Source organism: Dermacentor variabilis, chromosome 4 (genome assembly GCF_050947875.1).
Source record: "Dermacentor variabilis isolate Ectoservices chromosome 4, ASM5094787v1, whole genome shotgun sequence".
Lineage (NCBI taxonomy): Eukaryota > Metazoa > Arthropoda > Arachnida > Ixodida > Ixodidae > Dermacentor > Dermacentor variabilis.
In genome coordinates, this window is record NC_134571.1 from 68,248,806 (window position 1) to 68,392,984 (window position 144,179).

At 44.3% G+C, this 144,179-nt stretch overlaps 5 protein-coding genes across 7 annotated transcripts; 1 reads left to right on the forward strand and 4 right to left on the reverse strand.

Annotated features, from left to right (window-relative positions):
• Nucleotides 1–12,995: 12,995 nt before the first annotated feature.
• LOC142579311 (TAF5-like RNA polymerase II p300/CBP-associated factor-associated factor 65 kDa subunit 5L) lies at nt 12,996–47,230 on the reverse strand. 2 transcript variants are annotated; one of them, XM_075689377.1, is made up of 14 exons: nt 46,929–47,219; nt 46,604–46,761; nt 46,040–46,158; nt 44,852–44,981; nt 43,993–44,056; nt 43,845–43,899; nt 38,790–39,021; nt 36,675–36,860; nt 31,603–31,700; nt 28,477–28,558; nt 22,853–22,964; nt 21,075–21,243; nt 18,468–18,651; nt 12,996–13,339 (listed from the first exon to the last, which is right to left on the reverse strand). In XM_075689377.1, the coding sequence occupies exons 1-14, from the start codon at nt 46,995–46,997 to the stop codon at nt 13,180–13,182; spliced, it is 1,818 nt and encodes a 605-aa protein (XP_075545492.1). In that variant the 5' UTR covers nt 46,998–47,219; the 3' UTR covers nt 12,996–13,179. The 2 variants fall into 2 exon arrangements, with proteins under 2 accessions (XP_075545492.1, XP_075545493.1); XM_075689378.1 differs by lacking the exon at nt 36,675–36,860 and having other exon boundaries at nt 46,929–47,230.
• A 249-nt stretch (nt 47,231–47,479) lies between these two features.
• On the reverse strand, nt 47,480–49,477 carry LOC142579312 (uncharacterized). Its single transcript, XM_075689379.1, has one exon. The coding sequence runs from the start codon at nt 49,054–49,056 to the stop codon at nt 47,590–47,592; it is 1,467 nt and encodes a 488-aa protein (XP_075545494.1). The 5' UTR covers nt 49,057–49,477; the 3' UTR covers nt 47,480–47,589.
• A 103-nt stretch (nt 49,478–49,580) lies between these two features.
• On the forward strand, nt 49,581–60,933 carry LOC142579314 (acireductone dioxygenase). Its single transcript, XM_075689382.1, has 4 exons — nt 49,581–49,849; nt 50,453–50,572; nt 56,050–56,229; nt 60,652–60,933. Exons 1-4 carry the CDS (start codon nt 49,724–49,726, stop codon nt 60,781–60,783), a joined length of 558 nt encoding a protein of 185 aa, XP_075545497.1. The 5' UTR covers nt 49,581–49,723; the 3' UTR covers nt 60,784–60,933.
• Nucleotides 60,934–64,232: 3,299 nt separating this feature from the next.
• Nucleotides 64,233–82,379, reverse strand: LOC142579313 (uncharacterized). Of its 2 annotated transcripts, none has more exons than XM_075689380.1 (6): nt 81,821–82,379; nt 74,947–75,034; nt 70,908–71,200; nt 67,483–68,116; nt 65,488–65,627; nt 64,233–64,448 (listed from the first exon to the last, which is right to left on the reverse strand). In XM_075689380.1, exons 2-6 carry the CDS (start codon nt 74,960–74,962, stop codon nt 64,338–64,340), a joined length of 1,194 nt encoding a protein of 397 aa, XP_075545495.1. In that variant the 5' UTR covers nt 74,963–75,034; nt 81,821–82,379; the 3' UTR covers nt 64,233–64,337. The 2 variants fall into 2 exon arrangements, with proteins under 2 accessions (XP_075545495.1, XP_075545496.1); XM_075689381.1 differs by lacking the exon at nt 81,821–82,379 and adding an exon at nt 81,328–81,441.
• Nucleotides 82,380–123,795: 41,416 nt separating this feature from the next.
• On the reverse strand, nt 123,796–131,658 carry LOC142579315 (uncharacterized). Its single transcript, XM_075689383.1, has 2 exons — nt 131,594–131,658; nt 123,796–125,510 (listed from the first exon to the last, which is right to left on the reverse strand). The coding sequence occupies exons 1-2, from the start codon at nt 131,622–131,624 to the stop codon at nt 124,972–124,974; spliced, it is 570 nt and encodes a 189-aa protein (XP_075545498.1). The 5' UTR covers nt 131,625–131,658; the 3' UTR covers nt 123,796–124,971.
• Between the last annotated feature and the right edge of the window lie 12,521 nt (nt 131,659–144,179).

The window sequence follows — 144,179 nt, forward strand, 5'->3', positions numbered from 1 at the left end:
GGCCGCACTTCTACAAATATATGTAAATCTAGATTTTGCACGAGGGTCAGCTCGTAAAGACCATACCAGCTATAAACTGCATGCACTCACATGGGCCATCAACTTCGTGCTTTGTTCTTTACCATGCACTATACTCTGTTCCATGCTCAGCATGCAATGCTGTGGACACTACACCAGATGTGTGGTCGCCAATATGTATCACTCTGTGCATTTTGTGGTTAAGTGGTTTAGACATGCAGCTCTGAATCACAAGAGCATTTGTTCCACCCTGCCTGGAGATTTTTATTTTTTAAAGGACTCCTCACAAAACCCCATTGCAAATTTTGGTAATACACTGGAACCTGTAATGCGGCAACCAAGAAATGTTCTACCGAAATAATTTTTTCAAATCGGTTCATTATGGTGGAGATAGAAGAAATTAACTGTCCTCTTGTCATGCCGCCAGGAGGCAAGCATCACTTCCAACGAAAAGAGCGCTCTCCCTTCTACCTCCAGTAGCGTTCCCAAGCAGTGTTCCTTCCCTGTCTTCTCTCATACAGGAGCTGAGGGGCGTACTGCGGTGTAAGCCCCGCCTCCTTTCTTGTGGTGTTTCTCCTTCCGCATTGGATAATAAGTCATGATGGATGGCAAAACACGCACTGCGAAGAGGAATGTGTACCTGTGAAAGTGGCTCTCTGGCTGGGAATGCACTGCCTAGAGAGTGAAGGAGCAGTGTGTTTGCTTTAAAATTTCTGCCGTTTTCGTAGCACTCAGCGTCGTAATACTTTGCAGACACAATTGTCAGCGCATCATGTATGTGCTATGCTTCCTAGTTAAAACTGGCCAAACATATGAGGGGCCCTTCAACGAACAATTCAAACTTTGCCTAACTTGAAGTTTGTGCAGCACCTTTTAAGCATCATACTAAATTTGCGAGATTGCACTCAACACCATGACACAGGTGCAGCAGGTACAGCTCAGGAGTGAGAACAGCCATTGCTGTAGCTCAACTGGCAGACATATTCCTTTACCTTATCATTTCTACATTTTAATTTGTTTTGAGTAGGGGTGCACGAATACCAAGAGAGAGAGGGAGAATAAACTTTTTTATTCAGGGATTTTTTCAGCATTTTCTTCGGGTGGTCTCCCCTTTCCAGGAAACCATAGGCTTTCGCCAGGTCGACATCCCTCACTACCAGCTGGCGCTGGTTTGTGGGGGTGGAGCTGGCTAGCGCTCTCTCCCAAATCTTAAGTGTGTGGTATGGAATGGATGTGCTAAGGCGTGATCCTGTAAAGCCCCCTACTATGTGGTAAAAGTGCCCTGTACACCACAAAAGTGGCAAAGTGGAGTGGGTATGTAGGGGGCAAAGCAATAGTTTCTAGATGAGTGGGGGAAGTTTTGTTTGGACTACTCTTAGAATGCAATTGCGACTTTTGATGAGCTTTTTATGCGGGAGTGGGAATATGTTACGTTGCAACCTATAGTGTATGGTGATCGCCTGTTATGAGGATGAGGGTGCCAGGGCGCCTCCGTCGTGTAAGGAGCTCGGCTAGTGAAACCTCGTGTCACGACAGGCGTCATCTCATTGCCTGGGATGTCATGATGTGCTGGTGCCCACGCAATCTTTACTGCTCTTAGGCAGAGTTCACTGAACCTCCAGAGAGACCCCCCCCCCCCCAAGAGATGAGTAAAGATTGTGCAAATACCGAAATTCACCACAATTACGATATTCCCTGACGCAAAATTTGAGCACAGCTCTATACATGTTTTCATTTAGCTATATATTGGCTACTGCGGACAATCTGTCTTGTACGGCACATTGGTAGGCGCACTCGCCACGTGTCATTGGTGAACACACGATGGCGGGCTACTCTCGTGCCATCTCGTAGCGGTCGTCAGCGCAGAGCCCGACTTGCGTGACACTACGCTTCTCACGCTTTTGCTATGTCCTCCTCTGCTTTCCTCCTCGCACTCTCTTCGCTATCACCGTGTTTCATACCCCGCTGTAGTCCGCATTCGCTTTTTCATCCTTCGATCTGCTCGTTCACTGGTTTGTGCCGAGGGAGGACGCCGAGGGATGCCAACGCTAAACGCAGGGATGGGCGCCTAAGAGCTGCACTCTAAAAAAAGCCAAATATCGGGAAATTTCACACAAATTTTTATGCTTCCGAATTTTCTGCAAAAAACAGTGCTGTACAAGCTCAGGAGGCTATCACATTACTTTTACAAGAATCTTGCTGGCAATCAGTAACTTATAAACGTACGTATACTCTGCTCTTATTAAAGGGAACACCAAATTAGTATGTCAGCACTGATAACTCAGTTCGTATATGAAGGTCTGGAAAATATTTTTTATCAATAGTCTGTTGCACAATTTTTTTTTCTAAATAAAGTTCACTTCTGCTACTGCTACTACTACTGTCAAATATAATTGTTTTTTTTTTCCTCTGAAGCTGAAGAAATAGTGAAGTTGCCCTACATACCTATGGAATAATAGTGGGTGATGTATCATGCTTAATGGCCATCTTACATTGCTTAGAAAGTATTACTTTCACATTTTCTTCCTGAAAAAAAAAAATATCACCACCCCTTCCAGTCTGTGAAGATAGTTGAACAGCAAAGAGCCATGTTAGTTGCACCGATTGTTACACCATGCAAATCAAATTTCGCAAGCAGTCTATATTGTAAATCTTTTGTTTTACCATTCTTTCACCTCATTTTCGCCTTTGTGTGCTTCACATGGTGAGCATGCTTTAGGAGTGCTTTTTTTTTCTTGCGGTTCTCTCAGTGGGCTTCTTTCTCTCTTTTTTTTTTTTTGCGTGAGGTTTCCATTTGCATTTTGCTATGATTTTTTTTTTCCGCATGCAAGTTGCTCTTCCCATTTTTACGCTGACGCTCGTGGTCTTCCCATAGTTGTAGCTGGGATGGAATGTGCAGAACCACTAATACAAAGCTCCGTATACTGGGAACAAGGCCCACCACTGGAGATGCGGGCTCTGCAGTCATTTTGATGATTGGTTGGATAGGTTTGGCGATTGACGTGGCTGCCAGCCATGCACTCCTATCGCGTTTCAATCGCTGGGCACTGTTCATTGGCTGCAAACCACCACTATGACACTTGTTCCTTTCGTGGCAGGGTGGAATCAATCGTCAATAAATTCGATGCCAATTTGACTCGATCGCCGAAAATGCACTGTGTGACAACCGTATAAGATTCACGTATAACATAGCATTCTCACAGGCTGTTAGATGCGGGACCTTTTCCTGAGCCTCCTTAGAGTTCACCAGACCACATCGAATCGTGCCACAGCTAATTAGGGAGCGCAGAAGCACGTATACCACATTCCCGAGGCGCGGCATGTGCAAGCAAGTTGGCGGCCCCCACCTCGTACGCCGCATCTGGAGCTATTCACTGCTTGACTCTTCCCGAAAGTGAAGCGAGAGCCTGGCACTGTACCAGGTAACATGGGTCCAAGAGGCAAGACGGGTGTAATGCACCGTGAAGCCCTGGCAGCAATCCCCCCCGTCCGCCTTTGTCACGGCAGTTGCAGACCGGGAAGGCAAGACCGCAGAGAGAAGTAAGCACTCGGACAATTGGGGACCAAGGAGTGACCCTCTCCGCCGGGTGTGACACAATCGCACGGGCGCCTACCATTGGCCGAAAATGGCGTCACCTGAGCAGGCTCGCCGATTGGCTGAAAATGGCGTCACCTGAGCGGGCTCGTCGATTGGCCGAACGTGACGTGACTTCGAGACACCAAAGGGCTTAAAAGCCAGAGACCGGGAGCAGCAAGAGAGCATTCCTAGAGCATTCCTTGATTCATCTCTTTCGAGCTTCTTGCCACGGGCCGCAGCGTCCGAGTTGCTGCCGGCCCGTAATGACTCCATGACTGTAAATTTCTTGGTCGTCTCACTGTAAATAATGTAAATAAACCTCCAGTTTTCATCCCAAGGTCCTCCTCAACTCTTACAAGGCGGAAAGTTTTCATTTTTCCATGGGGGAGGGGGGGAACTAGCTCTCCGAACCCCATATATATATATATATATATATATATATATATACACACACACACACACAGGGTCCTGAATAGTTGGCTGTGCATGTTCAAAAAAAGATTTTGCGCACACCACTGCATTGTCTGTCGCTCAAATTTTGCAGAACAATCGTATTTTGCCGTCAACTTTGTTTAGGCTAAAACACTTGGTAAGATTAGTCACCTGTGTTTAAGATAAAAATTAGAAACTCTTTTCGTCTGTGGGAAAAGTAGCGTTTGAAAAGCCGGCCCTGGCACAGACTTGTGTCTCCACGTGCCATCTTCTGTAAAAGGAGCGTTTCAGGGAGGGCTGCCGCATGTTGCCCACTCCTGGAACAGGTAGTTGGCATCCCTGAAATACTTCTTCCTACAGATGATGACAGGTGGCGACACAAGTTTAAGCTTGCGCTTGTCGCGGCAGCAGCTCGCATCCCATAAGCGCAGGCAAATTTCCAATTTTTTTTTTTTAGAATCTAGGCAGTTAACTGTAACTGTGTCAAGTGTTACACTAATTGAAGTCGACGCCAAAATGCGACTGTTCTGTAAAATTTGAGCAAGAACAGTGCAGCGGTCAGCGTAAAATCTTTTTGAAAAGGCGCAGCCAAATGTTCAGGACCCTGTATATTTGCACTTGAAGAAACTTTGTGTGACCTCGAAGAGTTGTTCACCGATGTGACGGCCTTATATTACAAAAGCCCCTTGATAACGCAGCTGAAGCACCGCTTTGACCACGCACGAAACGCAAAAAGCAATGTAATCGGCATAGCATGTTCCAAATCCCGGCTTTGCTTGCACCACATCAACAGAGTGCGCTCGCAGCTATAATTCGCGCCAGAAACTTGCTTCGAACCAAAGTTAAATTAAAGTGATAGTTTTAGTTTTCATGAGCGTGTATATGTGCTGCAAAAACAGGTTCATAACATAAAATAAAAGCAAAATAAACAGACCGGGAAGTGACATGTGTTGAGAAAAGGCAAAACCGCTGCGTTCAATAAAATAAATAGCCACTTCTAAATGAGCCGAACTGGCAACCGAGACGCCTGCACAAAAACAAGCAAAAAATACATCAGATTTCAGTGTGCCCTTATTATCTATGAATTCGTAAGTGCCATTAACACCAGCTGCAGCCTAGAGGGCTTGTTCGAATAAGTCGCCTTCTGCAGCTACGCAGTACTGAGTCCGCTTTATCGCATCTTCGGTGGCTTTCTTGATGACCGACGCTCGAACTCTATGGCAGACATCCGTTATCCTTGTGATCATGTAAGCACAATCTTTCACATAACCCCAAAGAACGAAATCAAGTGGAGAGAGGTCAGGTAACCTAGCCGGCTAATTTACTGGCCTGTGCCTTTTAATCTATTGCACATGAAAAGTCGCATCCAGTAAGTTTTGTGCTCGGCTGCTGCTGTGTGCTGGTGCTTCATGACATCCATGACTGATATATATTTGTGGCCTTCCTCTTGTTGTCATTTGCAGCTGCCAGGGCAAGGATTATTTTTACCATATGCTCATTAGAGAAAGACATGGCGATTGGGATGAAACAAAATGCACCTTGAAACATTTGCACTGAAGTTGTCAATTCGCTTTTGTGGTGAAAGGTTTTGCAGCAAAGAAAAAAGAACCATCCGTGCTCTTTATCTACGCTAAGACAACAGCTATCACAGCTTGTTTCCAACTAACACCAAACACATGTTACTTTGGCCGAGGTGCGGCAGGTAAGGCACTAGCTCGATCACGATGTTTTACAGTGAAGCTGTATACGGCTAGCCAATTGGTCCATCTGTCACCTGTACGCCGAAAACTGCTCCCACGCAACCTCATGCAAGTGCACGAAAAAAAAAAAAAAGCACAAGAGAGATGCGCGATTGGCTGCGCCAGTAATGACGTTGTTGCTCTCCAGCCGCAGCCGAGTGGGCGCGCAGCAGTTTCTCTCCGGCTCCAACATGGGTAGGCGATGCGTCATAAGTACTCCTGAGGAGCAGGCAGCTTTCGATCAGCAATGCCACAAGCAGAACTGGGAACGAGCTCGTCTACACCGTCCTGATGCTGCAGCCCAGCACAAGAACAGCCTCCTACAGGCGAGCGCAAGCAGCAACTGGGTACCGAGGATCCGGCAGCCTAACAAGCCATCGTTTAATGAACCGTCGGGATTAACACAGTGATAAACATAGGGGCCGCACGCTTCAGCTTCGCTGGTTAACCGTCCATACGGAGTGCTTGGGCATTGATTTCTTTCTTTCTTTCTTTCATTTCATTCTGGCTAACTCAGAAAGAGCATGTTCGAGGGTGCTGCTTTATGACGCGGGTGGGAGCAAAGCCACGTGGTATTCGCCATATTTCGCAGTTTATTTACCAGTCCAAAAAAATTTGTACGCAATTAGTATGTTGCTGAAAAGTACACCGCAGTTAAATGTCCCTTGGCTGTGCCTACAAATACCTCGTTGACACTTTGATAATCATGATCGTACGTCCCGAATTAGATAATTAGCTAGCATTACCTAATTAAATAACAGTAACGAACAAATTACTGGCAACTACTCCACTGTACTGGAAACAATGTGCACTAGGTTTTCTTGAAGTAACGCATTGCCTTTTTTTAAAATCTTGGTGCATAATAGTTAATTGGGACACCCTGTATATGTTTATGACCTCTGCATGCAAGTGATGATGTTTCCCTTCCTAATAAATGTTGTAACTTACTAGAAGTGTTTTTTTAGTGAGTCGTTGGCTTTGCTTACTGGAAAGAGAAGTGATACTGAAACACATCATTCACATGAATTTCACACGCCGTTGATAAAAGATTCTGCCAAAGGAGTCACTAGAGTCTACAGGCTTTTTTTTTTCAGGGTCAAAAAAAGCATGCAAAGCATTTTGAAGCGAGGTGGACATACAGCAACATATTCATTCTCTAGGCATAAGCTAGCCATACCTTCAGAAATAATTGTTAATTGGCTACCTTCTTCTCATTAAACATATAATAAGCTTTGTCCTGTGTATGTAGTTAAATATATTGTGTATATGCATGGTGTTTACACTGGAAATTTAAAACAATGTCGAAGCGAGAAAATACAGTTGAGGCAACCGCCGCTGGTACTTCTAATGCGCTTGTTCTCCTTTTGTCAGGATTTGCAGAAATAAAGCAAAGTATGAATCAAAAGCCGTGCACGTCCACGCCAATAATGATGTAGTAATCTATTAGCTACAATAAAATTTTAAGGGAAAGGTCGAGGCAAGTTAAAAGAAACCTCAAATGATGTGGGTGACAAAGCTCTGGCAACGACGCATTAAGTGATGGGGAGAAGTTAGGCTTAGGCTTTGCCGGGGGCGGGGGCCTCGCAGCCCCCCCCCTTCCAATAATCTCTGGAGGGGGCTCGGGCCCTGGAGCCTCCCCTGTAGTCGGCGCCTATGCTCCAATCCCTTTCTCCCTGTTGAGGTCTTCTTTCCCTCTCCCACTAGGTCACGTGGCCCCTTTTTAGCGAAGTCCGACAACGACGGCACAGGGTCCACATAAACAGCTTTACTGTAAAACGCACACCACACGCGTCCACCGCGGTTGGTGTCAACGCTGAAGAGTTCTCAAAGCAGGCCCATGGCACGTTCGCGCGATGTCTCCCCCCCCCCCCCCCCCCACCTTTTTTTTTTCGTCCGTGTCCATCTGCCGTCAGTGCACATGCGTCTGCAGCCGGGAATCAGCGCGTTGACGCATGATATTTTCGAGCCCGCCATGTAAATCCAAAGCTAGTCTAATGACGGGTGGGTCGAAACTATGAAAAAAAAAAAAAACCCCGTTGTGCGCTCAGTGGCGTACGTACCACTATTTCTCGAGTGGGGAGGGGGGGAGGGCAAACCACGAACAACGATGCGATCTCTCTCTCTCTATTCTATGTATATATATATATATATATATATATATATATATATATATATATATATATATATATATATCGTAAGACTCCAACAAACAAGGACAGCATAGGGGGAATTGTACTTTCAGTAAAACTTCATTTGGGCCTAGTTGGTACATAATTCTGAACTTAAACTTACAGTGCAAACACCTAAGACGAACCACAAAAGGACACCTAAACAGACACCTAAAAATAGATAGACAGCTATCACATCTAGCCTAAAATGTAGATAGAGGAGCGTACCTTGTTGCGCATATAAACTCTTGCAGCAATTGTGAGGCGCATCTTGATTGTACTTCTTCATTGAATTAAAGCTCAATTGAATTAAGCTCAATTCGTAAGAGCATAGCACGCATAATGTGAAGACGTGGGTTCGCGTTCCACGTACGTGACCAGCAGCAACTGGGGCGGCGGGCCCGGAAGACAGCAAGAGCCAGTACAGGAGTCCTGGACTACGGGGGCCTCCCGCAGAAGCAGAGTATTAAGACACCTGCTTGTCCCCTCCTTTTTTTTTTTAAATAAATGTTTTTCCTCCTTCTCCTCCTCACCTGTGGCCAGTTGTTTTTGATCCACTTTCATTTCCATTAATTTATCATTTCTTTAATTCAATTAATAAGTACAAGTAATTTCCCCTAGCTATGCTGTACTTGGTGTCTTTGTTTGTTGGCTTCTTATGATATGACTAATAAGAATTGGGCCCCTTGGATTCCTTTTTTCGAATACATGCGAAGTGCCTCGAGCGGCCGTCGTGTGGCAATTTTGCATGCATTTGCGAGCTTTTTTCATGCTCGGAAAAAACACTTTTATGTAGCACGTATTGAGCAGCAGAAAGCTGTATCGGGAATTTTTTTATGTCGCTCTACTATTTTCTCAATGACACTTTTCATCTAGTTATATTTGAGAAGTTGATTATCAATTAAGACTAATTATCTAATTAGGCGGAATGAAAAAGATAATTTGAGTATCTCCAAGTGACGGCAAACATGCCTTGGTTCTGTACGTCCAGCTACGTGACATTTGCATATCTTTAAACTTTGACTAAAGTTAGCTGGGACACCCTATATGTTGTGAGTTATTATTACAATAAGTGAAAGAGCCTGGAAGTGTTTCTGTCAGTTATATTCATATTTAACAGACATACTCCAATTTATCAGTCACACATGGTGAACCATGGGGGACCGAAAAATAATTTGAATTTGCATTTATATTTTGCAACTATATAAAATCTCACGATGATCCAGGGACCAAAGATAGAGAGCCTCACTAAGGTTCCGGAACCGCCTATAGTAGCAGCAGTACAACGCACATAAAAAGTGCACATTTGCTACAAACAATTTTAATAATAAAACAAAGTATTGTACTTGGTGCTTAGGCGTATAGCGTAAATGTACCTTTAGTTCAGCTAATAGTACAGTTAAACCTCGATATAATGAAATTCTCGATGTAACGAAATATTTAACTTCATAACCGCTTGTCCATAGAACACATGTATTTGGAACCTCGATACTGTAACGAAGTATGTTTGTAAGTAATTTAAATATAACAGAATTTCGCTTCCACCGCAAAGGAATGCCGAGACAATTGACAGTTGCGCGTCTGCAGCAGCTCTGCGTGTGCAGGAAACCCGCGGAGGCAACAGCGCGCATGCGTAATACGCAGGCTATGCGTGGCTGTAAGCATGACTAGTGCATGGCTGTAAGCGCGGCTGAGCGCATACGCAGCCGCGCACCCTGCTTCAGAGGTAATCTGCTGCTTGTGAAAAGAGTGGACGTGCCGAGACGGCACGCCACCATGTAAGCTGTCTTCCCGCGCGCTTAGTATTGTAGGTTGCGTAATCTCAAGTTTTGGTGACTGGTTGGAGCGGGAGCCAGACGAAGCATTCACTCCCCGCTGCCGGCGCTTTTCATGATAGCGTCAGGCCAGTGCGGGCAACGCTATCAGGCACAGGACCGAAGTGCATGCGAGGCGTGGCTGGCTTTGCTTAATTCGTACCGCTTACTTGAAGATATCTTCGACGTGGCATCAAACCGTGTCATTCGTCGCCGACTCCTAAATTCATCAAAATGAATTGTTTTCTCATTCAAACTTGCTTTCTTCGATTGCCCGATAATTCAGAAAATTCTGCGGTCCCTTTCCGTGCAAGAAAAATTATTGGAGACTGTACTTATTTGCATAAAAGGTCGAATTTCAATACAACGAAATTTCGATATAACGTAGCAAATTGACGATTTTACCTACTTCGTTATATCGAGGTTTAAATGTAGTGCTCAGGTTATACGCAACGAAGTACAATCAGCATAAGTTACTTGCAATATTCACAAGAAAAAACGGCAACAGATGTGTGCGACATTGGAGAACTACAACCCGAATTTCCAGCGATGTTTCTTTTGAAAAGTTGCAATAAATGTTTCAGCTTCTTGTAATTATATCACATACTTTGAGATGTTGGCCATGACTGTTCCATTTGAAAACTTGCCCACATGTAATGTTTTGGAGCGCTTCTTGTTGGAAATTTTGAAAAAAAGCCAGTGATTCATCATTTACGTAACATTTACCATGTTCGCAAAATTTGACCTAAATTGTAGTTGTAGTTATGCCAGCGCAGCCATCTAAGTTTTACACTGCTCGTAGAACAGGCTAATAATGCATACATATTGCATACATATTCTACTGGAAAATGTGCATTTGACCCAGCCATTTGGAACACTGCTTGCACATTGGCCATACCATGCCCCTAATTTTCCCCAGATATAAAAACGATGCCTTGTTTAGCGCACCTAGCCGAGGACAGCGGAGAAACAAACTACGCATCTCATAGGATGCACGAAAACACATTGGAGAACGAGGGTTTGGTAATCATCTGTAACACTTGCATTTAAGGCAGGAAAGTGAAGGTTTCACAATGCATTTAAAATTTTCCTATATTCACGGAATTTCACATCTGCATCTCGCGCTCTTCCTCTAGGAGTCTGGCAAACGTTTCGATTAGCGTCAATATGAAACCCTGGAACGCTTCATTGAGTAACTTTCTACAAAGGCTGTAATGAACCTACACAGAATAAACATATGTTGCTCATCATTCACAACATTGCTTTGTACTTCGAATAAATATAAACAACATACCCCGCATATTTTACCGAAGTTACTGGGGGAAAGCAACTAAATGTCGTGTGCAACACAAAAAATTAGGAGAAATTGACTATTCAATAAATGTTTTCGGAACACATAAGCAACCTACACAGTGCAAATTTTCAGTACACGTCACCAAAAAGCGGCCCTCGTTTTAAAAAAATACGAAATATCTGTTGTTCTTGTTCTGCAGGTAAACAAGCAATAGCGTAGTAGCTCTCATTTAGAAACAGCCTAAAAATGATAGTATAAGTCAGAAGTGACACACATTCGACCAATGTCATTTTCATGAGCATATCTACAATAAGTCATGATTACACAATGAAATTTGACAGTTACACTTGTAAGAGGTTTGATTAGATTTTTGATGGTGACAAGATAATGAGACTGCAGTGCTCTGTAGGCTATTTCTGGACAGAGACTAAATAGTTCCAGCATTTGATAATAAAACGACTTCATGCCATGAAGCACACCAGTCATTGGGCACGGCTGATTATAATACTTTATCCGGACTTCCCACTTGCCTACAGGTTAAATGTAGCAAGCTGACTGTGTTTTCGAATTCGGATATAGCGGTCCCAAAAAAGTGGGCATGATGCAAGTTGTGCAAGCTGACATTTGTTAAAGGGGGAACTGCCCAGTACCAGGCGTTCTGCGCAATGTGAGCGTGTATGGTGAATCCTGCGCATCGTCTGCTACAAGACGTCCCGAGAAGGCACAAAAGACGATCTTTGCTCCCAAGCACAGGATGCATAGTAAGGAAAAGCATTACTTATGCAATTACTATATATTAAAAAAGAAAATTTAACTGTAGTTTTGTTGAACTTTCCAGCGTGCAGCCGAAAGCGCCAGCTTAAATTCGAAAGTGGGAGGGGGAGGGGCGGCAAATGAAATGCTTTGCCGCCCCCCCCCCCCCCACTTTTGACAGTCTGGGGGGGGGGGGCAAGTGCCAGCTTGCCCCCCTGGTAGATGCACCTATGTGTGCACCTACAAATGGCGTTTGGAACCCGGAGCCACCGTACGGCATTTCGCAAAGCTGGTGGCCGTGAACGTGAAACGGTTGTCCAGTGCACTCGGTTTCGTTGGCGAGGCGGTGTGTTGGCTTTCCGAGTATTGTGCAAGCACTGCGACTATAGATCTGTGTTCATTTAGTATGAAACCATGCATAACTTAATCACCAACACCTGTTGACACATCTCCGATTATGCCCAACAGGCAAGACAGTGTGGCCATTGGTGTGGCTGTGATAAAAATTCATGTATTCGATGTGATCACGTGCATGCCTTGAGGTGGCTAATTGGCCCGATCTTCACATGTTTCTGTGCTTTCCACCAGCGCTGCTTTTGTTGTTCCCTCTGTTTGTGTAGCGTTAATCGTTTTGATCGGTCCGGTCGACCTGGTCGAACCTTGCATGAATAGAGATCGCACATCATGGGATCGCACAGCTGGGTCAAGGTGAATTACACGCCATTGTGCGACATTTCACTGCCTTTGCGATCGGCCGACGTTGTAACATAACGGGTTGTAACATTTCGTCAGAGCTCAATTCACTGTCATGGCATCACCACCTTCCTGCAGTAACCTTGCACTGCTGTCACACAACCAAATGCTCACCTTACAAGAACACACTGCACCACCTGGATACAGTTCGCACAGTCCCCAATGGTGATGTAGCCAGCTGCCTGCAAAATGCTTTACCTAACCACCTGCCCCTCAAGTCAAATATCTGCTATGCAAGTGGTATATGATTTCTTGAAAGATGAGCAATATTCAACCTATGTATGGGTGCAAATACCTGCAGGAAGCGTTGGCAGTTGGTGGCCAGTTGCACGAGGCTGAATCATGACACCAAGTGGTGGCAGGCCAGCCCCACCAAGTACTACTGCAACATATTCTCATGCAACTGCAGTCTAATTCTACTTGCATGAAAACAAACCGTGCAGCATGGCGAGTCTATCCAAATTTTTTTTTAATGAGCACAGGAAAATTTGTGGCACTATGTGTCTCGATGAAGGTGACTGTCTCTTGGAGCACTGAATGAGCAAGGAGCCGGAACACAGCATGACGGGTCGCCAGTGACCCGAGAACCACAGCTTGCGAACTTGGCCTTGTGTGTAGCACACCGAATGTGTCAAGAGACGGAAGAGATGTCGGCACCGGAACCAGCCGCTGCAGAACCAGCAAGGGTGAGGAGGCTTCGAGGTGCGTACCGCACCAGATGAAGGGCAGATGTGGATGTGGGGAAACTTGCCAGGTGCTCCGGTGACATGTGGCCATTGGGATCTGCATCACTACAAAAGGTAGTGATGGCACCAGTCAGCGTTTACGATAAGCAGAGTGCACGAGTGTTTGTGTGTGCAAAGGACATTTGCCTGATGAATCTTGGCATAAAGCCCAAAATTACGGATAGGACAAGATGACACATGGCTGACTATGATGTGTTTCATACATAGCAGGCAGTGCTGCAGTAGCTACGCAAGAGGTGCGATAATAAAAAGCTCACTCTGCAAGTGTGGCAGTGCGGTTGTTTATTTGCGACACTTTCTGTGGAATACCTCCTGCATATATTGAAACTATACAACTTGTGCATGGAAGGTTGCGTCAAATAACATATTGTTTGTGCACCTTTGTGCCTTAAGTGTGCAAGGCACATGTTTTGGCGGCAAGTGCAAGCATTGCACTGGGGCCATTGCTTGCAGAAGCGAGTTACTTCACTCATTTGTTGATCTAAATGGGCTTACAGCTATTATGCTTTCCATGTAATAAATACATCATATTTTGGGACATAACAGTAGGATACTTACTATTAAACTGAATTACTTGACGCATGTCTTTCTTTTATACATGATGCACTATCTTTTGGTAGCAAATGCTAGCAATGAGAGAAGCCTTAATATCTTTGCCTGCTATGTATGAAATGAAGTATAGCAACTGGAAATTTTATAAAGATCTTAGTTGAAAGATATCAGTGTTAAAGCTTCTAGTCAGTGACATGTTACCTTGATTTCTGCCAGTCCAGAATCTTGAGCCGTATGTTATGACAATCATATGCCAACTGGTTTAGGTGGGACAGTTGCTGACATGATAAATTTCTGGGTGAGTGAGCATGCTATGTGTCCTTGGACATAGAAAACAGTAATCCACAACCTTACATAGTGGTAATGAAGAAATCCACATGTTATCAATGAAGTGGCACCGTTTTGTGTGACAGAGAATGTTTCAGCTAACCCATTTATACTACCCTTATCGTAATTGATAAAAGTAGTACCAGTGATAAAATCTTGCGATGCCGCATTCAATCAAAGCATACGGAACTACTCTTATCGTAACTATTAGCGATTAACACTGCTGGTGTAAAGGATTGAGCAGCAACATAATATTCACACATGCATCTTTGGTTCTCTTTCTGTTCAAAAGAAGAAGCAGCACAACAAAAGAAGCTTATAATGATTTCCAATTGAGCACAGCTTTACAAAATGTTGCACTGTTCCTGTTTGTGTCTCCAGTATTGTTCAGATAGTGTAACTGTACTGCAAGTACATTGGAAAATCCTCTTATGTTCTGTCACTACCTCTCTATCAATATGTACTGGAGAAGCATGTAGACAAGGTGCGGTGCACAGTATCTGTTGTCTTGTTTTCTAGTGGTAATATCAAACAATGTTTGATTATTATTCTTCTGAATGGCATTCACAGCTTGTAGTACTACGTCTGAATGCAGCAGGAGATATCATAAAAGGCATCATAAAAAACAAACACGATGAAAGATAAAAGATGCAATCGAAATTCAACTATTTTTGTTTCAATTAGGGATATTTGAATAGCGAGATTTCCTAAATAAATTGAATTTCTAAACAAAGTGAAATATCAAGTTTGCGGGGGTTCCGTTTCTAAAATATGAAGCTTACATACAATATTTGACACAGTTATGTAATACTGTTTGCCACTGGACATATGGGCCACCTAAAGCGCTTGTAAATGAGAAAACTGCTTTCAGTTAGCTGGAGAACCATGACAGTGGCAGTAATGAAACCAGCGAACAGCATGTTGCCAGATGTGTTGTGTTCTTTGAAGGACAGAAGTGTGATATTGAAGCCATTTTTATTGGATGACTTTTTTATTGAGCAAACATTATCTTTTCTGTTCGGACACTGAAGCCCTGATGCCTGTGTGCAGCAACCGCAGCTTTCTGCAGCAGAATGATTCGAAAGAGTCCTCACTTCCATCATTCACTTTCCCTCATGACTTCAATAAAGTGTTGTTATCCATTATATTCAACAGAAACAAATAACGCATTTACCCAAATATAATGCACACTTCTTTTCTGATAAAACGGGTATGAAAATAGCCTGCACATTAGAATTGAGTACGACCCTAAATCTGCGTTACCATATCACCATTGGCAATTCAAAATGACCGCCTCGCACGCACTTCGAGCCTAGCTGCCATAGCTTTCTCAGTGTGCTGTAGTATGTGTGCTTAGGCTAGTGCGCCGTCCGTCTTCCCGGTCTTCCCATTTTCCACATTTGCTCTATCAGCATGGAAGTGCCGACTGCAAAGCATCACGATGCCACAATTAAAAGGAAAGTGATCACGTTTGCAGAGACGGATGGAAATCGGGCTGCGTCACAGGCGTTCGGAGTTCCCGAAGCTTGCGTGTGGGACTGGCACAAACAGGAGAAGCTTTCTACTCCGGCGGCTGCTATGTACAATGCGGCTGCGTCGCCTCTATCTTGAAAGCGATCTGCGATGGAGAAAAGAGTCTACGCATCTAGGCGCACCGTGCTGTGTTCTCGTAGCTTAGTGCAGGTTGAAGCGAGAGTCCACACAAAAGTCAATTCGTTCGCTCCTGCTACTGCACTTCACCATTTCAACGTTTTGATAAAGAGTTTCCACGGTCATCGCATGAGACGTGTTCATGCTTGCTTGTGCGCGAGACACCACGCTTCTTAATTTAGTAAGCCAAAGTTTAAAAGTTTATACGGCCGATAAAACTGCTATCCTTACTTTTCGTATAGCTATCTACTAATTTGCTATTGTAATCGATGCTTCGCCTTTCGGGCGAAACTGCAACTTTTTTTATTTATTACAACTTTCGTGTATTCGGAGTAAATCTTTGTTTTTCCAAATGAGAGCAAGTTGTATTCCTGTATGAAAGAATGAGGTGCATGGTACTGTAAAGGACTTTTCTTATTTTAGGTCGCAGCAAACGGGTGCGCATTAAAATCGAGGGCGTTTCTTTTTTCTTCTTCCTTTTTCTTTAGGTTGTGGCAAACAGGTGCGTGTTAAAATCGAGGGCGGGTTTCTTTTTTTTCCTTATTTTTTTAGTCAAGGAAAACGGGTGCACGTTACAATCAAGGGCGCATTAGAGTCGAGTAAATACAGTCTTCAGAAATTTCAAATAGCGAATTCTCGCAACAAATACCAACTAAATTGTTTCTGCTACTCCATCTGTATGTGAAAGTTCAAATTTTTTCAGACCCCTAGTTCCAACCTACTTATAGCAATGTCACAAAGTGCTTGAAAATACGTACAGTTAAATCTCATTATAACGTAGCTACACCAGACACGAATATCACTTTGTTATATCTGCTATGTTATGCATAGATATTGGCAAGAAACAAGAGATTTACATCAATATATGTCCGATAATTCATTATAACCATGTTCATTACATAGAGGTTTGACCGTATCACCCAAATGGAGCAAGAGACAAGCACAACATGTTACATTTGGCAAGCACACTTCCTGCAGTACTTTAGTGCTCTAAATGCTTTGTTGACACAACATTCATTGCCATCGTTGCATTCCTCGATCTTGCAGACACAGAACCATTTGTGTAAAAGGAGCAACCTTTTTAACTGTTTAATGTTCAAAAAGAATAAACTAAAAGCCAGTTATTTCATAAAACCACGCTGAAACATGCTCCAGACTCTACGCACCTCGAAATTCTTATTGTTTTCCTTTTTTTTTTTACATGCCAAGAATGACATCCTCTGCCGCTACCAGCACTGTCTGCTAAAGCACCACTGCTGCCATACGATCACCACACGGTACCTAATACCACAATTTTGTGCCGACATCTCACCGTTCACTACCATGGCAGCCAAAGTACAGGAGTTTTCATGGAATAAGATGTGCACACCAGTGGCTATCAAATAATGCAGCACTCCATGCTGTGACCAGTGTACTGGACAGAAGAGGTGAAAGAAGATGAAGTGTGGGCGGTGGTGCGCGGGATGTGGCACGTGAGGAGAGTGCATGATGCGATACGATGCGATTTGGACGGATCCGAAGGGGCACGGCCAGCAACAATCTTTGAATGATGCGTCCCAGTGGTGACTAGGACCAGCTAACACACGAGCAGCTACTGGTCCGCTCGGGCACCTGCCTCAAGGACTTGACAAAGGAAGTGCCTGCAGTTTCTCCTGAGAGCTGCTGACGCGACCGAGCAACACTACGGTTCACGTGGCCGCCAGCAATGCTGCACGCACAATTTGCCAATCGTGGAGGTTCGTTGGCCCAGGGGCCCAGCATAATTGTGCTAGCAGCACTGCTGGCAGCCATGCGAACCATAGCACCGCTCGGTCTCATCAGCAGCTCTCAGGAGTAACTGCAGACACTAACACCAGGGTGGACTGTCAGCCACTTAGGGTTATCCCTTGGCACACCCAAGTCTTTGAGGCATGCGCCAGAGTGGACCGGTAGCTACTTGTGCTTTGGCTGGTCCTGCTGTGTCCCACGCACAGGTGCCTAAGCGGACCAGTAGCTGACTTTGTCCCCACTGGAACACGTCATTCTGGATCGGCACTGTTCGCACCAGTCCTTCGGACTAATCCAAAATCCACCACAGCACGTGCTCTCCTCGTGTGCAATGCCCTGCTCACCATTGCCCACACTTTATCTTCTTTCACTCCGTCTTTCCAGTACATAGTCACAATGTGACATCTAGATACACGACAAACCATCAATTTTGTCTTTTAGACTTAATCTGCACTAACTGAACGGCTACTACAACCGCCATGGATGAACAGTCACTTTGGCGCATAGGTCAGCATACTCGGTCATGAGTGCACCAATTCGTACTCACTCCACATTGATTTGACAGACATGGGGTAGAGTGTGAGTAGTGAATTCGACGTGTATTAATGGGTGCAGGTGCCAGCGAGTTTGCGTGGACGTGACTATGAGAAGTCAGTGCTGCTTACATGAATGCCAATAATTAGTGACAGTGAGTGAATGTGAGTATGAGCATTTTTGCGTGCTGCCAAGTGTGAATGAATGCGAGCTGAGTATGTGCGGGCACAAGTAGAACTGCAAGTTAGTGCCAACGAGAGTGAGTAGACACGAGTGTGAGCGAGTGCCAATTTATTGTGCTGGACTATGCTCTGACTCTACTGAGACTTCGTGTAGTACACACCTTGGTGAAGAACCAACGCTGCCTCGAAGGTCCCAGAGGTGAACAAGTGGTTCAGCGCCACCGGAGGCAAGCACCGAGCCATCGCGACTGAATGAGATGCTGTAGACTGTGTCTGTATGCCCTCGTAGCTCCTTGAGCAAGGTAGAGCTCCCCAGGTCCCATACTTTGATCCTGCGGTCCTCACCTGCATTTGGCACAGTTAGTAATGTCTGTCAGACCACATTTCCGTCGGCAGCCAACTGACTGTTGTCTACTGAAAATATATGTGTTCAACTCTCTGATGTGCAAATATTTGTATTATGATGTATAGTTTTAGCCCCAAGGATCCAAATACAACTTGACGGCAGCTAGCAACAGATTCACACACACACACTTCTATTTTGTCGTGTGCCCCCTACAGTTTGTACTTTTCGTTTTGAAACTAAAGAATGCCCACTCTGTGGTTTATGCTCTACGTTTTCACACTTCTAATGGACACTTCTTCAAGGACTTAAATAAGTTCAGAGCTAACGGTATGAGGATCAACAGAATCATCACAAAGAATAGCCAGCAAGTAAATCCCCTAATACTTCCGAACGGTGTGTGACTGGTGTGAGACTCGCTTATAAAGCTTTATAAAGATAGGCATGCATCTGTGAATTGTTTTATGTAACGCTGTTGTTGTTGCCAATACTGTACACAATGCAGAAAGAGACAACACGCAAAAAGAGGACACATCACACATCACTGATATACTGTATTTACTTGATTTCAACACGTCCTTGATTGGAATGTACACCAGCGTTTTTATGGCCAGAAATGGAAAATGCTACGCCCTTGAATGTACCTGCACCCCGATTTCCAGACTCTAAAGAAATTCCTTAATGCAGTACCCTTGATTGTTCTCGCACCAGATTTTCATTGTAAGAGAGAGAAACATAGCCACCAACCTGTGCCCTTTATAATTTATAAAGATCCTATGGACGCAAGGGAGAAGGGAAGGTTAGTGTAGCGCGCATTTAAAAAAAAAACTTTGAGCTGAGCATATAATTTTCGTGGGTTACAAACGCACTTTATTTACAATAATTTTTCTTTAGACACAGCACACAAGTAGCAGCAAACTTGGAACAGCAAAGAGTGACAACGTTGTTTGCAGACCAGTGACTTTTTTAGTGATTTCGCTGTTGCCAATTTTGCCTACTTCAGGCATTTGTCTGAATAAACACGGTTGAAACAAGTACCCCTCTGGTATATGGTGTGTTGCGTAACTTGCATACATGATGGTATCTGTACTGTGCTCTACGAATGCACAGTGCAGGTACCACTTCGATTTCATTTTTTCCGGCATTTTATATTCTTCCGGCATTCTATAATTTTCCGGCATTCTAGATTTCAAAGCCTACATATCTAGAATATTTGTACTTTAATCAATTGGAATATTCTGCTATTTGGGTATCTATATCCAAAATGCTGTTTAATTTGAATAAATCCCAAATTTTCGCTTTGCGAGCAGCACATTTTGAAATTGCTTAATTCAAATGAGGCATTTGGCTAATTCCACAATAAGTGGGGCAATGCAGCCACAAAAAACTAATAAGAGGGCGTTCACAAGTAATCAACATCCAAAGCATACGCACATACGATGGTGGCGCATGCCACAGTGAGCAAGTACCAAGGATTACACCTATAGCACAGCTGCATATTAACGATGGTGCAAAACACGTGTGAATAATTTAGCATTGCTCCAGTGCTATACATTGGCAGGGAAAGCCACGAACAAGTCAACAGTAGAGCCTTTGCTGGCCTGTCAGAGGCATTATACATGCATTTCTTTCAGATAGACTCAATCATAAATTTTTTTTCATACCAATATCAGTGCGTATGCCCATAATGAATATAAGGTATAGCACAGGCACGTAGAATGAGACTTCATTATAAGATTGACTGCACATCAACTGAAGATACTTTCGTTGCAGTCAGTGTCGCACATACATTTTATTGCACTGCGCAGTAAAAACAGTGTTATAATGGCCAAAATATGTGCTGTGGAGTATTTATTTTTTAATCCACAACCAACATGGAATGCTCTTCTTCAGAGATCACAGAACAGTCACTGTGGAGCACAGTGTGGCTGCATCGACACCAAGCAAAAAAAATTAAATTGTGGGGTTTTACATGCCAAAACCACAATCCAGTTATGAGGCATGCCGTAGTGGGGGACTCCGGAAATTTGGACCACCTAGTGTTCTTTAATGTGCACCTAAACCTAAGTACATGGGTGCTTGCACATTTCGCCCCCATCGAAATGCGGCCGCAGAGGCCGAGATTCAATCCCGCAACCTCGTGCTCAGCAGCCCAGCACCACAGTCACTAAGCAACCACGGCGGGTCGACACCAAGCAATGCTGCACAGGAAACGCATCGGAAATATGTTCTGTGTGGTTGCAGCTTAATTATTTAACACTTTATTACACTTCAGATCACTCAAACAGAAAAATGATGATCTCTAGGAGCTTGAATTAACATGAGTCAATGCTATGCTGCTCCAATGGTTTTTACGAGTGACATAAACTGAATGCGATTCACTGATGAGGGCAGTGTCATGCCGGCACCAGCAGCCCATCCTCACCAGCTGAGGCGAGCAGCTGCCCGTCGGGTGAGAAGGCGAGAGCAAAGATGGTGCCCCGGTGAGCGGGTAAGCTGCGCACCACCCGGCCATCCTGCACCGACCAGAGCCGCAGGCACCGGTCACTTGAACCTGTCGCCACGTAGTTGCTATTGGGATGGAACTTCACGCACTGCGCAAGAAATCGGAAGAAGCACACAGGCACTGAACACTCGAGTGAATCTCTATGTTGCAGGTCGACTAGGTGGTTTTGGATCATGGTAAACACCTTACAGTATGAAAAATATGAAGGACAAGTTAGACAAGAAGGCAAACACAAGCACACTGAGCTTTCACTTACATTTATTTTCTCAAGTCCATGATATCTATAGAGCAAATCAGACGCGCAAAAATAACAACAAGCTGTGCAGAGAAAAACAGCTTTGTAATCGCACACATGCAGGCACTGCATAACCACAACTGCACATTATCACATTAAAGAGGCACTAAAGTCAAGCTAAATTAAAAGATTAGGCTTCTGTAAAGACGAATTCGTCATTCATAGCGAGAACAAAGGTGGTGTACGTGTTAAAATTATGAAAATCGAAAAATCGAAGTGGCACCACCAATTTCGGAATATAGTACCGCTTGCGTGACTCAGCACTGGCTGATTCACGAAGCAGCAGAGAGGAAAGTCAAGTGGGGGATTACGTCAACATATCTGTTTTGGCCGGCAGGATTCAAATCAAGGAGCAGCAGAGGGACCTTCAGCGGCAATTTTTTACACAACGAAATCATATACAGTCGCTGACTTATAACTCAAACTCTACAGAAACTGTCTAAAAGTATGAATAATTAAGAAGCCGAAATATGTAACTTGCCAAAAATTAAGAGACTTTATCACAAGTGGCCAAAAAGCTTGTGAACACACTGCTGCATGCACCTGCCTGCAACCTGGTCAGCTAATATTACGACCACTGTCATGCTGGCGCTGCAGATGGATAAAAGTACAGTCAGTGCATGCATCAAATCTCCATCCCCTGGTAACATAGCAAAAGTCAACTGCACTGCAATAGCCGAACGATTGCAGGTTACTTTGAAATGGTCATTGTTGGTTGAATGACACCATCATTGACGCAAACATCGTGGGTGGAGTTGGTGCTACTTGAAGCTGCTTGACGATACTCACCGACGAAAATTCAAAAGAGTAATCAAGGAAGACGCCCTTAGGACCGCGGCAGTATTCAAAACGTAAATAAACAAATGCTACATGCGCAACACCGGCATGACAAATGGCAGATTGTAGAGGATGCAGCCTTTCAAACTTGGCAGCTTGGCTTGACTTGGCTTTTTCCGTGCTTTGGATGCAGTCGGTGACTACTGGATTGACTAGACTTTGCAAGTTTTGCTTTCGAGAAGGTGCCGGCAACATATGAAAGCAAAAATATTGCTTATTCTACTTGACTCGGTGGCCAAATTAGCATGCGGTTGTGCAGGCAGAGTCCGAATGATCAAACAGCAAGCTGAAAGTTGTGCAAATAATTAAGCATGTCCAAACTATTTATCGGTGACTGTATTGGTACACAGAGAATGATGACAGACTTCTAGACAAATAATGTATCAATTTAACTTGGCTTATTATTTTCCTTTAGTGTCTCTTTAAACAGATAATCTAAAAATTTCAACTGTTTTGATAGCCTAGGTACGGCTATGACCGGCTAGTCATAGACCTATGCAAGCTATAGATCTACGCATAGAACTATGCAAGCTTATGCAACCTGGACTAATTGTGAAATCCTTACGTCAACGTCCATGTTGTGGCCAGCTAGTATCCTGAGTGGGTACGTCCTTTCAAGTGTCCAAATCTTTGCTGTGCTGTCTTTTGATGCCGTGGCAAAGTATAACCCCAGGGGCCTGCATGCATCAGACAGCTACAATGAAATGCTGAAGCACCACACAAAATATAAATACTCATACACAAGCTGCAGCCTAAACAAACAAACAAACAAACATGACGCAGATGTTCCACAACATATAAACAGGCAGATTCTACACCATATGCAAAAAGTTTCCTTAACCTAGCATGTCTGAGATACCCGTGATTGAAACTAGCACAAAAAATCACAATCACGTGAAAGGAAACGACGACAATCACAAAGCCACAAGATGCTTTTACAATGCTTGTGGATAATGTCTTAAAAAGACTCCAGTGACCTTTTGATTCTTATATCTGAATTGGTGTGAACAAAATTATGAGTCTTAAGCTCCTGGATGTATAAACAAAAATTGGTGTGACTTCTAGAATAACCGCCTGGTATTCTAGGAGAGCTTCTAAGAGGGCTCCAGCACCAAAAGGAAGAATTTCTGGAAAATCCTGGACAATGCTATGTCTCCCCTGCAATTTGAAGAACCATGGAGCTTGCACGTACAGTTGAACCCGGCTCTATCGAACTCACAAAAGAACGCCTATAAGTTCGATTATAGAGCATAATTGGATATAAGCCTGCTAAAGATTTGGATGTCATAAAAACACATACCATTTATAAAATCAATTTATTGATGAAACTAGCTTAGTTCCCCATGAAACAGTCTTGTATTTTCTTCTGCATGGGCAATTTTGCTGCCTGTGACACACATATTTCTCCACATTGTCTAAGGAGTCGTAGCAGCTGAGGCCGCAACCTTCTGCAATCGCGCAGAAGCACTGGACTAATGCGAGTGCACCAATTACCTCGGAGAATATGGGCAAAGGACCGTTGTTGCTTTCCTCATTGTGCCCACTTTCACTTGTGCTCTGTACGATGTCAGCAATGTAGTCTCCGTTTCTGAGCTCTCCCGTGGTCGCAACACCATCATCTGCACTCACCAACTCATCGATCATTGATTCGTCAACAGCTTCCGGAAATTCTGACAGCTCGCTCCAAACTTCGGCAACACCGGCAACGGCTTTGTCGCATTCATCAGAATTTACAGTCATCACCGAGCACGCGGAGGCCGGCATGTCTGAAGCAATTTCGGATGAACCACTTGAACACAGCCGTGTGTACACGTCAGGTGCCGTGGGCACCAGGTCGCGAGTTTGGCCGCTTTAGCCCTAATCTCCCTCTTATTCTTCAAGATCATGCTGAGCGTGCTCCTCGGAATCTTGCACACTGCAGGGACATCCGACTTCTCACCACGTTCGATCCGGTTTACGATTTCGAGCTTCACGACGAAAGGCGAATTCTGCCGCTTCATCCCAGCAACACTGCGGGAGAAGGCCCACAAGGTGCAAACACAATGAACCAGAAAAACAGCGAGAGAACTCACACTTTCGTCATCTTGCACGATGAGGGCACAAGAGCCTCTGACTGGCTGTCTGAGCAAGCGCTGCGGGTGGGTCAGGATCATTTTTTGCAGGGTGGTGTCAACGGCTGGCCCAAGGTAGCGCAGTCACGGTAGGGAGAGCGGTTGGATGAAGCCGCGCCGGTGGTTCTCTCTGCCACCACGAGGGAAAGCCAACTTCTGGAGGCATTTTGCACCGCTTGACGTTCTATATATCGGGAGTCGCTGCTATTTTTGTTCGATGTAAGCATAATTTTTTATATATATACTTATTGTGTAACTATACAGTGTACAGAAATTGTTCGATATATATAGAATAATTCGGTGTAAACGGGTTCTATATAGTTGGGTTCGACTGTACAGCTACAGATGCATGACATCCACAGTGCCATTCATGTGCAAGCAGGACATGCACAACATGCCTAGTTAGCTAGCTATCCACAGGTTCCTTTATGGAGTGCACCTTTTCACCCTTCTTTCTCTTGCTCTCTCTTTTTGTCTTCTCTGCACAAACCTACAAATCTTGCAGAAAGGATGCGTAGCATAATGTGAATGCTGGCAGAGTGAAAAAAGAGTGCGCTATGGTGTATAAGCACTAAAGTCACAGGAACCATGTCTCGATCAGTGCTGTGGAATGGGTATCAGACAACCCTGATAGATAACCATAAGTATTTATCAGTGCCCAATGCAATTTATTACCTGTTTCCTTGGGCAAAGCAGCCACAGCCTAGCGATTAGAATTCTTGGCTTCAAATTTCCGGGTTGCTGGTTTAAGCATAGATTTGATATACTTCAACATTCCGTCATGCCGTGCATGAACCAAAGCATGTCAAATGAACAAACATGATCAGCCCTGTTCCCAGTTCATAGTCACTGTTTGCAGTAAAGAAGAAAATGCAAAAGTGATATATTTTGTTCCTTTAGGTTACGAGAGAAAAATAGCAAGACAAATTTGATTAGAAATAGATTTGGCATTATATAGCAGTGCCGCCACAATACAGAGTTTAAAAAATTCGCAGCCACAAGCATTAGAAACAATTTCCAACTAATTTCTGCAAGACGGGCAGTTTTCCCTTCAAAAGAAGTTTTCATATTAAGCCCACATGGCCACAATAAAGTTTGCAGGTTTGCAGGTATGTACACCTGGCCACAAAATTTTATGGACCATGGAAACTGCGAAAACGCTTAACTCTCATTACCATGCCTATTCAAATCGATCACCGGTGATCGATGCTTTAGATCGCCAATTTTAACATGTTGGAGCCATTTCTTATCCACTTAAGGCCATCCAGTAGTTATTACAAGCATTGCACTTTCAGAATTAGTTGAAATTTTTGCACTCCAGCGATGATGTGATTTTTGACGGACCTTTTTGCAAACTAATGTGCGTATGTTGTAGCGAAAAGAGGCACGGCTGTCACCTTTTGCCGCGCTCGACAAGAAAGCATGCCACTCACAATTACGTTGCACTAGCATCAAAATTTTGTAATCAAATGACTCCCATTAAATCAAGAATTAAATTATACCGCCAATTTTGCAATCCGACAGTGCTAAGCAGGGATAATTAACCAAAATTACGCCAGCTGTTTATTAGTGAGCTTTGGTTTGGAGCCCGAGATTTTTTTTTCCGCCAAAGTGTATTTCTGAAGGTCCGCCGCATGTCCAACATGTGGACCTGGCATTTTCAACCAGTTTCCAAGAGTTTAGGTTTCGCTACGTAAAATCCCGGCAAGGGGCGCTGCCAGTGTCACTGCGCAGTTATTGAAAGTCACTGCAATGGCATCGTCCCGTACGGCTGCATCGCGAGAAAAGCGTCGTGCTTGAAACTATGCTGCACCCGCACTCCAAAATTAGTGATGAGGGCTCGAGTTATTACTCCGAAGATGACCACAAAGCAGATTCAAGCTCAGACGGCGACAGTGTTTTGAGTCAGCATGAGACATCCGCAGCTGTTCACTGGCGAGTTTTCTCTACGGCCTTGAGCCGTCTCCTTCCTTGTGCATGCTTATCCGCCAATCTTTTGCACAACCTGAGAGCTCTAGTGATTAACTTCAGGTGCATACTTCATACTGAAAAAAGTTTGTGCAGAGACACAAGGACAATGCTGAGAAAAGACAGGGACGGGTGTTCGTCCCTGTCTTTTCTCGTCAGTGTCCTCGTGTCTCCGCGCAAACTTTTTTCAGTATGGATTTCAAGCAACTAGCCCAACTATCTGCTCTCCTAAGTGCATACTTCACTTGGGTATGATGTACTGCATTGGCAGCAAAGAAACTTCCACTCACACCAAGAAGTCCACCCATAGCACACCTCAGCCCAGCACTACGGATCAGCGCAAGACAGTTTATAACAGCATGGGATTTCTTTCTACTCTTCTCTGCAGAAGTGATAAGGGCAATCTGCGAAAATGCAAGCAGATATGCTTGGATGCATAATCTTGTAGTTGCTCAGCTATGCTGAGAGCGATCTGTCCTGGAAGAGGTGCATGACTCTACACAAACTGGTGAAGTACATTCCTTGGACTTCCCATCGGACTATCTTCAGAAGCTGCCGAAAAGGCAGAACTGCAAAATTTGTTACGAGGACTGCAAAGCTGAACAAAAACCAGACGTTTTGTGGGAAAAGTGCGGAGTGCATCTATGCTTCACAAAATCATGGAACTGCTTCACCGCATGGCATGAGTGACAAACTGGTCTTAGTTTTTTTTGTATCCAAAGAACGGCGGTGTAATGAGCATTTACTTTTTTGGAGACTATTTCTGTGTTAATTATTTTTGAAATGTATATTCTGAATTTCCTTTGATATTAATGTTTTTGTAGATATCATGTTTCTTTATTGTTGTTTTTATCAACTGGCAGTGAAAATGGCACTTTCTAGAATTTTTATGTCTTACCTAATAATTTTTTTTATTTGGCAATGCGTGTTCTTGGAAAGTGCATTTCATTATGCACAATATGCTATGCTGTAATGTGTGCTGAGATATTATTTGCAGTGGTAAATAATTTCTTTTCCGAGACATATAAAGAAAAATGACCATTTTCGCAGGGTAACGAAAGATTTAATATATCAGCAGCCTCACAACAGTGCCTGGTGTTTGCATTATCAGTCGCTGCTAGATTACATGAACAACATAGTGATGCATTGTTTTACTGTCTACTTTTATAGACTGCTCGGAAATTCAACGTTTCACGGGATCCCCTGGTCTGTAAAATTTTGTGGCCAGGTGTATTAAGAGCGCCCTTCACTGTGAGCAATTCAAATCAAGGTAAATGAAGCTCCAAACCCATTAAACCCCAGAAAAAACACTGGCAGGCATCACAGTGTCTCAAATAATTTGCTATAATACTTGTTTCTACAAACTCGTTTTGGTACCAAGGAGACTGGTGTGTCACAACATCAGGATACACTGGCTTACCCTGCCCTGTTCCTGCTATGAGAACGGCTGCCATATGAGTATAGCCAGAAGAAATGTACACAACACTCTTGTTCTTTCTTTCTTATGAGTAACATTATCATGCCTAGCCTTACTGCGATGCAGCGTCAGCAAATTTTGCTCTGTGTCATGACGTCGCAATACTGTCGAAATACAGTACCAGGTCTGGCATTTTAAGACAACTTTATTATCGAATTAAGATATCTTAGAAGTGTTTGCCAACATACATATTGGCTAAGCCTCATCCTTTCAAGTGTAGGAAGCATGTGCTAGAGTTTCTACAACTTTGAAAATATGGGCCAGAGCTACTTTATTTCACAAGGCACTGCAACCCCACACTCAATGGCACCATGTCTCAGTCGCAGCCAAGACAGCACAAGTGCTAGATGTACGCATTTCTATAGTGCCAACAGAGAACAGATCAACAAAGTGAGCATGAAATGATCTAGCATTGCTTTGCAGAATCAAATTAAACACAGTGTAAAATAAGCACAAGGAGAAGGTCCAAAAGAGCTGTAACATTCAAATGGCTCGGCTCCATGTTTCAAGAGCACTTGCTCCTGGTCCAAAATGTTTCAGAAAAAAAAACAGCAGCATCAGTAACTGAGAAAGTGCAAAGCTCTGGGATAGGTGAAGCAAAATTTCAAATCCAGAAGGAAAGGCCTGGCATACCCAATGTCAATGTCCCAGACAGGATATGAATGACCTCGGTAAATGGCAACATTGCTGTGCGTTTTTAAGCTCCATGCTCGCACTGCAAAAGAACAAATAAGAACCATATAAAAAAAACCTTTGCAAATACTGCATTTTGTGTCTACCAGTATGCTAAGTGTATTGTATCAATAAATTTATTTCTTATACAGGGTGTCCCAGCTAACTTTAGCCAGAGTTTTAAAATATGCGAATGCCACGTAGCTGGACAGAACCTAGGTAATGTTGTTTGCCGTCGCTTGAAGATACCCAGGTTTTTTTATTCTACCTAATTACATAATTAGCCCTAATTAATTAATCAACTTCTCAAGTATTATAATTATATGAAAAGTGTCAACGAGAAAATTGTAGAAAAACCCCCAATACAGCTTCCTGTTGCTCAATACTTGCTACAGAAAAGTGTTTCTCCAAGCGTGAAAGAAGCCCACAAATGCACGTAAAATTGCCGCGCTACTGGCCAGTCAAGGCACTTTGCGTGCATTTGCGGGCTTCTTTCACGCTCGGAAAAACATGTTTACGTAGCACATATTGAGCAACAGAAAGCTGTATCGGGAGTTTTTCATGTTGATCTACAAATTTTGCATTCACAATTTTCATATAATTATAATATTTGAGACGTTGATTAATTAATTATGACTAGTTATGTAATTAGGTAGCATGAAAAAAATTAATCTGAGAATCTCCAAGCGACAGCAAACAACATAACCTTGGTTCTGTCCAACTTCGTGGCATTCGCATATTTTTAAACTCTAGCTAGAGTTAGCTGGGACACCCTGTATAGTGCCTACAAGGACAAAAAGCCTGGACCCTACAAATGCCAAGACAAGAACACTAAAGAGAAGCACTAAGTCGGTTTAGATTGCTGAAGCATTCTTTCAAAACTATATATACGTTAATTTTGTGGCAATAGGTTGTTTATTAAAAGAGAAAGTCAAGGTCAGTTTCCTTTCTTGAATTTTGCATCTTAACCTCAGTGCCAGTATATCAGTGTGACATCATGCATTTCAAAGCACATGTTTGTATATGGGCCATTGTGGGCTCGGTAAACGTTCTTGAAACTTTCCGAGTTCAGTATTCTGCTCTTCCAGAATTTACTCCGTATTTACCAATAAGCAATTAACTACGCCCATTGAAATCCATGACATAATGTTGAGCTGGTGCAAAAACTTCAAGCTGGTGGCGCCACCAGTTTTTTTGTTTTTCCCCCTTTACAGGGTTGCCAAGTCTCTATTCAGGGCAAGAGTGGCTTTCTTTGTGTTGTGCTAACTTTTCTCACTAGTGCCCCCTAAAAATTCACACAGGCTGAAACTGATATGTCCAATGGCACGCTCACACAGCCAAGTTTTATTTCTGCTTTTCGGTTCCAAGCTACACACTCAGACAACTAGAGAATTAAATCTTAAATTGTGGAGTTTTACGTGCCAAAACCACAATCTGATTATGAGGCACGCTGCAGTGAAGGACTCTGGATTAATTTTGACCACCTGGGGTTCTTTAACGTGCACCTAAATCTAAGTACACGGGTGTCTTTTGCATTTCACTCCCATTAACATGTGGCTGCCATGGCTGGGATTTGATCCTGCGACCTCGTGCTTAGCAGCGCAACACCAAAGCCACTAAGCAAGCATGGCGGGTCGAACTAGAGAATTCTATTGTTTTGCAGCATCCACAGAAGCCAACCAAATGGTCTCATGCTTTACAGCTGGCTGCAAGAAAACAGCTCTATTTCTGTTTCATCAAAGTACAGTAGAGCTAGCTAGTAGGTTGCCACCTGGCTGGTTTTCCAACGACACAGCCATTTCTTTTTCTGATGATGTTCGAATCCCACACCAGCCTGCCATTTTCCAGTATGGTAGTGTATATTATTTTTGTGACTGCTATTTTGTTTCATGGTAAAATTGTGTGAATGTATTTGTCCCTGAATTAGGACATTATAAGCTGCATCGCAAACACTCTGTTGGGTGTTCATACATTGTAGACAATTGTCAAGACACAAGTGCATTTGCTAATTCCTTCAACTTTTCACCACTGCGTTGCGTGACAGAGCTGTTCACCCTTTAGCTTCCTTTTTTTCTCTTCTGAGCTTTCTCTGACAAGTCCAAACACATCCTCTGCATCTCTCCAATACATGTCCTCAGTAATCTACTATTGCCAGTGCTTATCTTGCCAGCTGACACGACCAGTTCGGGCTACATAAGTGAAACGGACACACACTGCTCAATCTCCAGCCCCCACACAACCCCAACTACATGACTGACGAGTGCACCAAATTTTATATAGTGGCTTCGAGTAAACTTTAATTGCATAAAGCTTGTAATTGGCACATTGCCAATTTAGTTTGCTCCATATATTTTGTTTGTATATTTACTTACAATTCTCTTTGCAAAAACACCCCCCAACCCCCACTCTATACTGGTTTCTTGGCAAAGATGGGAACCCTGGTTGATGCACAGCTGTCAATGTGCGTGGTGCAAAAGGTATACTTGTTCTTTCTTTCTCTCTTGAACTACAGACTTTTACAACTGTGCGCCAACCAGCCCAACACCATACTTTCCTGAAACAGAAACAGCTTTTTCTTGCAATCCTTGGCCCGCTATCTTTTCCAACCCATGAGTCATGACCCATAACCCATGCCCCACATCCCATAAACATTCTTTCTTACTTCAGGCACGCAAGCTATAAACAAATTGTAATCCTGTGTTGGTCACACGTAGTACTACTGCAGATTGAGAAACTCAATTCTGAGCCTTGTGCCCATGCGACACAAGAATTCAGCAATCTCACCAATCCTGCTTCCCACAAACGTTTCGGTGCCACTAGCGCATCTCACATTTACATACATGGGGAAGGCAAATATGCAGCAAGACATAATTCACAAGCCATATTAACAACAGTAGATACATGCTGTAATTAAGAGCATGACTTGAATCAGAAGATCCACACCTGGCACTGTGGTTCTGGCTTGGCATGAACTTATTTTTTCTCCTCCTCCTTCTGATGCTACAAATGAGCCCCATCCTGATGGTGAAATTTAGACACCATGTGTGCCCCATACAAAGCTACCACTAGTGGAAACCATCCACTTACCTGTGGTGTCTTCGGAGCATGACAGCATCAGCTCTTTTCCAGGCAGGAAGTCAAGGCCATACACAGGTCCGCTGTGGCCTCGCAGCAATTTGCTGTCACTGGCAGAGTGAAACAAAACACTTTCTTCAGGCCGCCCCAACAACAAGTCCCCATAAACCAAATACCTGTGTGCAAAGGAAAGGTTAGTTGGGAACTTTATTTCTTACATGAAACTGCCCACCCAACTCGGTAGACCAGTGGTTATGTGTTGCACTGCTGTGAGTTCGATCTTGGCCGCAGCGGCTGCATTTCGATTGGGGGCAAAATGCAAGAATGCTTGTGTGCTTAGGTTTAGGTGCACATTAAAGAACCCCAGGTGTTCAAAATTATTAATCTGGAGTTCCACACTACAGCGTGCCTCATAATGAGATCCTGGCTTTGGCACATACAACCCTGTAATTAATTTTCTGATGAAACTGCCATTACAACTTCATTTACAATATTTCAAGAACTGATATTTAAAATGGAACTCAAAGATTTAACTGGCCTATATTGCATACGTGCATATGTTGAGGCCAGCTATTGGTATAAGGCTTCATTTAAATCAACCAATTTAAACATTCTGGCCTCCCAGCGTAGAGCAATGCGGCCAAATGTGGCTGATGAGAGGAAATTTGCAGGCTTAAGCAGCCATGACAATAGTTCTTGATATTGCCACTATGAGATACTCCTACAGACAGACCCAGCTGCATTGGATTGTGTGTATTCATGGGGGCTCTCTATTCTCTGCTCTTCTGCAAAGTATCTCCAGCTTTATAATTTGTAGCTGTATTCATAAAGCCAAGATACAAGGAACAGATTTGTTTCCCTGTTGCATCTTTTCACAAGAACTCATAATTCTGTACTAGATTATTCAACTTTCGATGACTCAAACAAATATACGTGGTCCTCAGGGCTTTGAGTGAGTACCAACTAACTGCACATTAAAAAGTCTGCTTCAACATAAAGTGGACGATAATGACGATGGTCTAAGTGGCTTTCCCCTTTATATTGGGTGTCAGTGAGAGTTTAGACCAGGTACTCATAAGAAGAATCAGGTAAAAGAAAATATAGAAGAACACAAAAACCCCGAAAGTAATGAAAAATGAAAAGGAAAAAACAAACAAACATTTTTCAGAGTGGCCAGACAAGACACAGTATTAAAGAGCCACAAAAGAATTTATAATATTTCGAACATATTAAATGTCACCTTGGCCTCACGACTTGCTACATTGTTGCAAATGAGTAAAATGGCAAGATAGCACTGGAGGGCCACAGTGATAGTGATACACAGTCTACATGGAAGCTTTGATCTCAACGTGGTGTCTACAGCAGGCACCAGTGGTTTTCATTCCATAATTATTGGTCAAGCTTGTTGTGGGATTCAGTTTATACAGGCCTATTGACAAGATTCTACCAATGGGGATTGTTCTAAATATTTGTGAAATGTTTTACTGCTGAAATATAAAATGTCAATCTAATGAAATTCACAACTCTACACAGTTTCTTGCAGCAAGTACAACTTCAATATCAAGGTTTGATGGTACCTAAATCATGGCAAATTATTTGCAATGCATACACATCCACCCCGCCCCCCCCCATTATAAAACTATAAAACAACGATGAACACCTAAATGTGCTCTGTAGCACTTTTTGACTGAGGCCAATTTCTTTAGACATCACGACTAGCACTGCCTCCAGCAGAGCTAAAACTAGGTGGATCTCATGTATGATGATGATTATCTTTATTGGCATCCCTTTTGAAATGAGACAGTGACGAATAATCACCTGGCCTGCTTGAACTATACTAGACACGGAGCAGCACAACACGACAGAGACTAAGAATTAGAAGACACATACACAGTGCTAACTTTCGACTAAACAGTTATTTATACAATGACAGTGGATCAAAAATAAATCCAAGGAGACAAACATATAAAGATGCAGCACAGAACTAACACATGTCGTCACTGCAATCACATCGCACTCAAGGTGGCTATTCTAGATGCATCTTTTCTTTCTCCGATAAGGCCAAAGATGGAAAGCTAAAAAATGTTTCTTTCATTTTGCCCATTTCATGTGCTTCGATTATCCTGCATGTCGCTCTGCCCTGGGCCCTACTAGAATGGTCATGTTTTAGTAGACTGGAGCGCGGTCGCAATTCCGATAGTGAATTCCTAGAGGACCTGACAGTGCTTTTTCGACACTGGCCTGTTTGACCTATGTAAACACTATTACATGACAAAGGTATAGAATATACAATGCCTTGAATGCAATGCACATGTTTTCCATGGTGCTGTACGGCACAATCGGGCTTCTCTCTCCTGGCTGCATTAACCTTTTTTTTTAACCTTTTTTTAACTTTGAATCTCAATGCTTCTGGAAGGTGGATGTTCCCTATGGTTCTTGCGGGGTTAATATCTAGGTACTCCATTACTATGTGCTGAGTCGTCTCCTGACTTTTGCTGCAGCAGAGACATTCCTCATCCTGCAGCAAATATTTGCTCCAGTATGCTTTTGTCCTCAGGCAGCCAGCTGAGGTCTCAAATAGCAAACCATTGATTGCCCTTTGTGTTATCCTACAAATTTTTGCTCCCAATTTCTTTGTATAGTAAGGAAGTGTGCCACCATATTATGGCAGAGAACAATAGTGCCACTGTGCTGACACTATGGCTTCCAAGATCCGGTGTTGCAATGGATCAATCTACAGTAGGCTGAACATGAAGAATGTTGAGACAAGTGCTTTCAAAACCAACATGTACACATGTACCAGCAAATCACTTCGATGTAGACTCCCTCTTCCTTCATTACTATTTGTACAATGTGAGTGACACATGTGAATGCATGGTCTAACAGCACCTTTGTTCTTAGTGCCTTTTCTCATGACTGACGGGGACCTAATTGGCAGATTGACCTTACTAGATAAGTTTTACTATATACAGTGTATTCACGTCCCTGGCTTCTCCTCACTGAGGCATGACTTCCTTGTCATTGAAACTCCTCAACCTCTTTTTCCTAAGGTGTGAGTGATAACCACGTCTGAAAAAACCAACCAGCCCATTTCGTTAATAGTTCATTGCTTTGGAAGCCCACACTCAACATTGGGACAGGGGTGACAAGGAGGTACTTTGGATAGAAGATCAGAAAAATCCTTCTCCTGTACCTTTTCCAAAAGGCCAGTCTATGCAGTGAACCGTCTTATTTGTCCACACAGCTGACAATTTCGGTTGTTCGTACATGTGGTGTGTGACCATAGCATGCTCATTACTGCTCAACTGGGGCACTCACTCTTCTTGCCAGGGTCCCATTTATAAAAGGACTATTTCTTCATTCGCAGAGGGACAAAGGACAGTGGCATGCCGCGTTTTCTGGGAGGAACATGTCCTGCACTCTCGACTCATTGCTGACCATTCGAATACCACAGCTCAGTGCGCTGATGGTCAGAGCAGCAAATGCATCTCTTTGCATCAGCACAGCGATACACCTTCGAGTAAAGTAAGCGCAATGAAAAAGAAGCAAAGGCTATGAAAACAAGGCCTTCTTTATTAATGCCATTTGCTTGAAAAGCTTTGACTAGACGCATTGTTCACACAGTCAAACGTGGTTACAATGAAGTTGTATCCAACATAAAAATGCCCATGTTTATTCTACATTTACTAGAAATGTGCATCCACAGATCTCCAAAATAAGTTCATGATCAGGTCCATGCAAAAATAAATGCAAGCATGATGCCCCTGATGGGTCAGCAAAGAATCACGGTGGCTTGCCATGCCAATATTTAGCATGCAAATTACGCTGAATTACAACAAACACACGCTAAGCACTCTCATTAATATGCAGCCAGTGATTGATTCACCCCACAGGATCAGCACATTGGCTTGCCAATGTGCTGATCCAATGGCCTGGCTTGGACCAGCCAAGCCAGACTGTTGGCTAAAATGTGCAACTTCAAGTTGCTCTTGCTGAGTATTTCACATTCTCGCTGCCAGAGTACATACAGTAGATTTCTGTTAATTTGGCTCCGATTAATTAGATTCTCTGCTTAATTTGATCTAAACCAAAGGTCCCAGCTGGCACCCATGCATTTCTATGGACCCAAAGTTTTGTTATTTCAATCCTAAAATTGGCCTTCACCGGAATAATTTGAACTTGACCAAATAACACACACATACCTGACCCCTATGATGAACTCAATAGTGACCCCTTTAGTGGCAGCGTCTGTCTTGGCGGGGCTTAGAGCACAGTGAATGCATTGAACACACGGCATCTGTTGTCGAAACCACCTATTTTCGGCCTGCCCTTGGAAGGTTTTCAAGCAATAACTGTAGCTCACAATGCTTGATTATGATTCTTACTTTATTCCAAGGCGCACCTATTTTTTTAAAAAGAACATTGCGCCAAAAACTGCCTGCACGGTGCAATTGGGTACGAAAACAAAACCGCTCTCGCAACGTTTGCATATTTTGCCGCAAAACACAAATGTATTCTGGCGAAGCTGACATTAAAAAAAACCAGCCACTATTATACAACAATTTTTGTTTTGGTTAAAAAATTAGCTGCGCATTAGATTTTTACTTTGTTTAGAAGCTTTTATGTAATTTCTACATTAGTTTACTACTTTGGACAAACACAAAGTGGGCGCCTTTTTGATTCGGGAGCATGTCGGAATCAGGTAAATACTGCCAAATGAATCAGCAGTGTTTTTTGGCATTTTGTTTCTGCACCTTGTTTAATTTGACCTGCTGGATAATTTTATCAGTTTCGCCAGTCCCGTCAAAGTCGAATTAATGGAAGTCGGCTGTATTTTGAGTTGCAAGAAAACAAAGATTTGCTTAACTGTAACCAAAATTATCTAGGATTTAAATTTTTAGTTTCCTTATAAGTAGCAGAACATTCATTTTAAAGTAAAGTATAAGAACCCAAAATTTATATTCACTTCATTATATCCAACAATTCATCATATCGTGTTTTGGCCGCATTTCTTAGACTGTGACACAGCCCTTTCAAAATGATGCATCCAAGGCCGACATAAGACAGTCTTATATTAGACAAACCTTTCGTCAGGGGTGTCAAAGTGGTCTGTCTCATCAGCATCACAGTACAGCCTGACTTTGCTGATGTCCACATCAGGTGGATCAGTCCGGAGAGGACGTGGCAACAGACTCCAGAGCCGTATAGACGAGTCTTCGAAGCCACATGCTAAGAGGCTGCCATCTTCTGCTTGTGACACTGAACAGAGCCTGTTCGTGTGCAAAGTATGGCAGGATAAACTTCATCAGACAATTTCAGAACAGGAATTTTCTATAACATCAGTTATCTAATGGTCAAACTGTACTGTGCGAAAGCAAAATATAGTCAAACATCAATATAACGAACACTGATATAATGAACTACAAGAATATAACAAAGTAAATTTAAAGTGTTTCTTGCCAATGTCAGCATGTAATCAATATATGCTCATAACAAATAATAGATATACAGTTAAACCTCGGTATAACAAACTTCAATATAACAACATTCTCGATATAACAAAGTATTTAACTTTTCATAACCTCTTGTCGACAGAACACCATGTATTAGAACCTCAATATAATGAAGTGTGTTCGTATGCCATGTCAATATAACGACATTTCACTGCCGCCACAAAGGAATGCCAAGACAATGAATGGAAACTTCCGCCAATGCTGATGGTCAAATGATTGAATTACAAGGGGCTATTTGCAAACGCACCTCTCAAATCATGTGCCGCGCGACAAGAGCGACCACTGAAGTGGAGCCGCATCATGTTCTGTATATAAAGCCCAAGTGTGACAAGATCCTATCGCGCCCCGCGCACTGTGTGCTTTAGATGTGAGTGAAAGTGTGCGAGGGTGAGAGAAGAAAGATGGTGGCTTCACGAGTGCTGCCTTCCTGTGCCAGCAAAGGAAAAGAGGGGGAGGGGAGGGAGCTCGCAGTAGCGCAATCAAGCACGCGCGAGGGGGCGATAGGAAGGGGAGTGGGGGTAAGTCTGTGCATGTCTCGTCCAGTCCTAGGCTGCACATGGCTGTAAGTGAGGCTGAGTGCATACGCAGTCACGCACCCTGCTTTACAGGTAATCTGCCGCGTATGCAGAAAGTGGGCATGTCAGGATGTTGTGGCATCACGTAAGCGTTCTTATCGTGCGTTTACTACTGAAGGTTGCGTAATTTCGAGTTTGGGTGACCCATTGGAGCAAGAGGCAGATGAAGCATTCGCTCAAAACTGCTTTTCCTGATAGCGTTGTCCCAGTGTGGGCAACACTATCAGCTGCAGGGGCGGAGTGCATGTGAAAGCATGGCTGGCTTCGCCTAATTCGTACCACCGAGAAGATATCATCGAGGCATATGCTTGAAACCGTATCAATCATCGCCGACTCCCAAATTTATCAAAATGAATTGTTTTCTCATTCAAATTTGCTTTTCTTCGATTGCTTGATAATTCAGAAAATTCTGCGGCACCTTTCCGTGTAAGAAAAATTTATCGGTGACTGTACTTATTTGCATAAAAGGTCGAATTTTAATAGAAAATTTCAAGGTTTCGCTATATTTAAGGTATCTTCATGTCAGATGTCATTATAACAAAGTTTAAATGTACAAGCCAGACTCTGGATATTCACAATGGCTAAAGCCAAGGTTTCAGGAATGGCCCACTGCCACGGAACAATGTTGTATAACAGCAGTCCGCGCAGAAAATTTGTTTTGTTTTTGGGGGAGAGAAATTCGTGTTCAAAATTTGAGAAACAAGGGAATCGGCCCACCCAACTACGAGAAACTTTTCAGAACTGTAGATGCAATGAACAAAACTGAAATGCCATCGTTATGGCCTCTTAAAATCTGATCACCTTTTACTCGTTTTTTACTGACAGGCTACCCAGGTGGCCAGACCTTTGGCTCTGAATGGCATCAGACGTACTGAAGGACATGAAAGTGGTGTTTTTAGCACCTAGTCATCGTCTGTTATGTGTTCAATACTACTGTAGAAATAAGACAATATACTATATTAGTTACAAAAATTGTTCTATTTGAACAGCACTACTTAGACGAACTGGGAACAAAGGAAGTAATAGTAAAACACCACACCTTTACATTCAGCAAAAGAAGGTGCCTAATATAACTTGACATTTGCTGCTACAAGTCCCACTTTGAGCTCACCCAGACAGTCGGTCATTGACTGTATAGAGGCAGATGGAAGGAATACAGGGGGCCCCTTCCTTGACATTTTTGATGGCCTGACGCAAGGAGGTTAACGATTCCTTGCAGAGTTCAGCAGAAGGTGTCTGCTTAGTATCAACGCTGATCCCTCTGGCTGCTGTTGACGATCCCAAATGCTGCTGCGGACCCAGGGCTTGCGCATCTCCATTCATTTTTTCATAAGGAAGCTGTACTGCAAATTGAAGGGCAGAATAAGGAAGCATGCTCAATACTGCATTCATTTATATATTCATAATTGTGGGCTTCTTTAGTGGAGTACTGCATGATTTAATAAGCAAGTTAGATAATTTGTGATCTAGTAATTACAGAGCCATGTATTACCTAACACAGTGCATACAAAGTATCCAAGATTAGTTGTTAAGCTATTGTATTGGGGCGAAAAAGTTGAGTAGCGACGTTTCTGTCCCAGACGGCACCCGGCACCGGATTCAGGTAGACCTCATCCCGAGAAACATGAACCCGGAGTTTAACAAGGAGAGAAGAGCGGCGAGGGCCAAGGCCCTCATCGGCTTTCACGCCAAGGACGAGCATGCAAGCTTTGTGGATGCGGCAGAATACCAGGGAGACTGCGCGGTGTTCGTAGCTACCGGCATCGAGGCGTCGTCCGGCGCGACGAGGGCAGCGGCGAGCTTACGGGTTCGCAAGCAATGTCAGGTGGAGGAGGTGGCCACTGCCCTGCGCATTGCCGACCCCGGGTGCCAGACGGTGTTGTGCGATTCGCGAAGTGCAGTGCGGAATTATGCAAAGGGCAAAGTGTGTGGTGAGGCTGTGTGCGTTCTGTGCTCGGCTGACCTGCTACGAGAGAATCGATATATTAGAAACAAATGGTTCCCCGCGCACGCGGGTAACGATGCGTCGGAGAAGCACGATAACCACAACGAGACAGCACACGCAGTGGCGCGAGCGCTAACGAACCGCTCCGCTGCAACCGACCGTCCAACGTGGTGTAGTGCCAAGGACCGCATGACGACGTTCAACGAACTTACGCAGTTCCACCGCCTGGCTCGAAGGACTTTCCCACCCCCCACCCGGGGCTGAGCCGAGCGGAGGCAGTGCTGTTCAGACAATTGCAAACTGGTTCCTTACCCACCCCAGTGTTAATGACTCATCTATACACGAAATTATATGTGAGTGTTGTGTGCCGCGTGTGCCAGCGAGAGAGGGCCACCCTGACGCACATTCTATGGGATTGCACCAAGTTCCCCGACGAAGCTGGGACAAGTACAACGATTCTGCCGCGACTCGCGGCTGCGGCGGAATGCTATGACCACGAAAGCCAAACCTGGGCCGTCCAGCAGGTCTCGGCGGCTCTTGAAAGACAAAGGCCGAGCGAAACCGACGGAACGTTGCCCCTTAGGGCGACCGACCGTGGGAGTAACACGCGCTGGAGTTGAGTAGAGACCACCCGCTGAGAAGACATCAGGGCCCGCGTCACAGCGCCATTTAGTCATGGTGTCGTTCTGCAGGTGACTACATGAAGTTGTTTCTCTCTCTCTCTCTCTCTAAGCTATTTGTTTTTCAAGATATGCTCCAAGACCCAAAAAGCATGCCAAGACTTTACACTTGATCTTGAAGAAACAAAAACAAGCCAGAAGAAACCAACATACATCACGCATGCAGAAAAAATAGAGAACACCATACAACATTTACAACAATGAACACAAGGAAATAAATGCCTTGAGATTGCACATTTAGCAGCAGCTGCCTGCAGAGAGTATGTGAAGCATTTGCAGGGTTGTAGCATTGCAGTCAGCACGCATCCCTGAACCATGTTGCTTGTCAATCACAGCTATGCATAGAACGTGTCAGATAATAAGATCATGCCAACTGCGCCAGATGCCATGATTATGAGTATATTCCATTGCAGGCAATCTCTACCCCACCCCCATCCTTGGCCTTCTAAACAAGTATGGTTACCAAACAAAGCAGGGTCAACTAGAAGTACAAGGTGCTTAATTTCTTAATATGGTATACAAGAAACCTTGAAGCTGTTCTAACATACTTTGTGTAGTTGATGTATGATCATCCTTCAAGGAACATTATGAGCACAAGTTGCAAGCATTTAAAATGGTCTCACAAAAGCTACCATGTCACAGAAGCCATTGCTGCACGATTTCATTTCATGCAATCTGGTGCTTTGCACAAACCTCATCTTAATCATTTCCCCTTTCCCATATGAAAATCAGGCTTACACAGACCTTGTGCTTTCTACATCCGTGATATATTTGAGGTCCATTACTTGCGTTCTAATGCACCAAAATATTTTAATGCGAAGCATTCTTTGCGAACTTCAGGCATTTTGAGTGTATCAATCTATCTATTTAGCCTCCTACACTGTGATGTCATCATGTTCATTTCTTCAACTGCATATATATCAATATAGGCATGGGGCAGCGTGACATGCATGCATACATAACATGAACAACATGTTATATTTGACATGGCATGTATGTCATGACATAAATGGTATGAATGCCATGATGCTGTCATAGTTGTTTCTTTAACTATATATCAGGATATGAATGAAATGCATGCATGACCTGACATGCGTGCATGATGACATGACATAACTGCCATGTCATTAATGACACGCATTTCTTGACATGGCTTTCATGATGTCATGTGTGCCATGACATGATGACAAGACATACAAGCGCATATCATGTCATGACAACACATTTGTTATGACATAAATGGTACAAATAAATTGATGCTGTCATGGTCGTTTCTTTAACTCTACATATCAGGATATAAATGACAACCATGTGCACACGACCTGAAATAAATGTCATCACATGAATGATACATGTGTCATGACATGAATTCCAAGAATTGCATGACATGACATTAATGACAAGACATGCATGAGGATGTCATTCTATGTCGTTCTTGTCATGATATGCCCACATCTTGCCACACATATCCCGATACACATCCAATTAAACAAATGACCTCGATGCCATCATCTCAGGTCATTCATGACAATTACATCATGATATGCATGCCATGTTATATATATAACATATATGCCATCCTGATACATAACTTGTTAGAAAATGAAACTGGCATGAATGACAATGAAGTCATGACATGAATGACATGCCATGCATATCTGACATTAATGACATGTCAAGCCATCGATATAATAAATCTGTTGGCATGAATACCATGGTCTGTACGTCAAGTCACGGCATGATTCCCATGAATGACAAGAATGAGATGAATTCATGACATGCATGCATGCATGCACGCGGGCATAATATTGCCATGACAAGAACTTATGCCGACCAAGTTGTCTACTAACTTGGGTTGATGACTATATGCTTGTGTTCATGATGCTGTGATAGTTGTTACGTCATCATTCCAGCTTCATCATCTGACTCTTGTCTTCGATTCTCGCATGCCATCTGTGCTCGAACCAGGTGGCATGCGTAAGAAAATCCTGACGTCTCGGCAGCAGAACAAGTTTAATTCCCCCAAGCATTGATTTCTGAGTGCCAGACAGCAACTTGTCCCTGCCAAGGCTTGTACTGGTCTTGCACGGCCCTTCTCATCGTCACCGGGAGGCTGCTTAATCAAACATCGAGGCATGCTCTTTCTTGGCGCACACAGTGTCCAAGTAAGACAATGAGGCATCAAATTTCACTGTGAAAGTGTCATCACAGCTCAGCCACGGTTAGCAGCTGCACCATGCAACTAGTCCGAATGGCTATAAAAGGACACAGGATTCCTGTTGTGCGACAGTTTCACCCTCAAGTCACTCGTTTGTGTCCTCGAAGTGATACCACATGGTTCCATCAGTGGGTGTTTAGCTTCTGCGTTCCTTGCCTATCTCGCACCTCCATGCCGCTCATTAACATCAATTCTATCATTCGTAGAAATCATTCACTCGTCTTTACCATCGTCGTCGTCTTGCAGCTGCCGTCACAGACATGCACTCGCACTAACTCTACTTCACTGTACTCACGTCAACCACACAAATACTGGAGTTACACAAGCACATTGGTCAACCTGGTAAAGCTCTGTGGAACCTGAAGCAATGCTGCATAGGCAGCTTCCTGCAAAATGCTTCGCATAACATTGATTCCCACAGTGCAGGGAATCTTCAAAACTTTATTTATTTATTTATTTATTTATTTATTTATTTATTTAGAGAAGGCATTAGTGCAGGGGGGGGGGACAGTGAGAGAAAGATGTATTAAATTGTTCAGAGAAATAAGTAAAGAATACATTAAGTAAAGTAACATCACGGTGGGAACATACAATAAGCGAACATTTCCAAGCATAACAGCTCAAGCTGTATCTAGCTGTTAGCATTCTCTTTTGTAAGTTTACTTTTTCTTTAACCGACCTTAATGCTTTTTGTCTGTTTGCTAGCTTCTGTTGGTTTTATGTTGTGCATTCTGGTTATGTTAAGTGCAAGTCTGTAAAGGCATTCACAGACAGTTTCAAAAATAAAGATTATGAAACGCCATCAAAGCAGAGCTGTTAGCAGATGCAGCTGTTTTTACAGCTTGTTGCTGTGACTTGTTAGTATGATTACCTTGTTGCTATGGTTCTATTACATATAGCCTCAAGACATGCAGGGAAAAAGCTTCTGTTGCACAGAGGTCCTTGCTCTGGCGACTCTTTATAATTTTTTCCTCAGAATTGCTTTATGGTACAGCATAGTACAGTTAGTATGTTCTTGTTTACTGCAGTATAATTGCACTCTATACAAGAAGTCCACTGGTGCCCCTTTGGTATCAATTTTACCCATGACGATACTGCTTGCAACATTGGACAGAGAACCCAGATTTGTGGTAATGGAGATCTTAGATTAAAAGAAATATGCAATAGCTAAAATGCTTTATCATGGCTGTCAGTACTTTCCAGTGCTGAAAAACAGTTTAGACAATGAAGTAATTTATTCATGACAGCTACTTCTGTACTATATATGAAACGATGAAAGATTGAATTAATAAAACCACACCCCGTAAACATGCATGTTCTCACCATCAATGTCAATGTGAAGGTTGAAGACTTGAAGCAGGATGAGATTGTCACTATCCTGAAGAAAAAAGAAAAAGAAAACAATAAATTAGATTACAGGAAAGTCTGCCCCTCTATGAGACAGCCTATCAGACAGGACGGGATTTCTTACCCTGAGGAAATTTAAGACATATTCCAAGCTGTCATCTGAGAGTTTTACAGAATACTTGTTTTCTCTGAAAAACAAAATGAAATGGCTTCATTTTATAAGCATGCATGTTTTTATCCACTTACTGAAGCATTGCATACAATAAAAGTGCTTAAAAAGAATCACAATATCAGGTTTAAAATTTCCTTTCAACTTTGAAATATGCCAGTTTACAGGGGCACCACTATTTTCCTATTATGTCAATAACAGTAAGCCATAATAATAATTAAAGTAGACGTCATTCAATTTTGCGAGTATTATGAAGATGAGAAAAAAGGTACTTGTCTGTAACAAAAATAGGTGGTGCCAAAACTATGCTAAGTAGCTTCCAGAATGCAAGCATAGTGTATGGGATATCAAAATAAAGTAAAATAAATGTATTCACAACTCATCGTTATTTCCTGGTGCTCTCATGGTAGTAAAACAGTACAGGAAGCAATGCACATATTCTATGTTCATTAAGCACCACACAGCTCTGTAGCACTGCAGCAAACCACTACAAGAGTTAAGTCTCGAATGGTGCCATTCAAAGTGCGGTGAGTCTTTGTTGGCACAGTGCATGACACAATGTGACCACAGAGACCACCTTTCTGACATACTTTGGTTTCCGACATACTGTGAGCACCACGATACCTGCCAATGACAGGTCAAGACAAGTCCGTCCATCAAAACGTCTTATGCTTCTTGTTGGGCTACTGCTGACCATAACCCAGTGGTGACAAAATATACAGTTTGCTTTTGACACCCCTATTAGTAGACGATTGCAATGAAACAATTTACAACAGATTCAGACTGATTATGATCGCAGTGTAAAGTGTATTACCTGAATTCTTTTACATGAGGATGGGATGGTACATCTGATGCAGAAGTTATACTGGGCAGCATGTCTGTTATCATACGATATTGGTCTGATGATAGAAATGTGGTCCGATGACGACTGTGAAACTTCTGAGCTGTGGACACCATTCGAGAAAGGAAAACAGGTCTTGTCAGCTCACAAGGAAGAAAGCTGAGAATCCCCCTAAAAGTAGTCACATTAGGCCATGGCATACAAAATAAAAGAAAGCAGGAACAGAAGATGCAAGCTGTTTAGGCTAAATCCCATGAGAGCGATTTTGTGCGTGACAGCGACAAGCGGCAGCTTCGAGTGACGAAACAGGCCGTCACTTGAACAGACCACTCAGTCTTGTCGCTCGATCACTCGGTTCTAGAAATCCAGAATTTGTTGCTCGTCACCCGGAAGTGCTATGAGCGACTATGAAGCCGGAACTAGATGTACATCACTCAAGTACTACCAATTATCGCACAGAATGGGCAAACAATTTAATTTTTATGTGCGCGAAGATAGGAACCCACTGGATGACCTTTAAAAATATCCTATGGTGCTTTTTACAGTAAAACACATCAACTTAGACTAATAAAGCAGGCGTCATGCCAGTTTCGACGCATATTTGTTCCTTCCTATCAGCAGCACCGGGGAGACGTCGCTCAAAGTCATCACTCACAAGAGGTACAACTTGTAGGCGACGAGCGAACACGACAGCCGTCGCCATTGCATCAGTTGTTACTGTCGCGCACAAGATCGCTTGCATGGGGTTTATACTTTTACCTTACAGCAACACCACAAGCATCACTGACAAATGAAAAAAAGTACACACAGTCTTGTAGCTGTGACAGCTGAGATTTGTATTTGCCAGAGCACTCAAGACTTGTTATAAGGTATGGCAGCAATACTGTTAGCGCATATTATAAAGTGTGTCCTTTTTTTCTCTTATTTTCATCCAGTTCAAATAAACCATACAACAACAGCTATAAACATGCATTCTGCAGAACATACTCCAGTCATGTGAAACAAGCCATCAGCTTCAGCCGGACTGAAGTAGTGTTCCATGCAAAACGAAAGAAAATATGGAGCTTTTGACTTGTGGTTTGTTATTCTGTAGGCATTTGAGCAATAACAAGGCAGCCCGATGACTAACACAAGCAAATACAGCCCCATGTCAACTACTACCTGAAGACTTCTGACCATTGGTGATGAGTTCAAGGTACAAATGCACAAACACTGGAAAAAGGATGAAGGTGAGCTCAGACTTGAACGGCTCGCAGGCATCGGCAATGAAGTTCTTAAGCCTGCACATGAAAGAAAAAGTGACATTACTAACGAAATTGTTTCCCAGATGCCCCTAAAGGCATATGTATATATATGTTAGCAACTTTTGCGCTACAGATAAAAAGAAAACAGGTAGCGACAGCTTTTCAGACAGAACTACTCAGCAGTCGTGAATGTGACGACGAGCATTGACAACTGCGCTACCGTACCAATTCTTTCAGAAGTTAGCAGACTACCGTAGAAATACAATGTTCTATGGAAATATATTGACACTGAGAAAGTAATTTTGAGTAGATGGCCAGGTACTTGAAGATAAAAACCGAGTGCTGCAGGGTGGGTACACGATTAACGATGCAGCCTTTGGCAAGTTCCGCACTTTTTGGGAAAAGAAAATAAAGAACTAAAAACATTAGGTTCGTCGTAAACGCCGAAAGTTGCAACTGCTAAAGCATTAAAGTAACTTACTTGCTAAACTGCTGTTCGACGGCTTGAGCGTCCTTATTTACAGGGCTGTAGCTTAGAACATTTTTAGCTCCCGTCTCGGAAGCCACCGTTCCGTTCAACGCAAAGTCGGCTACGCTTTGCTGCAGCTTCACGTCGGCTTTCTTGAAGGAATCGCAGTCCTGCAGTACAACATTGTTCAGATCAATCTACAGCTCTTGAATGAGATCAAACATGACGCTATGAGACAGCGGTAAATATTCTGTCAAAAGGTTTCATGTGCGGACGACAACTTGACGAACTCACGTTCACCACCCACCGTGCAAACAAATGCTAAAATAGTTATTACCATGTACTGCCTTCCTTTCAAGTAGCGACCGACTGCTGCAGCAACCATTTCGCTTCTGTTTTTCTTCATAGTCGGCAATCATTGGAGTTAATGTCACATGTTTACACGCTTTCCAATGCTTAACGTGCGCTCGAGCTGCATCGCGGCGCCAGAAAGAAAAACAAAATCGCAGTCACTGATGTCGCCAACGATACGCGTAAACTACACAAGCGCTAAAGCCTAAAGTGCCTAAAGCCGCAAGAGAGCCATACTTTATTGCTGTGAAACGAACGGTTATATAAATACCAGTCAGGTTTCTACTAAAACGGTGCAGTTTCCCCAACCATTTACGCCGCCATTCATAATTTTTTCATTCCGTACGATTCTTGTTTGAACCGCATGGTCACGGCGGTCCATGAATGGCTACGCGGGAGATGCGAAAATGCACCTTTGACAACAGTACTAGCATAGAGTAATGCTAATAGTACGAACGAAAATCATTCTCACTGACCGAGCCTTTCTTGGCTGAGGTGCCACTGAATAAGCACAACGCAGCTTCCCTCACCCAAGACTGAACTCTTAAAACAACTTTATTTTATAGTGTGCTGTCTTCACAGGTGTCGAAAAAAAAAAAAAAGTGTTTGTGCAACCCCGAGGCCACGAAAGCTCAGACCGACGGCCTTCACACTTTCTTGAAAGCTTCTCCTGCCGTCACGAAGCCCAGGGCCGTGCCATTCAGCTTCTGCGTTTTCTTTCGGCCTTTCGAAGCCATGTCGACGCGTACGGTCGCCGCACGAAGCTCAGCCGGACTCTTCCAGCCCGTCAGCTGCTTCCACTGAGACCGTCGCTGCACGAACTCTTGTGCAAAGCGCGAGACTTCTTCGCCGTTGCCGAGGTGCATGCGGACATACTCTTCAATTTCAGCGTTGGAGTCGACGTCTCTCAGCAGCTCGAAAAAAGTCGGCACGTGGACGTACGACGGCAGCTTCCTCAGCCTGTCGTAGCTCCAGCGCGTGAAATCCTGGTCGGCAGCTATGCGTCGTGCCCATGCGTACTGCTGGCTTTGCTGCTGGTTTTTTATTTTGTTCTGCACGGCGTCTGTAAAAGCCTTGCCACCGAGCGACGGGAACCGCGCCATGTTCTCAATGGCGACGGGCTCCTGCTTTGCAGGCTCCTCCCACTGTGGCTTGGTCGGCGTTTTCTGGCACACTTTGGCCCAGGTCATCGGAGCAGTAGTAGTGGCGGCAGTCGAACGGCGGTTGGCCGCAGTCTTTGCTTCGGCTGGCTGCGTCACTGCTGCTGTCACAAAGCTTCGGGCTGCTGCCTGGCACTCCTTATAGCCGCCCCAGGCACCTTCGTGCTGGTTCACCTCACCTTTAGTGCCGTCTTTTGTGCGCTTGTCTTCAGCAGGTAGTTCTGCAGCATCGCGGAATCCCAGCGGAACTTTGGCTCGTTCGGCACTGCGTACAAAAGCAGCCGGTGGACACTTCGGGTGCCTTGCTGCAGTCATCGGCAGCGCCTTTATCGTTATCATTGGGCGTGGTTTTTCCTTCAAGTCAACGAATGAAATCTGGCTTTCTTTGAGGATCTTGTCGTCGCAGCCCAAGGGCGGCTTTTCCTTCGCGGGGCTGCAGTCTGACGGCAGTGCGGGCGGCGTCGTACCTGCGGTGACCATCTGCTTTTCAGCGCTGCAGTGTTGGTCTGGTGAAGTCTGATGGCTGAACGGCAACCGGCCCAAGGTCTTGATAAGCTGGCCAAGCAGTTGGAACTCTCGGTCGCAAGTGCGTTTCACAGGCAACGACATGCGGAAGCACCCGGAGGCGAACCAGGAGGCCATGCGGGCGCCGGAGAAGGGTCCGTGCACACAGCCCAGCCGGTCCTTGTAGAGCCAGAGCTCGCAATCGCGGTAGTCATTCGTGTTGGGCATCAATGCTTGTTGCTTGAGCGGTGTGGCGGAACGCAGCTGGACTCTGGTCAGATTGGGATGTTCGTCTTCGTCGTAGGGGGGTGACGTCCCTGATTCGAATTCGGTATTTGTTTCCCCAATTCTCTTCCGCATCGTTTTAATTATGGCACCGTGGCTTTCCGACCGGCCGGAGACTGCGCTGGCCTTCTCCAGCGCGGCGGCTTCTCGGGACGTCGGTGACATGGGTGCCTGTTCGCCTCGGAACGTGCTCCGCTTCTCGCCCTTAGCACGCGCACGTGGAACGGCCAGTGCTCCTGTGCTTTCTTTTTCGTTCCTACATGGTTATACCATAGCTGGCAGAGTCCTTCATTGTTACAATGTTGTTTATACTCTGCACAAATTACTACCTATATATCTTGTGGATACCGGTCACATTATTAAAAGCGCGCACCGCAACGTTGCGATGTATCGTGACCGATGTTCGGCATATATAACGTTGCCGTAGAACATGCCATAGAATAAGGAACCACAGTGCATAGACATTGTATGGGAGCGCAGATGATGGATTTGAATGCGTGGTCTTTGCTGTTTGCATACAGAACTTCATTTGGTTCAGTCGGCATTTTTTCGACGCTGGCAACCTCAGCAGTACGAAAATCACGGCCTTCGGGATTGGTTTCCGCAACTCTTAAAAGCGGCCAAAGAGGACGCACGAGGGCGTTTGGTGTGCCATCATCATCAGTAACAAATAGAGTACTAGAATCCTAGGTATTTGAAAAGCAAAAAAAGAAGGGGCGGAGCTTGTCCATCTGTGGTTTGTCCTTGCCGCTGCTTGCGAAGTCTGCGGAATTCGATGTTCGGCTAGTTGACACGCTTTTGAGGACGGCGAGCATACGGCGAGGCAGAAAAAATGGTGCGAGCCTGGTACATGGACGATGACTTGTCGACCGACCAACGAGAGGAACACCAACTGGATCCACCTGTGCCGGTGGCCTTGGACGAAATTCGTGAGAAGAGCGGAGTACTCTACTGGAAAGTATGTGGGAGCTAGAAAAGCTTCGTTGATGGTAGCTTGACATGTTATCGTCAGCAAACACGGACTTTGATGTGAGGAGTGATATCGTGCGTGACAGCACAGAGACTGTAAGAGATGCCGTAGCAGCTTCATTCGGGGCATAATTTTGCCAGCCGAAGCAGAAATCATACTTTGCTTTCTGTTCCTATCGGAATATGGCTGCCGTGGCAGTCGAGTCCGTGCTGCGTATTTGTAATTGCTAGTGCGTACAGCTGGGCGTGGCACTTACGGAGGCGCCGACGTGCCCTCGTGTTGAGCAGCAGAACACCAGAGTTGCAGTGCTATCAGGCGCAGTCGAAAAGTATGCATGGCTGAGCAACCGACTACATGGCTGTATTTGAGCGGAATCGTGCAGTGGCACCAACGCCGGAAGCTTGGCCGAATACGCAACTTAATTAAAAGAAGTGGAAGTGAAGCCCCGTGAACACTGTCCTTACGGCTGTCTTTTTTTTTTTATGTCCGTTGTGTTGCGCTGTGGTTGCAGGATTGAAGTCTCAACTCTCCGAGTTTTCCATTCTATCAAGTAACGTGTCCATGTAATTACTTTATGCTTATGATTTCCAGTTGAATGCCGACACATACGAGAAGGATGGCAAACTCGAGAAGATCAGGAAAGAGCGAGGATACTCGTACACCGACGTCATCGAGATATCCAAGGACAAACTACCGAACTATGAGGAAAAGGTATTTTGGCACCTCTCTCAAGAATATATATTTTGAATTTGTTGCTACAAATAGACGTTAAGAAATCGCCTGGCCCTGATAATTTATCAAGCACTTTCCTCAAGCGATACGCGGGTAAGTTGTCCCCCTTCCTGCATAACATTTTCAGTGCATCACTTGAAACGGCAGTGCTTACCACGGACTGGTTGTGTGCAGAGGTAGTGCCAATTCACAAAGGTGGAAACAAGCAGCTTCTAGACACATACAGGCCAATATCCCTAACCAGCACATGTTGCAAACTAATGGAACATATAATAAATAAGGCTATCATAACTTATCTGGAAGAAAATAATCTATTATATTTCAGACAACACGGCTTCAGGCAAGGGCTTTCAACCGTTAATCAACTTCTAGAAATTCTACATGACTTTGCTGTAATAATCGATTCAAGACTGCAAGCTGACGCAATGTTTGTCGATTTTTCAAAGGCTTTCGGCCGCATTCCACATACTTGCTAATCTTCAAACTCAAATCATTTCGTACTAATCCCAAGATTGTATCATGAATCGAAGCCTACCTATCGAATCGGTCCCAGTTTGTTTGCGTAAATAATACTGAATCAGACTATCTGGATGTTATTTCCGGTGTACCACAGGGATCGGTTCTGGGGCCAACTCTGTTTCTTGTATATATTAACAACTTGTGTACATGTATGCAACCAGGTGTTACAATAAGGCTTTTTGCGGACGACTGCGTCATATACACACCTGTTAAAACAGTCGATGAAAAGACGAAGCTTAACAAGTCTCTACAAAACATTATCTGGTGAAAAAAATGGGGCATGCAAATTAACACACAGAAAACTATGTATATGACTGTAACAGGTAAAAAATAGCCCTTAAATTTACATCTAAATTAATTAATACTTTGTTGGAACGAGTAGACTCAGTCAAATATCTAGGTGTCACAACAACAAGGTTGTTGAAATGGGACGTACATATCAATAACGTTCGCACATCTGAATTCAAACAACTCGAATTTTTACGAAGAAAGCTAGTGACAGCCCCCACCTCGGTGAAATTAACTGCTTATAAAACCCTGGTTAGGCCAATATTAGAATACTGCAGCATAGTATGGAACCTGCATCAAAAATATTTAAACTTGGCATTAGAAAAGATCCAAAGCAGGGGGCTTCGATTCGTATATACAAGGTATTCAAGGTGTACGGCAGCTTAACTGTGCTTTGCACACATGCAGGCATACCGACACTTGCTGGTCGGAGGAGGTTGGTGTGTTTGAAGTTACTTTGTCTTCTTTACCATGACCTAATAAACTTAACAAAATCGGACTACTCGGTGCCCCCCGGATGCCACTCCAGTCGAACTAACCATGATAAATGTATTAGACCATTTTTTCGCGTTGCAGCACACTACTCTTTTTTTTTCCTTCAACAATAGATCTGTGGAATTCCCTCCCAAGTGACATTATTTGCTCACAATCTGTGCACTCATTCGTGTCGGCACTCAAATTGCACCTTGAGTCATTATCGGAATGATGAACGCATTGTGGTCGTCTTGGCTGAGCGTTCTCAAAAATTTATCAATGATGTATGGCCCTGCCCCAACTTCTTCCACATGCAGCGGTGTCCATACATTCTTTCATACTTTTCTTTGCTTGGTTCTTGTACACGTTTGTCCATTAGATGGTATGTTGATATACATTACACTTAGTACTGTTTGTACATTACACGGCACACTCAATGTGCATTTTTTCCCCTGTATTAACTGCTTCTTACACTTTACATGGCATACGCACTATATAGTGTTTTGGTTTCCTTGTATGTACTTCTTGCTTACATGGCGCGTCGATTGTAACCATTGCCTTTTTGTTTGCGTTTGCTGTAAACCCCCGTATGACAAAGCACTACACCTGTACTGTTTGTATGTCCACTCCTGTATGAGCCTTTCAAGGCTTACAGTATTGATAAATAAATATGTGACGGAGCATTCTATATGCAGCATCTATATGCACTGCTCCCGTGACGCAATAAAAGCAAGTTTAAAGCGAGAAATGTGTGTATCACTGCTTACCAGCATCACTATTTATTTTTAGGAGGAGTTCTGACGTTGCTTACTGTTCATTTCTATATTTCAGCTATAATACATATGTATTTTCACCATGGAGCGGAAGCATGTGCATTCCATCATGGAATAGTCTTCATGAATGCAACATTACATTTAGTGTGAAACACTCATGGTTTAATCAAACAAACATTGTTACTGAAGCCACACTTTTGCTGAATGGATTAACTTTGCAATCAAATTTGTTTTCTACATGGGATACTCAACTGACTTTGCCTTACTTTGTCAGCCAGAGTGTCTCGTTAGCTAAATTGTGTGTAGCAGGCATTGTTGGCCTTTCCTTATTGCTCGTGAAAAGCTATGTGTTAAACAGGCAACAAGTCATGCATACAACCTGTCTCCAAATTTATTACAGCTAACAAAGATGTACTTCAAGGGTCATTACATGGCCCGCTGTTATTCTTGCATTATGTAAGTGACCTCACTAATCGCTTTACTGAAGCTTGAGCTCTCTTATATACTGATGACACCAATCCTGGCTACCAACTAGTCTATCATTTCTCTTAAGTCTCGAATTATATTGGATTATTGATAAACATAATTTCTGTGATTTTACTACAAGGTGCTGCAGACTCCATTGGAAGAAATTCAAGATGTTAGTATGACCATTGGTGTATTTTCTAATGAGTGCTCACAACTACAAAGTATAATTAAACTTTTATTTAATCTGCAGTGTTGCATCCCACTTTTTTTTTTTTTTTGCTATTGCATGAATCAAATTGCCGATTGCTAGCACAGGTATGAGTTACTTATTTGCTGCAGTCATTACTAGAAAGGAGGGCAAATTCCTTAACCGTTGGAGATGCCTCGCAAACCACCGAACATGTCAGAGAAATGTGGTAGTGCTTTAGTAAAATGGTCATGTGAAGCAATACTCTGCAGACTATAGTGAAGGGGAGCCACGTTATGTTAGCAGAGGGTGTGGTTTACCCAACAACTTATTGTCTGTCTTTCCCTTGTCACCATGGGACATAATTGACAAAAAAAGGTCTTTTACACAAATGTGTACGCTGTGGCTGAAGGGGAAAGGGAGAAGACAGGAAGGGATTGTTGCTTGCAGACAATTGAAAAGAGCGTCCGTGTGGGATGTGCTAAGGCTAAACCCCATGAGTGCGATTTTGTTCGCGACAGCTTCGAGCAACGGATCGGGTTGTTGCTTGAACACATCGCTTGGTTCTGCAAATCTAGAATTTGTCGCTCGTTGCCTGGAAGTGCTATGAGCAACTGGCTAATAGCGTGAAGCCGGAACTGGATGTACAGGCGCCAAAATTTTAACTGGTGTGCGTGAGCGGCAACTTTTCCGTGCGTCAGCGCCATATGACGGGGCGAGGTTGGAAACAGCCTAGCAGACGATGGGCCCAGCTGAGCGTGCTTTGTCTACATGCGCTTAGCCTCAGACTGTTTCCAGCCTCGCCCCATCATACGGCGCTGATGCACTGAAAAGTCGCCGCTCGCGCACGCTAGTTAAAGATTTGGGCGCCTGTACATCATTCGAGTACTACCGACTGTGGCACAGAATGAGCAAACGATTGAATTTTTATAGTGCAAGGATAAGAACCTACTGGAAGACATTCAGAAATATTTTATGCTGCTTTTTACAGTCAAACACAAACTTAATAAAGCACGCATCACGCTAGTTTCAGTGCCTATATTGCTGCCCTCATACCGACAACACCAGGGAGACGTTGCTTGAAGTCATCGCTCGCATGGGGTACAACTTGTAGGCGACGAGCGAATGCCACAGCCATCTCCATCGCGTTGCTTGTCGTTGTCGCACTCAAGATCGATTACATGGGGTTTATAATTTACTCATCTGTTTGCACCATTGCTTAACATAATTTTTTTTGCTTCTGTCTCTGCTATTACCTAGCCCATTTTAAAAGTAATTGTGGAGGAACACTCCTTGAACAACATTCGGTGTCAGAATAATACTCAAGGCATGATACCATTTCAATAGGTGAACTTTGTTCCCACTCTGCTACGCATTTATTTAAGCCATATTAATTACTGCATAGAAACATGAGGTAATACTTTTGCATCTAACTTCGCTACAACCAAGCCATCCAAATTTGAACATTTAGCCTGTTTTATAGTAATGACTGTACTTTGTGATCGAAGATTACTACCAATTGATGATTCAGTCAAGGATCTGGTTCCTGTAAACATTTTTTTATCGGTTCTCTCATTAAAGGGACACTAAAAAGAAAAAGAAGTGGAGCTCTATTAGTAAATTACCTAGTACCAAGAAAGCTATTCTTACCATGAGAAGGAGTAAGACGGAAAAGATGCGAAAATGAAAGCACTGGTGGTAAGGCTGCCTTGAAGCTACCGCAACAGTTCGCCATGTCATGAATTTTTACGACATTTGCTTGGGCCTAGTTCATTTTTATTGGTAAATATTGACTGTGTTGTATTCTACAGGAGCCAAAGACTGAACTTGGCAAGTTTCTAGAACTGTCACTGAGCCTCAATGGCCGAAATACGGGAAAATACTTTGAAATATGCGATATCCTAATGATTTACTGCTGCTTTGATTTCGGCATGAAACTGAGGAGATGGAACTTTGACCTTCATTTTCTCTTATACTGAACCTATCCCCGTAAAATTAATAAAAATGGAGTTCTGAAAGAATGCTTCGCAACTCTAAAGTGTTTCTCTTTAATGTTCCTTTAACACAAATCAAACCAGATTAGTGAGCTAAGCAATTTCCTATGATGGGTACTAATTGCAGAAAGCAAGCCGCATACTTTTCAGCATTGTCATTGATTACTTTCTTATTATGTTGTCTCCATATTAGGTGCTTTTTAAGAAGCATAATCTTGCTAGGTAGCCAATGTCTAATGTATAGTGAATTCTATTTTGTTGTATATATTTAGTTTTCATCACAATCTGAATTTCATTATTGCTCTTTTTATACAACTTGTGAGCGTTGCCATTATTTTGTGTATTTGGTGAGGTGCCTAACTGCTGACATACTTTGCTGTATAGTTTGCGATTCTTTGTTACTCTCACAGTTTGCGTGTTGAATATTTTCTACTCGACATTCGTATTTATCTTTGCTGTTAGTTCTTTTATTCCATACTTTAACTGACAGGCAGTCCTCGAACAAATCGCAATCACTAGGTCCTCCTCCTATATGTTTAGGTATGAATGCATGACATTGGTTTACCTGAATAAATTAACTGAATACAAAAAGTTGATAACTAAGAAGTTGGCAGTAATTCTCTTGCCAGCTTAACTGTTTAGCGCCTTCACGAAAAAACATTTTTTGGCTGTTGAGCAATGGCAAACTGGTGCCATGCCATGCGTGCCATACAAGTAACCTTGCATGTTTAACTGCTTCAAATACTTTATTAGATAAAGACATTCTTCCAAGAGCATCTGCACTCCGATGAGGAGATCCGCTTTGTCTTGGCTGGGAGTGGCTACTTTGATGTTCGAGATTGCAATGACAAGTGGATAAGGATTGAAGTGACCAAAGGAGACCTCCTTGTTTTGCCTGCTGGAATCTACCACAGATTCACTCTTGACAAGCAGGTATGTGAATGAAACAGAAAGCACGCTTACCTGTGCCATTGTGCTTAGCATTTGTGCTTGAAGTTAATTTCAGTGATGACACTGGTTTCGAGATATTATTTCCCAAATTGTGGAACGAAATACACGGTGTTCTAGTTACTTTTGAGCTTTAATGCATAAAACAGCATTTTGTTAAAAAAAAGTAAGAGGAACATCGGTGCATCTTTACTGCAAGTTTGATGGCGCATATCTCCAAACTAGCATCATTCTGGAAATTCATTCCAAGTGGATATGCCTTGTGAACTCACTGGCTGCAATTTGTAAATTGCGTGTGCCGCAAAGTAAATAATTCAAAGGATAATTTGTGGATTTTCGTTAAATAGTTGAACATGTGTTAAGATTTCTTGTGCTAATAATGTCTGCCTCTGATAATCATGTTTAAGGACTAGAATTTGCTATCTGCAACAGGCTGTTTTCAAAGTACTGTTGCAAACAGTCCATCATTATGACACCATGGTCATCCGTTAATATCCTTGCTGTAACACTTCTTTAGTAGAAATACTTATGACAGCTTCTTTGCTTACATCTGCCCTTGTAGAATGGTTGCAACTGATGTAACCGCGTGAAACATCTTTTTTCCCTTTCCTCCTGGCATTTTGTACGTATACACCACATAGCATCGACAGTAGAATAAAGATTGAAGAGCTCTTTTCACTCAGTCTCTATTGTTGTCCCTTCCGTATGTTTCGCACTGTTACAAAAGTTGCCCTTGTATCACTCATGCCTTTTACCAAGTTTGTTCTTCTGCTCTTGGTCTCCTGCATCGGCGACCATGACACATTATACTAATTTGTACATGGTGGGATATTTAAATTATGTGACATTCTCGTAGGTTTGCATTTGAACAAGCCTGATTTTCGACTTGCTATCTCAGCATTATCCTCGCACTATGTGGTTGTGCTTTCCTAAGCGGCCAATTATTTACAATGAAACAAGTGGAGACATAAGCTGCTTGCTCACAGCAGCACATAGGTGATGGCATACTTCCGAGGCATGCATGGTGCACAGTCTGTGTTTTCTCATAGTGATTCAATTCTTCATTTGAACTTCTGCTTAAAGGAAAACTTGACTGAATATCAGCTGCTAGATTATCCATCTTGAAACTTAGCAATGTCTTTTATCTAAAAAAAAAAATTATTTACGCGACGGAAAGAAACTGCACATGAGGGGACGGCATAATTCTTCTGCAATTCATGTAGACCATGGTGACATGGGCTTTTCTGTGTACTAGTTGCACCAGCCACCTCACAGGCCATTTTCTGCTGTGCACTATCATCTGTCTTAGTCTGAAAGCTGCACAGAGAAGGCACCCCATTCCTGTCATGAGTAGAGTCGCTAGAAAAACAAGTTTTCAGAGTATTGCAGAGGCTGCCCCTTCAGCTATCAACAGGGAACAGCGGCTTCCATAGGACTTCCAAGCCGCCGCTCTCGCAGCGTTGAGAAAATGTGTCCAGATTTGCGTTCATTTAAGTTTGTGGTATGGTTTGTCACTACTTTCTTCTCACGCTATTTGCAGTGGTATGTCATTGTACCAACAATCCTGGCTAACCACTATTTTGATATTGTTTTCGCAATTGTAGTGGTATGGGCGGCTAGAAGTTTTCAGTGACCTCTAACGTGCCAGGTGAACGATCAGCAGGACTATGTTGTGTTGCTGCATGGCACAAGTAATCTGGCGAGTAGTTGCGAGTTTATATGTACCTTGGTGCCAAAACTTCGCTATATCACGTCTTGTTAACCCTTTGCCTGATGTTTCAATAACACTTGTTGGGCGAGTTGGTCCATACTGCAAGAAAATAAGTGGACTGTGCATAATTCAAGAAAAGGACATAGTAAGAGACACGGACAAGAATCCGTGACCCTTACTGTGTCCTTGTCTTGTATTCCGTGGAGTCCATTTATTTTGTCGCTGCCTGATGTTGTATGCACCAAGAGCCTGCCAAACAAAGTGCTAGTGAAAACGAACCAATACAAACATGTTAAATTTTCACTGCATCTAAATTGGCTTTCAACCATGTGAAGACATGACTGCTGCATATGCATCTGAAACAAGCTGTGATTGAGCACTAGTGGTAAAGTTGTTGCCCGAGTTTCACTATTGATTGAGTGTGACGTCACTATTCTCAGCCCGTGCAGCTGTCGCATTAGAATGCTAGGTGACCTTATGGGATAACGCCTGTGTGCTGCATAGTGTATCACAGCACGTTATAATGTGTAAAGATCCCACCCAAACAAGATTTTGCATTCGGGAAGGGAGGGAGGGAGGAGGAAATAGCATGCATTTGCATACATTGTTGCATCATGCACACTTTAGTACTGAACAATTGTTTACCTTTGGACGCTTCACGCAAGCAGCAGTAAACTGGGAACAGCAGAAACCGACTATTGTTTTTAGGTCCCGGTGAGTTTTTCAGCACTTGTGCTGCTGCAAATCTTGTCTGCTTCAGAAACTTACCTGAATAAACTTGCTGGAAGCAAGTACCCTTCCATACTTCTGGGATATGGCATTTTCCCTATCAAAATTGATTTTTTATCAATCTTATGCTGCTCCATCTTTCAACATATTTCAAGCGTATTCACTAGCAGGATTTATTTTTCGTAAAACTTGGCACAACATTCTCAAAATTGTAGAGCGAGCCCGAATTTGTAAATGTTTTGAAAAGTGTGGGGGAGTACAACACCACTTTTGCTAAGTGCTTTGTCCCAGTCACTTAATGTGATTTCTTTTAAACCATTCAGTGGGTTGGCTTTGCCAGTTAGCCTGTTGCTGCACCTCCATTTTTCGCAGCCCTTTCCCTTAAGATTCTTTAGCGCACACGAAAACAATGCTCAGCTGCATTCTCAAATAGTTGCGTATTCAAGTGTGCTTTTCCGAGCTTGCGCACTGCGGCAACTTTGCCGACAGCCCATTGAAAGTGCATTGGGCAATCATCACCTGAATAGCTCAGGCTAAATTTAGCTAAGGAGGCAGGAAACGGCAACAAAAAGTTTACTTCTCACATGTGGGTGTTTTGAGATGGGGACGAAGTTCCCATCTCAGTGGAGCCGCAAGGCATATCGTGTAGGTGTATCCAGTAATCTTTCCCTTCCGCAATGCAATAAAAAGGGGAAAGAAAGGTAAAAAATGTTTTGGTTTCATGGTCTCTGTCAGTAACCTGACAGAGACCAGACAGGGCATGAAAACATGGTCTAAGCAGTGGGAGTTGAAGCAAATGGTAGAGTAACTTCGCCAACAAATGACGAAGATGGCATTTGCGTCCCTGTGGCATGCACTATGCAATGTGTACTGGCCGGTGTTTGGGAGCCTTATGCCGTAACAAACCATCTGATCGGCACAGGCTATTGGGAGCGCAAGCAGCGATAGGAAATGGAATGCGATACTCTAAACTTGTTTTCCAAGTGACTCTAGTCATGAGCGCAGACATAGCGGTGCAAAGAGGAAGCACCAGCAAGTTCTCTTGTAGGGAATTGCCCGAGCTGCATTTTTGTGGAAATGCAATGCAACCTAATCAACTTCATTAACTACGGTTTACCAATTGCAAACAGCACACATTGTTATGGAGTTAGTACCATATTTTCACGAAACATCCATGTACTAAGATTTAGATACACGTTAAAGAACACCAGGTGGTCCAAGTTATTCCGGAGTCCCCTACTACGGCATGCCTCATAATAAAGATGTGGTTTTAGCATGTAAAACCCCATAATTAGATTTCTTGTTTTACCATATTTTCATACTGGTTTGACCAATCCTGTGCTATGTTATGTAATCTCATCCAAAAAAAGGTCTTTGGTAAGGGCAACACCTTGAACACTAATCATTACCACTATGCCTTTAACATTTGCCTTTATTTGTCCCTTTAAAGAGGTACAGGCATAACATTTTCAATTTTTTAATGTTATATGAAGGTTCAAGCCTATTAAACCTTAGAAAAATATAGTGGATAACATCTGAAAACCCTAAATAACTCGCTTTAACTTGTTTCTACGAACCAGTTTTGGTATCCAGCAGGTGAACGTGTTGCGATGCCATGATGCATTGACTTGCTCTATCCCCGTGACCACTGTGGCTGCCAGACGCGAGAGTAGCCAAAAGGAAGGGGTGCGGAACTCCCGTTTATTTTTTATGAGCAATGTTATCGTACCTACTCTTATACTACAAGAGGCCCGCAGATTTGCATATGTATGTCAATGGTGCCAGGTCTCCATTTATAGAGAAACATTAGTATATCAAATTTAAATGTTTTTTCCTAAAGTTCATACTTAAGTGCAAGAAGCATGTAGTAATGTTTGTACAGCTTCAAAAATATGTCTGTACTCAAGGCTGCATCCAGCATCAAGTTTAGTTCCAGCCGAACGTTTAACTACTCAATGGTAATGCAGAACTACATCAAGGCCATGCGGCTGTTCGTGGGAGAGCCCGTCTGGACGCCGATCAATCGCCCGGCCGACGACCATCCAGCCCGCTCTCAGTATCTGGAGACCCTTAGTCAAACCTGCGACTGTGCCGCGTGATGGCGCAGCTGCTGGAAACAGGCATGCAATCAATACGCTGCAAGGAAATTTTGTGCCTTATAGTTCTAAGCAAACTTTTAATGATTTTTTTTATCGAAGTGTAGCACTTCATGCGAATAAGTATACATAAAGATTTATTTTCCAACACTACTCAGTCGGTTCTTTTTTATTAAGTATGTCATCATCCACAGTGAACAACCTGCTGCAAGATAAAAGAAGTACAGCCGGAAGAAAAAAATAAATAATATTCTGTAATATCTAAGGCCACGACTAGAACTAATGGAGTGCATGTGAACAGAATATGTGCATATTCTGCAGCCACTTTGAGCCTCTCCGCCAGTGTTTTGTCAAATGGTGCATATGTACTACATGTTAAGCTATACTAACATCAGAAATGTGCACCTAAATTTACTGTGCCGCGTGTAACAAATCGTCACATATTTGTCACCTTTGATGAAAGATTTAAAATTGGTAAGTACAAAGTCTGTCTTGCAATGTGCATCACATGGGAGAAATGTCTAATAAAGTTCTCAGATGACCTAAAGAAGCAGTTCAGCTAAGACTTAACTACGCTAGAAGACCTTTGTAGTTTTGATGTTCCTGATGATCACAGAGATTATAAAACTAAGTACGAATAAGGCTCTCAGCATCAGGGAAAGTCTTAAGCTACAATTATGTGCTTTCGCAGAGCTCCTTAAAACAGACTGTACAGGCACATCCACAACAAAACAAGTGCTCGTGCATAGTTTCACTCCAGAACCACTTCAATCCCTGTGTCAGATCTCCATGACCCTCTTATACTGTGAACCAACGTGTGCTGGAGATCAGTGGTAGCAAATAGGCTTTGTGGCTGAAAGACAAGTTTCAGTTGCATATTTACAGTGCATGTAACCCTTGGAGGAAAAAAAACAACGCTAACATTCAAGTAAATTGCATCCCAAGTTTCAGCAAAAGACAAAAGTGGTAGATCCGAAGTGTATGGCAGACTAGTGTGCATGCCCTCGTACCTAAAGCCTTGGCAGCAACTAGTGTTGCAATACTTTGGGTGCAACACGTGCAGCACTAAGTGTCAGACTGCTACCAGGATCGATTGCAAGTATGTCTGCAGTATGAAGCATAGAAAAGCAGCACTGATGGAGACATTTTGTGACACTGTGCTCAAGCAAACTTGCATGGTCTCTAATTGCAATGTGTGGCAGTGTCCTCCTCCCTGCTGCCATAATGTAGAGGCCCCAACAGTACTAGATACAATGCAATAAGCGTGGTTGAAGTTGCATGTCATCTAAGCTGCATTATGTAGCAAATAGCAAGGGCATAAACATTGCTAAGGGAGCAAGTGGCCCTGTGGCTCAAAGTAACATTACCGTGGCTAGCAAAGCAGCTGGGGTGGTGTTCTCACTTGCTGTTTTGGTGATCAGCACTTGTAGGCTGCATACGGCAGTTGACAATGTTCCCATTTAATGAGGTGTGCTCACGGTTATGCGCAAGATGTACAAGACGAAATTCTTCCTCCCTCGTCAGTCTTGTAGACTTTATTGGCCTCGGTCATAAAGTGCGCCGGTGTGTGCTCAGCTGCACACAGAGGTGAGGAAGACATACTGCCCCGTAATAAACATTTCTGCACGGTGTTGCAGAGAGTGACATTAGGCCCTTTCCAGTTTTCCCTTCCTTCATGGCTGATGTAAAGGCTCCCACAGCAACGTAAACTCATAGAGGCTATACTTTCGTTGGCAACTTTTGTTATACTGGCAACTTTTGTTGTTACCAGAAAGTGTTGTGCAATAGAAGACCCTGTCAAAACATTGAGGTTGAACATAACACCGCAAGCTGCCTCTACTAGTGCTGCTGTTTTCACTTTGTCTGGTATTCCTGTGACAGTTACAGGTATATGTTTAGGCTGAAGTGTTCTAAAGTTTGTTCTGGAAATACACGTAAAAACGGAATTACGTAGTAAGCTTTGCCTTACTCCATATTTTCTACTGTTAACTGTTTGGTTCATCAGGAACTAAATATCTTGCCATCTGAGGTTGAGTGCCAAGTTTTCTTTATAATGTTTCTTTCAAATTATTTTACAAATTGTAGCAGTTCTGTCAATAATGGCATCATGAATTTGTTGAAAAGTTAGTTGGTAAGCACAATGCTCCAACTCTTGACAAAGTTGTCATTTCTTTCAATATTGAAAAAATTTGTGGTCTAAATCAGTGGTTTGGGGCCAATAATTGACTGATTTGGTTTTCTCTGCTAAATAAATATAATTAGTAGAAAGCAATTGAGTGGTATCCCAAGGAGGACATTTCTGTGTTTCGCACATGCATTTGAGTAAGGCGGGCCAGAGCTTTCTTTTGAATAAGGCACCACTGCAGCCTGCATGGTAAATTTCTCCGCCTTTGAAATAGCCTTGCTGCAGGCAAATCCACACTCTTAATATTGGACAAACCAGGAAAGAAATTAACTATAAACCTTGCATTGAACAAAGCCCGCCACTTAATGCCAGTTCAGTGCAAAATCTGAACAGTAGGTGAACTAGTCATTTAGGCTGAAGAAGTAATTTATGCCAATCTCTAACAGCAGTGCGCTGCTGTCTGCACTGCCCTCTGTGCTTTGCAGCACGATGAAATGTTGAGTCGACAGGTTGAAAAGGAAAAGTTAAATTCCCAACAAAGGGAGGTACGAGAAACTTGACAGACAACTTTACATAAGAATGCCACCATTAAAATAGTGATGCACGGGATCGAAGTGTATACAGTGCAGGAAATGTGTCGGCATGTCCTAATCTCCCATTCTTGCTCACTTCATGTACGAGATCCACGACCACCATATTGGTAGCATTCAAGGCGAGCGGAAAAGCACGTTTGCCAAATTTGGCATACAGTTGACCATCATTATAAAGAAGTCTCACTGAACATACAAATACTCAATATCTGTTAAAAGTCTATATGTATTTGTTATGCACTGAAATCGCAAAACATTTTCGATTTACTTCATTATTTACTATAATTCATGATGTGAATGTCCATTCTATCGAGGTCTGACTGTGTCGTCTTGTAGATTAACATTACACACATAAAACTCAGAAAATGATGTTGCTGCTTTTCAACCCGACGCTACAACAACAACAAAATGAAATTGGGCAAGAAGAGCTTTAGACATCATTGCAGAAATGTTCAGTGAGGGTGCTTGAAAAGTCAAATGAATGAAGTGCACAATGATTAGGGGGGAAGGGTGGGGGGAGGAATAGCAGGGTCACCATCACATGCTGCCAGTACTGCACCTCTTCAACAAAAGATAAAACAATGCAGCACAGCAATTTCAGTCCGCTAGCTAGTATTCACAAGTTAAGGAATGCACAGCATCGGAGGTGGGCATCTTCGTCTGCTAGCTTTGTTTTTCACACATTAGTGTTCTTGCTGGTGTCAGCCCAGTAGTTTTGTATGGTCACTGCTAACAAAAGATAAAACAATGCAGCACAGCAATTTCAGTCCGCTAGCTAGTATTCACAAGTTAAGGAATGCACAGCATCGGAGGTGGGCATCTTCGTCTGCTAGCTTTGTTTTTCACACATTAGTGTTCTTGCTGGTGTCAGCCCAGTAGTTTTGTATGGTCACTGCTTCCAGGCTATTGAGAAATGAATCGTTGTCCAGTGAAGTCATTTCTTCGGAGTTTTCCTGCAAAATAAGATTGCATTTAATGAAAAGGGCTGAAGCTTCCTGTGACAGATGGCCCAGCATAGACTAATTGGATGAGAAGCAATATGTGGATGGACACGAACAGATAGTTATAGGCATTGACTCATGGATGATAAGTTCTTTAAGCCACTAGAGCAGCACACATCTATGCTGCAGGGCAAGCTGCTAAAAAAACATGCTTCAGGGCATAAATTACAATGCAGAGTCTGTATCTACAGGAAATTTTATGTCGTAAAAGATAGGTGATCCCATCCTATCTGTGCTCAACTACACTTACAAAAATGTATTGTCACTTTTTTCAACTTGATACCTTCTGATGCTGGTTTGACTAGACAAACTTTAAAAAGACATTACAAGCAAATGTTACCACCCGTTAGAGATATCGTGTTCTGAAAATCTTGGTAAATCTCTCAACACTTATTCTGTGTCAAGGGTTGGCTTAGTCACACAGAAGAGTGCAGTTAATACAGCATGTCTCCCTCAATTCAAGTTGGTTACCATCGCGTAAAGCCAACTGACAATGAAATAAAGGCAAGGAGAGCATAGGGGAAATAAACTTTTTTTTTTTAATGATTGAAATTTGGAAGCAATAAAGAAAAGGGAAATGAAAGCGGCTGAAAAGAGAACTTGCCGCAGGTGGGAGTGGAATACACACTTGCGCTTTGTGCATGTGATGCTCTATCATTGAGCAGTCATCCTTCTATATGCTTTCTGGGGTATTTACCTATGTATGTGTACTACATCTAGCCCCGAGTGTTAGCCGGTGCCACTCACAGCCAAGCCTAGAAGTAGTACACATGCACAAATACCGAAGAGAGTGGATTGGACGACGGCCATCAAAGTAGCTCAATGATAAGAGTATTGCACGCATAATGCATGAGGTGTAGGTTTGGCTCCCACCTGTTATGTTCCTGGTTGGCCAACGGCCTAGTTCTTCTAATGGAAATGTAAGGAGCTCAGTTTACAATGGAAATACGCTGGATAGGAAACCGCTGCATGTAAACACAAGGGGAGGTACCTTGGGCAGCTCAATATGGGTGTTCATGTAGCTACTGCGCACCGAGTCATCGATGTAGGCAACATTATCAGTAGACGACTTGTCCTGGCCATTCAGCAGCTTCAGGAAAGGCCTCCGTAAGACAATGTAGGTTATCAGACCTAAGCAAAAAACAAAGCCACGTCATTACCATTGTGTAAGCTGAAGTAATATCTTAGATTGTTTTAGAGTCGGCACTCAGTTTGTGTTCTTTCGAAATTTGCACTCGCCTGGAGCTGACGCAAGCACATTTTGCAACTTCAGACCCAAAAAACGTCACGTTACACGGTCAACATCCACTAGTTCAGTCTACTGTGGGCTGCATGAAATTAGTTTGGATCATTTTGAGCTTTGTCGAGCCTCTGATTTTTATATAGAATCAGAGTTTCCTCCACTTGCATCTTGTTGCGTGTTTATAATATGCATAATGAATTTCAACAAACTATCTTGTCTCACTATCTTACTGTAGGTGGCTCTGAAACACTTCACACCTGATAGATAGCAGCAACCTTGGAATGCTTTGAATTCATTATACCAGTCTCAAACGGCTACTTTCGATCGTGGTTGAGCCTGATCTGTCGAAATTTCAACTGTGATTGGCTTCTTTGTGCAGATTGAGCAAGGAAGCGAATCATGACAAAGAAATTCAATACAGATTATGCACGACTGCATAAAAGTGTAACAAAGAATGTAATGATGCCTTGGATGCATTGACCTTCACAAGTACATGACCGAATGGTGCTGGGCCAGCAGACACACAGCTATGTTACAAGATGCCGAAACAAGCTGCATAAAATGACCCAAGTGGGAAAAGTTCACTCGCCATGTCTGGGAAGTGCTTGTTAAGATATCTCTGCACCTCCTGTCATGCTTAAGATAGTTCAGTACATATAGAATGCAAAAGTAGTTTTAATAAGCAAGAAGCATAAGAACAAAACTGAAACAGAAGGTAACAACACCTTAAGACAATGTATTCTAAACATTGTTATGGCACATTACTCTCCTTGGCACAAAATTTAAAGTGATTTCATTGTAAAGCTCATGCTTTATGTTGCTGCTGAAATTTGTATGCCAACATATAAGTTAAACAGAGTTGCTCATGACCATAAAAGCTCTCCACACCTTGTTTAAAGGCAGTGTCGCAAGACACTGACACCAACATTGCTAGACTGTGGCATAATTAAGCACATGGTGGCCAGTTGAGATGACCCATTACAGCACATAGATAGGGACATTTTATGCTAATTTGCAGAAATGTTACAACACTTTATGGAATATGTCGTGTAATATGACCAGGAGCAGAATGTACAGGATGATCAATCACTAACTACCAACCTAGCTCACTGCGCAAAGCTGACTGCATTTTATACTGAATCACAAGAACCATAAACAACAATTACATTGAAAAGGTGGCGTACTTGGTGGAGGTCTGGACAACATTACACTGCTGTATATCATGGTCAGTGACCAGCCTGCTAGTATGGCTTAACTTGTTTAACTTTGTTGGTGGTTTACGACTGAACTGTGGCAAGGTGAGAGTGAGAGCTATACTTCACGACTTTAGCATCCGCAAAAAAGCTGAAGGGGAAAGATTTAAAGCAAAGATAAAGTGGATGAAATAGGCACGAAGTGAAGCAGGACAGTCGTTTATTTTAATAAATGTCAAGAGAGAGCGAGCGAGTCACAATTCCTTAACGCCTTCACTGCCATGAAACATTTAAAAAAATAAAGCAAAAGTGCAGATTTTTTGCAACTTGCATTTATTCTGCCATTTCTTTCTAAAAAGATATGATACCAGGAATGCTTATAGCACTTTCTACTATTCTTGATGAGAAAATTAGCAAGATATTGTGTATTATTTATTAATGCCTCAAGGTTGATGACCTTTGTCATGACTAGTTATTGTCATTGGCAGTTAAAAGTTCAAGATGTGTGACCAATGATCCCAGCTACTCTTAATACCACAGCAGTACTTGCCTGCAAGGAGTGCCACTGATGCAATGGAGCCGATGACTATTCCAGCCACTGCACCTCCTGCTAATGGATAGTCTGGAGACTCAATGTTTGGCGAGTCCCTGTCAACTGGGGCTGGTGTCGATGTCTCGTTTGGCGTGACAGTCGCACTACTGCCTGCTGTGGCGTCCACAGAGACACTTGCATGGTGTGTAGTTTTCTGGTCTAACAAGCCACCGGGAACCCGCAATGGGCTTGAGTCACTTGACGTAGAACTGGGCGTTGCATTGCTCTGCTGATGCACATTTCCGTGTTCATCGGACACTGTGTTCACAGAGAGAGGCACCGTTGCGTCTGTGACAGCCGTAGCCTGGGTGGTGTCTGGGAGCCTTTCAGTTATTGGCTCCGTTCTGAAGACGGGGTGTGGCACAGTATTCTCACTGGGCGTTGTTGGTGAACTTGTTCTCACAGGTGGAATGTCGTTGGAAAGCTGAGGTAATGTGTGTGTCTGGGGTAAGACGGGGTACCTTGGTGTGGGTGGTACGGAGCTCCCCCAGTCTGGATGCGTGATGGGGCCCTGTGGCACTTGTGGAAATGATGGAGGGGCAGTGATGGGAGGAGGAGGCTTGCTTCCAGGAAAGACATACGGTGAGGGAGCCTGCATTGGAGCACTGATTTGTCAGTTGCCACAAGTCTGAAAAGAACCACGCTTCTGGGCACTTTGGCAATAGAGTCAAGTTTTAGCTTGTCCGCACGTGTTTCCCTTCATGAAATAGGAATCAAATTGGTCTGCGCTGTTTACTGTACATCGCACTGCTTCAAGTTATACTTAAAATATGAAGTTACCGTAGAAGTGGGTGGCAACAACGATGCTGGAAGCAATGTCTTGCAATGCTTAAGGAGCTATGGCTAAGCGCTCTGACTAGCTCGGATCTACACGACCAGCTATGGGCAATCCAGTACGCCCGGGCAGCGGTAGAAAGGCTATGCCTCACTGCACATAATGCCCAGATGGCCTGAGCCTGGGCTGGCAACTTCGCAGGTGCTTTTCTCAATAAAGTTTTTTCCGTCCATCCGCAATATGTCAGTAACGCTCTTCTTACATGGGTGTCCTTGTTGAAGAAAAATGAAAATGAACTGTACACTCATGATTACATCACTGCCAATGCTTTACACTAGCAGCTAAATAGACTATGGTTGATTACTGCAGTAACAGCTTTATGTCCTCTCTGCGCCACAAGATGGCCCCACCACCAATGTAATCACTTACGTAACCATTTTCTGTAAACCAGTATTTTTTAAAAGATAATATGTATACAGAATAGCTAAAATTCTAATCCGTAAAGTTAATTAGTCGCAAAGGCTTTGCTAGCATCACACATTGTTTAAGACTAGCTTACACGAAATGTGTATGTATAGGTTGGTAACTGGTCAGCTGTTACTAAGTTCATGTCCCAATTGGCTGCAGTGCCTGGCAACAATCAATGCATTCGCGCCGAATAGTCGGATTTTGCTACAGAACAATTGTAATCTAAACTGGGAAGGATGCTAAAATTGTGCATGCTAAAAAAATCTCACAGGATTACAAGTACCAATAAAATAAATGACACAACAAGTTGCATATAACAAAGTCCTGTATCTGAAGATGCTTCAGCTTACACCTGTGCTGAAAAATTGGTTGCAATGTGTGACGTGTGTCAGAGAAAAGCACGGGAAGATAAACGTCAATGTGGTTGCTACCGGCACCTTTATGTGATCGTGCAGTGGATCCTATTTTGTTGTTCAATGACAGATCAACAGCGCAATTTTATCTGTCATCATGCAACTTTACCAAGCCCAACTTGCCATGCTATTCAGTTTGACAGCAATCGCTAATGCCAGGGAAATTTCTGGAATTTCTGTTCTGCAAGCACAGTGCAAATGAAAAGACTGCCTTTGTACTGGCACCTGAAATATGTTTCAGAGTTCTTAAGTCATGAAACTACAAAATTAGCTATGTCCATTGGCGACATGTTGCTTAAAAAACAGCAACAACAAGAACAGTCCAACTGTCTCTACTGAAACACATGGCAAACAAGTATACTACCATGAACATATGAAATACAAGCAGCAAAACAGTACACAGCACTTGAGAGAATAACTTGACAGTGCAATTTAGCACCACTACATATGGGATGCTCAAAGATGGTGTAAGCCTCCAAACTAAGCCTGTATGCTTAGTTTGAAAACACTTTTTGGTTTGCCCCAACTCAGTCTTTGATCAGCGACGGCTCTACAGCATTAATAGAGCCACCCGCATAGTCCAGAGGGTTGGGGTGGTATCCTTGGTCATTCACTTTCAGGAATACATACCTGCCAGCCTATCAACCTTAAAATTTGTATACGTACCTTGGACACTACACCAGGTGAAGGGAGGATAGCACACATATGTTTGCCCTGAGCTTGAGACCGCAGGTTTGGAAGCATGCATGCACACTTTATTAACAATTCACCTTTAGGCACATCAGACAAGCAGAAGCAGACTTGGGACAGCAGAAACCAACAAGCAACACATTGCTTTTAGATCCCAGTGATTTCCAGCGACCTTGTGGTTGCTGATTTCGCCTGCTACAAGAATTAAACTTGCTTAAGTAAAGTTTCTCTGGTACCTTTTTATCTTAAGACTTCCATGAGTATGGTCCTTCGACCATATCAAGGAGCGAAACTTTGTATCTTGTTTGGAGTACTAAATATTTGTTTGCATACAGCATTACCATGACGAATAGACAGTATCTCCAGCCTTATCATTGTGATCTTATGTAACTCCAGCAATCTGTCCACACCTAAAATGTCTTGTAGTTGTGCCCACTGTAAGCACATCTTGGTTTGCTCAATACATCCAATGACACTTTGAGTTTGCAAGCTGATGAACTGAAGTTCAACCCAAATTTCGTAAAGTTTGACGCAACATTTGTAAAAATTGTAGAAGAAACCCAAATTCTTAAACTTTGTGGAAAATTCTGGAGAGTTGGCAGTTATGGGGATGCAATCAGTTTCATTAGTTTTTGCGTCACTAGCACCAGTCTTTCTGGCATATGAGGGACAGCATTCCTGGTGGCACTGTGGCAGAAATGCTTTCGCCTGTAGGTGCTTATGCTAATCGCATGAAATCTTGTGAAAGTGAATGCAACCCAAGGATATTTCTCCAGCTTTGTGCAAAAGTCGCCAATGTCCCTTGCCACCAATACTGCCCTTCAGTAAGATATCTGCATCAGTGGCGTAGCCAGAAATTTTTTCCAGGGAGGGCTCGCACTTCATCAAGGGAGGGGTAGGCGGTTGCTGTCATACACCGTTTTATGCCAGGTATCCTGGTACGCAGAACTTTCAGGGAGTGCACATGCTCGGTATGCTACCCTAGCTGTGCCTTTTATGTGCATGCTCCTATCTTCCTATTCCCTTCTGCCACTCACCATGCTGATGGGCAGGTTGTCTGGGTGGGGCTGGGACAGCCAGCTGGAAGGGTTGTGCATGGGCCTCCAGCCTGTGCCCTGGGGCTCACTAAGGGCAATGGGCTCGGCACGCACGAAGATGGGAGATGTGTGCGGGGCCTCGTAAGTGGTTGCCTGGGGGCTGCCGGTGCCTTCTTCCCAAGGGGGCAAGGAGCCAGGCACCAACACCACAGGGGGCGGGGCATTGCCCCCCTGGAGCACACCTTGACAGGGTTCTTGCAGGAGCACGAGGACACCCCACAACGCTGCAAGCACTGTGCCAAATACCACAGACAAAGTGCCTTCTCATCAGCATCATCAGCAGGTGCAGGGAAACAAGGGGCACGTCAAGTTAACCAATTTAGTGCACCTATGTACAGTCAACTGCAAATGTTTACGAACCGCAGCATCCGAGAAAAAGCTGCATATCTCTGCAGCCTCAGAATGCAGCCTGGTATTCAAATTTGCAGCCTGTTTTAGTATATGCAAACAACATACAGTACAGTTTTACTGGCTCTTGTTTTACTGACAAAACTGCTAAGAAATTCAATGTTTTCTCGGATCCTGTGATCTGTGAACTTTTGTGGTTGAGTGTACATAACAGGAAACATAATTTATTATGTTGTAAAACACCACAAGCAATGTGCCTTCTTTTCCAGCACTTACACAGGCACAGGGAAACGAGAAGCATCTCAAGTTAACAAATTTATTTTGTAAATAGCAGGGGAAATACTCTAATATAGATACAGCATGATTGGAGGTGCCAGTGTTGAAGAACTATCATGGAGGACTTTGTCAATAATAACAGCGTCAGAAGCTAAAAACATATATAGAGAACTGTAGCACAGGCAAGAGAAGCCTTAGAAACAGGATTTTTTTTTTATTAGAAAGTTTGCCCTGCAGCATAAAATATTTGGCGTGTGCACATTATATATATGCATAGTTGGTTGTGTCCTATTAAATTTAACAAGTATTTATGGTGCAGACTATAGATCCAGAGATAAGTCAGGTGGTTGGCTTGGGAATAGCTCCACTTTTGGCAGGTAGTGGCACCTTGGTGAGTGTAGTCCAAGACAATTCCACAAGAGGTGCGGCATATCTGTGAGGGCAGCTGGGCGAGGGCAGAAGGGACAGGTTGTACCAAAGGCAGGCCTATGATCCGGAGCCCATGGACAGGTTGCAGCTGGCATCAACGCAGCACCCACACAGAGTTATCAATGCTCATGTGGATCGTCGAAGGACTTCTTTTTGTTTAAAGCCATGTGAGCACGATGTGTTGTATGAAGAGTGGTAGTGGATATATCACTGGAAGTTTGTGACTGGCTGTGTCTCCTTGATGTATGCCCGGGTGAAGATGAATGTGGTACCCAAATAATTTGCACCGTGCATGGGAACGTCGACACTTCATGATGCACTTTTTTCAGCAAAAAACAATTCGTTCAATACTTTGCGAAAGTATATCACCGCTTGGTCCAAATCTGTGTATATAACTAGTTCTGATGTTTCTTGAGGAAGTTCTGATTGCAAGGTGGTCAATGCATCATGTATAGCCTGCAGCTCAGTGAATATAGACAGCGGCACAAGTGTAATGTGATAGTGACATGTTTGAGACAGGATTAAGGCAGGACAGGTTATGGCAGTAGCAACTACCTGGCCGGTGACACTGGCATCGGAAAAAGCATGGACTTCTCTGATGTCTTCACTGCCAGATGGCGGCTGTAGATTTGGTTGCGGGTTTTGACTACGGATGCGACAAAGAGGCTTGAAGTTTGATAGTTGTTTGCGCGACCATGGTGATAGGTTGACGTGGCCCTGCGATGGAGGACTGGTGTGTTGCCCCATGTAATGGCATAGGGCATGAACTGCTGGACAAGCTTAAAGCTTGGGATGACAAGATGAGCACCACTGATGAAGTAATTCATCTAATGTGTTGAGGCCTGCTTTCCCCTGAAGAATAGGGATAGGATTGAAGAATGTATCCCGGTCCTTGACTGTCATATGTTGAAATTGGGATTGATAAACAAGTCTTGGCTGCAATATACCATGCACAAGTAATTGGGCTACCTCTGCTCTAGCGCCACTGGCCTTTGAAGAGATGTGCCTAACAAGATGCAGCAGCTGGGTTGAGCAATGGCATGCTTCTCTCACCCATCGCGTAGCCAAGCCAGAAGCTGCAATATCGAGGCCTAAAACTTTGTTGAACAGACTCCACGTACAGAACAGGACTGACCATAAAGGTTAAGAGAAAGAGCTCTGTTCTGCAGCCAATGGCAGCCCTGACAATCAGTAACCGAGATCAGGGTCGTCTTTCCCAGTGAGAGCTACAGGCCGATGGCATTGCATCAATTATCAGTCACATTTAGAACAGCTTGCAAATACCACACAAAAATACACTGCAATATGAGAAATCAATGTTACAACTATTACAGTCTAACTATTAGGTTGAGATACGGCAATTAACAAGAAGGACGTACAGCTTGGGATCATAAACTGTGCGAGCATGGGTGCACCAAAACTTGGCAACAGGCTGGGGTGTGCCTGAAGTCTCATTATAATGAACAAATATTTTCATAAGCTCGCACCATGCAGTTGCATTGCAAGTGCAGTGCATTGAGGAAGTTACTTACCTCAGTAATCGCCACAAATGCAAAAATTTTTTTGCAGGATTTGGGTACAGCGATTTCTGCATATCAACTCTGATTGCATTCTATCAGCATCAAAGCTTTACGGGGCAAGGGATATCTGTCATAAAGCTTAATTACTGCAAAACCTGGGTATGCAGTTTCGAATTCACAGCTGCAGTGGGCAGTAGAATATGCGGCAAGCATACTGCTCTACTTTTTGGCAAACCGCATAGCAAAAGTGCGCATAAAATCCCACTTTTACCGTGAAAACCACATAATATAAAAAATGTAAAAAACACGTATAATGGGGTTTTACAAGCCAAAACCACAATATGATTATGAGATGCATCAGAGTGCGGGATTAATTTTGACCACCTGGAGTTCTCTAACGTGTATCCAGTGCATGGTACATGGGTGCTTTTGCGTTTTGCCCCCATTGAAATGCGGCCGCCAAAGCTGGGATCAGGTCTCACACTTATCATAAACTTTGACTCTGATAGTACTGGTTTCACTATGGTGGCGATAGACTGCCAATTTGGCTTGTACATAGTAATAATTCAAACAAGCTCAAATAACGCAACCTTTCGTGCGTTAATGAAACTAAAGTTTATAATTACTGTTAACATGGGGGCTTTTAAAATTCGTTAACTAGAAAAAAATGCATATATGTACATATTCAGCTGTCTTTACAATAATATTGAATGTCATGTTCTCCTTAACGAAAAGCAGCCAACAAGCGTATTTTTCAGACCCTAAAGTGCCTATTAAGTGTTTATAACACACTTCCTTTCTTGTGTACTTGGCAAGACATCCCATTAACTGACAGACTATGGACGTCACAAGTGGCATTTTTCACCATCCAGTATTACTATTACACAGCAGGTCTAAAAAGCCTAATATATTAAGTGTGCGAAGACAAGCGGAACCCTGGGAACAGGCACAGAATGCTTGAACGTTTGAAAATGTCCATGACATTAAGAGCAGCTTTGTGTGAGTTTTTCCAAGAATGTGCAGGATGTTTTTAATTTGTAACAATTAACATTGCTATACATGCCGTTACTTTAGAAACTTTAAGCAGACTAAAAATACACCTTGGATATGAGATCACATTTGCCCACCTTTAAAGGCATTGGATTATCCATTTAATTTGGTATGCTTTTTCTGTTGTCAGGTATTAATGGTACATTAAGTTGATTCCAAAGAAATTGAGCTTTGCAGCCTCTAATTCATCACCCTTGGAATGTTACATGCTATACCTTCATTCATTTAAGCTCAAGAATCAACATGAAGCTGGCTTTGAATGTTCTCTCTATGTCCACTATATAAACAAACCTAAGAAAAGGGTTATTAAAGAGGGTACCCTTAGCATGAACAAGAGTTGCTGATTATTATCCCACCTGTTGAGATGTCCATTTTCTGTTACGTCAGCAACATTATGAATATTCCACATGTTGGTCAGGAAGTAAGAACAGAAGCCATGCCCAGCTGAAAAACAAAAGAAAATAAATGTACCAGTTCTAGAAAGTTTAATCAATGTGTTAAAGAAAAAAAAGTTAAAAAGAGGTCTCAGAACAGTTTAACACACACCTGAAAAATCGAAGTTCGTGACATTTATGGTCATCATACTCGCTCATATGCACACAGTTTACTTTCCAGGCAAAAGTTACTAATGAGCCTAATTGCATCAGCACTGTTCATCTATCATTACAGTGAATAAACTGCAGGTGCACGGATGTGTGCAAGGCAACTGGCAAGATTTAAGAACAAAGGAATATAGTCTGATTTATCCTTGTTAAAGAAAAGTTGGCACTTTTTCATACTTTCCAGAGCCAGAGCTTTAGCACACAGAAGTTTTTTAAAGTTATGCAAATATTTAATATGATGTATATGGCTGCTGAAGAGTGAATTTCAACTAGTTAAATACTAACCACTAATTGGCCACACGGTTGGGAAGTACCAGAGCGGTTGCAACACATACTTTTACTCGGTGTGTAGTGTTCCAGTCAACACTGAAAAAGTGCTCACAAGACAAGCAATGTTTTTTTAGCCGCAATACTGTGACAACACGTATGATGAGAATATAATGATAATTAAGAATAAACTGCAGGTGAATGACATATATGATAGGCCAGGCCTTTGAAAGGAAACTGCAGTAATGTTTAAAATGAGTGCACACAGATGTCAGTGAAACATTTATCATGTGTTCTACACAATTTGACCACATGCACAGTCGGTGTCAAAAGTTTCCAGACAGCAGCATAAAAAAAACACAGTTTTTTTTTATCAGTATGTGATTGTAGCCAGTAAAACTGTACACCACTGTTGTTCGCGTATACTAATAGTACTGGATAAAAATCTGGATAGGAGGCTTGCTTGCCAATGCTGTGGAAATATTAATATTTTTCTCAGGTGCTGCAGTCTATAAACTTTTGATGCTGACTTACCAAACTGTGGGACTCGCACTTGCTTAGCTTTTCCCAATGAGTCCTCAAACTTGTACACATTGCAATATGTCCCCTTGTATGTATATGACTCTTGTATGAAGAGCCGTAGTACAAAGGTATGTAGCTGGCCATAAAGCTACATTTTAGGCTAAGCCAGTCTTAAACTGACATGACCATTTCTTTACATTGAATGAAAGTCTAATCTCTAAACCTCAAAGAAAATACTGGTAAGCATTGGAGCATCCTGAGTAATCCTTTCAGGCGCCAATTGATTCTTTTCGTGGAAAATCTAATTTCACAATATTGCTTGCATCTTTAGAACCATGAAAAGCATACTGCTGCAGAGAGAAGCTTAATTGTCAAGTTCACAGAATGGGGACTCGATGCGAGAACTTTCCGCAGGAACGGCACATATGAAAGCATCAACTATTTCTTGTCTAAAATACCTATCTAGCCACTACAAAATATGGGTGATGTAAACTATCGTGAAAAACAATGAAAGGAGTGAATGCACTACACGATAACATGCTGACACTGAGAGCATCCATCCAGTTGTCTATCTCCCAACTCACTTTACCGAAATACTTCATGCACATTAGTCAAACTTGGAGCACATATCCAATCCGAAATTTTCAAAGATTTACCCAACATGTTTCGCAAATTATTTCCGTGACAGCGTTTCCTTTTGATGCATTATTTTGGAGTGCACAAAGCCTGAAGGAAATAATTTACTACTATGTACTTGCTTCCATGAACCAGTTTCTGTTTTCGTACTCAGGAGGTGGATGTGTCGTGACATCGCAGTACATTGGCTTGCTGTGTTACAGCTATCACTGCAGCTGCCAAACACGAGCGCAGTGTTGTCGCAGTCTTGTCATACCTGGCCATAAGACTATGCGACATCAGCAAGTTTTACTCTCCACCATTACGTCACAATAATGCTGGTGACGCCAGGTTTGGCATTTAGAGACTACGCCGGTAACTGTTTCAAACCTTCACAGTTGCTAAGTGTGACCCTTTTATGTGCAAGATGAAAGTGGTATAATTTATAAAACTTGGGAAATATGTGTCAGTGCTCCTTCAAAAGCATGTGGAAGATGTTGCAAGGTTTACTGCTTCTGGACTGCATCAAGTCAAATTCTTTGGTTGCAGTATTACAACAATATTTGTGCATGGCCATGACATGTGAACATCTTGTGACAGTCCCGGTGCCAGTAGACTGCTGGTCACCCTGTACTTCCTGATGTCACAACATGAACCAAGATGAGAGCTGCAGTGCTAGTAGCAACAACTTGTGATACTGTATTTAAACAATGTGAAATTGTGAGCGAATAGAAGCCAGCAAATCGTGAAAGAGGCATGACTGGCCTCGCATTGCAACTGAGGAGTGTCTTTCAACTAATGATTGCATTCTACTTATCTGCTGGCATAAGGGCATCAGCACATAACTTGAACAAAACAACCCTGTTGTTTTATTGATGCCACGCAATAACACTTCAGCTTTATTGTACTTGAAAACAGTTTCAAGACATCATCACTAGTGGAGCTGATGCCAGTGCATATGTGCCCAGACATCAACACTGATGTTACAAGAAGTGTTTATCTGGGTTGCGATCGGGTTCAGAAAGCGAACTGTTCGCTTGTTGCCATGTGATTTATCAGAATGGTGCTTTTGCTGACAAAAGCACAATTCTGACCAATCACACAAGCACAAGTAAATGGTTGGTTCGCTTTCCAAACCACTACAGATTGTGCCCCTGGACCTTACAGCAGCTGATTATTTTGCTTGCTGTGTCCTACATTCACCAAATTTTTTATGTGTCAGGGAAGCAGCTGTATAAAGTTTTTTCATTTCTCAGGTTCTCCTGCCAGGTGCAAGGTGGTTCCATTCGAATAAAGGTGCAGATATAATGTTATACACCCAAAAAGCACTACGCTGAAACTGAGAGTGCAAGACACTGTATCATTGTTCTGATTTGTTCCGTGAAGAAAGTATAATCTATGCTTGTATACAGTCTCAAGGCAGCAAGATAGCCCCCTAAAAAAAAACCCAGTATCTCTTTGATTGTGGAATCTAACACAGCAGGTTCGTGGTTCTCTAGCTTTGACTGCCTCTGTACAAAGCACAGACTTTTCTTTGTAAGTTTATTAAAGAAACAAAATAGGAGAATAGTGAACAAAGCTATACAAAGATATTCCTGTGAGAATGAATTGCTGAGACATGACCACTTAAAATGATTTATTGATGATATCTAGTGTCTTAAGGTGGCAATCGGGCTATGAGACAGAGAAAAGATTCATTGATTTTCACTCCCCTGTTCCGAGCTACTGGATGTGGAGGTGGTAGCGAGAGGTACTTGACAACTCCGGATTAGTGTCGGCCACCTGGGGCTCCTTAACATGCAAATGAACCTTAATGTGTGCACAATCATTCTTGCATGCCAGTCTTATTCGAGTATGCCATCGTCACCAGAAGTACAAATGCACCCAAACCTATGCATTCTTTCAAAAACTAAATGCGCAGCTGTATGCTTACCAGCAGACTGCCATAGCTATTATGCCATCACGGCAGGTACACAAAAAGTATTGCTGCTTAAATTGCATTTGGGAGTGCAGAGAGGCATTAACAGCTTTTTTGGCTATTTATACACAAAACCAACCAGGTTTGATACACATGTAAAATTCTTCATGCTGATATGAAAGACCGATACAGGTACTGAAATACCTATTTTGGTTTTAGAGTTCATAAACGTAGCCCCATAGTCATACCCCAATGATTAATTATGCAAAAGTTATAAAAGATGTTATAGTGGCACATTCACAAAGGCCTGCTGTGCAGGGTAAAGCTACTAACTTGTTCATTTCTTGACAAAACTTTTCTGTACTTAAAGAAAGAAAAAAAAAATGGGAGAGGGGGAGACTGCATGCAAAAAAGAAGCATGTGAAAAAAAAAAGTTTGTACTACTGCTTTTTTTTAAGCTTGCACAATGCAGCGATTACACTGCAATTTTTTAAAGAAATGGTGAAGCACTGAATGACAGCAACTGTGCTAAGCATAAAAAATGACAATTTATCACATTAAGCAATGATGCAATGAAAATTTTGCTAATTTCCACTGCATATTTCACGCTTTCTTCCATATTTTACTTTGTCATAAGAGAGAAAAGAAGGTCTGAGGATTGCCAGAAATATATACAGCTGGCTCCCATAAACTTGACTCTTGCAGACTGCGAGATTTGGTCGCATTATCCAAAAGGCCGAATCAACAAATGGCGGCAAAATGAACAAATAATTTATTTTATTGCCTGAAGTTGTCTGCAATGTCTTTTTGCTTCTTGAAGTGCAACTCAACCAGCATTGAGGTGATGAGCACTGACATGTTTAAATGCGGCCTCAGTGTGGCATGACACGAAACAAGTGAGAATGAATAGCTTCATGGGAGGAAGGAGCATAGGCCACTAGAAGATAAAAATAAAATGGCTTCACAGTCAGGTAAACAGTATCATCATCATCTGAATTTCCCGCTGTCAAGATTTTAGTGACTGCTGCGCACATGAGATGATGCCGGTGAGAGTCGAATTAACCGAAGCGATGTGCTTTAGCATTCAAACTAAATTAATTTTCCTTTCATAGCAATGTACGATTTCTCGTTGGGCCTTTTCAGTGCATTCAAATTCATTGAAGAATATAATTAACTGAGGTTGAATTAACAAGAATCGACTTTACATATTTAAGATTTTTACTGTGTGGGATCATAGTATAAAATACCGTTGCAATGTGATATTAATGCTTCATTAGCTTTAGTTTTGCCAATGTTGTCTACTTTTTGCGCCTTAAAAGCATGCACATAGGGCAGGAAAAAAGAAAATGGTCATTTATTAAAAACTATTATCCACTCAGGTCAGTTAATGAAGAAACAAACTTGCATGTGTACAGCTGCTGCCAGACTTAATCAGAACATAATTTTAGTTTCTTTCCATTATTTTTACAGAAACACTAGCCTGTCGGCAAGCTCTCTAGGTGAGGGTGCCTTGCTAGTGCTAGTTTAGTTCTTTAAAAAAACCATCATTGTTGCCTTCTTACAGCTCGCAGCTGTCAAAGCCACTGATTTTAGTCCATCTTGAATGTTTGGGCTATGTGTTATTACATCCATGTATATGTTGCCATGAACAACTTCAATGTATACAGAGCATTGCATCTATCAATGTACAGCACCACGAACTGGCTAGCATGCAGTAAAACGGCAACACAGGAATTGTGTCCCCGTGACATACTTCCACAGCATTTACTAGTAGCCCTAATCCTTTATGCTGCAAATGTGAAATATTAAGGCTGGGTTTAGTGTAAAACGGGAAGAAACACCATACCACAGTAGTAAGGGGGTGAGCGGTGTGCATACTACATAAAAAAAAGTGAACTAAGGACATTATTTGGGTAAATTCTTGAACATTACAGTAATTACAAACATCAGAATAACCCATTTGGCACAATGCCAGACAGTCAGTCCAAAATTTCGCAGCACTTCATCTGATGTTTATTATGCATAAGTTGGTATACACACACATGTTCAGCTGCAGTCCCACTATGGTGCTGTGTTTATATATAATATGAACTGCTGACGTACGTTAGTCCTGCACTTAGCAATTGACTTGTACAATGCACATACGTGCACGACAAATCACGCAAAAGCAATGAAGTTTCAAAGCTCGGTCTGAAATAGAATTTAGATGATATAGAATATAAATACGAGCTGAAAATTTCTGTGAATGTCCTTAATTTGTGTATTCGAATTCCTGATAATTATGAGGAGAGAGAGAGGCATTGCTGGCTTGCACCCTACTCGATCGATATTGTCAGCTGAGTTTTGTGTTTATTTAATGAACAAAGTAGGGTTTACTACCACTCAAACCAGTTGTTCATTGGATGCGACATCACGGTGCTGGAGATCGCAAAAATGTACAAATCATCAAGGTACTGCTACATGCAACTCATTCTCATTGGGATATCACAGTTCGATCCCTAATTTATTTGTTGATAAGCTTTACAAGAAAAAAATCCGTGATTTGTACTGCGGCGGTCACACAGAATTGCGTATGTACTGTGCTAGATTCCGCGATTAACAAGATCCTCAGTCACTTTGGCTGGTAACAGCTGTCCGTGTAGGTTTCGGTTTCTCTTATCGCCAACGTACCCCTTCGAGTACCTCGGCGCCTTAGTAACCGCATGCTTCAACATAACATTCTCCGCGCGCTTGGGGAGTGGTCGGAAAGGAGAGTTGCGCCGCAGTGGTGTAATGAACGCGTCAAGAAAATGATCAAACAAGGTAATACTGACGTTCACTGCTTCGTAACTTCGATCTACACAGACGCAAAACCCGAATTAATTGTCGACGACCGGCTGACACGAGCTTTTCGTGCCCCGTCGTTCTTTTTAAGGAAAACACAGGTGCATCCGCGCTTCAGTACAGTCCATAAGATCCGTTCAAGGTCTGCGCGCGTGTCCCTCACTTTTACGCATCAGCGCGGCGAGAGCGGATCCCGCAGGTGTTCTCGCGCGTCGCGCCCGGTGGCTTTCCTTTGTTTCGCTCTTACTGCTACGCTCCCTTTCTATTTCTATGCACAAAAGAAAAAAGAAGAAAGACTATGTAAGCGTCGCGTCGACGGCCCCGACGGTGCATCGTCGAAACGAGGAGTCGCGTCCACTGCGAGATCAATCCGCGCGCTCGCTCGCACTGTGCATAGGCGGAGCTTAGCGCGAGGCCCTTGCAAGCACGGCCGCAAATCCGCGCACGGAAGAAATGTTGAACGCCAAAGAGTATGCAGCCTACCTTTAACGACGTGTAAACTGCTATCCCTTTCCTGGCCTGGCGTCTGCAGGCCCCGTCGTCGTCGTGTGTCCGCCTGATAGACGAAGACACAGCACACACACACACCGTAGCGCGGATATCGGCGCGCTGTCACCGGTTGTCACCGGAACCCCAGAGTACCGCTACCGCTCCGGGAAGCAGCAGCGTTGACATCGCGGCGGCTTGCTGGGCTGGCGATGATACGACGACGGCAGCAAGCGAGTTGATGTTTCCGAAACTCCGCTGAACGATTCAAACGCCGTGCACACAACACGCGCTCGCTGTTCGGCCGGTTGCCTCCGACGACTCGTCCACCGCGTTGTCGTCGGGCGCGCGGACTGGAGATGGGAAAGAAACAGATGTCGACGGTCGCCTGGGCACAATGTCACGAGTACCGCGCAAATCCGTTCGGTTACGCTTCGCACACTCCACTGCGGCCGGCTCGTCGTACGGCCAGCCAGCTCGACGCACGAGCCTAAACAAACGCATTCAACGGGGGAAGCAGCGAAGCAGAGAGAGCGGCAAGGGAGGGGAGCGGTAATGGCTGTCTGAGAAAGGGAGCGCGCTCTCAGCATGTCCTCCTCGCAGGTTTGTGACGTCAAAATACGAGCGCTGCGTGGATAACGGCGCTGGTGGACAGGTGCTGCTTTCACTCTGGGCAAATCGAACCGGTCGCGGTGGTCTAGTCGAAAAATAGAGGGCGGCATGTAACAGTGTAACGCGGCCCTAAGTGGTCCAGTTTCGATTTTTGTCTTCCGGCTCTCGTTTTCCATTGCGTTTGCGGCGGTCGCTCGACCGACTTTTTGCATTCGCTGGCCTAGTAATGAGAAACGATAAAATCAGTGTTGCGCCCCGCGACACCCAGGCAAGGCAAATAATGTTTCTTTGTTCTTCGGAGGTAGAAAAACAACGCAAGACACTTTATTTTCTTTTACTTTTCAACGCGAGCAAGCGCATTTCCCATACAATGAAAGAAAGAGAATGAAAGATAATCGTTTGCACTCTGCTGCAGAACATAAGGTCCTCAATTCGACTCGCTGCTGCTACTGCCGCATTGTGATCGGGGCGGAATGCAAAAACGCTTGTGTACTGAGCTTTGTACGCACGTTAATGAGCCACGGGATGTCAAAATAATCCGGTGCCCTCCCTCGTTCCCATAATATACGTTGTCTCTCCCAGTGTTGCTTCGACACGTCAAACCCGATTTATATTAGTCAATTAACCAACCGCTGCAAAATGAAAAGGCAAACTTGGCTCAATGAACTAGCAATCTTTTGCACGTCATAGGGACATCACTAAAGAAAAAGAGAGAGAGACGGAAAGATAGACAAAAACTATAAAGGTGATGTGCTGACAGCATTGGCCTCGGTCTACCTTACATGACATTTTTGTGCGCTGTGGCAGGTGCCGCTCTGTCAGCAAGGCAACAGTTATATCATGATATAGCACGTAAAATAACAATCGTTATGAGACAATGGGTCACTGAAGACAATTTTCGGAGGCTGTGGTGTCAACCGCATCGAAAGCCGAGCGAGGAGAGGGAGCACTCCATTTTACCCATGACCCTCAAAACGGGGAAAATTCTATGCCTCTGGTGGATACACAGAGAAATCAGGTGTATTTACGCTACCGATGCTGTATAGCGACCGTAAATCATGAGCTTAATGTATAGTATTTCTACAATGCTCTGGTACTGCGAGGAGCTGTTGCTGCTTTCGGAGCCCGTTGTGCGACGCCAGATGACAATGACACAACTCGATGACAAGCGAAGAGAAAGCCTGCGAGAGGACGAATACTTTACCACTGAACTAAGTCTTGATGAGGAAAGTGGCGATGACCAAATAAAGACAAATGTATGGAGGAAAGAATTATTCTCCATTCATGGACGAAGATGATCAGCTCGGTTTATGAAAAGATGACTGGCAGCCGTCGCACTAGAAGCAGTAACTGCCGCGAAGAGCATGCGTTGTATATGTAAGCGCGATAACGTGGACGTTATGCCGGAGAGATACTGAAAAACAAGCTGCATGGCCTCTTTGGAGATAGAGTAAGCCGCCCCTGACCTGCGCAGATCTAATGTCCTATGACCGACTAAGCTATAGGAGGCATTGAATCGACGCGCCTGCGATGCTTCCGGTGCCGGGATCGCACTCAATAGCGGTGACAGCCTCCTATAATCTTGCCACCGCATTTAGCCATAGAGGTACTCAGATCACGTCACCTGGGCCCACAGTGAGTGAGAGAACCCGAGTATAAAGGCCAATAAATAAATAAACAAGCGCTCATGGTTTGCTCAAAGTGCGACAGCTACAATGTTGTGCACAGTTAAAGCGATTGTACAGGCTTCCCACCATGTTGGGTCGATTTCATCCCCAAACTTGCCCGCTACGGCGTTCCCCGGCAAGTGTCTATACGGTAGCCAACGTTCCGGAATATAGGGGTAGGACTGGCGAATAAGCCTTCCGGCAATTATGCAGCCATTTGTACTGGACGATTTCACCACGTACGATGGATGGAAAAAGGTAACCCTTTGGTCAAACCATGTGCGCAATCCGCTTCCCGCCCTCTGCCATTCGTATGTGCCATTCAAGATCAGTGCGAGAGATGCAGACCAGGGCGGGCGACACGTCGGGCCCAGTGGAGCCATTTGTGGCCATAAACGTCTACCTTTTGTCTCGGATGTGCTGCCCGCTCGCACCACAGTTACCGCCCTCGGAGGCAGGCAGTCAAAGGGCTCTAGGTCAAGGCGACCACGCCGAGTGCGGCTGGTCGCGCAGTGCATGGTGCCCAGCCGGCCCTTTTGTGCCAATCTGGGTCGCGCTCAGACAAGCGCCCCCTTTGTGCGGGAACCGCCCCGTCGTGGGATAAGAGTTCGACACTGCATGCATGGCTCTTCGCGCCGTCTTTGTCCATGGGAACGTCCCCCCATCTTCGCGGCCCTCGGCTGTGTCCATGGTTTTCGTTCTCTCCTTTCGTCTTCACCGCCTCGAAGTTTGCCATAAGACACACACTCTCTCTGCATTTGTGGAGCGATTCAGCATACTCACAGTTTGAACATATTTGCTTATTTAAGTAGCGTATAAAAAGACCGCCTGTAGCCCCAGAAAGAGATAAAGGGAGAAAACGTTTAGAGAAAGACGGAGCTATAGGTCCGGGCTCGCTTATCTATAAGCTATTGCATGCGCACTCGAGAAGGGGAATTGCTCGTGCCTTCTTATCCGCAAATAAAGGGCACAATAGGAGTAGATGTTAGCAATAACATCTCTCCTGCAGGGTTATGACCGCTCGTGTCTACATGCGCATCACAGCCATCACGCTGACAGCTGTTGGCTGGTATATTTTTATACAGGAAATTAACTTACCTCAGGCATGTCTCCAACGTCGACATATATAGATGCCGTGTAAGGCCGCATTGATTGTTTTGTGTACTTCCTAAGTGTCGCGAGTCGCCCACGCGCTTTGTGCATAGAGAGGAGGTCCACTTCCCTCCACGCCCAAGGAGCAACCGTCGGGCGTTGTTGCCAAGTGCTGAAGAAAGCCCGCGTGGTGTCGAATGACGACTTACAGTGTGCGCTGTAGAGATGCAGTGCGCATGTGAGGAGCGCATTCGGAGAACGTCGTCTTGTAAACATGCATTCGGAGAACGTCGTCTTGTAGACAATAAGTTCGGATGCCACGGACGGTCATAAGTCTCCCACGCGGACAAACCTTGAGTGGAGCTGCAGTACGCGGTGTTGAAGCCCCGGCTTCCGAGACATTTGCGGGGTAGAGACGCCATCAAGGTTTGAGACGGCCTAGCAATAAATTGTGCGGGACTGGCGTGTTTTGCTGAGGCCGTCACTGACTACGTAGAAATGAGAGAGGAACGGAGTTTTTGGAAGAAGGAAAACAGTTTTGTTTTCCAATATGTTTACTTTTAAGAGTAATCCCATCCCTTTGGATTGTGGCCTAACGAACTTTTAACCCACATTGGCAACTGCATCTGTGGGACGGGGCAACAGCCCTACCACCCATTTTCTTTGTCTGTTTGAGCTATAATAATCGGGACGATATGATGTCCCCCAGACTGGGCTGAAATCAGGATTGCTGATAGATCAGTGAGGCTCCGTACCATGTACGTTAAAACGAGTCTCTAACAGTCATTGATACAGTCGAAGAGTAAGAATTTGTTTCTCAATTGTTCAAGCTGTAATTCATTTGTTTTATCTGCCATGTATATAGAAAAGTTTACCTATAAATGTACCTTGTCCATCTGATCTCCATCGCTTCCTTTCTGCACTCGATCGACAACTGGCGATCATCGTCCGAGAAACTTCACGTTCCAGCGGAGAAGCGAGGACAACAGACGAATGAAACTTTACTGGCCGTTCACCTAGTCATTATCGCGATCTTTCCAAGAAGCATCCCATATTGGCAGAACATGTTACGAGCTTCATATAACTAGTGGTTTGTTCATGAACTCCTGTGGCTCGCTTGCCGTTTACATATATATATATATATATATATATATGTTCGGAAAAGAAAGTGTTCATGCCCGTCTGCTAGGCTCTCGGCTGAGAGCGGCACTATTGAAAAAATAAATTAACAAATTATATATATATATATATATATATATATATATATAATCAAGAAAAAGAAATGGGCATGGGCAGGACACGTAATGAGGAGGGAAGGGAAGCGTAGCAGAGGGCGGCAGAAAGTTAGGTGCGCGGATGAGATTAAGAAGTTTGCAGTGACAACATGGCCACAATTAGTACATGACCGGTGTAGTTGGAGAAGTATGGGAGAGGCCTTTGCCCTGCAGTGGGCGTAACCTGGCTGATGATATATATATATATATATATATATATATATATATATATATATATTACAATAGTGCCGCTCTCAGCCGAGAGCCTAGCAGACGGACATGAACACTTTCTTTTCCGAACATAAATACAAGTGCGAGCTACACAAAAACAAAATATTCAACAAAATACAAAAGATAACGTAGATAAGCTATACAGTAGAACATCAAACAAAGCAGAATAATATGAACAACAACCGGGGCACATCATAGAGAAAGCAAAAACGTGAAATATTTGGAAACAAGTGTATACAATTTTTTTTTCTAAGTACTCTCAGTTTAACATAAAGAGAATAGGGAACAAACATTAGAAGTCGTTAATAATCTCTTGTGGTGAGCTCCAGCTGTGAAACGAACAGGGATAAAGAGTTTGTCGTTGTTAAATGACGAGTTAAGTTCATTCCATTCTCTGATTACCCGAGGAAAGAATGAGTACCTGAGTGCGTCATTAGAAAAGGGATACTCGGTTAGGGTATGCTCGTGTTGAAGCCGTGTTATTCTAGATTGCGAATATGAAATGTACTGGGTGATATCAATTTTATACTAAAGGTGCAGAGCTTGAAATAGGAATTTTAGTCGACCTTGTTTTGCTCTCGCCGATAATCTGTTGAGGCCTGAGGAAGCTAAGAGACAGGAAGGTGAGTCAGTAGAACGATATTTGCTAATTTGCTATGAATGAACCTTGCGGCTTTTCTTTGTACGGCTTCAAGTTTACCTATATATATATATATATATATATATATATATATATATATATATATATATATATATATATATATATATATATATATATATATATATATATATATATTGCAGTGTGAAGCGCTGAATTGCGTTTCGCAGAATGGATGACACTCACAGAGCCGCTACCATTTTTTCTTTCGAAAGTGACGTCTTTATTATTTTCCCTTATTTTGACACTTTATTTTCTTCTTTTCTTTCACAGCGATCGTTATAGGGACTTTCCACTCGTGTAGTTGCATTCGCGGCGTCGCCTTATTGTCGCACATCTTTAAGGTGATAATCGCGCCTCTGTGACGACGATAGACCGAAATACACTGCGTTACAGCTTCACTGCAAGATGGCTCAATTTGCCAAAGTTCACGAAGAGGATCTCCCGTAATTTAATGCTCCTGCCAACCGTTCGGATAGGACTTCTTAGTTTCTTTGTTTACGTGCGTGAGTGAATGGCGCCAGTAAAGATCATTGATCTCCGTGACATCGACGACGCGGCGTAAGTTCGAAGAGCGCAGCATTCTGGGCCGATGCCGTTGCCATCGTTTTGTGCGATCTGTACTGCGCAGGACATTGGCCGTGTGGTACTGCACGTAATAATGCGCTGGCTGTCGCATGCCGTCGCGGCCTCGCACTCTGTATAGTCTGGGCGACCGAGACTGCGACATTTTTTTTTGGATTTAATAGCTTTATTCTGTCTTCAAGAATAATTAATCGTTGGGCCAGTTGGTCCGTGCATCGCTGTCGAGGAAAGTCAATTTGTGAGAAGCGGTTTGTCTTGGTCGACCCCTCCTGCGTGCGTCGTCTTTTTGTTGCGCTAATTTTCCTGACCGTTGTTTTAGTTTCGCTGAGAGAGAAGACAGTCGAGTAGCCCGTTACTCCATGGGTGACATGGGTTGCCTTGAGCCGTAAAAAAATATAGAGTTCATAAAAGCTTCACTGAAAGGTGGCTGAATATCTGTTAAAGTAAAAAAAAGGCACAGTGGCTTGACTATATATTGAAAGTGTTGTACACCCACTAAACAAGGAAAAAGTGATTGCAGCCGACGTTTTCGTAGATGACGTTTTGGTATATTCGCGTGACGCGCTCCCAAAATGTGTTTTCCGCGTCTGGCCTGAAATGAGACGTTCTTTTTTTTTCTTTATTAAGCGTGTACAGAGCTAAGATAAAGCGAAGCGTATCTCTTTGGCTCGAAGGGTAAAGGAAGCTTTCGACGCCCCCATTACGGGGCCTGCAAGCCGACAATAAAACGGCTGATTCTGTAATCATTTTAGGTTACCTCGAGAGATAGGAAATGGGCGTCTGTCTGCATGCGCACTGCCCAAGCTGCAAACTTTGGCCACGTGTAGCGTGTCCAGGTTTGCGCTCGCATGTGCTGCATTTTTGTTCTTTCTTTGTTCTTTTTTTATTTTTTTTCCGTCACTGCGTTACAGAGCTTGTCGCTGAGTTGTGGTGGGAAAAAATACCATCGCTAAGAGGGGAGGCGTTTGTGGCGGCTCGTTTAGCAGCTCGTGTTAACCGCGCGCTGACGAAGCCATATACTTGCAGACTTGCAAGCGTGGCATTTTGCCCCGCTTGCATAATGCGTGTTTACTGAATGTTTACTTAAATTCATTCATTAATTCATTTAATATTCTCTGGCAGGGTTTAAAAAAATGTAAATAATTGTCGGACCAATAGCTAATGACTATACCTTATTGATCTGATCAGAGCTCGATTCAAGCAATCTTTGTGTACCTGTGACAATTGATATAGCAAGTTCTAACAAGCCTAAAGGCATAACATCAATCAGGACAAACTGCACAATTTCCATTTAATAACGACGCAGTGAAAGTAACAATATACAATTTGCAAGCAGCGTCAGAAATCAGGGATAGATCATTACTTGTGGTAATTATGTAGAGGGCGTGTGTGGGATCAAGTAAAAATATTTGGAGGACGCTTAAGCTTCGCCTTTAGGAGTGGAACGCGATAGCATTCAAAGATCCATGACTGCTTCTCACGTCTTCCGTCAACTGTAGCGTATGTAACCGTAATGTTTACCGGGAAACGGTGGTGGTGAACGCTTTGCACGATCTGGTAGAAACTCGGCCTCTTGCGTCGGCCGATCCGGGAGGTGTGCACAGCCGCGCAAAAAAAAAAAAAGGAAAAAATAAAGGACACCAGTTTCAGGTTGTTTTGACGGCTTATAATATGTTTTGCACTTATAATATTTCGGTTTAAGAATAATTAACATAAAAGGCATGGGCTGTCGGCGTTTTGTTTCGTGCAATTTGTTTGCTGGATGTCATTCTCAAAATTCCGAGGAATAACTTTGCCGAGAATTTAAGACTAGGTATGAGCAACTTTAGCGATAGAATGGTGCGACAGTATAACCCGGCATATACCGCACGTCGCATAGCAAGGCCTGGCATGTACACGTACAACAATATGCACGAACATTTTCGCTCACGGACAACTCCGCCGACGCCGACACCGGACTTGCTTTAACACGGGGCCCTTAACGCAATCGCGTAAAAAAAAAGGAAATCAGATTCAACACACACCTTGGAATCTATAGAACACGAAGCTTTCGTGAACCCGCTAATCAAATGCCATGAAATTTCACATCTCGTTCCTGCGTCTCTGACGTAAAGGAAACCGGCGCGCGGCCATGCGCTCTCTCACATCCGGGCTACGCAGTGTCACACACGAAAGCTTCTATGAAGACGTGGAATCGGCGATAGGCAAGGTCAAAACAAAATACACTGTACTAATGGGCGACTTCAATGCCAAGGTAGGCAAGAAGCAGGCTGGAGACAAGGCAGTGGGGGAATATGGCATAGGCACTAGGAATATCAGGGGAGAGTTATTAGTAGACTTTGCAGAACAGAATAAGATGCGGATAATGAATACCTTCTTCCGCAAGTGGGATAGCCGAAAGTGGACGTGGAGGAGCCCGAACGGCGAGACTAGAAATGAAATAGACCTTATACTCTGCGCTAACCCTGGCATCATACAACATGTGGACGTGCTCGGCAAGGTGCGCTGCAGTGACCACAGGATGGTAAGAACTCGAATTAGCCTGGACTTGAGGAGGGAACGGAAGAAACTGGTACATAAGAAGCCGATCAATGAGTTAGCGGTAAGAGGGGAAATAGAGGAATTCCGGATCAAGCTACAGAACAGGTATTCGGCTTTAACACAGGAAGAGGACCTTAGTGTTGAAGCAATGAACGACAATCTTATGGGCATCATTAAGGAGTCTGCAATAGAAGTCGGTGGCAACTCCGTTAGACAGGATACCAGTAAGCTATCGCAGGAGACGAAAGATCTGATCAAGAAACGCCAATGTATGAAAGCCTCTAACCCTACAGCTAGAATAGAACTGGCAGAACTTTCCAAGTTAATCAACAAGCGTAAGACAGCTGACATTAGGAAGTATAATATGGATAGAATTGAACATGCCATCAGGAACGGAGGAAGCCTAAAAGCAGTGAAGAAGAAACTAGGAATAGGCAAGAATCATATGTATGCGTTAAGAGACAAAGCCGGCAATATCGTTACTAATATGGATGAGATAGTTCATGTGGCTGAGGAGTTCTATAGAGATTTATACAGTACCAGTGGCGCCCACGACGATAATGGAAGAGAGAATAGTCTAGAGGAATTTGAAATCCCACAAGTAACGCCGGAAGAAGTAAAGAAAGCCTTGGGAGCTATGCAAAGGAGGAAGGCAGCTGGGGAGGATCAGGTAACAGCTGATTTGTTGAAGGATGGTGGGCAGATTGTGCTAGAGAAACTGGCCACCCTGTATACGCAATGCCTCATGACCTCGAGCGTACCGGAATCTTGGAAGACCGCTAACATAATCCTAATCCATAAGAAAGGGGACGACAAAGACTTGAAAAATTATAGACCGATCAGCTTACTGTCAGTCGCCTACAAACTATTTACTAAGGTAATTGCAAACAGAATCAGGAACACCTTAGACTTCTGTCAAGCAAAGGACCAGGCAGGATTCCGTAAAGGCTACTCAACAATAGACCATATTGACACTATCAATCAGGGGATAGAGAAATGTGCGGAATATAACCAACCCTTATATATAGCTTTCATTGATTACGAGAAAGCGTTTGATTCTGTCGAAACCGCAGCAGTCATGGAGGCATTACGGAACCAGGGTGTAGACGAGCCATATGTAAAAATACTAAAATATATCTATAGCGGCTCCACAGCCACCGTAGTCCTCCATAAAGAAAGCAACAAAATCCCAATAAAGAAAGGCGTCAGGCAGGGAGATACGATCTCTCCAATGCTATTCACAGTGTGTTTACAGGAGGTATTCAGAGACCTGGATAGGGAAGAATTGGGGATAAAAGTTAATGGAGAATATCTTAGTAACTTGCGATTAGCTGATGATATTGCCTTGCTTAGTAACTCAGGGGACCGATTGCAATGCATTCTCACTGACCTGGAGAGGCAAAGCGGAAGAGTAAGAGTGGGTCTAAAAATTAATCTGCAGAAAACTAAAGTAATGTTTAACAGTCTCGAAAGAGAACAGCAATTTGCAATAGGTAGCGAGGCACTGGAAGTGGTAAGGGAATACATCTACTTAGGGCAGGTAGTACGTGACGGCGGATCCGGATCATGAGACGGAAATAATCAGAAGAATAAGAATGGGCTGGGGTGCGTTTGGCAGGCATTCTCAGATCATGAACAGCAGGTTGCCATTATCCCTCAAGAGAAAAGTGTATAATAGCTGTGTCTTACCAGTACTCACCTACGGGGCAGAAACCTGGAGGCTTACGAAAAGGGTTCTACTCAAATTGAGGACGACGCAACGAGCTATGGAAAGAAGAATGATATGTGTAATGTTAAGGGATAAGAAAAGAGCAGATTGGGTGAGGGAACAAACGCGAGTTAATGATATCTTAGTTGAAATCAAGAAAAAGAAACGCGCATGGGCAGGCCGTGTAATGAGGAGGGAAGATAACCGATGGTCATTAAGGGTTACGGAGTGCATGGATTGCAAGGGAAGGGAAGCGTAGCAAGGGGCGGCAGAAAGTTAGGTGGGCGGATGAGATTAAGAAGTTTGCAGGGGCAACATGGCCACAATTAGTACATGACCGGGGTAGTTGGAGAAGTATGGGAGAGGCCTTTGCCCTGCAGTGGGCGTAACCCGGCTGATGAAGAAGAAGAAGAAGAAGAATAAGATGATGATGATGATGACGATGATGATGATGATTCGGCAAGCCAGCATGGGCAGCTACAAGCAAAAAAGGCGAATTTACCCGCCTCCAAACGTAAGCCTCACGCGAGCGCAAGCCTCGATCCTGCGTCGAATCCAAACTAAATCGTTCCCCAACCCACATTGGCTAGCCATAATTACCAACGGGCAATGGAACCCAATATGTCAAAATTGCACAAATCAAACATTGGCTACCCAAAATCACATTCTTTGGGGGTGCGAGGGCTTACCCCCTCCCAGGTCGCTCCTGCCAGCTCCCTCACAACAGACGTGGGAAGAGCTGCTCAGAACGCCGGAAGAAAAAGTACAAAAAGCCCTCGTTGCCTGGGCCGAAAGGGTCGCTCCTCGTGAGGGGCCATTCTAGGACTCGGGCCTGCCAGGTCATAACTGAGCAGAGTCTCAATAAAGTTGTTACCACCACCCATCGCGGTCAGACTAAGTCCGGTAGGGTGCGCGAAGAAATTTTCGCCCTTAAGTGGGAATTTACAGTGCCAACGCTCATACATAGTGCTCAAATATTTCTCTACGACATTATTGGACTTCGTAGCTCGCTGTATTTCTGGCGGTAAATTTCCTCCTAGAACATTTCGTGTCATCCGCGACGAAAAAAATAGAGAAAAGAAAAGAAGGCATGAAATGGGCTGCGTACATAACTATGCCGTTTACACACTTAGACATGTTCAGTTATAATAACTGTAATAAGTCAAGTGATAGTATCAATACAATCTGTCAAAAATGGGCACGCAACTGTGCTCGCAGTTAGAATAAGCGATAATTCTGAACGCTGCTTTTGTAATTGTCGACGAAGCTAGGTAAGCGTGGTCCTCTCCCAACGAATTAATGCAGTTATATTAAGAGAGTATATATAAGAGGGAAGTAAAGAATGCGTAACTTGCATGCATCAATATACTTACATAATTGTAACAAGGTTTAAAATGCAGACGCGGACTAAATATTTTTAGGTTTCAGTGGTCAGACCAACGTGCATTGCTCATGAAAGTGCTCATGAAAAAATTACGCCGACGTAATTACATATGGATAAGTCTGCTCTACGAAACATTAATTGATCCCCTAGGTCTGCTTGCTTTGTACTGATTAGTTCTGTCATATGACTGGAATATTACACAGTATAGACCTTCGTATTATTAACTGTGAGGTTGTTGCCGACACACTGCAATTAGATATTTTGCTAAGCTGAGCCTCAGCCTTGCCCTACAACCGTTTTAAGTTAATAATTGTTACTAATAGGCACGTGTCACCTGCAAACATAACAATTTCAGTCACTCAGCCGCCACAGCGGTTGACCCTTTTTTAACCCTCAAATACAAAACAAACAAAACGGGAGAGGAATCCCGACCTCGCACTGTAATAGCAGTTTAGCAAGCAAGGGCCAATTCGACAATAAACTGAAAGCAGTAAAGAAACTCGAATAAATTGTGAAGGAATTCTAGGAAAAGAAGGCAAAAAAATTGAGCTTATTCTTGGATGTCACCGTTGTCGGAATGAGCCCAGTGCGGTCAGAAATAGCACATGAGATTTTCGCTGACAGGACGGGGCAGATATATTTGTCGGCGTTCTTCTTACGCAATGTGATAAGGCGCGTATCGACATTTGTCCGGAGAACAGCGCATAATACACGTACCGCGGGGTCAGGGTTTCTCCAGTGCATAGCAGAATAGCGCGGTCTTTTGAAAAGTTTTCATGTCAGTGAGCTGTGAGTAATCGGAGCTGCTGCGGGACAATGCGGTACAGGGCCGCCGTAATGATAGTAGTAGTATAGTTGAACTTAATGGGGTGCTGAGGGCACGCGCTCACCGCACGTTTCATAGTTTTGGAGTGCTGTTCACGCAGTCGGAACAGCTTGTCACACTTGCCAGGGAAATTTGTTAAAAAGAAAAGGAGGCTCTTGCTTTTTAGCAGTTGCTCCTGTTCCTGTATACATTGATTTCTTCTTAGAAGTGCGTTGAATTGAGTTAGTTGGTACGGATTCATTTCTGTATAACACAGCGCGAATAAGTAATGACACGGGAAAGACACAAAACCGTATTGTCGATTTTCGTGTCTCTTCTCCGTGTAGTTGTCTGTTTGCCCCGTATTAGGGAAATTATTTCTTCTGTTTAGTCGCTAGGTCGGGGTCCGGCGGGAGTCTCTTTTCTTTAAGCGTTTAATTATTTACCGCGAATCGCATGTGCATTACAAAGGGGACAAGCTAAAAGCATGAGAAGCGCACGACATACAAATACATACAGCATACAAATGGCATGGCGAACGAGACGATCAGGTAGCACCTATAAATGTACTTTTGGCATGCGATGCTTGAAACAGTCATTTGTCATTCCGGTGAAAGTCGGGGCTCGCCTCAATGGAAACGCGGGAAATAAACGGTCGAGAAATGTACTATAGTATAACACTATAGAATAAGAAAATAATTGACTACTGAACTACAACATTATTCTGACTGGCGTTTCCGATGTATATCATGCCCGCTCAAATATAGGTACCTCATTTGCATATATATATATATATATATATATATATATATATATATATATATATATATATATATATATATATATATATATATATATCTGTCTATTAATAATGTGGCGACGCAACGACCTATGGAAAGAATTATGGGTGTAACGTTAAGGGACAAGAATAGAGCAGATGGGTGAGGGAACAAACGCGAGTTAATGACATCTTAGTTGAAATCAAGAAAATGAAATGGGGGGGGGGGGGGGCGTGAACAGGGCATGTAATGAGGAGGGAACGTAACCGATGGTCATTAAGGGTTACGGACTGGATTCCAAGAGAAGGGAAGCGTAGCAGGGGGCGGCAGAAAGTTAGGTGGGCGGATGAGATTACGAAGTTTGCAGGGACAACGTGGCCACAATTAGCACATGACCGGGGTAGTTGGAGAAGTATGGGAGAGGCCTCTGCCCTGCAGTGGGTATAGCCAGGCTGATGATGATGTTTAATAATGTATGTATATTATGTTTTGTTATATGCCCTATATACTCTTTAATCCTTCTGTAACGCCCCCCTTACCAAATGCCTCATACGAGGCCTGTAAGGACATTTTAATGCTACAGCTCTCTCTCTCTCTCTCTCTCTCTCTCTCTCTCTCTCTCTCTCTATATATATATATATATATATATATATATATATATATATATATATATATATATATATATATAACGCCTTATTTGCATATTTCTTTGCATCCTCACCAGCAGGCTCAAAACTCCGGCGTCGTATACGCACCGCTGACTTTTCTCGTTTGCCGTGCCCCATAGTAGGTCCGCTGTCGCACCGTCCCTCGCGCAACGCCATGTACTGTACGCATATGGCGGCACCCGCACATGCCTGCACGCTGTGCTGTATATTCAAAAGCACAGCGGTCATTCCCGGGGCTGCGGGTCGGGCAATACACTTTCCCCGCAGGGAAAACGACGGCGACGGACGCGCGCGTCCTTTGTGCGTGTGTCTATGGGACCCCGGAAGTGCACAGCGCACGCACAGATGCAGCGGCTGCGTGCATGTGTACAGGCCGATGACGGCGGCGACGTCGCGTAACGCACTTCCCGTGCGAGATTGGGCTCGCCCAAGCAAGACCCACCGTCTTGAATCAATCTGTCCTGGTGCACGGGCGCCCTTCGGTCTCTCGAGGCTCTCGTTCCGCATGTGAGGCGTGCACGCCGTGCGTGGCGTGTCGGCAGAGAGAGAGAGCTGCGCCATTTTGACGCGCAGGCGCAACGCAGCGGCAAACGGTGCGCCGAGCCAGCGTCATGGATCGACTGTCCCGCGGCGACGGCGGCGTTGCTGGTCGAACGGCCGAGGGAAAGCCAAATTGTTTGCACGCAACTGCGCCCGGGCACGCCACCAAGGTTGCGTTATACCGCTGGGCCTGCCGCGAGCGCACGGAGCCACTCCTTCCGCCCACTGCAGCTGCTGCAACCGCTGCGTCGAGACCCGTCCGGCTTCCGCAGCGGGCTTCTGAGCGGCTCGCCTCTTGAGAAGGAGATTTCGTTGACATTGAACAAACTTCTCGTGGCAGGTCTATTGGACTCGGTATATAGCCCTTATATAGAAGCATAGCCCATGCAGAATGCAGATTGTGTACGAAGCTTTGTGTGACGCCGCCCGTAGACACTGCCCCTCACGGGACCCCCCCTGTATAAGGTGACCGTGATGCCAACAGCGAACCACAGCCTTCCCTGGCACTCCCGTCCGTTGCCTCGGTTGCGCTCGGAACGTGACGCTCTTGCTTCAAAGCCAAAGTCATGTTGGCGCCTACCTGGACGAAAAAGAGCAACACGTTCTCCGAAGAAAGTTGCCGGCCAGAACAAGGTTGAGACGAAACCCTTAGATCATAACAGTGCGCCGCCTCCGAGCATCAATAGACACGCGCAAAAAAAAAAAAAAAAAGAACAAGGGGCAATGAAATACGGACCACGGCTCGAGCGTACATGTCTTTATAAGCGGAGGATATGTCTTTCATTAAATACCAACTATAGACAAAGAACAAACTCTTATGATACGGAAGTGTTTGTTCTTAGTCTATATATAGTTGGTATATATTTTATATATTTGCTCAGGGTTCAATAAAGGTGTTGTTGGCAGTCAGCGCTCGTCCTGTGTCCTCCCTTATCCGTGTTTTTTGGGCGCTGGTTTAAATATGAAAGCTCTTGTGAAGTTTTTCAGCCCGGTGATATGCCCACATGTGCTGTCAGTGTGCACGTGGTCACTTCGAAGGCCAAAAATGGCTTGTATCTCATTTGTTAACTTAGAAAATACGCGATGTCACGATTTGTTCAGCAGGAGTTTGCCAAGTGTCAGTCGAGCATGCATGTTGTCATACTTAATACTAATTTCCTTGCAGGAACAAAGGAAGCATACAGAGAGCGGGCAGATGTATGTACAGCAAAGGTCGGGCTCGGAGATCTTCCCAGTTGCGCTGGTGAGACATCGCGCCATGGTAGCATTGCACATCGCGACGACGAGTCGGGCAAATAACTGTTTGTACAATAAAGTTAACCTAATCTCTCTTTGCCTACATATGTGCGTAGAGGTACCGAAGCGCCTGTTATGGGCGTTGCCTTTCGCGCTTATTTGTCGCCTCCTGTATAGTCTCGCCTCGCTGGGACGCTAGTGGGGCGCTATTTGTTACCACATACAATTGACATGTGTCTACGAGGCTATAGATTAGGCTAACTGGCTATCCGTACTGTCTTTTTGCTTTTCCTCTTTTCACCCACTTACTGTTTGTTCGGTGAACGTGACACTTTTTCACGAATGCAAGCCGGTTGCAGGAAACAAAAATCACTCAGAGAAGAAAAAGCGATCAACGAAATTTCCCGTGAATTTTCATTCCAGCGCCCTTTTGCTATATCATATTACGGGCGACAAAATTACGCGATGAATTGTTGTACACTCTACAGTTAATCAGAATCCTGCTATTCCACATTTTCGCCCAAGTCGATGGCACGCGAAGGTCGCATATATATACGAGTAGCGTTGGCGCGCGTTTCTCGCTTTCTGTAATTCCTGCTTTTGCAGAAGCTCGAGTGACGTTCGCGGTCACGCCAAGTTCTGCCCACCGGAAGCGAACCGCGCCACATCACGATCACCCTCACCGCAGTCAAACACAGCCCTTCCAGTAACTGCGTTCGTATGTTAACATCCAACCTGGCTTGGCTCACTCTCCGGCTGCGATATACGTTCATGTAACCGCGCGTGTGCACCGTATTAACCCGAATTTAAGCTTCTAATTTGTTGTAGCGCGGGCACAACGATACGGACAAAGCAGGCACATATGAGACAGCGCCCGGCGCTAACTTCAAACAATATATATATATATATATATATATATATATATATATATATATATATATATATATATATATATATATATATTCAGTTTTCACATCCGTACTTACATTACTGAAAACGTAGTAGGACACGTATACTCGTTTTGAGTGGTACACGTTTTGAGTCGCGATTTTAGTGGTAATACAGTGGATGTGAAACTATAATGGACGTGAAAACTGGAAATATGTTGTTGGAAGTTAGTGCCGGGTGTTGTCTCACATGTGCCCGCCGTGTCCGTGTCATCGCGCCTGCGCTACAACAAATTAGATGACCTGTACCAACAAACTCATATAGCTACGCTCACCTGCATCTAAGCGCCCTTCCAAGCTTTAGATCGTCGAGCTGTAGATGACACATGACTCAGAAAAGTCAATGAACGGTTGTAGCTCGAGGGAGTGGAATAGCAGGCGTTCACGCTACCCACACTTCTTTCAAGGGGTTTTAGCTCCCTTTTGTCTGGCTTCCAGCAAATGCACACAAAGGGAGCAGGAGCATTGGACTGAGAGAAAACTGCACTTCACGCGAAGGACGTCCTCCACTGCATGGAAGCTTCCAACCGTAAGCAGAGGGCGTTTAGATCCGATTCGTCTTTCCCTGCCTTTCTAACGGGCCTTTCTTTTTTTTTCTTTCTCTCTTGATGTATACGACTGTCAGAGTTTGTACGATCGCGTTGTCGTCTCTACGTTTTCGCGTATGCTGCGCTGAAGCTATCATGTTGGGGGCTCTTCGATTCGTGGCAATACGGTGGCACGTGCCCGCACTCGAGCACCTCGGGACCGTTCCGACGCAGCCGACACCGTCAGCGCTCTTGCTGGTCGCTTGGATACGCTACACACGCTCCTGCATCGAAGGCCGCGCCCATGCACGGCGCCGCCCGCGGCAAGGCCGCGTCCAAGGCAGCGCGTACTTAGACTATACGCGTCCCTTAGCCGACGCACACCACTTCGGATACCAACCGGGAGTGGCGCAATTACGCCGACAGCGGCGATCACGGGAGCAGGAGAGAGAGACGCACTCGGGAGACCGCGCGGGCCAGCAAAAGAGGCAGTAGCGTGCTGCTGCTGCTGGGTGGCACAGTGCGCCTCTGTTTCATTTTATTTTGCCCCCGTCGCGACTGCATAAACGCGCTCTGCCAAGGCCTAGTTGCGCGGGACAATGGGTCTGCGCGTTGCGCTAGCTCCTTCTTCTTCTTCTTCTTCTTCTTCTTCTTCTTCGCCTCCTGCTGCTGCATGCTTAGTGCCGGGGCGTCGCGCTCGCGACGTCGCCGTCAGCGTCCAGGCACCCGCGTGCACGCGGCGTTTTGGGGGCGTCGTCGTCTTCGTCGCCGCTTGCTGCTAGCGGTGCGGTCGTTTCTTTCTGCGGACGAGATAAAATTGGCCTCTGTATCGTTGCGCCGCGGCCGGGCGTAATCTCGAGAAGTCGTGCCACTCGACCAGCGGAGGAGTCGACGCGCCGTAATTGCTCCCGGCACTTCGTTACGCGCGCGGAATTCTGCGATTTTCAAAAGTGGGGCGCGCTCGGTGGCGGGTTGCTGTCTCCTCCGGTGGCCAATGCGGAAGGTTAAGGCTCGTCGCGTACCGGCTCGTCGCACGAAGGTCGGCCTCAGACCACTATAGCACCTCCAAAGTGGCCTGAGGTCAGACCACTTTGAGCTGTGACGTCACGGGGGAAGGGGGGGGGGGAGAGGGGCATACTGACAGCTTGTATACGTGTGGATGCGTACGCCGGCCTCCTTTTTTTTTGACGTCACAAGCGGAGCGTCGCGCCCAGCAGGTGATGCTGTCAGGCTGTGAGGGAGGAGAGAGCGCAGCAGTGCCGATAAAGGGCATTTCCTGTGCGCCTGCTGCCAGAATCTATTTAAAGGCGACGTGAAAGATAAAGAAAAAGACGAGAAAGAAAACAGAGAGGCAGCATAGGCCAACCAGAACAAAGAATTCCGTTCGCTATCTTATACCTATACCTCGATTTATTAGGGGTGTAGAATAGTGATTTTTGAACCGAATCGAACATCGAATAGTTTTCGATTAATGAACAGCCGTAATCACAATTAATATCAAAGAATGTTCACATCCTAGTATTCTTAAAGTTAGCAAGTTTCTGTCATTACATAGTACATTATGAAGTGTTATTTACAGAAAGCACAAATGGAGCATTAGGAGCAAAAGAGTTTCTTCGCCTGCACATGACTCTTTAGAGTAAGCGAATGACCGATGTATATCCTGTAAAGCATGGCTACCTAAGTGACGTAGTTTTATGCTTATACTATACATGCTGGGATTAGAATTTGTCGCATTTTTGCTCCTATTTTATATTTAATGGGGTGTAGTTGACTTTGTGAAATATTCGGGAAGTATTCGAAAGATATCGTCATTTACGAATAGTGACTATTCGATTCGAAGAGCGAATCGAATAGGACACAATTCGATTCGTTATTCGAGAGCTTCGAATATTCGCACACCTCTAGGATTTATTCAACCCAGATGCATATCGGTCACAGTGCCAATGAAAAAAGTAACATGTCAGAAATGATAGAAACATACATGGTTTTACTTTTATCCCTTCAATAAGGCAATTATGTTTATTTTCATCTTGACGATGAAATTCGCCGCTTAGCGAAATATGTTTCGGCCACAAGACGTCACAAAAATATACATACGGCTTAGCCGCTGCCAAGTACGCTCCGTTTTTCGTAAAAAGTATAGTTCCTTTGCTAGAACTGGCTTTTGCGCCTTTGAGTCCGTTATTACTATTATTTTTTTGTGCGTGCGACTAACCACGGAGAGCGCCTTGCTGAAAACTGTCGCTGGCTTCGCGTCATGTGTCGTCTCATCACCTATTATACGCTCTGCCTAAGTGTTATTACTTGACTGTACTGGGTACTTCTGCTTCCACCTTTACTACACTGCGTAATGGTTGCTTCTCGTGACCGTGTGCGTACTACTTTACAAGAAGTGAAGGGATCCCTCTATAAACGGCCCTTATAATTGAAAGTGGTGTGGCGATACATTGAACGATGCGGTGTTTAGAGCGAGTTTTCAAGTCGAAAAGAAAGGGCAGCTCTGTCTAACCCATGTTCTATAGTCTGCGAGACAGTACAAAACGCCTCTTGTGACATCATGATGGCGCTCATCCCTGTCGTCACCGCCTTTCTCGGTGAAACGGAACGCGTTATTTAGACACAGACAGTCACGTCGCATCAGATGGTGCTGCGATTTGTTGGTCGAAGTGGTCGTTACCGGCCCTGTGACATTTCCTTTTTGTCCTGAAGGCACTCTTATTGTAATTTTATTGCTATTCATTATTTTCAGTTTCGTAATCTTGCTATGAAAAAGCGAGCGAAGGAATAAATGCACAACTGTATGAAACCACTTGAGAACGCTGTACAAGTGTGCTGGTTGGTCATTGACGATCAACAAATCAACATAATGCTCGAATGTGGAACATTGGACTGGTTAAACAAAGTTAAGACGTGTGAAAGCAGCGCAAGGAGGGGTGGGGACACGAGAAGTAACTAGTACACAGAAGATCGGTGCGTACTTTCGCGTGTGCCAATTTTTTCCTCAATAAACTGGTATTTGGCAGTTAGCGCTCGTGTCGTTTACTTTCATTCTCGTATATACCTTCGTTTTTATTGCTTTGTTTTCAGCCATGCTTTACTACCAAGTTGCTATTTCGTTACGTTAAGATCGTATGGTGTCTTTTGGGTTTCTAAAGTGGCTGTTTTTTGCTGCAGTTTTTGTTTGTTATTTTTCTTTGTTGCACATTCAATTATTTCTGAGCTACATATCTTTAAGCTTTCGGCTGTCTATCTGTGATATGTTTGACAGTGGCAGCAGTGCTAATGCTATGTGAGCCCTCTTGGTCTGCGTCATACTGTCTGTTGCTAGGCGGCTGGTTCTTTATGCAAGCACGAGACATACCAACGTGTAAGGGCTCTCCATGTTATCAGCACCAAGCGTGAGCGAAGCTTAATAACAAAGGCAAACAAACGAGCCGTGGTGCTTGAACTGACACGCCCAAGTTGCATATCGGACGCTTCATGTTTTCCGCCGGAGCAATTGGTATAGAAATCAGTCGGTGTCAAAAAGAAAGAAAGAAAAGAAAAGCAGCCCGTACGTCGTACTCGCTTATGTGTTTCCTATGCGAGATTGACTTAACTAGAGACTTAACTAGAAATCGCTCTTAAGTGCTCTGTACACAACGCCTTTCCGGATATACTGTGATCCGACCCCTTGCGATTATCTATACATGGTTATCTATTCCTGTACTTGGGACGGAGACAGCCGTCTGGCAAGAGTTCCTCATCGTTCTCCACCTTGTGTGCTGAACGATTGCACCTGCTGACATTTGGCCGAACCACTGCAGTGGTGGAAAAGTACCCGTCGGCACTCATTTACCCCGAGCACTCCCGACTCTATGTGGACAGTCCGCACACATGGCTCATTGGGCGTTAACGTCAAAAAGATTGTGGTCCATCCGGGCTTTTTCTTTTTCTATCAGTTGCTCCACAAGTACGTGCACAAGATCAGGCCGTGACTGGGAGAAATGTACGTGATTGCACTCAAGCGCATTTTTGCTGAATTCAGAATATGCATGCGTAACTACTACTACTACTACTACTACTACTACTACTACTACTACTACTACTACTACTACTACTGCTACTACTGCTACTACTACTACTACTCCTACTACTACTACTACTACTACTACTACTACTACTACTACTACTACTACTACTACTACTGCTGCTACTACTACTACTACTACTACTACTACTACTACTACTACTACTACTACTACTACTACTACTACTACTACTTACGCATGCATATTACGAGATGGCATGCACCTCGACAAGTGAAATCCGCTTACACCAATACACACGTGTGTAGAGGAACCTTGCAATGAGGTATTGAACGAGATACGAGGTGCGGCGGCGAGCGAGTCCTGCTCAAAAGCAATGGGAAGTGAGCACGAGAGCTCCGTAGCTTTGCAGCGGTTGAATAAAACCTAAACCAGTTAGTGGCACTTTTCTCACAGCACAGCCAATCATTCAGTATAATAGCTATCACCGAAACTTGGTTAAAAACAAGTGAAAATGTAAGCATTCCGGGCTGCTAGACAATATCTAACCCGCGCTACTCCGACTCACGTGTTGGGGGGGGGGGGGGCTCTTTTCGTCAATAAAGATTACTCATTTGTGAGCTTGTCTTCACTATCGTGCAGTTCAAATGAAATGGAGGGACTCTTTGTAAAACTTGATGGTTGTGTAACGATATGTGTTATCTACCGGCCCCCCAACTCCAGTCTAACTTCTTTTCTCGATAAAGTTGAAAACATCTTGTTCACTTTAACCAAAAGGCACGCCGAGCCCATTGTGATTGTAGGTGATTTCAATATAGACACTATGAACACAATTAATTATGGATTACACAAACCAACTACACTCATTTGATTGCGAAAATGCCGATATCATCCCAACACGTGTAATGAGTATCTCGACGACGTTACTTGATCACGCTATAAGCAGTATAACACTACGAATATGTGCAGGTGTTTATGATCAACCTCTCTCTGATCACTAACCAGTTTTTGTCGCCATACACAATTTGCCTTAACACACGAGACCTAAAGTTACAAAGCGAAATAGGATAGATTACAAGGCATTGCGTAATTATATTCTGCTAATCGAAACCGATAAAATATACAACGAGGATGTCGACACAGAATTCAGTAATTTAATAGAACTTCTTATGTCTGTAATCGAACGTAGTCGAACATATATTAAAGAACACTCCTATGAGAAACCATATATATGTGCGTGGATTACCGGTGAGATACTTTTATTACTAAAAGAAAAAAAGAAGATCACTGGCACTAGAAATTGAAAATAAATTGCGTAAAGATAATGAGTATTGTTTACGTCGGTTTAAAATGCTACGAAATCAATCTGTGTTAATTATAAGAGTAAGGAAAAGAGAATACTACTCTGGTCTCATCGAGCAAGCTAACGGAAATACAAAGAAAATTTGGGGAAATTGTAAAAGAAGTTGCAGGTGAACCAAGGTCTCCGCGAGCTCTACCCGATGTCATTGATGAACTGATATCAAATAACTTCAACACTTTTATTGTTCCTTTTATTTCAATGTCGCTGTATATATCTATGTGTTTGTAGATTGTGTTATGTTGACTGTTCTGTTGTGACTATATGTGATAATGCATTTACACGACGTATGTACCACCTGCTAACTAGAGACTGTGTTATTAGGCGACTGTATCACTTATATTTTGAGACATTTTTCTACATAACTGTGGAGACATTTGACTTGTATATTGTATGTACCATGTGTTTCTTACGTCGTAGTGTTACTGTGAAAACGTTGCGTGACAAGTCCTGATGTTTATATGAAAAGGTTATTTGATATGTAATCTTGAACCTTTTTTGTTGTAAGATAGACCCATTCAAGAGCTAAGGAGTAGCCGGTGCCTTAAATTGTGCGTCAACATCTCCTTATATCATATCAATAAATAACACACACTTATTTAACTAGTGTAGGCGCGCGTTTAGCATCTCAGTTTGAAGAATCCGGTCCACAAATGTACCTTTCCGTTTCCACTCAAAGCTCTTTCGTAGCTTTTGATATTGAACTAGAAGATATATAGAAGATAGGGCCGAGCGGCCACAGAGTGTATGTTGCTGGTCCAGCAGCTGGTTCCCCAAACAGGAACGGCAAGTGGCTGATTGCCAGGTCTGGAGGCACATCCTGGCGCGGCGCGCTGGTGCCACTGCTTTCTCCGTGACGATGCGTCGCTGGCGTGTACGTGGCTTCAGCACGAGTAGACTTCCCTGGCAGAGGCGTAGGGTATTTCTGGTAGGGATGTTGCGGAGCGCGACCCTTCGAGCCGCCTTCGCCTCTGCCAATTAAGACTGTGTCCTGGTCGATGGGGTATGGGTCGTCAGGCACTTGCGGCCGCGAGTTTCTGAGGTGCAGCAAAGAAGCTCCCTTACCAGAGAGTGGGCCATTCGGTTGCCGGCGACCCCAGCGTGAGCTGGTGTCCATGCGAGGTGGCCAGTGTGACCAGCCTCGTTGGCGATTCCCATCGCCCGGTGTATCCAGTGAACAGCACCATTGCGTGAGTCTAGCCGGGCGCAGGCCTTTATGGAGGCCTGCGAGTATGTGTAAACAGCGTGATGGGTGAAGGCTGCGGAAGGAGGCTGCAAAAGGAGGCTTGAGGAGGGCGTCGCAAGCGGCGGATATCGCAGCTAGTTCCGCCGTTAATGGGCGTCGTTACAGGCAGGGTGGCAGGGGGAGTAGGCCGTGAAGGTATGTGCGAAATAGCACGCTGACTGAAGCTATGTTCATGTGACACTGGCATCTTGATGTTTTGTTCTTTTATAAGCTCGAAATTACTTTGGTGTTGAAGTATTGCGCACCCTGTATTTTGCATTCATACAAAATGTTTTCTCCTACTGCGTCGAGTACTGGGGTTGGACGTACAAGACATCTCGAACCCGTAATAGAACTGCAAGAAGGAGCGCTCAGAATGATGGCAAAATCTAGGAACGACCATCCCTGTAAGCCACTCTATGATAACTTAAACACACTGAGATTTGACTCCTTACGACAATTAAAAAGTTTCTGTCGTAGCCTCTATTGTACATTATAACCACCTATTTGATGTGTCAAAATTTCACTCCTCAGATCGCATCACCAGAAATGTTATATCTAGAAATTTTAACTTATCCCTAGCGAAGAACCTATGTGGAGAACGCCTAATAGAGTTTCTCGGAGCCAAACGTTGGAATGAAGTTCCGCTTCATTCCAACGTGTCTCATGCAGTGTGACCAGCAGATTTTGGAAAAGAGCGTATATAGATATTCTGAATTTTCAGAAAAAAAAAATTAACGCTTACAGTGCATAGAAGGCACGAACTGTAAGGCAAAATACAGGTGGTCACTGCCTGCAAGCTTCATCTTTCTTGGACCCTCAAGTTTACACGCTGCACAATGGCGGGGCAAAAAGGGGGGCCGAGGCAGGTGAAGGGGCCTCTCTTATGCCAGATTTTACTCCCCTTCTTCCTCCTTTGTTGCACCCTTGCTGAGAGAGAGAGAGAAGAATAACGCTTTTCTTTTTGCTCACTGTGATATGTGCCACGCTCGTTATCTCTGGGCGGCATCTGCGGAGCGTTTCCGAGCTGGCACAGTTTCCCGATTGTTGTGCACTTCACGGGGTGCGAACACGTTACGTTCGCGATCCAGGTTGCCGCGCGTGTCTGCAACAATGTTTAACAGAGGCATTGCGCAGCCTATTGTGGTGGTATACTCCTCTCTTAACCGATACGTGCTAGTTGTTGCATAGTTGTCATTGTCAAGCAAACTTACAAGCGACACGTCGCACGCTGTTATCGCGGGCCCGAGACGCGCGCGCGTCCTCACACGCGTTAACCCGTGCCAGCTCCCGGCGCGGGTGATGACGTCGGCGCGATCAGTGCATGCAGCACCGTGTCGCGCGGGCGTCCCGCTTTTTTTCTGCAGCGCGCAGTTCTCCGCGAGCCACCGTCGTACACAAAGGCGACGCCTGTGTGTTCCCCTTTACCCTGCCCTTCACTGACCCGGACCAGAAGGCGAGAGCCTCGGTTGCGTGCTCGTGTATACGCGTCACGTGTGTGGAGAGACGAGAATGGGCGGCGACCTCTGACCTCGCGCGGCAGCCGTCCCCGTGCCGCGCGGTTGTCGATTGCGTCCGCGGCAGTCCACTGTGTATATACGCGCGGACGGACGTGGGAAACCGACGCGCTGCTGCTCAGCTTTGCGAAACTTTCCTGGGTGCCTGGTAGCAGCGCCCCTGGCCGCTGTGCGACGACTCTGTGCTGCGCAAGGCGCTCGTGTGTAAGAGTTCTGTACTGCGTCCACGGAGGATCCAGTATATACTCTGAAGGTGGCACGCGTGCGAGCGGGTATAGCGTATGCTGCGACAACTGTGTCATACCTTGTTCCCACATTTTTCTTTTTCGATTTTATATAAGGAACATTGAAAAAAATTATGGGGTTTTTATGTGCCAAAACCACTATCTGATTATGAGGCACGCCGTAGTGGGGGATTCAGGAAATTTGGACCACCTGGGGTTCTTTAACATGCACCTAAATATGAGTACATTGGTGTTTTCACATTTCGCCCCCGTCAAAATGCGGCCGCCGTGACCGGGATTCGATCCCGCGAACTCGAGCTTACCAGCCCAACACCATAGCCTCTAAGCAACCACGACTGGTAAGTAAGGAACGTGCCAAGGAGAGATTGTCACGCACAATGACGCTTTTCAGTGCGCGATCGAGGCAGCATGCAGATGCTAAAAAAACGTTTTTTTTTTAGATCTTTTCGTCAGTCAAGCGTCACAGGCATGCTAGAAAGTGAGCTCGCGAAATTTATTTTGGTGTACTCGTTTCTGCTTGTCCACTGAAAATCTCGATAACTGTTTCTCGATCCTATGCTCATCATACATGCAGGCTGGCGTGCCATAGAGTATAGACGAGCAGAAGGTGAGGAATAAAGACAGGTGACACCATAATGACATAAATTAACGCCGATTGCAATGAACCAGTAAAGGCGTCGTCTTCTGAGTATAGCGGCTGGCACTCGAGAGGATGCACGGACGCGGGCTTAGCTAAAATGTTATGGGGTTTTACGTGCCAAAACCACTTTCTGATTATGAGGCACGCCGTAGTGGGAGACTCCGGAAACTTGGACCATGCACCTGGAGCTCTTTAACGCGCCGCCATGGCCGGGATACGATCCCGCGACCTCGTGCTTAGCAGCCCAACACCATAGCCACTGAGCAACCACGGCAGGTACGGGCTTAGCTAAAACGAGCGTCAAGCACACCTCATGCCATTCATCCAACCGCGGCATCAAAATGAGCTACAGGCCCGCGGGATTAGGTACGCCTACATTAACATCATCGCGGTGTTTAGTTTGCAGGAAAATTTGCAGTTTTCCTCCCACGCTCGTTTGAATATGAATAACCTGGTTGCGACACTAATAAATGATTTTAGCTTCATGACATCTGAGATGGAATTACTTTGCTTGTAATTGTTGTTTCGATCATGCGAGCACGCATTCATGCATTCACGATAAGCTTCAGCTTTTGATTTCGACGACGTTGCTCCAAGGCCCGCGTCGTTCTCCGGATTCGCCAGGGATCCACGCTCTTCCGAGTCTGCGTCAACTCTCGTGTGAGTGCAGGCGATTTTCAACGTTCACTACAGGCGTACGACGTACGAATCGGGCTAAACTTTTGCAGAAGCCGGAGTAGACCTTTTGTATATGTATATGCTGGTGATAGTCCTAAAACATGCATGTGGTAAAACCCTATTGGCCGTAAATGGTTGCCAAGGTTACAGTGAAACCGCCGTGGCCGATTAGTGGCTATATGGCGTTGGGCTGCTAAGCACGAATCTCGGGATCGAATCTCGGCCACGGCGGCCGCATTACGGTGGGTGCGAAATGCGAAAACACCCGTGTACTTAGATTTAGGTGCACGTTAAAAAGCCCCAGGTGGTCGAAATTTCCGGAGTCCCCCACTACGGCGTGCCTCATAATCAGAAAGTGGTTTTGGCTCGTGAAGCCCGATAATTTAATTTTTTTTAAAGGTTACAGTGAACCTCGGTAAAGAGCAGGTGGGCGTGCAGCGAACACGCGCAGGATGAAGTGGCGTCAGAGACTCGAGCATTGCGTTCGAAAAATACTTGTGGATAGAGAGAAAGAGAAACTTAGGTGTCACAAGCAAAAGGCAGGTAGGTTAGCCAAAACTGAGCTTCGTTGGCAGCCCTACAGGGAGAAAGGGGACGGAGAAGAGGAGGAGAAGGAAAGAAATTAGCATGCACGCACACACTCAAGCGTTAATTTTCCAGTCCGAAGTGGTCACACGAAACGGTGAGTTTCAAAAAGAAGAAAAAAAAAAAAACTTCGTGCATCTGCGGCGTAAAAAGCGACAACAGCACTGCTGTGGACCATTATAGTTGTTCGTTTTCAGCTGAGGCTTCTGTCGATGCATACTGAGTTTGCATATAAATCTACTTAGAGCAAGCACGAGCTTTTTTAAGCTTGATATTTATCCCTTAGTTGTCGCATTCCGACGTGGGAGGAATACAAAAACTTCTGCGGAGGTGAAATTAAATTCCGAGACCCTCCTTTCGTCTTTCGCAGTCCCTGTGTTGCTTTGATACATTAAGCTCCGCAGATACATTAATTAAAGATGTCATAGTTTGAAACATTTATAAGAAACCTACAAAGATTGCGGAATGTTTACAGAAATTCCAGCATGTTTGTAGCCGCATCATTTGAATAGCTTTCCCGTGGTTTCAGTGGTTAGAAGCCTTACGCAATATTTCACCCTACACCAGTTTCTCCGAACCCCGGTGTAATCGCGCATTGTCATCTAAATAACCACCTCTCTCTTTCCGATCAGTGCGACTGCATTTACCGCTCGGCTGCAGCCGCGGCGTAAGATAGTCCACGCCAGTTTGCCCGCGGCTCATCCTGCACTGGCCGCGTGCAGCGTGACTTCGTGGCTGTTTTTTTGCAGTGCACGCGACAAACCAGTTCGCGACACCGCGTGCTGCGCTGCACGTCAGCCCGGCGCGTCGCCACGGGAGGAGGCTTTTCCAACGCTGACCGGTTTTCCGACAGGCCGGTCGCCCGATGACATTAACCATTCCGCACGACGCGCCGCTCTCCTGCGGGCACGAACGACTCTTCTTCTTGCGCTGGACCAGACGATAACGTTCGAATCTCGCAACGTCTCGTCGGGTCGTCTGCACACGGCGGCGCGTGCGACTCTCCGTCGACGGATCGAGCGGCGTGGCCTTCTCAGACACTGGCTCCGCGGCGAGGTCCTTGAAGGCGAACCACTGACCGGAACCGACTTCGCTCTGGAAACGGTCCGTCCATTGTGGCGCGCCGAGAAACGCTTGACGCCCGCGCTGCCACCGTGGCGTGAACGGGCTTCGAGGTAGCAAAAAAAAAAAAAAAAAAAAAGCCTTCTCTTTCGGTTTGTGCCGCTGTATACCTGCACTCTCGGTGTGAAGCGCGTGAAGTTTGGCGTTATTTTTTCTTCGTGCGGAGCCCTTGACTGTCTGCGCTATGTTACGATTGCGATGATCCAGCAGGTAGCCGTATTTTGTTATGTGTTTTTGGAAAAACAACAGCGACAATAGCAATACGAAGGTGAGGGAAATCCCCGCATCACGCGTGATTTTACCATGCTCCAATAATAATAGCGACTGGTTTCCTCCTGCGATTCCTCGCACAGGTGAGTTCGAAAGTTCACGGGATACGGCTTTCGCGAAAAAAGTCGAATGTCAGTCGAGCTTCGGCCTGGACCAGTTTAGTTACTATTTTGCCTATTTTGTTTATTTACCGTCTGGGCCAATTGGCATTACAGAGGGGAGGGGGCTTTCACACAAAGCAACTGAACCAAAAACAGTCAGCGCAGTTGAGCCACGCACATAAAGCTCCTAATTGTGCAATGTTCGCTGAAACATCACGGCACTTGTGGCCGTTATTAAGAGTGACAAAATCAAGGAGTCAACAAAAAGCGGTCAGTATAGTTGAGTCGTACAAATAAGGCTCGTGACATATAATGTTAGCTAAAACACCACAAGACTTGCAGTTATCATTAACAGTAACAACATCAGCGGGAGGTCACTTCCACTCCTGCCATGTACGAGACAAAAGTAAGTAAAAGAAGGTCTTCGTGTTGCATGACGGGATACCTACTTGGTGATGATGATCCATGCGATGGTGGGATATCTGCAGTGGGCGAAGGAGTCGTACAGTCACGTAGAAAACAATGAGGGTACAATTTCTGGAACAGCTTTAAAGGAGAAACCTTTCCGCGCGATGCTACAGAGGGAAGTGCGAGGGAAGTCTTAATAGCAGAGATACTGTTATGATTGGAGAATATAAAACGAACGGAGCTATATTCTGCACAACTTTCCGTCTTTCCTGTCCACGTCTCCCTTTTCCGCAACGCTTCTGCGCCCTCCTTTGCAAAAAATCATGGAGGTAATTAGCTTTCATGACTGGGATATCATACCGCTGCAGCATACTCTAGAGCGTATCAATACTTTATAAAGTCTTAATTGTAAGGAAGGTGGAGCTGTAGAAATATTACGATGTAAATAGAGAAGCATACGGTTAGCGTTGCTAATAATGTGTTCGGTGTGTAACGACCAAGTTAATTTAGCCATGATGTGGACTCCCAGGTACTTGTAAGAGTTAACCGATTTCAATAGCATGTTTTAGAGATAGTACGGAGCTGGGCTTTCAGTGGTTTTGTATGCATGCATCACTTTGCACTTTTTAAGGTCTAGCTCCATTAAGAATTTTTTTTTTAGCTACTTACATATATTCGAGAAGGTCACATTGCAATGCATTAATGTCGTCATCGTTAATTATTTCTCGAAATATACTATAGTGATATACTATATATACTATATACTATATACTAAATACTACTACTACTATATACTAAAGTATATACTACTATATACTAAATATACTATATAGAGATGAATGTTCGGAGGTATGATTGATGGGACGTCATTATAATATGATCTGTAGGAACAACAGAGTGCCTAAGACAGAACCTTGTGAAACGCCCAGGTGAACGTCGCAAAAAGAATTGTGACCTGTTAGCAAGAAAAAAAAAAAGAGAAAATCTGAATCCACTTTAAGAGGTTACGGTCGACATTTAGTTGGTGTAGTTTGTGGAGTAACAGTCTATGGCAAACCTTAGCAAATGCTTTTGGAAAGTCGAGAATAATGCAGTCGGAAAGAGATTATTGTTCCTATATAAATGGTTATTACAACATATTAACTGGGTTTCGCATAAATATATGCTGTCCGGAAAACATGCTGTGCTGACATGAAAGATGAACTAGACTCCTAAAAGTTGACAAGATTCGTAAATATCATGTGCTAAAGCAGGTTGCAACAGATACTTGTTAAAGAAATGGGGTGGTAATTGGTTGGGCGATTCTTATTATCTGATTTATAGAGTGGAATGACTTTTCCGACTATCTATTGGCTGTCAGTTGGTCGGTCGCTCGGTATAAATAAATAAATAAATAAATAAATAAATAAATAAATAAATATTGATAGATAGATGCTGCTATATTGGCGTAATAGTTCTGCGGAAACCCGCAAGGTGTCGAGAAGTAATTAATGAAGGGAAAAATGAGACATCCACCCAAGCGTAGCAATTGCTACAAAGGAAACCCATACGAGTTACTTGAAAGAAGAGCCTCGCAATTGAAGAAAAATTCGTCCTGCTTCGGGACTCGAACCCGGGAACACCGCCTTTCCGGGGCTGCCGTTCGGCCGTCTGAGCGGCTGCCATCTGCTGGCCGCCTAGTTAGCTAACCAATTGGTCCCGGACCGGGACGAATTTTTCTTCAACTGCGAGGCTTTTCTTTCGTGGATACCGTATGAGCTTCCTTTGTAGCGATTGATAAATTTGGGTGGATGTCTCATTTTCCCCTTCATTAATTCTCTCCACCTTGCGGGTTTCCGCAGAACTATTACGTCAAACTCTTGCCTTTGCTTCGAGTTGTTGATAAATTCGACTTCGCCCTGCCATCTGCTAGCCGCCTGGTTAGCTAAGATGGTAGAGTGGCTGCCCCGACCCGGGTGCGAGTCCCGAACCAGGACGAATTTTTCTTCAACTGCGAGGCTTTTCTTTCGTGTAACCCGTATGGGTTTCCTTTGTAGCAATCGATACGTTTGGGCGGATTTTCTTCCCTTCATTAATTCTTCTTTTTTGTGTCGGGACGATGACAGGTGAAGTTCCGCGCGGCTGCAGTGCACACGGTCACGCCGCACTGCGCAGTCTTTCGGGTCTCGCAAATGAGTGAGCAGGCATTGATTCGAGAGGACAACGGCATCAACAGTGCCGCGTTTGTTTCCCTTCGCCGCCGTCCTGTTATTTAGCGCTGTTTCCTTGAAGCTCAGTAATGTACCAACTAGCTCAATTCAACGCGCTATGCCGCAGTCCATTAACAAGGGCATCCAGCAGCTTCAACACATGTTCACTTTTCAACGTGATCGACTGTTCATGTTGACCGAAACAGAACAGAGCCGACCAACATGAAGGCGGCAGAGCAACAAGGAACGAGAATAACAGAACGCGATAACATGGAGGCCAGCTTCACGTTGTATACAGTATGCACGACGGAAAACAACGGCCATGCACAGGACGGGAGGGCAGACGCGCCCGGCACAGAAAGCGAAAAAAAAAAAAAAAAGCGAGACCGGGAAAGCGGTTGCGACACAAAAGCCGCCCGCGAACTCCTGCAATGAGTCGGGAAGCTGGCGAACTCGATGCGAGGTTTTTTAACGCCCAAAAAGCAGGTGAAAAAATAAAAATACAACGAAATGTGATATGAAATAGCCTCGATTGCTAGGACACTTAACGGGGACTGGCCGGAATCGCGCCTGCTATTAGAAACCACGTTCAGCCATCGAGCCGTGACTCACATCCGACCGTGCACGCACCGTGCACGGCCAGTAGAACGGGAACGGGTGGATGCGTGCGTCATGAAACCTCGCCTCGGATTACGGCTGGGAACGCGCGCGCAAACTGTTGTGACGGCTGTAGCACTCGCGAGATTACTGCAGCGCTGATGATGATGATGACGAAGACGACGGCCATCAGAAATGAAGTTACGTTTTTCCTTTCTTTCTTTCGGTTTTCTTTGTTTTTTTCGTAGTTTTTTTTTTTAATCAGGAAAGGGGGTGATCAACCCTTTTCCAAAGTCACAGAGTAAAAAAGGAACGCGTTAGACGCGCTGGCGGATTCAGAGGGGGGAGTGAAGGGACCGTCCTTTGAGTGGCGCTGTGATTGCGGTGGTATACGAACAGATACGTCGTGCCCGCGCATAAGAGACGTCTAACCTAGAAAGAGATTTCGCTAGAATTGTCTTTATGCGCGATTTTCGAAAACTGCGCCGGCTTTGCCTTTATGCAACACCGAAGCGCGGGCGCTGTAGTATAGTAGTAGTAAACTTTGTTTAGAAAAGAAAATTGTGCGATGAACTGGGCACTTTAGTCCAGGAGCCCGCTGGTCGCCTGCACCAATGCGGAGTCGACGTAGGCAGCCAGGATCGCTTGGTCGTCGAGTGTGGTGGCTGTAGTCAGCCACTCTGTTGTAGGGGATACGGTGAGGGTGGAGCCGTTGGGAAAGGGTTGGTAATGGCGTTCCGCAGTGCCTCAGTATGTGCGGAGTGTTTGGACACTGCAACAAGCTTAGCGCGGCGTAGGTCTGCACTTCGCTGACAGCGTGCCTCATCATATGCCCGCGATGCTGGCCATGCATAAACCGTCTGTGTTGTGGAAAGATGAAACGTGACAGGCCGCAAGCAACTCGCAAGACGAGTTAACCCCATTCGTGTTTGGAAACGTGCGGTGGCTGCGGTTTGCGTAACTAACGACCATAAGTCGCTTACACATACGTATAGAAAACTGAAACACGAAGAAAAACAACAACAAACGAACGACCATAAGTCACTTACACATACGTATAGAGAACTTAAACACGAATGAGAAACAACAACACCAACAACGACGACGACGACGACGACGACGGCGACGACGATGAACTTATGATAATATAAGGTAACCGGTTGTTAAGAACGTTACACGAAGAAAAACGGAAAGATGCATTAAGTCACGCGTGTTTGTTAGGTATGGTAAAATACACTCGTAATTAATGTGCGCCATTATTATTTAATGACCACAGTGTCGGCTTGTACAACATATTCACCAAACGGAAAAGGAATGAGGAAGTGGCGTGCACGTATAGGCAACTAACTATCAGTGAACTGTGCTTTTCAATCGTTCGCTTGTTTTGTTTTGTAAGTAATGACAATGCGTTATCGTAGCGTTACGATACACTACACATTTACGATGTCTTTAATTGTTCGTTTGATCATTTTACAATAACTGACATTCGCAGTACCTGAATTAATGAATCAAGGAGTCATCGAAGTCTGGAGCCTTCGTTAAATAAAGCTGAACACTTCTACATTATACTTCACGTTCCTTTCCACCTAACAATCACGGGAAACAACGCACTTTAAGCAGTCCACTCAATCGACGAGGGTAAAAAATTGCATACAGAGAAGCGCAACTGAATTTGAATCAGGTAAGCACCGTCATGAGCAGAGCTATGCCATTAAAAAACACAAAAAGAGGGAAAGAGAGATACCCACTCCTCCTTCCTGAAATGGTTCATTACTGATAAGCTATTGCTAAAAATTCAATTTCCTACTAATTGTTGCTAAGCTCTCCTCGAAACCTTTCTCTCGCTTGCAACACTGGTTGTTGCTAAGCTCTCCACGAAACTTCTCTCTCTCTCTTGCAACACTGGTTATAGAACCGTTTCTGTCAACTCACATAGGCTCTGAGACAATGTCTGTCTGCCCAGCGTCGTTGACCCTCATGTGGCCATGCCGACAGCATTGCTCTTTTCGGGCTTTCCGTTCGGCTTTCACTGCGCCGGCTTTGCAGCGTTGTTTGGCTGCGTACGCCGTGAATGTGTTTCCGCTTTGCGGCGGCTTTCCGGTGTGCTCGCTTTTTTTGTGCACTGCATGCAAGCGTTTCTCTCATGTATCTCAACAAACCTGTATTCCGGGTGTTTGGAATTCTGCGACACAGTTTAGTGGCCGCTGACTTCCGTCGACCACCGCCAACGCTCGCCACGATTATTTAATAGCCACGCACGCACACACGCACGCACGGTAACGCTAGTTGCTAGCGTTTTATGGTGGAGTATCACACTTGAACACATAACAGCACACATTCAAGAACACACGAATGTTTTATCTTTCACAAACACGCACGCACACACAAGTGCACGCATGCACTCTCATGTTCGTGTCGTTTTTATACTGCCCCAAATCGAAAGAACATTGTTAGGTCAATTCATATTCGCGTGCGCATTAATTGACAAGAATCGCTGCTACCCTACAGTACTCCAGCCTTGTCTGTGTGGTTCAATCACATGTGAACTCGTTTACCGCTCAAGAAGTTTCTGGTACGGTTCCATCTCACCGCCGAGTTATTTTTGACGCATTGCTTCCGCTTTTCACTGAGGCTGCAACACTTCAACCCACGTATGCGGACATTGTGCGCAGAGGAATCGTTACCACATGTATGGTTTATTTCCTTGTTTTGCACACGAAAAATCTAATAAAAGAAAGAAAAGGAAAACGCGTACTTAGGTAATATGAAGTCATACATAGTCACATAACAATCACAACAGGCACAATTAACCTTGAGATATTTGTACTCTTAGGTGGGCGAGGAACATACCTAGTGTGTCCTTACTGCATGCATGGGTCTGTAAGGCACGGCATGTTAGCAGCATGTCTTTTACAAGTTCAACTGAGATATAAGTTGAACAGGAAACTTACACACGTTCCCATATTCTGCGTTTTACCATTGCTATTATTCTACCAAGAGCTATCACACTTGAAAAAAGAAAAAAAAATGTCGACCGATATTTATGTTTCCCGTCGTATACCTGCCCAGCGAATGCTTTCATGCTTACTTTGTGGGGCGAGTTAAAGGTTACAGTATACGCGCAAGAATAAAAGAAAAGAAAGGCTTGCTCTCGATTGTGCGGCGGTCTGATAGTGTGTCGTATATACACGACGTCGATACGCAAGCATCGGATGAATCCGCGTCCGCGCTGGCTTTGTCTTCGTTCTCGTGACCTCGTTGGATGTCCATCGTTCCGAGCTTTCGCTCGCATTCACTGCAACGGCCGCCGCCACTGCGGTCTTCTTCTTCTTCTTCTTCTTCTTCCCAGGAGCAGATCGCCGCAGTTTCCACACAGCACTTCCTCGACAGTCCTGGAGACCCGGAAAGGAAGATGGCGCGCCCCGATAGCGGCGGGCCCCCTTCCTGAAGGAAGTGCCTCCTTCTACGGCTTTTGTTTTCAAAGGCTCCCGCGGCGCTGGCTGTGGCGACGGCGACGCTTTCAGAGAGAGCGAGACAGCGGGAGAGATGCTGATGTCGCAGCGAGGAAAGTGAACTTCACTCTGCCACGGACAATTAGCGTTCGGAAAGAAGGAAAAGGCGATTACGCTAAAGACGCAGCGACCGCTGAAGGGCTACTATATATCTCTGTTCATTTTGAGACACTTTATCGCGGCTTTGAAACCGGCCGCAGAATACATCCACGAGAGACGACGCGCTCGTGAGTTGGCTTTCCTCTTGCGGCGTGCCTTGTGGACGGGTTGAGGATGCGAGCTGCGTTCGTGGGAAATAAAAGGATCAAGTCGACCGTTCACGCGCCTATGTGTATATACCTCCATACATACGTGCATGAATGCGTGGCGTGGGCAAACTTGCTCTTGTTGGTAGTGAATTTTGAGAGAGAAAAGAGGCCACATTTGCTGTCGATAATTTTCTGGCATAGCGCGCGTTGATTGGGGAAACCAATATAAGTGGACGTGACACCTTTATGCACTGTTTGCTTTGTTGCTCCGCTGCACGTCAAATAGCCCTCGCTTCAGTCGCTTCAGCGAGGCGTCGCGCCGAGCGTTAAGCCCAGACCACACGTACGCTTGCGGACGCGCGCAAGCTCGCGTTCACGCGCCTACGCATGCGCACACGGTGCGGCATGGCTCGTACGCGTCGAAACGCGGCGTAATCTCCGGGAACAGCTCCTCTCTGTTATCGCGCGCTTGGGTTGCCTCGCGTCGGCGCGCCTGGCTACGCAGCTACGGCGCGGAGCGTTCAACTCTCAGTGAAGCAGATTTATATCGTGCAAGAATGTGGTTCTTCCTTCCTTTTTGCACTGATCCAACAGCTATAAAAATATAACAATTACGTTTATAAATATTGAAGCATCTTGAAACGCTGTCAATAACAAAGTACGAAGCGGCGCCTGCCGAGGCGTATGTGAGTGAGCCCAGTGAACGCGCGCTGTCGCGCGTCTTTGTGGATGCAAACCACCATTACTCGCGAGGCGCGGCAGGCGCTAGGCGCGCGGACGCGAGCTAGCGCGCGTCCGCAAGCGTACGTGTGGTCTCGGCATTACAGTGTACTATACAGAAGTGAAAGGATCCTTGGAAGTATAACTGATCGCGCATGCGGTCCCAGCGCTCGAACGACGAGACAAAAGAACGTGTACCCACGCAGACAAACGTTGCACCTTGCGTCTCATCAAGTCTCTCGTGCATGCAGGCCAAGAATTTATATGTTCGTCAATGCTAGAAATGAGCACGTGAATTAGCTGGTCCCTTCCATCGATAATAGGCACCTGGGGCCGAATTTACAAACCGTTTCGCTCGTAAGTGTTCTTTTCCATTGGCCAGGAGCATTCGCTGATATGTCCGGCATCAGGATTAGCTAGAATTTGCTCTTATATGAGCAATTAAGCATAGGAGCTTTTTTGGCAATCCCGGCCCTGTTCCTTTAGCTTCAACGGTATTTCATCTCTATAATGCCTCTTTTACTGCAACATTGGGTAAAATCTCGCAATTATAGGTCGACACGCTGCCGCCAACGACGGAGTCGTTATCGCATCGTCGTCTTCAGGCCTCCTCCTCATCGTTCGGTTTTTTCGGAGGGCGCAGAAAAAACGAAACCTCGCCCATCTGTCTCGATTCGGATTCTCATGTTCCTGCGGCATTATGCAGTTAGGAGGTGGACGCGCTAACCACTGCTCTGTGGTGTAGATTTGGTGCCTGGTGACATGCTTTTGCGCGCCACGCAGACTCTGATAGTAGTGGCGCCTGTGAATGCGTTCCGGAGGCCACAACAAACAGTGTAGCGAAAGAGGACGACGTTGTCTGCTTGGCTAAGAAGTTTTGCTTCGGAAGATGGTGCCATGTGCTGGGACTACCTCCTGCCGCCTGATTGTCGACCTATCCCCCTTAGTGGGTGCGAGCCATGGCAGAGGATCATCATCATTATCATGTGTTGGGTCAAACAACGTTTTTAGATCTTTTGAACTTAATCTAAAAACGTTGAGGCCAAAACAGCGACGGGAACGACCCTGTCCGCTGACACAGGTCGTTGCTGTCGCATTGAGTTCAGAGCTGGAGGGATCGCTGAAGTCAGCTGATGTTTTTCCTTCTTTTTTTCGGTGTCACGTTATAGATATGCGCGTGTCACCCTTGGTTCCCACATTTTATGAACATTTTGCCATGCGCTTCAGCCAGACTTCCATTACTCTCAATATTGCCAGAGTACAACTTTTCAGCGATATTGTGACGGGGCGCCAAATAGATGAAAAGTAAAACAAGGTTTGTGTGCATAGTATTATCTACAGATTGAAATAGTCAAAATGGGGAGTGAAGAGCGATCACGTGCAACGTCCCGGCGATCGTCGTATTCTGCACTCACTATACAGAGAAATGGTTCGTAAAAATATTTTATGCAAGTGTATTCTCCAAATCATTTTGATGTGCCTCACAGCACGTGCATTTGCTCGCCCATATACGAACTCACGACTTCGACGGGAAAAAAAAATTAAATACTTCAATTGTGGGCGTAGCGCCAGTGTTGTCGGCGTCATTTCGCACCTTGCTATTTTCGCCATGTTTATTCCTACTTACGATCTGTAACAATCTTGTTCCGCTTTCAGTTTTGATAATGTCGAACGAGCATTTTAAATGACAAGTGAAGCCAACCACCGTGGATATCCGTTAGCTTCAGTTACTCGTAGCGGAAGGAGACACACCATGCCGTTGCCCTCTGGCCCGTAGGGCCAGAAAGAGTTTCAATGTAGCAGGCGTCACAGGTGTCACGTGGTCGTGCAGCATCGATAATTTTATTCGAGCGATCAGCCTGCCCGGGCCACACAGACAGTTGTATCTGTACGGCATAAACCAAAGATCAGAAATGAAAACGTAATGGGAGAGTGCTATAACAACAACAAAGGCACGCACAGTTCAACGCAAGGGTCAAGCCATCTGTGACTTGAATAGCGAACAAAAGACAAGAGAAAACAAATAAAGGAGAAAGAACGGCGATCCACAGTATGCATGTACAACTAAACTTTATTTGAAAGCAACTAAACTTCATTCCAAAGTACTTGTTCACGTAATATTATGCCCTCAAGAAAAAACGTATGTGGCAAAAGGTCTACTTATGCAAATCCATGCACTAAGAGCAATTGAAGATCTAACCTGGTAAGCTTTATACTCAGTTTACGATCTCATGACTGTTTTGGCTCCTTAGCTGGCCTGACGCAAACAGCGCAGCCATGATTGCGAGATCAGCTATAGCCTTTCTACAAGCCACTGAACTATAAACACATGTCTTCCGAGATGCTGCAACATAATGAACCGGTATACGCACACCGTCTTCTCTTATCATCCTAACTCATCATAAATTTTCTTCCCCGTGTTCCTTTTCCCCAGAGCAGAGTAGCAGATTACAGCAAGCTGTAGCTCAGGCCGCCCCGTCTGCCTCACTGTAAATAATTTACATTCTCTCTCTTTCTGCGTTCTTAGTTCCGCTAGCAGAACTGACACTTCCCGTCGTTGCAGATTGACGGATGACGGATTGACGGATGACGGATTGATGGATGATTGACGGACTTATGCAAGCGTTACTCCTTAGGTTACATTTGGAACCTTTCTATGATTTATCTGATGAGCTAGTCGATATTGTTAGACAATTTTTAGTAGTTGCTGTTATTGAATAAGAGTTTACAATCACAATTTGAATAGCGCTGTGTCGAACGTGAATTTGCGCGTTGTTCTTTAAGGAGCTCTTATACTCAAGCAATCTGATGTAAGTGCATCGACGAGTTTGGCGCAATGTAAGCATGTTTATATGAAAAATCATTTCTGCGGAAGCCCGCAAAGCGGAGGAACCTAATGAAAGAGAATATTTAACATCAACTCTATTTGTAGCTTTTCTCAAAAAGACAGCTTCGAAGTTGAAGAAAAGTTCGTCCTGGTCTAATAAATTTTCTTCAGCTGCGAAGCGTTCTTTCTCAGAAACCCGTATAGGGTTTTGTAGCTTCGTATATCCACGTGTAGCTTTCTATAGGGTTTGTAGCTACCTCTGTAGCTTCGGGCTACAAAACGGGTGGAAAGTAAAATTTTCTCTTTCATATATTTAGATGACAACGACGAATAACACATCAGTATAGAGAACGGTACAAATGGTGTTTTGTGCGTTATCTTAACTGCCCGGAATTATACCGTTCAGACTAAAGTGAACAAATTGCTTCAGCACAAGTGTTCATGAAAGAGCACCTCGCACTCACATATGCAGAGCGCATTGCGAGCGCAAGCCGTTAATAAATGAGAGGACTGCGTTAAACAAACAGCGTGACCAAAACAACAGAGACATGATAAAAACGTTCCAGATAACATTAACGAGCGACCTGCGCGTTCGCCAACCATTCGTTATGCTGCAGCAGCGAAAAATGTTATTCATGCTGGAGCGGGAGGCGCTGTCAGGTGCGTTTTGATTGGATTTTCGGTTGCTTCTAGTGCTTCGCTTCGCATAATAACTAGATAATCTCTTGCCAGGTGTGTCTGCTTGAATTTATATATTATGAATGTTCACTTTAAAATAAACTTTAGTGGTGAATGCAGTGGTGTTCCGTGTCGTCTTTTCTTTTTTGGTCCCTCTGGTGTGTGCGGCTTAATTCGTAGATGAATCGTTGCCGGCTAGCCTAAATGTCAGTCCTGAAAAAAAAAAAGCCAAGCAAGCAAGTTCTTCAGAGAGTTGACGTCAAGAAGCCAGGGACGTATGTTGTGCGCCAGTTGCTCACGAACGAACGCTGCATATATTTAACATCCAAACATGCAAACAGGAAAGAAAATGAGACGTGGGTGCTCTTTAGACGAAATAATATAAGCGAGTATATTTGAATTGTCAACATCAAAGGTAGCTGAAAATATGAGAACACGGAGTGCTTTTCAATAAATTTTTAGTGGTGGTTGACTGCAAGAATAACGTTAAGCAGCGAGTGTGACAGACTGTATACTGGTTCACCTAACTTTCTGCCACATACGTACGCGTCTTACGGTAGGTTAATCTTATAAAATTGTTGTTGTTGCGATACAACAGAAGCTAAAGACACTGGCCGCATAATGAAAACGACGAGGTACCTCTGGGCTCTTGAGCCGATTTACTTTCCACTATGGTCACTTGCAGGCCTGCTCTTGTAAATACACTTGGAATAGTCTTTGTCAGTGCTTCTCCACGCATAACATTAGCTTTAGAAACAAGAATGGTTTAGTAAGTTGATAGAGTTTCAAAAAAACTCTTTAGCTCGGAACTTCACGAAAGCTCTGTGGCAATTTCGTGGAGATGTTTGTCCACCTAGTAGGCCGTCGTAGTTGGTGCGTTACAGCAAGGCATGTGACTGGTCAGCTGAACTCGTAGCACCTGACAGTACTCGATTAAAGTGAACAAATTGGACATGTTAAATCTCCGTTTGCACGAAGTAGATACCTCGGCTACGTGAGGTCTGCAAGATTACTCACTTTATGTTTTTTAATTATAGAGGTAAGCTCTAGAACTGGCGACAAATAGAAATCAATTTTTGGTCCTCTTTCTTTAGACGCACACGGGCAATGTTTTCAAAAACGTTTTTGTTGTGGATTTGCATAATTGTAAGGCTGTTACTTAAAGAAGGATTGAAATTTTTTGATGTTCTCTGAGACGTATAGATGACCACCACGACACATGGCTTCCCTCAGCCATTGGAATTCGACTTTTTCTTTTAAATACTGCAATTTAATTTCAAGTCTCAAATTTATGGTTGACTGTAGAGAAAGTCATCGCATTCAACATATATTTGAATAAGAAAATTGGAATTAGGCCTGAAGAGAATTGCCTCCTAATGCACAGCGATGACAGTTAAGTCAGCTAGCAAGTAAACACCACTGGCGAAAATTTTGAGCACGGATCTGAGATGTCATGTAAGAGATATTTCGTCGCTCCACATTAAGCGGCGTTTGGGCCGCGGGACGTAAAAGATTTTCTGCTGCTATCATCTTGGAACGGTGAAAACAACTTTAGAATATGAAGTATTACGCAGATAAATAAAACCAAACTGGGACATTTTCATCCCCTGAGCTCATTCCAATATAGACGGCGGCTACACTGCAGGAGCTTACTTTGAACAACAACAAAAATATACATTTAAGGAATTCGCAGCGACTAGCATGTACCGGAGTTCGTAAAGATGACACAAGTCAGCTACTACAATTTTCTCGCCTGTGTTTTAAGAAGAAGTTATAAAACTGTAATCGTCTACGCATCCATTGCTTTTTTTCTGTAGTACGAAATGATATTCGCTGACAAAAAGAACAGCAGAAGCAAGCTGTGGTCCTAAAGCGCAAGAGTTGTAAACATAAGCCCTTACGCGCCAAACGCACAGCGCAACCAAAAGGAGAGCTCGTGCGTAAGGGAACTGCGAGCAACTTTCTCGGGAGGAAATACACGTGAGTCAAGTAAAAGTGACAGTTGAGGACTGACTAGCCGGGTCACAGGAAAAATGGTTCAAAAATGGTTCAGTGTTAGCATGTGACCATGATTGTTGGTATACGGTGAAATCATTGATGGGGTCTGTCTAAACAGCAGAGAGTCACAGAGGACGGCGAAAACCGAAACACAGTCGCACACTACGTGGTCAGAGTCACGGCGCATGCGCGGAACCACGTCTGAGAAACATTCGCCTGTGTACACCTAGAGTAAGTACCAAAGGCCAAACTGATCAACAGACTCTCGATCTGCCATATCTCTCTGCTAGGTCTGGGACTCTCGATAGCGCGGGTCATGCGCACGTGAAAAAGACGTGAGACGTGTCACTGCAAGCGTCGTCTTGAACACGTGTAGCGCAATAGCAGGGAAGTACAACATCCGCGAGGTTATCAAAAGTGCTGCGCAATCGTCGGAAAGAATACGAGAGAGAGAGAGAGAGAGAGAGGTGGTTCTTGTGGGAAAGGAGGAAAGGCTGGCACTTTCTTCTGCAACCCATGCGGGAGCACGGCTCAGCGCCAGCAGGGCAGTTAGATGGGATTAAAAGAAAGAGAGGGTAGGAGGGAGAAAGCTAGAGGGTAGTCCCAGCAGCATCAGAGCAGCCCGGCCGGGAGGGCGCAGTGGGTTCGACCGGAGGAGTAGGCTGGAGGTAGACCGTACAGGTGGCCCAGTAGAAGTGAAGTAGTGGCGGATCAGGAAGCCCGAGGTGGTGGGATGGTCGTTAAGCCATCCGTATTCGTAGAAATTTCCTATAGTCTCGCCGAGAGCACCGTCGAGTCGAGGTACTCGACGACACTTAGGAAGGCCGGTAGCTGATTACGACAGGGGAAGAGGATGTCTTCCTGTCGTGAACGCAATTTGATATGGCGCTCAGCCGCCTCGCAGCACCGGCACGACCCGCCTTCTCCGGCATACAGTTGCTGACTATGGTTCCTTGACTTTTCCGGTATCGCTAGGAGAGGCCTTGGGGCTCTCAGTGGACACGACCTGCCTGGCTGGCGGTTCCTGTTGGTTGGACTCTGCCGTGGGCTTGGGTTCTTCCGGTGGCGGAGGTGGTGGAGGAGGTGGTGGCGGTGAGGGCGTAGGCGAAGATGGAGTCGGTGTAGACGACGGCACCTTCGGAGGCCACTGAGGCCTCCAGCCGTGCCTGCCGTCCAGCGGGATCCACAGAGGCTTCCAGCCTCCTCCTCCGGGGATGCCGCCGCCCGCACCCACCAACGTGGGCCCCACGTGCCAAGGCTGGTGCACCCGGCGGGCCGCCACGAAGCCGTGGTTGTTCCAACCGGCTGGCGACCACGACGGCGGCGGCCTAGGCAGCGGCGGCGGCGGCAGATGCCGTCCTCGCTGGACACCGTTGATCCAGCCGTCGTCGGCCGCCTCCTCGGTGCGCCGGATAATGATGATCTGCGACTGAAGTGAAGGAGCCACCAGGGTCGTCGCCGCCACCAGGCACACGGAGAGCGCTGCGTCAAAAGGGATATCGCGCAGTGGTACGCTGTGATTTGAACCCGATGGCCGACAAGCACGATGCGACGTGCTTCTGGAAGTGTACAGATCTGATCAGGAAGCCGTAACAGTGCGTGCCTTCTGATGTAGTTTACTGTCACTAGAGCCAATGCACGACGAACAGTATTAGGAACTCGTGCCCTCACTTTTTGTATCCTCAGCAAAAGATTACCTGCTACCTCAATCAGCACAAATCAATATTGGATGCAGGAAATACAACTTATAGGCTAGTCTTAAATAGGCAAGGATAAAATGACAGACGTACTATGCATTAATTGTATTCAATTGTCTTCCTATTGATCAACAGCTCGTAATGAGATTTAGTTTGTTTGGTGTTCAGGTTCTCCGAGCAACTAATAAGGGCACACCGTGACATATGCGCACACCATGACACTGGATATTTAAAGATGTGCTTCGGCTCCTTCCAAGGTTCCTCCGTTATGCAGGTTTAAGAATGTGAATGTTGAGCCGTGTGGATCAACGTGGAATGGATGGCGCGCAGCCTGTTACGCTCCGTGTCAACTTTCTCGTGTTATTGGGTGCTGTTATGTTACCAGATCGAATGTGACGGGCCTCGCACCCTACAACGTCTTATAAATGGCGCTCGGACGGAGTAATTGTCAATTTCTCGGCAACTTTTGCAAGAATACAGGTCCGCCTGCTTGACCTCTTCTTGACGTGGTGGCCCAATGTCTGCGGCACTTTGCGGCTGAGCACGAAACTGTGGTTTTGATCACCGGCCGCGATGGTGCACGACTGCGCGACGCAAGAACATTTGTGTGCGTATGTTTAGTCGTACGTTAAAGAATCCGAAGTGGTCAAAAGCGCGTGTTTAAATCTGCACTACGGCGTCTGCCATAACCCTGGTGTTGCTTTGGGACCTTAACCATCATAAGCGAATCAATCAATCAATCAATCAATCAATCAATCAATCAATCAATCAATCAATCAATCAATCAATCAATCAATCAATCAATCAATTGTTGTTGCGATGCAAGAATGCGAATCGCTCTTTTGTGCACAGGCGCTGGACTGGCAGCGCGGGGGCTGCAGGCGCTTTACCAAATTTATTTCGTGAGTAGGTCGTAGATTGCTTTGAACGACAAGCGGTCGAGTATGTTTAAAATGATTTTACAGCGAAACTCACTCGCCCTCCTCTCTTTTCAATTACCTACAAACAATAGGCTGCCGGGTCAGGGATGCCGTGTATGGATCGACAGTCTCAGAGGTCATGCGCTAGCACATTAGTGTCAATAAGAAACACGCGGTGGCGCCACGTATCCGAACGCTGACAGTTTTGCGTTGTGCTTCGCCGCAACACACGTGCGAAATGCGGCGAAGATTGCGTTAGCGTCCGATCGCCCTCGTTTTATTATACGCAGGTAACCGTGAGAGGGGTGGCAGGGATAGTTGCGACCTTTCTTTGATCTTTTTTCTCAGGGAAGGACTGTGAAAAAAAAGAAAGACAGAATAAAAAATAAGATCTACGACTATTTGATTTTTGAATCAAATTAGGCGAACGGACACAACGTTCTTGATGACAATTTTTGGACACATCATGTTGTCCGACTGCGTCCAGAGATTGAACTGCAACATTAAAGTTCATCAGTTCTGGTTTAGCTGCAGTTTTTAGCAAGCAACTGGCGATATACCGGCACAGAATGGAAAGTCTGATTCGTTACGCCTTGCTGCATGGCGCTTCGAGAAAATTAACTTTAATTTAGGTACAAATTCGGGGAGATGTCCTAACACGAATTTAGGAGAGGATTAGTCCCTTCATCTGTCCTACAAGGTTAACTCAAAAACATATACGTGAAATTACTGGAAGTTGTTGCGTCGCTTGAATAAAAATGTCGCTAGCCAGCTTGAAGTCGCTGAAGTTACGCGGCACGTGGACAAACCAAATACCCTGCAATCTCAGTTCTCACGTTCCCTACATTCCCTACATTCTCAGGAGGAGGAGGAGGAGAAAATAAATAGAGAAGGCAGGGGTGTTAACCAGAAATGCGTCTGGTTGGCTACCCTACTCTGGGGGACGGGAAGGAGGGAATAGAAATACAAGATAGAGATGGGGGTGGGGCAGGAAAGCGGCGGTGAGCTCGCGCACGCACGCGGAGGGCCTGTTCTCACGTTGGAGATTCCAAAAATATCATGCGCGGCATAGCGGGCTTGCTAGATACAATTATTAAGGCGATAGCCTTCATGGGTCGAAAAATAGGTTGTCCGGCGTTATCAAAGAATTGACTATCCGGCGTTATGGAAACAAAACTCAATGGCACCAGAATTGATGGTGTCACCCACGAGCATTGGCGGGACTCGAACGCGCGATCATTGGTGGTAGTCTAACCCACTACTTTTGATGTTAATTAAGGCACTCGAACCCACGACCCTTGGTGGTATAGATTTAATTAGGGTACTCGAATCCGCGACCTCTGGTGGGAGAAAACAAGTAATAGGAAGTAACAACGCATTCGAATGAGAATTTCAAGTAACTTAATGAATGTCTCGTGAGTGCGAATGCTTTCGCCTTCATCCTCTTAAGCGTATGCTAAAGTGACCGTCAACGTTTTCACCGTTTTCACAGACGTTTCTTTACGTATATTAATAACAAATCGTAGTCAATACAGACGTTTGCAGCAAAGAACGGACCTATGCGAGTACTCTCGGCTTGTTCACCGTTATGTGCTGCTGAGAAAGTTCTGGGAAGAATTGGGCGTCCGTAAGTTACCCTGCTTGACTACGATTATGAACAAGGCTAGCGAAAATCCGCACTATTTGTCATGTGTAGGACGGGTACGCTGTAGCTTTTTTTAAATGCCATAATTCCTCTGCCGCAACTCGAAGTTACCTTGTGTAAGTAAGCTTTCTGGACGGAGCAATATATATTGACAATGGGACACTAAGGACAACACTGTATAGGAAACCTTTTGACAAACAACAGTACTGCTGCAATATAAACAGTGCTACTACAGTAAAAAGTACAGCGTCGGATTACCTTCACAAGATAACTTCGAGATTCACCTGCCCGTCAAGCAACGTAGCCTACTGTCTAGAATGTGCCGTTTGTAACAAACAATACATAGATATGACTTGACACCAAATTCATGCAAGATTCAACGGCCATCGCGCATATACAAAGCACAATTTACCTAAAGCCGTAGCCAGCCACTTCAATGAACATGACCATATATTCGATAAAGCAAGGCTCTATATACTACAAACTAATTTTCGTTCACCTCGCGAGAGGAAATGCACGGAATCATTCTTCATACACAAGTTCAAATGCCTACACCCGACGGGAATCAATTTGGGACGTGGCAACGTCGAATCGCTAAAAGCTGTAACTTGAACCAGAAATTCTCATATCATTAAGAAAGGAATTGTGCCGCCAGCTAACCCCGATTCCTTAACCTCACCTATTTCTCCATTTCCAGTTCTTCCGCAACGCTTCCCTACCACTCAAATTAATATTCTATTGCACGCTTTTATGTACATGTCACCCATACGCGCCCTTTTCCCATGTACATCTGCCCCCTCCCGCTGTTTCTGGTGTCACCCTCCTATATGTTCTGCCGTTATTATTTCTTTCTTTTTTTCTTTCCTTTTTATTTTTTTAAGGACGCTCACCAACATATTACGAAGTCCCACAACCAGAAGTGGCGCGACCCCACCGGGTCGCGCCACTTCTGTGTATCGCCGGGATTACGCCTACGCCGAACTACTGAGGCGAACGCCCCTTGAAAGACCAAGCCACTTCTTTTCAACTATCCCCATCCATTGCCCCCAGACTCCTTGTCACCATCTTAACACCTTAAAGCTTACCCGACGCATTGCTGCTACGCTACTCAAATCATTCTGTCAACTCATGCCTTTGTTACTCGCGCACTGACGGGTTGACAGGCTCTTCAAAGACCACAAACGCACGCCGCATACGACACCTACGGCTTCTGTTCAGTTCTCTGAAGGTTCCTTAACCTCTCGCTAGCATGCTGCCGGCTTTTGCTACCGTTCGTATAAGAAGAAATGGAGAGAAATGACGATAGGCGAGAGAAACAGGAAGAACACACACATACACAAAAAAAGAGAGAAAAATGTCGAGAAGAAATGAGGATCGGCACCCATACGGCATCCTTGGCTACGATGTATTTGTGCATCGTCGTTCACGTGGGAGAGACACTTACGTAAACTTGAAAAGTGTGCATAGTAAATTACTCTTCTCCTGGACACGAGAGAGACGCACTTCCTGCACGATCGTTGAAATGAAAATCTCGTCACCACCTGAAAGCCTGCTGCTTCGAACTAATTTGTCCGTGGTACTTCAAAAGAGCACCTTTTATATATATAAAAAAAAAAATGCTTACGAGGCAAGCTAGCCACGACCAAGTTTTCAGTTCTATGCAAAATAGTTATTTTACCTGGCGCTATCGCGGACTGTCGTTTTGTTCTGTATGCATCAGAAGTGCCTTCGCCCGCAGTAGTCTTGTGCCGGGTAACTCTGTTTTGATGCTTTGCGTGAAGTCGCGGTCGAAGTACGCACAGACGTTATGGCGGATCTCGGTGCAGGCGCAAAGTGGGAGAACTCTCGATTCATGAAGTTTCGAGGCCCGTTAAAGAGAGAGAAAAGAAAGAGAAGAGGTGGGGCTATTAACCAGAAGAGCGTCTTGTTGGTTACCATAACCTGTGGAAGGGGAACAGAGATAGAACGAGAGAGAGAGAGATGAAGGCTGTGAATGTGTACCCGTGCGCGGACAGCAGCGCGCAGTCAAATGTGCTCGCGCAAGCCAGTCGTTCTCCAGGGGCACAAAAGTGTAGGGGTTCCCGAATATTTGAAACTTTCGAATAACGAGTCAAATGTTGTCCTATTCGATTCGGTCCTTGTAGTGATTAGGCACTATTCGCAAATACAAATATTGTTTAAATATTATTGCAATTCATCACATTTCCAGCTGTGCACGATGGATAATGAAGCTAAATAAAAAAAGAAAAGCAAATTTAATCACTGCCGCGGTGGCCATAAAGACCGGGAAGTAACGTCAGCACGCTATGTTGCTCTGGGAGGCAGATTTTTTAAGTCTGTATCGCAATCATTTGCCCTCACACTTCTCTCAGACAGGACATTCGGCAAAAAAATATTGTTTGGTACTATTTATGAATACTGCGAGTGTGTGTTCTCTTGAAATTAGCCATAAGTAAGCTCCATTGCAACATAATTTGATATAGTAGTAGCACCATGTGGCAGCAACCCTTCCTATATGCTATTGAAAAGGCATTCTATTCGCGCTGCTACTGCTGCGCTCAACGCGTATTACCATTCTAGTCTCGAAAGCAAACACGTAATCTAACGGGCTCGTAAGAATGCCTTTTAAAGCTTAATTCTGAGAATGAACCACCACTCATGCTCCGAAGAAACCTTAGTATTTGTTTATAATGCTCCATTCGAGCTTTTGATAAAGCTTGCTTCATAATGTTCAGCGTATTGACGGTAACTTGCTAACGTAGCGAATAATGGGATGCCAACATTGTTTTATTAGAATGGTGAGAGTGGCTGTCCATGGACTAATCGATAAGTATTCGCTACTCGATTCGCTTTTTGGCAGTTTTCTATTCGTATTCGATTCGGTCTCATAAATTACTATTCGCATACCCCTAAAAAGTTCCTTCGCCTCTTTCTGGGCCAATAATCGATGGGGACGGTACCGCCTGTGGGGTCAGTATACAATCTTCTAGCCGCGTTAAAGACATGACGCCGAATCCGAGGTCAATTAGGCCAATACACAAACATACATGCCGTCTCGAATAGGCGGTGTCCTAGTTTTCGACCCAGTCACGCGTCTTCCTCCAAGCAGTAAAAACTAATATCTCGAAGGTCATGCTTTTGCTGACTGCACGCACCGGAAGCTACTTCAGGGCCGAAAGCACGCCACGGGAGCCACGTTTTGGACAACGCCGTGTGCTTCTGAGTTGCAAAAAACGCTACCACTATCTTGCTAGCGCAGCTTATAAGCACATGTCCGAACACAGAACGCCGTGTACGCCTTACCCCAGCCGGGTGGCGACAGGAGACGGGCCATGCGCGTTGTCCCGACCCAGGTTTGGTGCACGTGTCCGAAATGAATCGCTTCGGACTGCCCCGTCGGCGGTCGCTTTTATACGAGCTCGTCCCAAATGACCACAGCGGCGCGAACAAAAAGGAGAGAGCCGTCCGCGAAAGGACCCCGATACGCAACGCCACCGCACGCTTCCCTGATTCGCACACCGCGTATAAACATCTCAGAGCACGCGATCAGCGGCGTATTCCTCAGCTATGGGACCGAATGCGCCCGGGGTCGTCCGAGCGGGACCGCGCTGAGCTCGGCGTATGAAGTCGCGACGACGCGCGTCGTGCGTGAGCATTTCCTCCTGTGCGTAGCGGCGAGATTGAAAATAAAAGTGGAAGCACGAGCACGCACGGTCCATGTGAGTACGTGCGCGCGAGAGCGAAAGGACATCGGCCTGATGAGGGAAAGCTTGGAAGGAAAGGTCTCCAGACATGGCGTGCCCGGATGTGGACGGCACATGTATACGTGAATTTGGCGCAGAAGTGTTGGGACAATTTGCGCAAGGTACGTTTTGTGCAAGTGTTGTTGATCCAAGTGACCGGAAAAAAGAAAAAAAGAAAAATGAAAGGGTCTCCTCTCGCCACAAGAGTGGTGGTCCGTGGTAACGCCGTTCCCACTGCGCAGAGCTCTTCGCGATCCAGCTCCCTTAGAGCTCTATCAGGGCTGGCTCAACCAGCCAAGCTTATCTTCGAAAGCTGCATGCTCTATACTTCCAGCTGGCATGCGTGTAATATATGCGTGTCAGACTTTGTGTTCAAAGTCTTAGCTTAAAGAGCATGAAGGACGCTTAATGATTTTTATCCTCAAATTTCTGCGTTGCCGTTGACCGTAGTGCTAATTAAATGTGCAGGCGAATTAAATCTGCAGACAAACCGGAGCCAGCATGGGGGCCCAGGCGCCTTCCTCGTTCGCTTTCTTCGCGGCGTCAGACAAACACCGCTGATTTCACGAGCTGGCTAGTTATGCGTGCGCGTAATAAGTCAATGGATGCCGCGTCCGTACTCCACGATATCTTCACCTACGCTGCCTTCTCGAAGGTCTCCGTTTCGGGACAACGGCTGCACGAGCGTGCTGAGAGACGGTTAACGCCTTCGAAATAACGCTCGCCTTGCCGGCCTCTATTGGGACCCATTCTTTCGAAACGCTTTCCTGCTTTCTTTAGAAACGCGGTAAACGAGCGTCGTCGTAAAAGCATTATCGAACGTGATCGCAAGGTTATATTAACTTTAGTTTAATTATTATTTATCTATTAGTGACGCGAATTTTGTTCGTTTATTTATTTATTTATTTATTTATTTATTTATTTATTTATTTATTCATTTGCAATACTGCTACTCTCATTCGAGAGCGTGGTAGTTGGCAATATAGTATATATTCATGTATGTCAGTATGCGGGATTTAAGCGTAAGACATGGTTAAATATTATCTAGGTAGAACCGCTAACTTCAAAAAAAGAAAAAGAAAGAAGAAAAAGAAACGCAATCGTTCAAGGACAATAATATAAGAAGGACGCCGAGTTTAGGCGTCCTTCTTATACATGTTTCCACATGACAATTAACTAACGTGATAGTGAAGAAAAAAAAACTAGCATTGAAGAACGTGTAGGTAACCATTTATACATGAAGTAGGAACGAACGCTTATATAACCCTTAACCAGCCAAGAAATTATACATTGGGTGAAGATATGCGCTTGTAACATATAACACTTAGAAAGAGAGAAGAAAGTATTTGAGAAGAAAAATCTAGGCAAGAAATTAGTAGGAAATATGGCAGTTACAACTATGATCTTAGGACTAGGAATAATACAGATAGATATAATAATAATTTATTTTGGGAACAGAGCATGGCATATGTCAACATAACAGCAACTAAGTAAAAATTAAAAAATAAAAGGAAAGAGGGGACGTCGAAACCAACACGATAAAAATTCCGTGACGACGATTCATGCAATGAGAAAGGATTTTACTTACGCACTGCTGCTTCTAATTGTGAGGTACATTCTGATAACAATTTGATGTTGGTTATCAGAGGATCAAGTCGGTTCCATTCAGCTACTGTGAGTGGGACGAAGGAATGCGTGAAACTGTCGTTGTTGCATGTGTATTCTGTTAAAGTGTACGCATGTTTGTTACGTATTTCTAGTGCCTCAGAAAATGAAATTTAGATGGACACATCTATGTCATAGTTATTATTTAGTAGCTGAAACACGAACTTCAATCAAGCCTGTTTTGCTCTGGCAGATAGAATTTGCAATCCAGACTGCTTTAGTAGATTAGTTGGTGAGACAGCGCGTTTATATTTATTGTGAATGAACCTTAGGACCTTTCTTTGTATTGCTTCTAATTTTGTTGTGTTAGTCATTAAATGAGGAAACCAGACCGTGTTTACGTATTCGAGAACTGGCCTAACGAATCTTGTGTAGGCTAGTAGCTGGTTGATGCGGCAGAGAGTACAAGGCTTCTTTTGAGGAAGAATAATTTCCGTAACGCGCCTGTGGTAATATTTGCTATGTGTTTATGCAACCTGACGTCCGAGGTTAGTGTAACTCCTACGTATTTATGTTGTTCTACTTTAGTTAGCGGTATGCTGCTAATCTGATATGTAAAGTTAGATAGTCTTGTTTTCCTTGTTACGGTCATGGTCACATATTCTTTGTGTTAATTGACATCTGCCAATTAGAGCACCAAGTAGCTAGAATGTTGAGGGATGTACTAATTGCGATGTGGCCGTTATAATTAGTGATTTCTCTATAAATAACGCAGTCGTAGGCGAACAGCTTTATATTGCAATCAATATTAGCTGTGATGTCATTAATATAGATTAGGAAGAGTGTAATGGCCCGAGATCAGAGTGAGCCTTGGGGAACTCCTGAAGTTACTGCGATAGTGTTAAATATTTTTTTTTGTAGATTACATATTCTGAGCGACTAGCTTAAAGTTCTTTTACGCCCCAGCTGCAGGGGCCGCCGGGGACCTTCTCCATCGGCGTCGGCGCCGCTGGGAGGCGGCTCTCAAAAGTTCAGAGTTGGCAGACCAGCTCTGGGCCGTCCGGCAAGCCAAAGATGCCGCCCGAGTCCAAGGACTTCGAGCCGCCACCTGAGGCCACCACAACGAAACTGCCGGCCATTCATTCACTCTTTTCTCCTTCCATGTTGAATGTGCACGCCTATTCCCTGGCAAGCGGTTATATAGTCGGCCTCCGCGATAAACGCGCGCTTGCGGCGAACGTCAAACCATGACGCATAGCGCGCGGCAGTGGCCACCTGCGCCGACTCCGAACACGCTTACGGAGCCAATTCAGACACACGCCGGCTCGCGCGAAGCGCGGTCTTGACTATCGTAGTGAAGCTTTTCGCTTCAAAAATGGCATGACACATGGTCATGTTTGTGTTATGAATTAATGTACTGGATTAGGAAAAAGAAGCAGTGCAAAATCGCACGCTGAGAAGACCTATAAACATACAGCGCGACGCAACTTGATAAATAATATTGTAACGTCCAAGAATTTAGAAAAAGAAATATTGAATCGTCGCGAAGGCACATCACAGTCGCCGTAGGCGTCGAACTCTCTATAACGAAATTATTTTTGAACAGCTCTGATAGCGTCCAAGCAACAACGGTTGCTTGTGTACTTTAATATGCTCATATTCTGCGGCCTAAAGCTCACGGCACGGTGCGAAAATGCGTTCGCAGCGAAAGCAAAACATAGTGCGCGCACACGCATGCAGACGCGCAGTCGGTCGCTGCGAACCCGTGCGATCGCTGCATTAAGGGTTAATTCTGTTATGCCCCATTTGGTTATACAGACAGCCCGCTATAAGAACACATTTCACATAGTTTGCTCTCAGCGTCTGCCTACCTTTCGCGCCAGAAGCCGGTTCGGGAGACTCCATCGCGCCGACCGCGCGCAGTGGCGTTCACTGTACATATTCGGTAAAGAGATAGCGACTGTAAACGATTCTGTGCTTTCAGTTTGCCCAAGATTATCATTTTGTCAGTAAAAAACTTCCCTCCTTTTGAGAGTACCTACATAAATGTCCAGGGGGACTGCCACGTGGCGTTTTTATTGAGCGCCGTGAGCCAAGCCTGTGAGGAGCGCGCCGCGTGATCCCTCATACTACGAAAGGGAGGCGCTTCCGACAGATGGCGACTCCGCAAGTCCTCGCCCCCAGTAGCTAAAAGCTTGCTGTACAGAGTCAATAAGGAAAATTCCGACAGTACAGGATGTTTCAGCGACCACTGTCTCTAATATATAAAAAATTGGAGAATTGAGGCGAACTTATAATTTTTGCCGAACAAGATTCATAACAAGGGTGGGCAAACGAAACCAAAAGGAAGATGACAATGATGTCAGGAACCACTAGGTCTGGCACCCTCACCGATATGTGTTATGTGCACAGAAGATGAAACCATACAGCATTTTTTTTTCATTTCATGTCTATAATTTATTAGTTTAGAAAAACTAACTTTTGAAAAACCCCTCCGCCTCCTCTGATTAGATTTAATGAACTCTCCAAAACTTACTATCCTTTAGTGCCTCTACACTTGGGCACAGCGACGGGAAGGTTTGCGCTGTCATTCAATATTTTCTTGTAGGGTCAATGAGATTTACACTTTAAGCTCAACATTTAAGATTTCCTTTTCTTTCCAAGAAGTTTAATTTGAGTAATTCTTTCTTTTAGTAATAAATTTTCATAAAAACATTCTCTCCAATCTAAACCTTTTTATTCTGATACCTATTCTATATTCTATATACCTATTCTAAAAAAATTTCTCTTAGTATCACTTTATTTTGAACTACCCGGTTCTCGGCCAGTTCCCCATAGTGCACAAGTGCTAGTATTTCCAAAGGATCTACAAATACATCTAAAAATATTTAGGTGCACTTGTGAACCGAAACAACCAGCACCGCTTGCTGACCCAGATTTCTGAAAAAAGCTTTTTTTCTTTTTTCTTGTCAGCTACCTGCCCCTAAGTGGCTACGTTAGTTTATCGGACACTAAAGACAAATGTTAAACCTATCTGGAACGATATACCATGTTCCAGAAATTCTTTCAGCGTTAGTTCTATGGCAAGAGAAGACATATTTCAGTAAAACTAGTACGTGCAGCTGCTCTTCTAATCCCGTGATGGGTCGGCGATGTTGACACACTCTACCTAATTTTTCCTATTTCCTTGACGGACACCTGTAGTACCTGTCGGCGGTGAAAGTAGAGCTTTACTTTAAATTGCAGAAATAAATGCATGAAGAATGAAATAAAACCGCGGCGAAGGCGCGCTGATGATGGACGTGCCATCTGGTGGCGATAAACGTAACTACAGTGTTTTCAAGCTGCCTCTTGAAACGAAAGATGACGCCACTCTATCTGCATCACGATCCACACGATTCTGTGCACCCAGAGGCTCATTATTGTGTCTTCCTGCTGATGGCTGCATTGACGTCTCAACGTCTCGCGAAAAAAAAAAAAAAAAAGATCGTACCGCTATGGTGGTGTAAGGTCTCGGGAATTTTAACGGGGTTGTTGGAAGTCAGCAAAGTGGCTAGCTATATGTCAAACGAGCGGATTCATCTGTATTATTATTTATTTTCATAGAGGTGCTGCAGGGGGAGGGGGGAGTGGCGGGCGAGGCTGGGTCAACGTGGGGGAAGTGTGCCAACTTTCTTGCGTCCATTTGAGGTATATGATTTATTATAATAATAATAATTATTATTATTATTATTTGAGCTTATCTAATCGCGCAGTTAGAGTGAAAGAAAATGCCGTTATGGAGGCGTATAACGGCACTGCAACTTATTTTCATTGCATTTTGACGTTTGAAACTAATAAAGACTTTTGTTGGCCCAGTGGAGCACTGGTTAGTGTTGGGTAGGTATATGGCCATAATGGGAATTTTGACAGCAGAGACCAGTATGTTACGTCGTTTGGGTTAAGAAATGTAGCGAAAATGCAGGAACTGTGTGCTACTAATAGTTGATTACTGCAAAATTTGTGGTAATATTGCTAGTCAACAACTGCAGAACTATCGATAGCACAAACGTTCACAAGTATGTTAGCGAACTATCGTAAAAGTAAAACTGTCGATACTACTATCGATGTTTATACCATTGATAGTCTGTTAAGCCAAATTATAGTCAACAAAAAGAACTATTAGTAGTATCAATTGTCAATTTACCGATACATTTGCATGACTACTTCAGTACTACAAGGAAGGACAAAATCGGCGCTATCGTCATTTGGGCAAGAGCACGTACAAGACAGGGCCACCGCAACTTCGTTCTGAATTTGCACGTTTGTCCATGACATTATATAATTTCTGTTCACTCGTTCCCTTCTTTCACTGTGTCTTGAATTTCTGCAATCGAGTGTGTTTTCAAGAGCACGCAGAAAACATCTGGCCAAGACCTGCCTTGCTGACCTCGATCGCGTCAGCGTTCTTATAGTTAACCTTGTATAATTATTGTAATCGAGAAGTCGCATTCGTATACGGTATAAAAGTATTCGTTCGATCATATCAGAACAGTAATCAACATTTTGTCATCAATGGCGATTGCCATAAATCATACATGAAGCTCACATTGCCTCGTAACAACTACGTAAAGGCACTCGCTTTTCCAAGTTCTAAGCTTTACTCAGTAATTGCTTTACGTACGAAATGTCCATATCGAGTAATACGATGGAGGAGCCGGCAACCTACTTGTCGCCAACAACATCAGGTACCCAAAGAAATAAACAAATCAGTCAAGTAATACGATACGTCCGAAAGTTCAACGACCCAGGGGGACAGGCTAAAAAAGGAATAAATGATGTTAGCTTACAGTATGCAACACATCTGACCAAACCCACCGGACAGCCCACCTCTGACAGGGAAGAATGGACGGATGCCCATTTTCACTTCACTTTATTTCCAATACAAAGTTTCGAGGCTTGCTTTTCGAGGGCCAAGTCTTTTTATTTATTTATTGAATTTGCTTCAGAGCCAATAGGACGCTAGACAAGGGAGAGGGACAAACATGTACAAAGTATTATTTTTACTATTTGGTTTCAAAACATATGCGATTCAAAGAGAGAGGGAAGAAATAAGGAACAGGCTTGCAACTTGGGAGGAGTGGGGAGGGCGGGGCGTGCACTGTAAGGTCACGACGCCTGCCTGCTTTTCAAGAAAGAGGGCACAGAAAGATAGAGACGGAAAACGGGAAGAAGGAAAGAGGAAAGAACAAAAATGACAGATCACAAAGAGTAAACTAGAATATAATAGAGTACAAAGAATAGAGCGCGGCAGCAGGAGCACAAAAAATCACTGCAGGTTGCACTAGTAAAAGGTGACAAACAAAAATAATGCAGAAATACATGAATAAAATATATTAGAGCATATATTCTTCAAGTGCAGCTCTAAATACAGCGGCTTCGTTGATATGGAGATGGGCCAAAATTGTTACGTTCTTCACCGTTGCGTGGTAAAAATTAGCGGGAAAAGCAAAGGGAAGTAAAAAAAAAATACTGGCTAGTCTCTCGAAGGGAACGCAACTTTGTACCGAACGTCTGCGCTGTAAAATTAACTCTGAGGGAAGTTTTTATTTATTTTATTTACTTATACAATACTGCAGGCCTCATTGAGGCCCAGGCAGGAGGGGCATACAAAATACAGAATAATTGCATTTGCAGACGTAAGAACAAAAGGACCAAATTAGTGTGCACAATAGCAATGGAGTCCACCAGCTGCGAGAACCAAATGGGTAAAAAGAACACTCGGTCTTGTAACCAAACAATTCCCAAAACAAAGTGAAGAGTAAATGTACAAATGAACCGTCAGTACAATTTTAAGCAATGAGAAGGAAAAAAAAAAATGAAATCAGTAGTCCAAACGGTCAATGGAATCAGTACTGTTTAGTAGCGACTGAGGTAAATTATTCCAATCGGTTATAGTGCGTGGGAAAAAAGAATATTTAAAAATGTTAGTTCTGGCATTATAGGGAGTTAGAGAGTCAGCATGACGATGACGTGTTCGGCGTGCTGCCATTGGCGTTACATAAGGCTCAGGAGTGAGGGCGAGGAGATTATTTTTAAGAAGAAAAAGAAATTTCAGCCGTTGTATTTTTCTTCGTATTTCCAATGTCTGAATGCCATGTTGTCTCATTATTGCTGTCGGGGAATCAGTCATACGGTATTTCGAAAAAATAAATCTGATTGCTTTACGCTGTACTCTTTCTAGTGCACCAATGTTCGTTTTTGTGTAAGGGTCCCACACTATGCAGGCATACTCCAGTTTTGGCCTTATTATTGATGTGTAGGCTAAAGGTTTAGTTTCAGCGGGAGCTTGTTTTAGTTTATGACGTAGAAGACAGAGTTTACGAAAGGCTGAGTCACATACGTTAGAAATGTGAATGTTCCAGTGCAGGTTATGAGTTATTGTGACGCCAAGATATTTGTATTCCCTAACCTCGGTTAATGGTTCAGATCCGAGAGCGTAAGGAAAAGTTAGGCTGTTTATTTTTTAGTTATCTTCATGTAAACTGTTTTGTTAGCATTTACCTCCATGTTCCAACAATTGCACCAAGAAAGGAGGTTTTGAAGATTATTGTTCAGGGTTATCTGATCATCGCAACCGGTTACCTCACTGAACAGAACACAATCGTCAGCGAACAGTTTTATTTGAACTGGTGCTGTGACAACGCTGGCAATGTCATTAATATAAATTAAGAATAATAAAGGCCCTAAAACACTACCCTAAGTTCGCTTCAATCTCTCGTGAAGACAACATATTTTAAAGAAAAGAGGCATGGTTGCGAGGCTGTTCTATGCATTGAGAGCAATGGAAAATTTAGGTTTAGTTTTATAAATGATACACTAGACGTGCGATGAGAGTTTGCGAAAACAGAGCGAGCGCTACGATCTGAGCTGACTCTAGAATATTGATAAAGTAATCATGATGGCGGATCCCATACACAGCTCGCATGCTGTAACTTGGAACGAACGAACGTTTCATAAAGTTATAATTTCAGTGATTGTGGAGTCAGATGGAAGTTTTGTTTTATGTAACCGAGGGGCCTAATTCGCAATGTTTGCAAAATAAATAATATGTGTTTACCAAGAACATTACATGTAAAGTGAACTCCGAGGCACTTATATGTCATTACTTTTTCGAGAAGGGATTCCACCTATGCAGCGGTGACAAGCGTTTGCAGCATCACATTGACGTGAAATATAATTGACGGATGGAGATAAACAAAGACAAGTGCAAGGTTCCACGTACAGGGTCCTGAATATTTGGCTGCGCGTGTTCAAAAAAAGAGTTTGTGCTCACCGCTGCACTGTTCTTGCTCAAATTTTGCAGAATGATCGCATTTTGGCGTCGACTTCGTTTAGTGTAACACTTGGCATGATTAGTCACCTGTTTTCTAAGACAAAAAATTAGAAACTGTTTTCGTCTATGGGAAAAATGGTGTCTGAAAAGCCGGCCCTTGCACAGACTTGTGTCTCCACATCGCGCCGTCTGCAGAAAGCAGCGTTTCAGGGAGGGCTGCAGCGTGTTGCCCGCCCCTGGAACCATAGAGTTTCTCACTATGTTATATTGAGCTCGCATCCCCATAAGCACAGGCAAATTTCCACTTTTTTTCTTAGAAACCAGACAATTAACTGTGCCAAGTGTTATACTAAGCGAAGTCGATGCCGAAATGTGACCGTTGTGCAGAATTCGAGCAAGAAGAGTGCAGGGGTGAGTGCAAAATCTTTTTGAACAGGCGCAGCCAAATGCTCAGGACCCTGTACGTAGAACCTTGCCCTTGTCTTTGGTCAGCTTTATCCGTCAATTTTTACATCATTTGTAAACTTTTTAAAGATCAGATTGAAGAACAGACGGATAGGAAGAAGATTGTATTACTCCCTAAATAAATAAATCATTGACGAATAGCCTAATACGTAAGTTAATTGAACCTGACATCTTGCTTATTTATGTCAGGTGCTTACAGAACCTCATGGAGCAGCTGAAGAAACTGTGCTGAACGATGAATCGGATTAGCCCGTTATGACAAATCGAAATCTGTTTATAAAGCACTTTACAATCCAAACGTAAATGTTTGGGTTCAAATGTAATTTACTATGGATCATGCACAAGAGAGGATGACATAATGAACCAAAAGCTTTACGGAAGCCCTAAGAAGTACAGTCAACTTGAAACCCACTGTTCAAAGCGATAAAGAGTGAAAAAGACAATCCCGAGCTTAACAGGAAGAATTTCTATGGAAACCATGATCACGTGTGGTGAAAAAATAGAAGCTACTGGACTCAGAAAACCTAATAAAGTGAGCATAAATGCTACGTTTCATCCTCTTAAACTTTAAACTAGGGAGCGATATTGGTCTACAGTTGAAAAGATAATTAGAACCACCAAGTCAAATAGACAAACTATTTTCTCCACGCTCCTGTGACCCGGTAATGATTGGCGAGGCAGTGATTGAGCGGAAATGTTGGACAACCTACTTCAGTATTTCATAAGCACTTTTGATTAATGTTGTCAGTTCCAGAACAGAACGTTACCTTTAGTGAACGTATTAATTTCATGATTCTAATTGAACCAATTACTACAGGATCTAGTGGCAGACAATTTGACTCACAGACCTCTGGAGAATGAACATGGGAGGTGTGCAGAAGAATATACGAAAACACCCCATTAAGCAAAGTACAGCATTTTATTCCCCGAGAAACAATAATATCACCGGATATGTCAGTCTTATGTCTTACTTTCTTTTTAACTACCTATAATATTCCAGAATTTCCTTGTGCTCCGCAGCAGCAAGAATAAGAGTATATTATCATAAAATACGGGCTTGGCCTCCGTTGAAACGCTCGCAATTAGGACACAAATAATATGCAAATGAAGTAAGATATGCAGCAAAAGTAAAGTATGTCGGAGCAATGGAACGGACTTTACAACCGTCACCGATCATAGAGTCAGACAACGAGTATTTCTGTGCTGCTTCCTTCCAACAAAACGGCCGGTGCAAATGCCTATAGCAGTTTTCCCGTATTGCAATAGTCTTTGCACTTGTTTTGTGCTCGCCTTTGTATTTCTGCTATTCTCTCTACCAGATATTTTACGTCCCGTGGTACATAGTGAGACATCGGACTTTAACTTCAGCCTAGTCTCTCTCGCCTTCATCACCTTGTCACATAGCGAGAAGTAAGAAAAAAGTAATAGAAGTAAAATAGAAGAGGCAAAAAAAGAGAAAAAACTTTGCTACACTAACACCTTAGACATTGCACGCTGGGGCATCGGCACAGTGTATCTCGCTTATCGACGCGTGAATTTTGCGAGAGGTATTTCACATAAAAATGTGTCATTTGAGTCTGTTCCAGAAGATATCGCGGAACATGCTGAAGTTACAGATCCGTATTTATTGTTATTGCATAGCACTTTGTTTCATGACTGCTGTCGCGTCATCACACAGCTATACAAATAAAACAAAATGGAATGGGCATGTTAGGCACAAGAGTGTTCGGTTGGCTGTCCTGCACTGGACGAGGTGGACTGGATGCAAAAAGCAGAGAGAGATAAAAGAAAGATTGTTAGCGAAGATGCACTTTCGCATTCAATGATAACGTCACGCAGCCACTGGCATTTGTACGGATCAATCATTTTCAAAAAGCATAGCAGAAAGGTCAGTATTTCGTGGGCTAATAAGCGGTGATATCCGTGCTCCAGAATTGAAATGACGGTGATGTGTCGTCCCGATGCGTTACAGGGGGCGCAAACGGATTGCCTCTGTAAGCAGATATAGTCGCTGAGAGAGCGAAATAAGTTGACAGGAAAGGCCACGCTCCATCAATTCTCGCAATGTAAGTTGCAGAGTTGAAGGGCAGTCAGCGTTGTAGTTTACGTTGCCGAAATTGACGCAGTTTTTCGCAACATTCGAGCCGTGTAGGCATAGATTCGTTGGCCGTTGTAACACCCTATAGCTCTCCGTGGGAGAAACGTTCGCTGACATCGTCGTCTCTTTGACAGGCCAGTGAACCGCAGTGAAAATTTCCTCGCAGGTCGACTCCATTGGAGAACCTTCCTTGATCACGTTCGCGGCAGGTATCCATGTGTATCATCTCTCGAAGCCACGATGCCCTTTCCATTGGGGTTCACACAAAACGCAAGAAATGGAAACCCTCACTCCAGCTCCGTGAGCAATCTGCAAGTTTATTGCTGACGTGACTGCATCCTTCCTATGGTCATTGCCGAAAGACGACTCGGTCAACTTACTCGACCTCTTCCACCGAAAGGCATTTCAATAAGCTTGTCATGTTAGAGAGAGTGCCGAATAGCAAAGAGGCGGATTGACGTCAGTGCTCTTCTGGGGTAACGACAAAAGCCGAAGCCCTTTGATGGGCAAGATAACGAGCGTGGCTCGCCTAGATTTAGTGGCTGCCGCGCAGAGAAGAGATACGAATGCATAACAACTGATGTGATCATCGCTAAAGCGTGACAATCACTTTAGAAAAGATATACTAAGGGGAATTGGACGAATGCTTTAAGACAGGACTCC

What these genes read in the sequence shown, in the direction of transcription:
- LOC142579311 (XM_075689377.1), bottom strand. Translation starts at nt 46,997, where the DNA reads ATGAAGAAAAACAGAAGCGAAATGGTTGCTGCAGCAGTCGGTCGCTAC. An exon ending in CCTTCACATTGACATTGATG is followed by an intron (nt 39,022 to 43,844) that starts GTGAGAACATGC and finishes TTCAATTTGCAG; the next exon opens with TACAGCTTCCTTATGAAAAA. An exon ending in GCCACAACATGGACGTTGAC is followed by an intron (nt 21,244 to 22,852) that starts GTAAGGATTTCA and finishes TTTCTTGCGCAG; the next exon opens with TGCGTGAAGTTCCATCCCAA.
- LOC142579312 (XM_075689379.1), bottom strand. Translation starts at nt 49,056, where the DNA reads ATGTCACCGACGTCCCGAGAAGCCGCCGCGCTGGAGAAGGCCAGCGCA.
- LOC142579314 (XM_075689382.1), top strand. Translation starts at nt 49,724, where the DNA reads ATGGTGCGAGCCTGGTACATGGACGATGACTTGTCGACCGACCAACGA. An exon ending in GCGGAGTACTCTACTGGAAA is followed by an intron (nt 49,850 to 50,452) that starts GTATGTGGGAGC and finishes TATGATTTCCAG; the next exon opens with TTGAATGCCGACACATACGA. An exon ending in GATTCACTCTTGACAAGCAG is followed by an intron (nt 56,230 to 60,651) that starts GTATGTGAATGA and finishes ATGGTAATGCAG; the next exon opens with AACTACATCAAGGCCATGCG.
- LOC142579313 (XM_075689380.1), bottom strand. An exon ending in ACAACCTGCCCATCAGCATG is followed by an intron (nt 68,117 to 70,907) that starts GTGAGTGGCAGA and finishes GCTCCAATGCAG; the next exon opens with GCTCCCTCACCGTATGTCTT. An exon ending in CCCATATTGAGCTGCCCAAG is followed by an intron (nt 64,449 to 65,487) that starts GTACCTCCCCTT and finishes CTTATTTTGCAG; the next exon opens with GAAAACTCCGAAGAAATGAC.
- LOC142579315 (XM_075689383.1), bottom strand. Translation starts at nt 131,624, where the DNA reads ATGGCCCGTCTCCTGTCGCCACCCGGCTGGG. An exon ending in CCTGTCGCCACCCGGCTGGG is followed by an intron (nt 125,511 to 131,593) that starts GTAAGGCGTACA and finishes CTTTTGACGCAG; the next exon opens with CGCTCTCCGTGTGCCTGGTG.